The 144,179-nt window shown below is 39.9% G+C and overlaps 1 protein-coding gene across 1 annotated transcript; it reads left to right on the plus strand.

The window, feature by feature from the left end:
* Positions 1–27,397: 27,397 nt before the first annotated feature.
* Positions 27,398–119,881, plus strand: rgs3a (regulator of G protein signaling 3a). Its single transcript, XM_018662931.2, is given in 17 exon segments — positions 27,398–28,277; positions 31,704–31,785; positions 32,778–32,883; positions 33,378–33,810; positions 35,930–35,969; positions 36,881–37,227; positions 38,730–38,777; positions 38,779–38,808; positions 42,242–42,353; positions 46,353–46,396; positions 61,378–61,512; positions 84,997–85,980; positions 105,240–105,310; positions 114,892–114,993; positions 116,141–116,202; positions 117,277–117,443; positions 117,612–119,881. Coding segments are annotated over 17 exon segments (3,225 nt in total). The 5' UTR covers positions 27,398–28,016; the 3' UTR covers positions 117,813–119,881.
* Positions 119,882–144,179: the final 24,298 nt, after the last annotated feature.

Raw genomic sequence — 144,179 nt, forward strand, 5'->3', positions numbered from 1 at the left:
TAAATGCCAGGTCTGTCATAAGCGCTAATGGGGGGAGATCTAGGTACTGCAAGGATTTTGCTCAGTGGACAAGATTTTTATGTTAATGGGCTGTGCAAACTGGTCTGCATAGTACAAGATGTTGAAGCAGCTAATGAACCACCAAAGTGTTAAAAAAAAAGGAGAAAAAGACCTTGTGGAGATTCTTAATGCAGCAATGTGGACAAGAATATTTGTTGCCTTTCTCACCTGCAGACGTGGTCAGCTGCAGTTGTTGGAACGCAGGACCGACCCGTGGTCTCTACGCATATCCTCCTCAGAAGCCATTTTTTTAATAAAGTCCAGCCTGAAATGTCATGAAAAGGTGCTTATTCAACTCTCCCTTCTGCTGTGAGGAAGTTGTGGGAAGCAGTGCCTCTTCAGCAAATCCTCTTAAATACCACAGAACACTGGCCCAAAACGCTGCTGTAGCCAAACCCAGCTGATCCTTTCATGAACGTGAGCAGTCCTGTAATGTGTGGACACAATGACACAGCATGCTGCAGAAAATAAGAAAGATCTTCACTTAAGTGTCTGTTCACAAATCCAATTAGATATTATGCTTTTTCCCTATTATTTTTCTGTACACAAACACTATTACTGCTTGTATAAATGCACAGTGTTGAATAGACTGATGATTGGAGCATTTAATTCTTTCATAGGTCCTGAATTTTTACCCCCTGCTCTTCTCTCATTCTTATCTCTCAGATTTGTCTCATGTATTAACTGTTCATCTACAGCAGTGGCAGGCTCAAGGCTTCACAGTGCTTGGTTAGTGTTTGACCTTGCAACTAAAAAATATTCACAGTATTGTGTGCAGCAAAGAATCCTTTGGATAAACTGTTGCCATTGTGCATTATTTATTTTGTCATTTCATTTATTTTGCACAGATAGTTTCACACAGAGCTTGTACTTGTACACTGTAGACTATTACATTTTTGGAAATTAGAGGAAAGAAGTATGTTTGAATTTAGATATACAGGTGCTACCTGTTAGCAGGATGTATTCAATGTTCAATTCAAAAGGTTTTGGTCTTTTTATGGGAATTTCAAAGAAGACATTGTCTTCCCCTGTGGTGATCCATGGCTGAAAATACAATGGGCTTATGTGATGCGCATACACTAATGGCTGACTGTTGTGGGGAAAAAGTTTGACAGAGCTAAAACTGGATTCTCTGGAAGCTCTGGTAGAACAGGCTATTATAAACTCAATTATCTATCATCTCAATAGTGTCTTTGCGACATTCTGTCAATGCAGAGCAGATTTTTTTTGGTCACTGGCTCATTTTACTGAACGGGGCCAAGAAACATTTCAGGTGCTCATTTGTGCTGAGGGCCAGTTTGCCCTCAGAACAACATCAGCAGCTGCATTAGTCCTGTCCAGCTGGGAGGTTGTCGAGAACTGTTTTTCTCATGTATGCATAATTAAACATCCCTACCCCCTCCGCCACCACCACCACCACCACCAGCACCACACACACATGCCCATAACTTGCCTAATGCAGTTATGTTTACATATTCTTGAAAAATAATTAAGTATCACATTTTTATGGCTTTTAACTTTTTTTTTTTTTTAATTATTGTTTGTTTTTACCCTTCATTGTGATTTATGATACTTTTAAAAACACAGATTTCACCCAAAGGATCAACGTCCTCCTTTCTGCTCCATTATAAAGGGGTATGTAGTGTAATCTGGGACAAGATTATGTGTGATAAAATCTGACATCAAGATGAAAAACACCATTAAGTTTTAAACAACATCCCATTAATGAGTTAGGTTTTGTTGTTAGATGTGTTTGATTTAATGCTTTGGGGTCATAAAACACATTTCAGATAACAGATCTGAGTTAGACGACACATCGGCTTCACTTAGGTGTATTGATTAATCTTTATCTCATGTATTTATTCTCTCTATCTGTCTTTCTGTCTGTGTATCAACAGGATAAGTGCACTACTGGGATGCATGAGCTTCGGTATCCACTCCCTTATGGACACAGATAAGGTAAGTTTGCACACAGAGATTGCAGGTATAAAGACACTCTGTAAACAGTGTCCTTAGCTCCCTTTTCAACTTTCTCTCTGCCTGTGTGTGTGCGTGTGTTGCCGTGTCCATCCACTAGACCATGAATCTAAGAGTTTAGTTCAGTGTGAATGACTTCCAGTGACCTCAATAGTTGGGAAGAAACACTTTGGGGTTACCAGTGTTACAGCACAGCAACGTTGCCGCCAGATACTGCAGCAAAACACTCTGAGTCACTCTCTTTACTGAAATGTTACGGGTCACACACGCAAACACATGCCTTCTTTATTTAAGGCTCACTGAGTCTCATGTCTTTCATTTCATAAAATAAAATAGAAGTTTGAAATGACTTACTTTTGGATTACAATGTATGAGTAAAAATGCAGTAGATGCACATTGAGACTTTTGAAACAGAATTTACAGTGTAAATCTCTAAAACAATTAAAGTGATGTGTACCACACAGCCAAAATATGAACAAGCAGTGCACAGTAATAGAAACTGTTATCTTGGGAGACCTTTGATATCACTGACACTGCAATGACAACAAGACCCACTTGTTTTCTGTCGCAAGGCAACAAACCCCAAAGTCAGTTCCTTTTGTCAGTGTGTGTTTGAGCTGCCAGAAACACAGAACATCCTGCTGTCATACACACACGTTTCTTAACTTTTGTTTTGACCTTTGTGCTTGGCTAACTGTTAATAGCTGAATACCATATACTCTCACTGATGCTGAAACAGGATAAAGTCTTCTACAGCTGGGGGATGACAACTACTCAAACATGCAATGACAGACATGTAAATGTTGGCACTGTGCCTTCCTGCACACCCACATCGTAATATAGAAAAACACTTAGTCCTCAGTCTTTCTCCCCAAACTGTCCCAGGTGATAGCAGATAAATGCAAGGTCTAAGTGTTCAGTGTTGCTCTTTGGCTGAGTTAGAAGTAATAGGCTCTCCTCAGCTGTACAGTATATGCTCATAACTGCTTTTCTTAGCTCTTTCTCTTCACTCTTTAATTATTCAACTCTAATGTATCCAACTGTCTTTCCTCTGCCTTTGCAGATGTGCATAGTTTTTTCCTGCAGTGTACCACATATTCACATTTAAAAAAAGAAAATGCATAGTTTAGTGGTTAGTGCAGTAACCACTACAAATGGTATGTAATGCTTCAGCACTTGTGTGTTATTACATCATTTAGCATGCGCTGAATGTACTTTAAGACAATGTAAAGACAGTAAAGAAGATGTATTCCTTTTACAGACTACAATTATTGTCAATGCTTCATTAAAGCATGGAAAATATACTGTCAAACTAACTATATTCTGCCTTATGGCAGATGGTTACAGTACTAATCAGAAAACCTCTCAGAAGGAGCAACAACTTCTAACTATGAATTATGGGCTTCATTGGTTTCTGTGGTTGTGCGATCAGTTGTTGCACTCAGCTGCCCTTCACCAGTAGATCACTCTGCCCTAATGAACCCTAAAATCTGAGCTCTTTGTGAAGTGGAAAATAGAAGTGTCCTGGTGATGTAGTGGTTAAGGCACATAGCACAAAGTACAGTAAAACCTCTTTCTTCTGGCCCTTGCTGTTTGACTTGTTAAGGCTAAAAAAGTCTGTTGAAGTGATTTTCGTTTCTCTGTCTAAGGCTTTAAGATGACACTCGGAGAAAGCAGAGCCAAATCTTTCATTTTGAATGACACAGAAAATGATGTTTGCATTCAATTAGTTGGCATTTTCATTATTGCTGTAATTGCTGTTTTTCTCAAACAGACTGAGAAGTTGACATAAAACTCTTAATTTGGTATTTAGAGGTAAAATTAGGAAAACAAGCATGAACACATGCTGCTAATTCAACTGTGGTTTCAATTAACATCCACATCAAGTGAGGAAAACAAACAAGGGAAAGAAATTATATTATAGTCAGGCTTATGGCTTCCTTCCTCTAACATTTATCCCAATGAATATTTAATTGGCTTAATATGCTAATGAGGGAGATTTAGCTTTGAGTCACAGGGAGTTATGTCTTTTCATCCCCTCCACCACATCCGTTATTCTGCTCTGTTGTTATTTTTCATTCATCCCTTCCTAGAAACCCACCCATTTCTGTTCGGTTTCCATCCACCGTGTTCTTATTTTATTTCGGAGGCATTTGGAGCTTATGAGTGCTAGCTGTTATTTTTACCTGCTTTGCTTGCCTGTCACATCTCGTTGTTTGTTTGCACCCTTTTGTCACTTTGCGTTTTTTTATTTCTTTCTCATCTCCTGCTTTCTCTTTTCATCTCTGTCATCTGTCTCTTCCCTGACTAACCGCTCTCTTTGCCCCACTCTTTCCCTCTTTGTCACAGGCGCGGGGGTAACATTGAACGATGGCGTAAATCCCTCGCTGACTTTCAGGACATATGCCCTCCCCTCCCCCCTTCTTCTATACAAGTCCCCCCGCCTGTCCTCCCCCCTTGTCCCACAGCCTGCAGAAATCTGTCCACTCAGATAAGATGCTTTTAAAATGGAGATTATTGTCACTGTCCACAGCATCACATTATTTAGTACAAAAGAGGAGGCTAGCTGTTTGTGTGTGTGTGTGTGTGTGTGTGTGTGTGTGTTTGTGTGTGTGTGTGTGCTGTAATAAATGTGTGGCATGGAGTAAAATGATGGCAGAGCTTATGACAGTGTTTTCATATCCTTGTTTGTAAGATTGTGTCCACATCATTGGGATTACAAATCGGACTACCCTTCTCTGCACAGCTTTATGTAACACACGTACAGTAGTGGCACACACATGTGCACACACACACACACACACACACACACACACACACACACACACACATACATCCACGCGCAAACACACACATATACACACTGACATACCATCTGGCTCACAAGGCAGAAGTGCAGAAGTGGGGGCATCAGCTGCTGGAATAAGCTAAAGCATTGTGAGTTGTGAGTGTATGTGTGTGTGTGTGTGTGTGTGTGTGTGTGTGTGTGTGTGTGTGTGTGTGTGTGTGTGTGTGTGTTCAATGTTTGCAGCCCTGGAGGAGCAAGCAAATTGAGTCTGTGGGAGTGTGTGTGCGTGCGATTGCGTCCTTGCTTTTGTGTATGTATATTTCTATGCATGTTTATGCACTCACATAGAGGATTCATTTTAAATTTAGTACTCATTAGGTTGAATCCCCAAGCCTGAAGTCAGCACTCCTGCATACTCACACACACACACACACACACACACACTCTCATACAGTCTTTGTGTGTGTGCTGTAGGAAGTTCAAGGATGGTACTACCTACTTGGGGAAGAGCTGGGGAGGAAGAAGCATCTGAAAGTGCCCACACAACACAACTACCACACAACTGGTAAGTTAAGTTAATCATCACGCTGATGTTTAAGACTGAGAATCAAACCTCTGTGCTTTTGGAGAACTCACTGAAATGTGAGTAATGAGCATCAAGATGTGTGAAGTATTGAAAATTGGCATTGAATGCTTGGTCAAATTCTCAGGCCTGTTAACTTATTCTTTTGATTCAAATTTTCTCATTTACATAAGGAAACTTTCTGTAAGCCATATTTTATTTAAGCAAAAAAAAAAAAAAAAAAAAGTAATACTGATGTATTAAGCACTGCCAAAACCAAGACATTAGCTCATTTTCGTGCATGAAAAAAGTGTTTACATTCCCTGAATGAGGATATTTAAAAATCTACTGTTTTGGCACCAGTAATGAAACTCTGGTGTCATATTGGTACCAAATTCACAAACTTTTCAAATGATACCCAGCTCTGGTGAAGTTAGGTAGACAAACAGGATGAGCATAAAAGTTGCAGTACAAACAACATACTGCTTAACAGTGTACAAAATGGCATAAAGAGGTAAAAGGAGAAAGTGTCAGGGTCAAATAAATCTTGAGTAAAAATGGTAATTGTGAGAACGCAACTCAGCGTAGTTAGAGTAAGTACAAGCCTCATATGTTTTCCCACATTTGCGTGCGTCTGGAGTGTGCCAGGCTCGCAGCTCTTAAGTCTTTATCAGTCTTTAGGCTGGGAGGTGGGGCGACTGGGGAAGCAAGGGATTAAGAGAGGGAAAGAGAGAGGGATTGGGAGAGCGAATGAGGGAAAGACAGAGAGAGAGAGAGAGAGAGTAGGAGGGAGGGAGGGGTCTGGATGAACCTCTGACGCGTCACAGTTGCCAGAGAGAGAAAGAGAGAGAGCGAGAGAGAGAGAGAGAAAGAGAGAGAGACGGAGCTCTCCTATACTGTTCACTGCTGGTGTGGATATCCCCTCACACACAGACACACACCCACCCAACTCTCTCTCTCTCTCACACACACACACACACACCAACCAACCCCCACACATACACACACACACAGAGACATTTATTTGGAGAGCTAATTTTTTTCTCTCCACCTTGGAGTGCTACTTATGTTTGCTCTCACTCGTAGTTTCACGTTGGTGGTGGTGGTGTGTGTGTGTTTTGGAGTTATGCTACTCTGTGCCAGCCATAAGAGCAGCCTAGACTAGGTGAGTACTATGTTTGTCTTATCATACTTGACTCTTCTCATTGCACAAGAGGATATTTTGGAAGTTGCTTGTTGCATTGCAAAGCAGCAAATTTGCAACGTGGACTGGAGTCTTTTTTTCCTTTCTCTTTTTTTTGAGGATGCTATAGGAATGTGTTCTCCTCTCAGTCTTTTTGTTTCTGTTGTCTCTCTCTCTGCTTCTTCTCTGTTTCACCTTTCTTTTTTCCTCAAATTGCTTGTTTCCTCTCCATTATCTTCTTCCATCCATATATTTCTCTTCTGTGTGCTTTTATTGTTGCTGACATTATTTTAAATCTCCCCTCATACTTTGTGCATGTGCTGGTGATCTGTCAATCCTCATCTAATTTTCTATTGCCGAGCTAAATTGGTCACAATTGCTTTCCATGGAAGACCCCTTTAAGGAGCTTAGTGGATTACTTACAGTATGACCCCACCTTTTTGTACACACATGCACATATGCACAAACATTTCGCATCACCGCACACTGACGCGCACATCCTCCCACATCCTCCCACATACATTCCCTCCGTCCACGACCCCATCGCTCTCAGTACCATCGACTTTCCTTTGCTTATTCACATTGTTCTATTGTGGGTTTTGAGAGTGACGGTGATATCATAAGACATTAGCTTACCCATCCCAATTTACACCGCTTGGCTGAACTAGGCTAATCTACCTCATGCAACTTTAAAATTAGTTTTATGCTTCTGTGGATGGAACTGGGACAGGGGTATCAGATTGGACAAGACTCAGCCAGCAGGAAACCATTAGAAAGCTTCCACGAGGGAAACCTGACATATACTCAAGGGCTACATAGGCACGTAGTCCTTTTAGCTGTGGGATGATAAGCTGGAAGGTGTTTAACTAAAATGCTAAATTAGTAATAATTGTCACAGCTACTTAGAAAGTGCAATAAAGGAAATTTTAAGCTCATTAATTTCAAAGTCAAAAAAAAAAAAAAAAGAGAGAGAGAGAGAAGACAAACTGCATGTTTAGCTGTATTAATGGGTGCAGAATGTTTTCATCTTTCCCAGTGGCAGTGCTGGCCCACTACTGTCTCATCTGATCCATGTGTGTGTGTGTGTTTGGGTGGGGGGTGGGGGTGGGGGCACACTCAAACATGCACTTCTGTGTTGCCAGCTGGCAGAATGTAGGCCATGGAGGCAGTGCTGCACCATGACATGCACTGACATGGAGATGACCAAAATCTCATTCATTACAATATTACTCGCTGTGTCCAGCCTCTCTCTCCCTCTCTTCCTCTTTCTCTCCCTCAATTTGTCAGTGCATTTATATTGTGTATGCCTCTTTCACACTGACTGTCCATGTGTTTCTAAATATCTGTGTCTTTTCTATGTCTTTTCTATTTCACGCTTCCCTTTCTCCCCTGTAGTTTTATCCACGCCGCTGTCTTTGTTTTCTTAGACATCACTGTTTCTTTTTCACTCTGCCATCTTTGTCATTTCTCTGTTAGTCCTCAGTCCATCTATTATGTGCCCTGGTACTGTGGCAGAATGCAAAAAGGCATTCACTAGGCAAACAATTCAAACTACCACCCAACAGAAGACCACGATTTGTAACATATGCAGTATATGCTCACGGGAAACCCTTAAATAACAGGACTTAGCAGGGGCATACTGTGAGCTTGGCAGGCTCTCCGTGTTCTTGTTATGCTTTGGATTCAAAGCCAATTTATAATTTTTTCCTCTTGTCATCCTGTTTCTTCTCTAACTCTCTCTACTTGAAAGCAATGGTGACATAGCAGCAGCAAAACATTCTTCAGTATTTCAGTATTAAGTGTAATGAAGCGAAGGCACAATATTTTGTACTCTGTGTTCATTTTTTGTATAAATGAGCAAGCATCTAAATAGTTTATTTCCATAAAGATTCATAAAAGAAAACATCTTTCTGTAAAGTTAGTTGAAAGTTGAGTTTAAAAAAGTACCAGTAGGAGATCAGCAGGTTCTACTGGGCGGCTCAGTGTGTTTGTTGATTGGTTGGTTTGTTTGTATATTCTGTTTTTGTGCAGCGCTTAGGGGAATTATGGTATGCACTGTTTGGATAGGCACTATTTTAGAGTCCTGAGTGAAGGAAGGGCAGTCTGTAGACTTTCCCTCGAGTCACACAAGGGCGAGATGGTAAATGTGATGAAATTAACCTAAAAATGAAAACTGGCAACATGTTTTAGGAGCAGATTATGTGAAGATTTCATTTGTTCCAAATACACGCAGAAAGATAATTACATTATGTTTGTGGTGAAAATATTTGCTTAGTGTTAAGTTTAGGCCTGTAAAGGGAGAGGAATGAGGCTGGGTGGAGGATTAGGTGGACAAATGTGGAAATGAAACCATTTTGGGTTTGGTTAACCTCAGATGTTCTTCATGATTAAACTTTCCATCAAACTATTACAAATATCAAAGCACTACAGTTTCTAAGCATTCTTAATGTAATTCTTTTGCAATGGGGAGTCACACATATCAAGAGCATGTTTAACCTGTATATTTGCATTTTAAGGCAGGATTTCTTCTTGTGAAAAACTAAGCTGAAGTCACAACTATATAAATACCTTATGACAGCTACACTGTCATAATTCTATACTGCCATATCCAGAGAGTCTAACTATGCAAATGTCATCTGTTGAAGCCAGTCTTTTACTGGTCTGCTAGATTGAGCCATGTTAATGTACACAGACTGTCACCAGAGGTGCACTGTTTGGAACAGTGTGTCTGACTAATCCCTCACTCACAGACCTGTGCCAGTTCAGACTCAGGTCAGCGCCGGGCCAAAATCCCTGAGGACAGAACTACGTTGGAGTAGGAATTCAGCAGCACATCTAGACATGATGTAGCATCATCCTGATCTAATGGGAAGGAATCATAGCTGGCTTGGGGCATGTATCATGTACAGAGATCTCTTATGGACAACAGATCTTATGAGAAAATTAAAACCAACAATGAAGTGTTCCTACTAATAAATTTTCCTTCTGTTGCCAAAGCTTGATGCAACTCATTCCCCTGTGCCATGGACCTATATTGTTAAAAACACATTAATGAGCCACACTGTTGCACTGGGTGTCATGTTGCTTCATTATGATGAACATGGCTACTGTAGTTTATTCTGAGTCAATCTCATATACACCCTGCTGCTGTGCTAACACTCACTAGAGTGCCAAATGAAACACCAAAATAAAAACTGTTTTTTAAAAATATATTTTGTGAAGTGAAGCTATTTATTTTTCACCCATTTTTATAGATTTACATCTGCAGCAGGAAGAAATGGGCTCGGGTCTGAGTGTGACACACAGGCTGGAAAAGTCAAAACATATTGAATAATATTAGATATATAAAATCTTTTTTCTTTGTAATGACAGGAACATTTAAAAGAAAATATACTTTTTCACAGAGAGAGCAGAGTACAGAAAGAGACATGGTATCTTTAAATATCAGATTGTTAGAAGTCATTTTTTCTCTTTACTTTCTAGTACCATTGTGGCTCAGACAGGCTTTCCTCTTGCTTCTACAACAAAACCTATCCGCTGAGCGTTGACAGCTAATTACACTGTAGGGCTGCAATAAAAAGGCTGCCATCTTAACTTTGCTAAACATGCGTTGAGAGGCTGAAATAGAAAGACTGTGCATGAGTGGCAGCCAAACAGCATTTCTGTTATAAGGAGTGACAGGGCAATTAGTGTTGATTTTGAGGACACATTTTTGTATGGTGCAGCGATGGAGACCTCTTTTAAGCTACAGTAATAGTGTACAAATACAGGTCTTTAAATGCTCAGCCTCTGCAGATACTGTAGGTGTAAAGTAATTATATGCATTTGTTCATACATTGTACATTATTTTTCTGTCTGTGCATTTATTACTGATGAAAGAAAAAGGGAGAGCTTGAGAAACTCACTTAGCTGTGCTTTTTCGGCTTGCAGAGTGTGTCAGTGGAGACAACTGACCCACAGTGACATGTACGTGTGTGTGTTTTTGACCATGGCTAATGCATTTCCCTCCAACAAGCTTACGATGTGGGTCAGGTGGGCTCCATATGTGTGAAAGCAAAAAATAGCAGAACACCCATTGGGCTCATGTTTAAAAAGTGTGTCATCTGCTTCATACTCATACTTGTTTCACTACTCATAATGGACGAGCCGGGACCCAGACATACTGTACAGACACACACTCACACATAAACACTGCCAGGCCTTTCCAGATGGTGAGCTGTGTTTAAATCAGCAGATTAAAATGTACACTGTGTGATTAACTTATATGGACGATTTGGACATGGACATGGAGGAGGGGTTGTTGTGATATTGTTAAATTGTTCTGGTAAATCCTGTCTGTGAATTTGTGTATGTGTCTATGTGTGTGATCATGTGAGACAATGTGTTGATGAGTATATGTGTGACGTGGCATGTGTCCAGTGTTTTCTCTGAAGGGTAACGTTGACCCCAGGCTTATATCCACTTGATCTGAAGTGAAGCATTTGACCTAATAGCTTACCCTCTCATCATTGCGCTACTGTGTTGCACTTTCTGCTCCTATTACATTGTTGGATATTATTTCATAATACAGATATTATTATTTTAAGGATTTGAAAAGATAGTAACATTTGATGGATGAAAATCACAGTTATGGATTTCAGTTGTACACTGTTCAACTGAAACTTAAATTACTGGTCTGTAAATGGAAAAAACTCAAGAATGTCTGACTGCTTATAGTATAGTAAACATATTTAAAGACTCTTGTATGTCCACACAGGTGTTTTCACTTATTCAGCCTACAGGAGGTGTTTTTGAGGTCACCAAACTTTAAGAAAATAGATATTTTTCACAGAAGAGATTTTTGACATGTCACAGTAAGAAAAGCACAAGTGCAACTAATAAAATGAATCATGGCTAAATTCATTAACTGCTTCAGTTTCGGCGTCCTGGTATTGTTCATGCAGGCTCACTGTCACACTGACATGTCTTACTGGGACACTTGAATGGAAACAAGCCATCGTTAATGTTATTAGTAACACCTGAGCCCTTCCTACTGTGACTAGTTTAAAGTCAAAATGTCAGCTGTGGAAAAGGCCAATAACAAGACGAAATCTCTCCCAACCTAACTGATACGAGTGTCCTGACAGCTGTCAATCAAGCAGTTTGTAGGTGCCCACACAGTCTTAAGAAGAGGCCTAATCAGGAAAAATAAGTGGCACCTATGTTGGTGTGCCAGTCACTTAAGTGAGTAATTAAGTTTATCCTCTGCACAAGACGTCTCTGAATGAAGAACTAAACCAGATGACTGAGAGCAGAACTAACACAAGGAGCTTTGCCTTTGAAATGAAAAACTTGAGACTTTGGGTGAGTCTTGCCTTTTTTTTAATAAGACTTTTTGTAAATAAATATATTGAGAAGAGAAAAGATGTAACAAAAAAGAGTATATAGCAATGGGTACAAAGTCTTGAAGAAATGTTTGGTGGGCCTCCTTTTCTTTGTCATTTGAAGAGTAAAACTCCGACTGAGTGACATAAAGTCTGCAATCAAGCTTAGCTTATTAGAGACAAGACAATCTCTGAGAATGTGATGCACTGTTAGCAAACTGTAAATCCATCTGTTGGTGACTAACTACAGGAACATTTTGTACTTTGGAAAGGTTAGGGTTGACAAGGAGGGGGACATTCACTAGTCTCAAGCACCCACAGAGGATGCTGCAACCCCTACTACCCAAACTCACAAGCACGAATCTCTGCAGACTGCAAACTTCCAAATAGCACAGTCTTCATTCTGCAGTGGGTGGACACTTCCATGTGTTAGGGTCAGAGGCAATGAACCTAGACGTCTGAAAGTCGCCATGGACACCAAGTAAATTAGAATCAGCTTCTTGATGGGCAGACATGTTGAGCCTCCAGAAGGTGGGCGGAACTAAGCGGGCACGACTGTGGGGAGTGTGACTGCCAATGAGGGGCGCGCTCATGTGGAAAACAAGCATATTCCCATCCTGCTCCACAGATATTCTTGTCATGTGTCAAAGCACATACTGACAGCTCTGTGTGAATGACACATCATTCTCACACCAAGAACATGCATACTGCATGTAGGCTCAGGAGTATAGAAACTGTTGTATAATGTCAAGTTTTCAGTATTCTGAAAAAAAAATAAAATAATAATAATAAAAAAAATAGGCTATGTACAGTGTACTGTGGGTCATATGCTTGTGCACTGGGGATGACAGATCAGCAGCTGTTTTCATGCTCTGACATGTCAGTACCACCATAGGCATAACACTAGTCTTATAAGACAAGTAAAACAGAATCCATATGCAGTGATATTGGTGATCTTGTTGGGGATTCCTTACTCTCTTAGTTATTGAATAAAAGTTAGTAACTGAACAAAACTGCCCTAGAAATACTGCATGTTATTGTATGTAACTCTAAGCAAATGCTGAACCTGATGAACTGGTGGTGGTTGAAGTTTGATTTTTTTGATTTGATGAATTCAGAGTTACCCAGCCAGGATATGAAATTCCATCCCAATTTATTATTTCTGTGCTTGTTCTCCTCAAATCCTTTGTACAAATCCCTATCAGGGACAATCATACAACACATTGAGTTGACAGACAGCAGACATAATCCTTTCTGGCTATTCTGCCTTGCTCATGACAGATGCAAGAACTGAAATGCATCAGTCACTACTGTCCGGCAAACCAGAATGCCCAAAAGTCATCACATTGTCTTGTTCTATGTGGCATCACACTGTAAATGAGTCAGGGCTTGGGTCAGGCACAAACGTCTGTCATGCTGAAAGTCATTCTTGTGTTGTGTTTGAAACGTATTCAGCTTTGAGGCTGGTGGTGTGCACATTAACTCAAGCATTTCAAAATGCATTCCTCAGGGATCAAACTCTATGTGGTGAACATGTACATTACCTGTGCATCCATTTACAAGCTAGATGTTTATGTTACAATATGCATGTGTGTCCTACTTTTGTGCTCTCCTTTGCATGACATAAAGGTGGTGGACAAAATAACAGGAACACCTCCTAATATATAAGGTGACTGTTAATAATTGATGCGTGTTACATTCAGAGCTCTGTGAATTCATCTATGATATTCTGGGCTATAGTTTGAGGTGTTGTTATGGATAGCATCAGATTGTAATATGATCCTGTTATTTTTCCCACCTCCTGAGAAGCTGTTTCTGAACTGAAGCTGTTTCCTTTAAGAACTGTGTTGTGGTCAGTTTCTCTAAAACAGAAAAGGAAGCAGTGCAGTAGATATTTCTGAGGCTTCTGTACTATAATGATCAGTTCTATATCTATATAAGGCAGAATGACAGTTTGAACCCTTCAGGGCATCTAAAACTGATTCTACAGTGGAACTAATGTATTTCCACAGGATCAGAAATAACCCAGCATAGTTAGTTTCATAGCATGCCATAATTGTTCCCGTCCACTGTCTGTACAGATAATTCTGAACACGGAAGATCTAACTCTGTAAGTTGTCAAATGAAATCACTTGTATGCATGTCACCCTGCTCTCAGTGGGTGACACGCTCGCTAGTGGCTCAGTTTTCATTGTGAAAAGATCCATCCACATTTAGGACATGACTCGTGACAGTGGCTCACTGATCGTTTTATTGCAACTGATGACTGGTTGGCCTGGTGGATTTAGTGGATTATCCTGAAGGCCTGCAGGGATCATCTTCATCCCCCAGTATTCCCATAACGTAGATGTAAGATGTGGAGTGTTTGACCTCTGAAAATTGATGGAAAAAGAAAAGCACTTTGATCTGCACACAGTTATCCTGTTGGACTAGTGAAGGATGGAGACAGTCTCCATGGACTTGGAATTGATTTTTCTTTTTTTAATGTTTGCTGCATGCAGAGACCTGCGCATGGAATTGACGTTGACATTTGACTATGAAACTTAGCATGCTGTAAATGTAATCAGTAGGGTGACTGTAAAAGATTTGTTTACAAATGATTACAGAAACAACCTGCAACACAGTCAAAGCAGATAACAATTCATTTTCACAGTTAGGACACAAACTAACTGTTACACAGTGTACTGTGTCATAATGACCAACCTGATCAAAGGGAACATAAAAGAACTGAGCTGGATCCAACATTTTAGACTGCAGTACCCACTCTGCATCTTTTTTCTCTTCTTGAGGATCAATTTGTCCACTGACCAACTAAAACACCCCGAGGCACAGGACTACACTCACTCTTTCAGCCTAGTGATGAGCTACACATTTACTGATGTATTTACCAAAAAGAGCTACAAAGCCGATGGTTTTGTGTAACACTACTCGTGTGTGAATGACTGGAAGACTGAAGAGTGAATGTGTTTATTGATACATCACAAAAACTCAAAACTAAACTAATGATAGTCAAAAAGAACCCAAATATGTTTTGTCAGTTACTGGAGCTTCAGATTTTAACAAACAGGGTCTTGGCGGAGTAGAATGAATGAGCAGATGGAAAAAAGCCAGAAGCAGCCACAGAATCTGAGTGTGATAGCCTGAAACTTCTGTCCATCAACCTCTGAAAGAGTTTTAATATCTTATTGGTGGAATAGAACAGTTTTAAACTGCCCCAATAACACAAGTTTGAGCAAGTGAGTTTAACTAATGAGATGTTAAAGGTACCCTGGGAAGTTTTATTTTTTATACCAACACTAGCACTATGAAGCAATGAAAAAAGGGAAGAAATTCACCAACAAAGGCAGTGAAGAAAAAGACTGCTGCCAAGTAAACATGAATGTAAATGATGTACTCATTATGTTTGTTAGACCTCAAGGATTCAGACGTTGCATTTTGTGGAAACACTGAATTTCAACATAACTTTTGTTTGTTTAAAATAAAACTTCACTGGGTACCTTTTAACATTTTTATTGACCTGTATCATAAGAGAGATGTTGGGAGTTATTTTATGCCAAAATACGGATATATCAATGTCTGCTCATGTCAGTCATGCTGCATTATTTATACCTCTGGAGGTTTGTTAGTGTGTAGTGCTCATAGTTTTTTTTCTCCCCATTACTCTGATCTGTGTATCAGCTCCTCTGTTGTGTCCGTCTGTGTGTAGAAACTGAGCGTGCAGAGAGAGGTCCGCTTATACACAGAGCCCTGATTTAAAACATTCCACTCTAGTTGTTCGATAAATCGAAGCCTTTGTCTAGCCTTTGCCAAAAAAACCAATTGACCCGTATCACTTTCTAAACTAATCAGTGTGTGGGTGAAATTTTCTACAACAAGAGCAGTAGTAGTGGTTAAGTCACACTGCGTAACTAACATTTCACTTTAAATAAGTTTAAACATACATATTGAATTCAAACTTTTCAATTCAAGCTTTTAATGCACCCATGTTGTATCCATATTTATGTTTATGTCTTCATTTGTTTCTATACTCTTGTCCTGAGAGCAAGGATATTTTATTTAAGTGTGTAAATCACAAGTTTTCATCATGATATCTTATCCATACAACGATACGATTTCGATTCGATTTGATAATATAAAGATTAATACTGTTTTAACTTTTTAACAGAATGCTTTGCTTTATTAAAAACAAATTCATTACTAAATACTAATGTTGTCAGCTAAAATAAAACCTAACCAAAGTGTAATCTGGTTTTACTTTGCTTGCATACTTTGTTATATTTTGTTTGTTCAATGTTTTCTTAAAACAAACTGGTTTGAATTCTGTCTTTTCTGCCTTTTGAGTTTATAAAGATCACATTCCTAGGAAATAAGGAATCAATTTCACTGTAATCAAAAACCCAACATATTTTATACCAGTCAGATACTGTACGTCTTACATTTGGCAGTCCACATCAGTTAACTTCTGTCCAGGCTGTGTTATTTTTTTGGTGTTAGCAGTCTAAACAATCATCTCCTGACACTTGAGGTGATCTTAAGAGACTCAAACAGTGAAGTGAAGTGGAGGCAATCTTCTCCCTTCTTGGCTTTTCCACTCTCTCCATCAAGTGTTTATTTGTTTGTGGGTGACAGGAGGTGAAAAGGGGGTCTGGGTGTCAAGTGAGTTAGTGGTGCAATAAGGGATTTGGGCAGAGTCAAGGGCTTTTAATGTCCTGGCAGATCTGAGACTGGCTGATTCAACTACAGAAGACTGCCAGCACCTTTTGATTTCTTTTCTTTACTGTTTCCTTTTGCATGTCTTCATTTTCTGCCTTTTTTTGTTTTTTTGTTCTGATTTAATTGTCTGTCTTTCTTTGTCTCCATTTCTAATTCCCTTGTTCTGGCTACAGTCTCCCCCCCCCCCATTCCCTGATTTTCTCTTGTGTATACTTTTCCCACTGTCCACTACTTCTGTCTCTTATTGTCCCTCTTTATTTCCCCCCATTTTTATGTCAGTCATTCTGGATATTTCTCTTTGCCAGCTGCCGCACTGTCTCTCCCCTCATATGCTCTATGTTACTGATGTCTTACCCAGACAAAAAGCTCCTCTCCTGGGCTCGATGCCAGCCAGGTTAGCCCCTTTCTTTTTCCGGACCCCTGGCGGTTTCAAATTCACAAGTGACAGAATCTCTCTTCTTAAAAAGACCCGGGGTTACGATGGCAACCACAACTATGGGATCGGGCCATTTATTCTGGGGTTAAACTTTAGGGTTACAGAGGAAAGACGAAGCTGTGTTCAAAATATTTTAGGGTTGCTTAAATTTAAATTCCACATGAGTACTGTTCTAAGTAGACTATAAATCCATTTTAAACTCAAAGGTGTTTTGCTTATTGTTATTTCAGTTTGATATTTTGACCTTCACTGTGCAGAATAATGCAAAATACAGAAGTATGATGTAGAAACACAAAACTTCAAGCTCACAAACAGCAGTGTGCAAATGTTTCAGGAGAAAAGTTTTATTTATCAATTAACCTCACATAGTACACGTATAAATGCAGAAAACAGATAAAAGTACATATTTGGCGTGATTTTAAGAAGAAAGCATTTGGTGAAGTAGGAGACATACTGTGTATACTTGGTAAAGGAGATGTAATTATAGAAAATTGAATGTGTGTGTGTGGTCTCTTTTGTCTAACCATTTAAAGACTGGCTTTTGACAGCCTTGCACTCTTGTGGATTGTGATGACATTTTGGATGATCTGGTGTCAGCAGTTTACATCAGAGAAGTAAGGGTTAGGGCAAGCTCTTAGTTTACTGGACCCACAAAGATCCATCATTACAAATCAACAAGTACCCCCCCCCCCCCAAAAGAAAGACAAATTCCAACATTTGTTTGTGCCCTCTGGAACAACATTTAGATACGTCTTCTGATTGTCCTGATGCCCCCATTGGCAGGACAGATGGATGTCATTTGTTGGTACCTTCCATAACTGCTGCAAATCACATTTGGAAAAATAAACCTGTTTTATGATCTGACGATGTCTGGTTAGGTTATATAACAATTATTTAGTTAAAGGTAGGGAAAACTAGTGGTCATGGTTAAAAGAAACATCAACTGACGGTAGGAAACAGGAAACAAAAAGTGGTCTCTCGTGGCAAAGTCCCACATTTTGTTGTCACACTACTTACCTCTTTGTTCCTGTCAAAAGTCATAATTACTGTGGTTGCTACAAGACTTTGTCACTTCAGCTTAAACATATGTCATTTTGTTGTTTTTCTCCATGGAACAGTCTCTGACCATTGCACATTTTACTGCCAAGCTTTGTCTAGTCCTGCATACTTTCAGTTTAACTTCTAGTCAAAAGAATAAAAGACATCTTGAAGCTTCCATTTCAGGCAGCAGTAAAACAGAAATTGATGGTGTTTTGGATCTGAATATTTTGCAGAGATTGAGAGTGATATTATTTTATTGAAGTGTTGCACCATGGAAATTTTAAATATGTATATGTGACACAATGATGCAGTGTTGCAATGTGTTTTTCTGACTTGAAAGCTACTTGAGCAGACATTTCAAGGTATTTGTGTGTATATAATGTGATTATTCCAACATTTGACAAGGTTAACAGAAGGTTACTGATCCTCTTATACTCTTTTACTTGTGTTGGGGCTGTTTGGACTGGGTTGGTAGAGTTTGGAAAATAACATTTCACAGTCTGGGGTTGGATAATTTCTCTCCTATGGTGATGGAGGTGGTATGGTGATGGAAGAGTATAGAAAAGGGGTAAGAGGAAGGATAAAAACACCAGCGGGATGGTGGTAGTGTTTGGAAGGATATGGTTGGGTGGCTCTGTGTGAAGTTATATAGACAGGGGACATGCTAAATTAAGGAAAGGTGTGTGTAGATAGTGAGAGATGTAGACAGATGTAAACAGAAGGAAACGCAGAAAGAAAAAGACAGAGAGAGAAACAGGGAGAGGGAGATCTGCATTGTGGCCCAAAGCTGAATGCTGCCTTTATGAGCAATAGTTAAAAGGACACTGAGGCGTGAGTCCCTGTAACCATAGCAACTTCCCAGGAGCCCTGTGACGGACGGATAATAGAGTGAGAGAGGAGTTCCTTTTCTCTTCTTCACCCCTCCCTCCCTCCCTCCTTCCCTCCCTCTCACTTGTTCTCACTTCCACTCCTCTCTTGGGCAGTTTGTTGGATCCTCGCATCTTACGGGATTTTGCTTGACTCGGCTGGCCTGTTTTTGCCTTTTATGTGCGCTCTGAAGTTTGAATCCCAGCCCAGTGAAGGCTACTCCAGACAACTGTTGCCATAATTGCTTGTTGTTATCTTTCTGAGTCACTTTTATGGACTCTCAGAACTATTTGAGGACTTTATTTTTGTGCATCCAGAAAGCTGTTTTGCGTTGGCACAGGGAGAAATGTGCTCCAAAGGCACTGTCTCAGCCCGTGATTCCTTTGTCTACATTTCAGAGGCTGTGCTGTCAAACCATGGTGCTGCCCCCGAGACCAATCGCCCTGAGAATATGCAATGCTTAACAGTAAGTATGATCAAACCTTTTTTACTTTCTGTGTGTATGTGTCCATGTAAAGCTTAATCATGCTCATATCCATGGCTCTTTCTGATTTGTGTGTGGGTGCATGTGAACTTGAGTAATTAAAATATTGTGGATGTTTAATGTAAGTGGACATATATGGCTAATTATGCCATTGTTAAAGCTGTTGGAAGTTTTAGTTTTTTACTCGCCTATACAGGTGCATAACTTATTTTCTTCTTTGATTGTTGGTACTTTCTGTGTCCTCTTATATGTTTTCATTTATTGCATTTTCATGTGCGTGCACACTGAATGAATAGGCCTATATAATATATACAAAGTAGTTGACCCGTGACATCTTACCATGTCCAACAAACTCATCATGCATAAACATGCCTTCAGTAAGATATTTACTGCATGAATTCCATGTTACACATTCTCAGCAGCCATAGCAACTAATTGAATCATGCATTTGAGCTCGGAGCAGTGAATGGAGCAAGATGTCATTTCTTGAAAGACAATATATGTCAAAAAGCTCACTTGCATGTGGAGCAGAATGATGGTTTGTCATGAGAAAGGGGGAAAAGCGAAATGTGCAGTCAGATGTGAAGCCAGTTTTCCTTATCTGTTTGTGGAAATCACAAACCCTTCCTGTGTTCTCCTCACTCGTCCTTTGCATCTTGTGGCTACTTAGCTTTGTCTTAATATTTCAAGCTCATTGTCTCTTTAAAGTCCATTTTCTCAATTTCCACATTGTTGAGTGTACAGTGGCCATGCATTAATTAAAAATGAATGAGGGAGCCCACTTAAACTGTTTACACAGACACAGGAGGATGAATAATGATACTTTACCCATTTTACAGATGGGGGTTGTGGGGATGATTATTTGGGACAGTATTTTCTTGAGAGTAGCAGCAATGATAACAACAGGGCCAGAAACATATGTCCATAATGGATACACACACACGGAAAAAGTAAATATGTTATTTTCATCTATTGTGGATTTCCCAGTCCCCTATGCACTGTTACTATTTACTGCCGACCTGTAAGAGGCTCAGTTCTTTTCTGAACTTTCTGGATAAATTCCATCAAAACATTTTAATTTAACAGCCAGGCTGCAGCATACAATTCATGCACCTCAGCTTGTTGAACAAGCCAGCATAGAATAGGTTTGTAAGGGAAAAGTGAACTTGCTAACATCAATTAGCAGGCTAGGTAGCTAGCTAGTTAGCTCTAGACATTTTAACAACTTATTTTTTCTTTAGATGCAGACTGGTGTTATCCCTCTTTGGCTGATTTCACACTGTCTGTCTCTTGGCTTTTAAAGTATAGCAACAAAGGATGATGCTTACACCCCACCTGTCAGTCAAAGACACTGCACAGCAGCACAAGGACTTGCCCTCTAAGAAGCCTAGAGGCTTAAGGAGCCTTTCTGATTAAGTAATAAAATAAAGTGAACATTAAACTTACTGTACATTATATTATGTTATATTATTACAATAATCACATGTTTTTAAACTTTGGCTGGAAAAAGGAAACTTAAAACAAATTTGATCTTTCATCTTATTTTCACTGTGTTAATGAGCAGCATATTTAGCATGTCAAAACTGCTGCTACACTGGAATTGTGTCCAGTGTGTAAGTTGCATATTGACCACCACATTAAAATTGAAATTTTATTACCATATCCTGACACAAAGACGTCAACACTAAACACTTAACATTAACTTTTCTTATAAATATGAAGTGATTTTGGTGGTGGTCTACTTGCTTAAATGTAAATTGGCACTACAACATAGGCCTTCCACATTGTTAAAATAATATATATAGATACTCACATATTAATAATAATAATGTATTTTCTTCATACAGAGCTTTTAGATGCACTCAGAGATGCTTTATATAGATAAATGATTAGCAAAAAGAAATTATGCTCAAAAACAGAGCAGCAGGGAAGACATAATATTAAAGGTTGGTGGGTGAAAAGAAACAAATACGATATGATTGGTGGCAGAGGAGTGCCTCTGTCTTTATTCCCTGAGTCATTCAACCCTTCCTCCAGTGTCACACCAGAGATAGGATTGCCTTGTTGGTTATGAATGCTGCATCTTTTTGCATGCTTTTGTTGACACTACAGCTGCGGGGTAAGATTTATTCTTTACATTTATAATCTTACCTGGACCCTGAGTTGGCAAATTTCCAGAGTGAGTTCTTTTCCCACACAATGCCAACGTGGATAATACCTTTGGCAAATTCACCATCCCTGTTTAAGATGTATGTGTGACAGTGGCCAGGTTTAGATAGGGGCTGTCTTTATGGAAATCAGGGGGGAGAAGTCAGCCGGCAAACATGAGCCATATATCTCTCTGTTATGGGTATTTCTGTGATGCATCACATGTCTGTAACATCCGGCACTTGTCATAGATGGTACAGTAGCGTAGGTGCTGCAGTGTATGGAGCAGGATGCATGAATCTGAAAAATGAAAACCGTGTACAAACACTCAAAAGGAAGGAAATCAAACAGCTTTCAATCCAACTACACATTCTTGTCTGGTTTTTCTGCAGCATATTGTCAGAAAACAGACAGAACTTCAGTGTAGGCAGTGGCCTAATAAAACAAACTGACAGACCCTAAGTAAAGACACAGTGGAAACCACAACCACACAGAGCCGAGTCTGCTATAAGAGAAATGCCCCAGTCTGTTCCAAATATGCTCGCCACAAACAAGAAAGAATTCACATTCACGCTCAGAAGTGTAGCCCTAAACATTCAGCTTTCAACCATACCAACTACTTAGAAGACATAAATCAAGCAAAACAGACAATAGCTTCAGTCATGGAATTAATTGTATAAGCAAAGTAGAAATAAGAAGAGAACTTAACTTTGGTGTCTTGTCAATAGTGTTATATAATTAACCATAATTGTTTGTTGTGCTTTTGGAGAAAAACATAATCCTAATATTAAAAAAACAACATTTCTTGGAGATGTTAATGGGTTCTTTTCCCAGCAGACATTCAACTGCAAAAATAAGTTTGAAAATCCATTATTTTTGTACTTATATATGTATTTGAAGTATTGGTAGTTTTTTTTTTCCTGTCATGTTCAATTTACCATTGTCTCCAGCAGTGCTGCTGTGTGTGGTGAAAAGAAATTAAACGTAGTCTGTCCTGCAGGGCCATGCCACACTGGCTACCAACTTAAATGTCTCTGGAGATTCCATGAATGTTACAAAATTATAACTAACAACACTACAACCACCCTTAGATTTACCCAACCAGGTGGATTTGTACAACTGTGGTAAATTTTATAGGCAATGACAGGCGAATAGGGAAAGTAACTGGTTAGTTTTAAAATAACCAAACTGGATGGGAGTCATCAAAAACAGTCAGTTCTTGCAATATACGTTGGTATGATTGGATTTTTTTTCTTTTTCTTAAATTAAATAAACTCCTGGAGTGGCTGACACTTAGACCTATTCAACAGATCAGTATGCCAGTGAAATGTATCCGTGTTTCTTTTGAAACACTCCAGGATGTGAACTCTGTGGAAAGCAGCACTCATATGGTGTTACTGTAATAACTTGACTGGACAGCATTAGACAGAGGATCTCACTTTACTCTAACCTTCACACATCGGACACACACAAAAACATTTACGTTTCTCGCCTTGTGCATCTGAACACAGTTTATCCCAAGCGAGAAGTTTAATTTCTGTAGAACTGTGACAGATTTGTTACATTCCTTACATTGCTAGCAGAATAGCGATGCTGCATCTAGTGCATCAAGAGGCTTAGAGTCTTTTGAAGTCATATGGAAGGTGAAGAGGGCAGTAATGATGTGGTGTGGCATTGAGATGGAAAAGTTTTACATCCGTATTGTGAATGCTCCCTTCCTCTCTCCTTCCTCCTCCCTCCCGCGCCTTTAATACTTGCTCTCCCTCTTCCTCTTTATCTCTGGGTGAATCAGAGTAACAGATGATTGTGTGGTTTGTGTGGGATAGTCTCAGGGGAGAGTTAAGGGAGTGGGGGGGGCACATTCACAGACTAAATTAGGGGAGAATGGAAAACCTTTTAGACTTTCTTCTCCTTTCTATACTCGTTTTCTGTTGCCTTGTCCTTGCTCCCTTCCAGACTGCTGCTTATTTCCTCCTTCGCTGTTCTGCCCCCCCCCCTTTTCTCCCTCTGTCACCCCATGGCCATCACCCATACAACACAAAGAGCTCTGTGGTATCATTAACTGCCCACTCTTTACCTACTCAAACATTTTTCAGTGTTTGATGATGGCCTTACACATGAATAATTTCAGTGATTTACACAGGGCTCATTTAAGGCTTTGGACACTTCAGATGTTGGTGAAGATAATACTTGATATCCACAGAGGAATGTCCCTCAGAAAACCACAAGGCTATTTCAAGAACATTTTCCTATCCACTGTCTACACTTTTACAACTTTTCTCTGCATTTTTGCTTAAAATCTTTGTTCTTATGTATTTAGATAATTACCACATGTTTGGGATAAATTATGCTTTAAAAAATGTCACACCGATCAAGCTCTGTTATTTTTGCTTTGTCTGACTCACTGTTAGCCAAACGCTTTTTCAACTCATCCACAAGAGCCGGTGCTCCCATGATTTGCTTTTTGAGATAATGTAGGCAGGAATTGTTGGCATTTAGGATAAATACTTGCCGTAGCCAAAGGGCTGAAATTTTGTGATGTGAAATGATTAACCATCAGCTTTCAATCACTGTGATATTTAGAGAATCTCTGACTGTCTCTCTTAAGTGAAATGCCTTTTTAATAGAACTAAAGCACCTCCTTCTTAAAAAATCTGCCATCGTTTATGATATCTTGATTTATAGGTGTTTACAGTAAGTTCAGTTTACCTGTCAAAGTTGAAGTAAATACAGACTTGTTGGTCTATTTGAAAGCATCATGAAATTTTCAAGTATCTCCAAATGTGAGTATGAGACCGTTTTCTCGGATCATGACAATGAGCATTTGACCCAGATTATAAATTTGATGCAACAAGTGTTCGTTTCCTCAGTTGCCATGTCAGCATTTAGCCATTATGCTTACAGCCAAGGGGAAAAAACAGCTATCTCATGTCATTGGCAGGGAGCAGAGAGTTCATGAATATTAACAATAGCTGCGCCCCGGACAACATGTCCCCCCGCATCACTTTGCTTGTCAGCTAGCATTAGCTCCAAAGCCATCTCTGTGAAAATGGGTCTGACACTTCTATATGACGGGAAAGATGGGAAGGAAGGGTGAGGTGAACTGAAAAGAGGACAGTGAGGTTAGATTTTCTGGCCGGCGTCTCAGAGTAAATGAAGAATGGTTAGTTTTATTGCCAGGACATATCCCTTTGTGAGTATTTTAGGCCCAGGGCCCTGGCTGTTCCTAACCCTCATCTGTTCTCTGCTAGATGCAGGATGTGTGCGTGCTTTTCCTTACCCTTTGCTATTCTGCACCTTCTTTTAATTTGAAAGAATACATACAAGGAATGCATGCAGTTATACTGTAACTGCACAGTGTTTATCACATTGTACACGCTCCTGTAGCTCAGGTGGGTGAGTGAATTTTCCATTATTCTTGAGTGTATTGATCCCTGTCTACATGTTATGTCCTTGAGCAAGACTCTGAACCCCAGACTGCTCACTCTCAGCAGGCCAGAGCCTTGCATGGAAACACTGCTGCTATGTGTGTGTGTGTGTGTCTGTGCCATTGATAGGCTTTGTGAAGACCCTTGTTATACTAAAGTTGAGAATGCAAGTGTGTGTGTGGTTCTAGAGATGGCAGTGTTGGTCAATCGGTTGATCACTTTGCTATCTATTAGATAGATTTCTGTAACAGACATTCAGGTCCCTTTTTGGATTAATTTTCTTCGGTGATCTTCTGACATTTCATCTAGTACCACCATCCACTCAAGACTTCAATACTTTGGTTAATGACCAACTACCTGCAATAAGCAAATGTTAGTGTGCTAACACGTTAAACTAAAATGGTGACCTATGTAAATATGTCATTTGCCAATGCCTTGCCGATGTTAGCATTGTCTTTGTGAGCATGTTAGCATGCTGACATTGGCATTTAGTGAAGTATCTCTGTGCTGCTATCATGGCTGTAGATTCTTAGTGTTGTGATTTATTTTATTTCACTTTAATGTTTTTTCTATATTGTGACCATTTTGTGTGAGTTAGTCTCCCATGGTTTTCTATTTATATTTCTACTCTTATTAGTTTGCCATTCACTTGTAAAGTGCTTTGAAGTCTGTGCATTTCAAAGTTTGATTGATTTGACTTATGGATATATGAAGCACTAAACTTTATTTGAATTCTAAAAGGTCCAGTCTCAATTTGCTTTTGAGGCCATGAGACTGCTCTTTTCAGTGTTCTGCTCCAGGAGACTTGTTGTCATCTCACTGTCTTATATTATGCAGAGTGTCACCTAGACAATGTTGCACCTGTAGTGCAGTTATGAATCCATATGCCTAGCTTCCACAGTTTGGATTTAAGTGCAACTTGAGCTGTGACCCTGAACTTGGCCGTAGACCCATCTTGTGTGTTCACTGGCGTGAAAGACGCCTCCTCCCTTTGATAGCTGTTTATTCAGGTCAGAAAGAGAGAGAGAGAGAGAGAGAGAGAGAGAGAGAGAGAGAGAGAGATCCCACACTACTAACCACCAGATTGGTCTCGTCTGGCTCCTAGACAAGCTTTTCAAACTCTTCTTTCACTCCTCTCCCTAAGACATGCTTTCTTCTCTCCTTTTTTTCTCTCCCTCTAATCCGTCCTTCTGCCTATTTAGAGGTGAACAGCGCAGCGTGAAAGATAGAGAAAGTGTTTTTTGTGTGCTTGACGGGTAACCCTCGCCCCTTTGAAAAGGCAAACAGGGAAAAGCTGCCATTACTACTGGCATGAGGGGATCTTAAGACAACGGCCTTTTCTGTCACTTTATTAGCATTGTAGAGACTAGTGCAGCATCGCTCCTCGTTCACCCCTCTCTTTCACTGTCACTTCTCTATCCATGTTTCATTCCATGAGCCAGGCATCCAAACGGTAAAAAAGGAGTAGAAGCAAGCTGGGAATTAATGGGGTTGCTAGGGGTTAGACTGGCCACTGTTTTAGCCGTAATTTAACAGGCTTTTTCCTGCACTGCTGCCGAGGTGTTGTTGTTATTTTTTTGCAGATTACCACCTCGTTCCCAGGCATACGGATATTGAAAACAAAAATAAAAGTAATGTTTGGATAACTGGAAGAGGAGGGGGAGATTGTCAGGGTTCGCAGACCTGTGAATTTCCGTACTGTGCGGTTAGAGGGCTGAGGGGGAGCAGCTGAAAGGAAAGCCAGAGGAAATATGGAAGTTGGAAACATAACAAACAAGCATAATGTCTGGACGGAGACTGGGGAGTGTGGGAGCGAAGGTGGAAAGAGTTTGATGAGGTGTGAAGTCTGATTGATATGTGAGTGTGTGTGTGTGTGAGTAAAGTATGTGCCTCTTACAATACTGCTGTCCTCCTCTTTTGTTGGGAAATAAAGGTGTTAGTCCTAAAAGTTGTAAGAAATCAGTTAATGGTCTGAAGTTTAAGTCCACTGTTAATGGTTTTTATACTCCTGCCAGCCCAACCATTCCTATTTAAAATCCTGCCTTTCTCACTCTTATTCATACTCGTCTCACTCGTGCCACCTACGTTAGTCACTACAGTGTATATTTGCAAAAGACTGAGAGCTATAGCACCTCTCACAACCTCATAGTGTGGACTCAGGAAGCAAACTGGCCTTATCGGGGGCAGGCACACAAAGCCTGTCCTGGCTGTGGGGTGGCGAGGTATGCGTGTGTAAGTGTATGTGTGCATGTGCATGTGTGTGTATGTGTGCGGAGGGGGGTGGGGGAGTGGGGTGGCGGTGGGAGGCACTTCCTCCTATTCTTCTGCTGTTGAAGAGTTCCCATGAGCGCCCCAGCCAGGAGCTACAGTGTGGCCTGAGCAGGCCGAGCCAGCGCCAGTCTCGCCTACATGACGCCGCCACACACTCTCACACAGCTGATCTCAGGCGCTACTGCAACTGCTGCCATTCGGGCCACACAGCAAGAAGCTGGATATTGTCTCTCACGCGACAGAGGAAATGCAAGAGGAGAGGAGAAGAATGACAACATAAAGGAAAGAAGAAGGGAAGATCGAGGTGAAGTTTGAAAAGAATAAAGAAGAAGACATGAAGCTGTGGATAAAATGATGGGTACAGACTCATAAAAACTTACACACAGGATTATGCATTGATGACTGGAGCTGTTACTAAGAGACCCTGAATGGACAAGAGTGCAGCTGGAGGTCAGTCGCAGAGTGTTGCTACCAAGAAAATTTAATCTAGCCTCATTTAAGGAAAGCTGATGCAGAGTGACGGACAGTTTGGCTAAAAAAAAAAAAAGCCTCCAAGGACCAACTTTTTGTTAAACTCGACAGACTCCTGTTTTCCAGCAGAGTGAGAAACTATATTGTTATCTCCAGCCATCTGAGCTGGACTGCACTAGACACTGTGAGACCAAAGCCACTTGAACCACTCTGTCACTGCCAAGATGATCCATAACACCCTGAAGTCCACCCAGCCATCGGAGCGCAGCCCCAGGAGCACACACTCAGCCGCTCAAAGGAGGCTGTGGAGATACTCGGGCTGCAGAGGGGCCGGCCAGGTGGAGAGCCAGCGGCGCAGTGTGTGTGTGCTAGCTGCAGACTTGAACGCTGGAGACGGTGGGGGAGGAAGAGGAGGAGGAGGTGGAGGTGTGATGCACACTATCCACGGGCTGTGTCACCTGTGCATCGGATGTAGGCTGCCACAGGTGTGTCTGTTACGGAGAGAAAGGCGAGGGAAAGGGAAGAGAGGAGGAGAGAAAAAGTGTACAGTATCAACCTGTGATTGTAACAGAGAGAGAGAGAGACTGGGAGAATGAATGAAAGGTTTGAGAGTTACAATTACTGCTTTCATAACTCATTTTAAAAAGATAAATTATATTCCATAGTTTATAAAACTGCAAAACAGCAACGGCTGTATATAAAAAATTGAAGTGGCAATATCTTTGTTTGCCATATTTTCCCATTACTGCGCACAAGAAAATGCACTTTCAGCTGCATGTCCAACGCATCCGGAGAGGAATAATTGCCTGTAATGCAGGAGATTCAAAGCATGTGTGTTTCTTGAGAGGGGAAAAGTAGCTCTCTATCCTTGACATAGTGAGAAAAGGATCTGATGGAGGCAGAGAGCAGACAGATATTTGCTATGATATGAACCAATGCCACTTTCCTCATGTAAGAATCCAAAAATACAATTTCAACAAAAATGAAGACTGCAATCATTGCTTGAGAATATTTGTAAGACTGGGCTTACATGATAAAAAAAAAAAAAACAGCATTGCAATTTAGTCGTGTGTGTGTTTGGTGTGCTGCCCCACTGACTGAACACACTGACCCAGATAACATTGTCTAACCACATACATTGTGTTTTATTTAGTTTATGCGCACCTGTTGGCAGTTAATGTTACCTCTGCGGCACTGCTGAAATGCAGACAAGACATGTAGTGTAATGATCAGGAGGAGATTGGCAGGATTTTTTGCTCCTGGCTTCATGCAGTCATGTCTGGAAGGATGGTGGAGCACTGAGGCATGAATGTAAAAAAGCCCTGCCACACATGCATGAACTCATACTGTACACACACGAGCGTTTTCCCATCGGGTATGTCTAAATTCATTACAAGAGAGTTAAAATTTTACGTTTTAGTCTAGTCAGTTCTTCCACAGTCCCTTTGATTGAATTAATAATTCATCAATACGGCCCTGCTCATACAATTTAAATATTTAATGCATGCTGAGAACTTTTCCCATTCATTTATCTTCATTCATTTTCAGAAACATGCCCTGGGATTGATGAAGTGAGAAAAAAAGAATCACTTAAAAAACATTCATACTAATTTATTGTATTATTCCAGTGCCCTCTTTTCTGCTCTAGTTTGAGAATAACCCCTCTGCTTTCATTTAGAAGTGGAAAAGGGGGCGCGGGGCTGCTTCTCTTTGGTAGACCAGAGGGAGTCCAAGTGGTTGGACTCCACTATGCTTACAAATTGAATTAATGCTGCTCCGGAGTTTGGATGAATCAATCCAAATTAGTCTGCTCTGAGAGTTCCCTTAAAAAGGACACAATGTCTGAAACAGCTTTTCATAGATAGATAGATAGATAGATAGATAGATAGTTTCTTTCAGATATTAAATTTCTAGCTGATCCTTCAAAATGTTCTATGACTCTGTTTGTTGTTTGCCTTCTTTAATTCCAGTGATTTCTTTCCCCATACCATCTGTTCCACTGTTTATCTTCTGTCATCTGCTCTGTCGCCATCACTTTTCAAAGTCCCACTGCCCTCTTTCACCACAATTTAATCCATTTTTCATTTGTCTTGTCCTTGTTTATCTTTTTTTTTTTCATCTCTTCTCCTGCAGTCACTTTTTCCGTACATCTCCTTTATTTTCTTTCTCTGTTTTTTGCCGGTTTATCTCTGTTTTTGTCACACAGCCAGACTCAAGGATGATTAGTTCGTACCCGTCTGTCTTTGTACGAAAATATACGCACAGAGCAGGCAACAGTTTGAACAAATATAATACTGTCTGTGCGTTTTCGTCACAATCATGAATGAAGATGAGGAGTCATATATGCACCCGTGTGTGTGTGTGTGTCAGTGTTTCTTTAGCTTTAGAAGAAGAAGGTCAAACTCTTTTATCATAAAGGTTGCCCTGACATGCCGTATGTCCTTTCTAGTTATATAGATGGGCTCCTATGGCCAGTGTTATATGTAAATGTCTTTAATGTGTGCTACAACTCAGCAAGAATTATCACATTGACTTTATCTCATGAGGAGGTCACGTTTCAGACTCGTCAAAAGAGGTTAGATGATGACAATCCTAATTTCATTTGTGGGGCAGGTAACAGAGTCAGCTGTTATTCTCTGTAGCATGACAGTTAGTTTTTCAGCAGTGTCAGTTTGGAAGTAGACAGAAATACAGACAAGTTCAAGGGACCTAAGGATAGTGAAATATGGTAAAAGAACTGTGGCCTCAGACAGTCTGACACAGGGCGCACAAAATCAGTGGACTATAAGAAACCACAATCGTACCCGACATTTTAGGGTCATTGTGAGCTTCGGGCCCCTGAATAATCACTGTATTTCTCCAAGTCGCTGCATCTTGCTCATGGGTAGACTTTGTAATTTAGCAGCATATACTTGTAGTTTTCCTCTGATGTAGAAAAAAAGAGAGAAAGAGAGAGAGATGGGCGGGGATGGAGGTGGTAGGGTGGCGGTGGGGGTTATCTGTGTGTTTTGGGTCGCTGGTTGTCAGCAGCAGATAAGACTGGAAAGTGAGATGTTTTGGATGGAACTTTGTTGACTTTGGCTCAGACTTTCGGCCACAGGTACTGAATGATGTTGAAGGGTCAAAGAGAAAGAGAGACAATGGGAAAGAGCCGTCAGCATTGTCTGTGTATGCGCTTCATGTGCGCGGGAATGGTATGTTTGAGCAGATGAACAGTGTGTCTTCATGTTGAATTTTCAAATGATGCATGATAATGTTGAGATTTGGCAAAATTTTACATGGCTGATTGTATTTGATCAATTGATTTTAGTAAAATGTGTCCAAATCTGTCAGTGCGGACACTTATGTTTGTCTTTTTAACAGAATTGAATTTAAATACTAGAAATATAGGGCACAATAGTTTATGACAGATCACATGTGACTTAATTTGAAATTCTTTTTTATTTATATTGCATCATACGCACTTACTTGCTGAATGCCATTGTGCTATTTTGGCCATGTCAAGTAGTTTGTGTCAGTATTCTGTGTCCATATTGTGTGCATGTTTTTTGTGTGAGAGAGATTTTGTGTTTGTATAAAATATAAATAATCTGCTTTTGGTAGGTTCAGTATATGAAAGTCTTCCCTAGCTAATGGTCAAAGAAAGTCTTTTCTTCCATCTACTGGAGTTGTTTTGGAGTTTATTTCCCCCTTCATTTAGTTAATTGGGTGCACTGGGAAACTGCTGTCAAGACAGTTTTAGACAGGAAGTAGAAGCCGAAATCTGAATCCACTTAATCATCCTATAGGAAGGAAGTTGAATATTTTGCCAGCATGCTACTTTTGGTTCCTCAGATAGTAGGAGAGAGAGAATGAGGTCCTGTCTTTCTGACACAAAATAACTGTTATGTGTGTGCGTGTGTGTTCTGCAGGTGACCATCCTTCGAGGAAAGGATGGATATGGCTTCACCATCTGCTCTGATTCCCCTGTGAGGGTACAGGCTGTTGATCCAGGCAAGTTTTGCATGCACATGTCACTATACATGAAACTCAGTTTTCCTGAGAGAGGATGTTGTTTAAATTTTGAACCAGTGTTCTGCACTGTCTTTGAACCTAAATTGCTTGAAGACTTTTTATTGAGTACTTCTCATTACAACTTCTCATTCTACAACCCTCACCCAAGATCTTACATTTATAAATTATAAATATTATTAAAGAAGCTGTAAACAAAATTACTTTGACCAAGGTTGATATGATTTTAAAACTGTCTGGTTATCAGTGATGATTTTCATTTTCACAGGACTTTGTTAGTTTCAATAATATTTATGACATTAACTTGGCTTGAGTCTGCGCAGTATTATGACATAAAAAGTATATGGAGCCAAAGAAGGTTGAAGTGCTTCTTGATTCAGAAAATATTTATTTCCTGCACTTTAGTAGATTATGGAAACAATATGGTAATGACTTATCTTACAGTGAAAGTAGCTTTAGTTTCACATCGAATGACCCAAGTTTGAAATCACATGCATGCACCCTGTACATCATGAAAGTTTCATGTCACCTGTGGGTGATTTGGTTTTTTTTTTTTTGTTTTTTGTTGTTTTTTTTCCTCCACTGGTTGTAGCTTTGAGAATTACCATACTGATTGGCTCAGTCAGCAGGGTGTGATGGTTAATAGGGAACCGGTCTGTCAAATTGGCAACTTGGAGTCAAGCCCCCATGCTGGCAGGTGTTCACCCTGCAGCCATGTCTTTGAACAAGAATCGTGAGCTGATCACATTGTTATTGTCCTCATGGAGAGATTAAAGGGATTCAAAACAGAACACCTCACAAAACAACAAAGTAGCCTATCTCTATTAGATTATTATTTTATTGTTTCATCTGTGCAGTAATTTGCCATTCTGTACCTCCAAGACCGAAGGAACCAGCTTGATACATAAAAGAGCTATAGCCCCAGACAACATAATGTAATGATCTGAACTTTTTCTGTCTCTTCACTTTGGCAGGGGGTCCAGCAGATCAGGCAGGTCTGCAACAGTTAGACACTCTCTTACAGCTAAATGGTCAACCAGTAGAGCAGTGGAAATGTGTGGACTTAGCCCATGCTATCAGGTAATGACACCAACACACCAGAGGATTATGGGACGATTAATATCAAATTGTCAGAGAATCCCATTCAAAGGCTCTCTATCTGGGAGTCAGGAGTAGTGATTTGTAATGATTATCTGTTCTTTTCTCATCGAGTTCTCCCATATATACTACATAGACTTTACATTGCTGTTTTGATTTTATTGAATTGGTCTTCTTGCAAATACAGTATATTACAAGTGTTCAGTTTTTGTGTTGCTCCAGTATTTTAGACTTATACCAAGACTTAGTTAGACTTTATAGATCCTTTTGGAGCTACTGGAGAGGCAGCACCACCACCACAGCACCAGACAAAGAATGTCAGGGCTGCCGCTCAGCTAAATGTTTTTGTGATATACTATTTGAAACACATTCCATGTTATTAAGAGATCTTCCATTTCTCATTCATTTTCACAAAATACATATTAAACTCACCTTTTCCATATTTTGTTGATCATTGTCTGTCTTTCTCTTTGCAGAAACAGCGCCAATGAAATCACAGTGGTGGTGTGGCGCACCGGCCCCTCAGCCAAGCCTAATTTCGAAGGCCTCATTCACCGGCCCTCCTACAAGCCCTCCACCTCAAACTACGACACCCCCTCACCCCCTACCCGCAGGCGTGCACCGGACGTTGGCACCAGCAAAACCCCCCCAGCCGTGCCACCTCTCCCGGCCCACCACCGCGCCACTGCTGCCCGCAGGTTGCTGGTCAACGGCTCCGAAGCCGGAAACAGCGGAGGTGTGGGCATGGGGACCCTGTCGTGGGGGGCCCAGGGAGGGTCGGCCGAGGAGCTGGACGGGAAGCCGCGACACCTCCACCACCCTCACACCGCCACGCTGAAGGGCACCAGGGTGAAGGCATCCAATGGGGACAACTACATCATCCTGGCGCCCATCAACCCTGGAAGCCAGGTACCGCAGAGTGGTGGTGGGCTGCACCTTCATCATCTTCTTCGTCCTCCTCATCCTCACCACGGTCATATGGTGGCTCATCCTAGATATGTCTCCTTACCTTACATTCCTGGTGCTGATAGATAGAAGGACTGTATTTACAGTATGTCTGGGTCATTGGGGTCACTCCTGTCTCATTTGTGCTTTGCAACATGTTTGGAACATACTACATATATACATATACAGGTCAGTCATGTAGACATGGGCCCTAGACTAGGAAGCAATAGGAGACAATAATATATAAAATGCAGTTGTTGATAAAAAATTGTATGTGTATACTATGTGAAGCTTTGGCAGTTAAACACAGTTCATATTAGGAAAACAGTGCATATGTATCTGACATCATTTATACTACAGGTATCCTATAGATACATCATCTGTGTTCCATGGATTATACAACGGTATTTAAAAAACAAACAGTTCTGACTTTTAAGAAAGAGAAAAAAAGCAACATTACTTTAACGCGTACTTAATGAAAATTCATATACAGTATCCCAAGTCTGGTCCGTTGCATAATATGCAGTTTTATATTAAGTATAACATGTATGTACATGCACAGTATGACATGTACAGTACGTGAGATTTTATATAGCATGTACTTATGGTTGCATCTAGTGACATCATGTATATGAGGTAAAAGCTTTCATCATAAAAAAATAAAATAAAGCAAACTCATTAAATCAAAAAGACTGAACTGAATTCCTCAGCTAACATCCCTTTAACAATACAATACTAACCTATTAACCATCTCAGGGTAACAAACACATTGAACCGAAAGATCCAGGATGTGTGAGCCAGCTAGATTCAGCCTAAAGTGTCTAAGTAGTTGCTTCCAAAATATTTCTAACCCACTAAATCCTTTTGCTGTCTTATGAGGAGTTGATAGTTATTTTATTTTCATATCCCCTCCTCTGTGTTTGATTTCTACTGAGTTTATTTGTGGCTTGAAGCTGTGTGTGTGTTATGTGTCTGTGTGTGCCTCAATCAGTGTCCATCTTCATCTGCAGCTGCTTGTCAGGTTCTGGCTCGGTTAAATAACATTTGTGGCTAAAGATGGCGTGTTATGAACGGTCTGAAACATAAGATCAGATTAACTTTAGGAGAAAGAGCAGAGGCAGATTTAGAGAAATGACCGATAAAATATTGAAAAAAAGAGAGCAGGGTGTTTGAGAAGTTTCTGGAAGAAGATTAAAGGTTCATGCCACCATAGTGAACAAAAATTCCCCTTCAATCAGCCACCATTTTTATCTCACACAAATAAAGAGACAAGGATTTGGTGAGATTTTGTGGTGGCCATTGCAGGCTAAATATACCAAAAGCCCCGTGGAAATGGGTCATGTTGGTGACATACCACACTGACACAATACTCTAGTTCACAAAGAGCTTTGAAAGCCCACACTGCAGATAGTATTTATCCTAATAAACTTGCAGTAAAGTGTTCTAATGTTTTAAATATTTTGTAATTTACTAACCCCTAGTTCACCCCCTGTTTTAATCTGAACAACATGTCACGTGGTGGCAGCTTTCCCTCTTTACTCCCTCATTTGATAGTAATTTGTTATGACAGGTAGAGACCATCACTGCCTCACTGAGTCCAGTGCAATTCAAAACGGGCTCAGCTGAGTCCTAGAAACTAACTTCAATGTCATGGAAGAAACTGCAGATGATGATGATGTCCAGCTTGGCCCTGAAATGCAAACTCATGACATGGCAGCACTGAAAATAAAAATGTAGGACACAAATACCACAGAATTAAAACCATAAACATTCTGGATTTAGAGAAAAAGTGTGTCACTTTCTCTAAATTGACAGCTCTCCTTTGTAATGATGAAGAAATATGTTGCTTATCAAGATATCTTAAAGATCACATGATCAACATCACATCATATAAAGTTAAGACCAGAGTTATATTGAATTCTCAATATGTTATCAATTCAGTAATAAAACAATGACATACTGTATCCCTTGTCATTGTTTTAATGTGTTGCATATGACTTCAATCCATTCCATTCACTCCATAGATGTCAGCTGAGACATTATTAATATTAATGTAATAATGTAAATATTACTCTCCTTTCAGATCTTGAGGCCTGTTTACCAAGACAACCAGGGAACATTAGGTAAGACATGCATGTTATTTTCAAACTCCTGCAATGTTTTGTTAATGGCTACAGTGAATCCTGTTGGGTATTTTGGCTGAAAGCCTCTGTTTAAGTTGGCTTTGATGCTTTTATTATTTTGGATGTAGCCCAGTTTTTAATTAAATGTTTCACTTCACATTTCAGGTTATTGTTAATTTGATTTAATAGGATTAAATTCACTTAACATTTGGCACCCAAAACAGACTCAAATTAAACTGACCTTAGAAATACAATGAATGCAAAATACTTTTGGGGCTCACTGTTTCAATCCTGCTCTAAAAGACTTAACAGCATTCAATTAGTTTTATTCTTACCATGTGTTTTTTTCTGGAAGTTAGCCAATATAACGGCTTAAAATGTCAAATATGTATCCTCCATCTTGTCCAACACTTTGGAGCCCTATAAGGCAAACACAAGCCAAGCACAGGACTCTACTTTGGTGAGAGAGTGACCCTGAAGACTTTTTCAGCAGCACTTGCAGCTTAAAAGCAGCTGGAGCCTGTAGATAACTAGCTGGTAAAAGTTAACCCAATAAACCACAAGACATGAGACAGGGAATAAATTCTTCAAATCAAGACCCTTGCAAATTTGGGACATGAAGTTCTGCTCAGTCATTTTTTAATATATCTGCACCCATTTTATTACCTTTGAGCAGAGCCAGGCTAGCTGTTTTCCTCTGCAATCTTTATGCTAAGCTAAGCTGTCTCCTGGCCCCATCCTTATATATAGTGCACAGATGAGAGTGGTGTTGATCATCTAACTCTTGGCAAGAAAGTGATTACCAAATTTCAATTTAAGATTGAAAGTGATTCTCCATGCTGTAACTACTGACACACCATAAATGGCTTCTGATATTACAGTACTGTAATGTGTGTCTTTTTCTTCCTCAGCAGCCAGATTATACCCCACACGACAGGCCTCTGGCCCACAACCCCAAGGTGGTGGTGGTGGTGGTGGTGCTTTTTCTGGAGGTATGAGTGGTGGTGTTGGAGGAGGAGGTAGTAGTGGTGGTGGGGGTCTCTCCAGCCGCACTGGCTTCCTACGACGGTCTAACAACTCCAAGACGACAAAGACGTCATCCACCTCCACTAACACTGGCGTACCCAACTACCAGCAGCAGAACGCCAACTTTGCCAATTACCAGAACTGTACCATCGTCCGCTCACATACTCCACATGCCAATTATGGATATGTCAAAGTGGCACCCAAGATCCTTATCTTCCCCATTTTTGTTCAGGTAAGCTAATTTGAGTGAATATGTGTGTGCTCTTTAATTAGTTTTGGCACATCATTCATACATTTTAGGGGGGGAAATCACATTACAATATTATTTAGCCTTTGTAGTGAAATGGGCAGTGATAGGATTTTACACTTCTGTCAGAGAAGATATAAGTCTTCACTCTGTTAATTAGTGAGCTTAAGAGTTGCTTGTAGAGTACCCCTGGACAGAGCCAGGCTAGCTGTTTCCTCCCTTTTCCATTTCAAAAGCAAAGCAAAGCGAACAGGCTGCTGGCTAGAACTTCATATTTAACATACAAATAAAGGCAATACTAATGATCCCATCTTAGCTCTTGGCAAAAAGTGAATAAGCTTATCTCCTAAAATGCCTATCAAAATATATTATGCAGTAAAAAGACAGACAGGAGTCAGGAGAGGGGAGGGAAATGCATAGGGCTGTTCAGATTTGAACTGCGCGGTTGTAGTGGCGGTTATAAGGTATGCGTCTGAGACCACTAGGTCACCATGATGCTCTAAAAACAAGTGTTCTGTGGTCAAACAAGGAAATCCGTATATGATGGTGCTCTGGGCTACAGCACTTATCTGTCTGTGAAGAAACTATGGAGAAACAGAGGGTGCTAAAGTGAAACTAGGAGGTCCATGTTACAAACTGAAGACTGTTATTTTCTTGACTTATCTTTATAGCACAAGAAGTGAAGGAACTGTATTAATCAAACTGAAGAGGTTATTTTGGCTTTCATTCATGATGTGTATGATCTGTTCAACTTGTATATCAAAAAGTCAAGCAGTGTGCAGAAAACAGTTTATTGACACTTTTTGTTTGGTATGATAATCAGAAAGATGTCATATTTCTGTAAAGGGGGGCTAAAACAAATTAGGATGCAGAGGCAAGTTATGTGAAGTCATGTGTCATTGCAACATAAATGTGTACAATGTGATAAAACTACTAAGAAAACTACTGTGAGACAAGATAGTTGCAAATACTGTTGGTATCTTGGGGTCTTTTAGCCACTTGCACTTTCAAGCTGCAGGGAGTGTGGTGGTACTTCCTGTTAATTCATACAGACTCACGCAACCCTGACCCTGCTTCACACACACAAGCATCGGCCCATTTTCAAACCCTGGACTTGAGAGGAAGTCCCCTCCTCCTACGTTTTTGCACTATTCATTTGAAGTGTCTTGTCATACTTAGACCACACACACAACGCTTCACAGTTCACTTTCTGTCTTCATAGAAACTGTTTCAGTTGTGTTTCCCACAGCAAAAAAAAAAAAAAAGTCTTACTGTTAGCCGTTTAGCAGATCGTTTGGATTTGGGAGCTGAAATGGATTTGGTACTGCGACTTTTTTACTTATCAGTAGCAAGTGCAATATTATCCTCTTGAATTTTATTGTAACATATGTTCTTGAATTTTAGATCATTAATGTCTGATTAGACATCAGTTATCAGTGAATTAGCCTCTAATCTGTTGGTGAAATCTGTCATTGTTCAATGTCCAGCCTCTTGACCTGTGCAGCCGAACGCTCATCATATCTGAGGAGATGATACTTACATGAGAGCAAGCACCATTCTCTCAAGGTAAGTGCAGTGATGGTGCTAATATAAGTGCATTTCTTTGTGCATACATATGATGTGAGCGTATGTCATTTCATGGTATATTTAAAAATGTCTTGTTGTGTATGTTTGCCACATGTTCACTTTGTGTAAATACAGTAGCTCCGCCTTAATGCCCTTACTTGACTTTACTGTACTAAACGGGAATTTTGATTGTTGTTGACTGAAAAATGTACTTTATGGTATATGAGTGATTCAAAACTAATCTGAAGAAAACCCAAAGGCTGCAGAATGGTGCCCTAGAAAATGTAGGATTGGTTCTTGTTGACCTGAAGAAGGAGGAATGTGATTTTCTTTTTGCTTCTTTTGAAGAGTTTTATCATTTGATTGATAGAGAAAGATTGAGGCCCTCTCCTCTTCTCTCCTCTCTCCTCTCCTCCCCAGATTACAGGAGACAAACAGTAGTAGCAAACATTTTGTTGGTTTGTCACAACCACTTATGTGGTTTGTTTATTTGGCCAGACTGGAAGTGACGGTCCATTGCCCCTGATGTGCATCTTAAGTCAAAATGTGTCTGTCTTTCTGAGTTCTGCATGTATATAGAAAGGGAGAATGAGTACAGAGCAACATCCTGAGAGGAGATGTCTGAACATCTCTAATGAATTTCTAACTACTCTATCAGGTCCACATGAGTTGAGGAAAATGAATAATTGATAAGGGATGAGAGTGCCAAAGATGTGAGAAACAGAAAAATTCTGTTTCATGTATCAAAAGAAACTGCAGCTCCTTCAATATATATTAATGATCCTTCACTATAAACTCACCTTACAATGTTAGTCTGCATTCTAAAGTAGAAGTGGAAAATATGTTAATAAGTTACTTCTGTGAGAAAACTAAAATTGCTTATACTTTCAAAAGTTTCATAAATTTTAAGTATTGACTTTTATTCTTTAACAGGTACTTTAATGTTACTGTTTTATGTGTTTATAGGGTTTTATGTGTAAAATGTTGATCTGCTAAGAAACTAAGTGCTGGACTAGGTCTGTTAATTTAATCTTAAATATAATAGCATGATAGATTAATGTGCGTTAGTCGGGTTTGCTCAAAAAAGTTGACTGTGTTTCAAGTTGACATTAGCTACTGTTTGCCACATTAATCAACCAGTATTTACTTTAAAAGTGTTTGCATTTCTGCGATAAATGTGAAGATACACTAAAAGAAAAGCTTGTGGATGCAGAAGAGTTGATCACAGCTGAACAATCTGCATCGCTGCACGTAATGACCTGTGAGAGCTTTGAACATGATAACTGTAGTTGAATGACACAGTTAGATATATTGGAAATTTAAGGTTTTTGGAATCAGTGTTTTGAATGAGGGAATCCTGCTGGCCATGTCATTGTTGTGTTGTTTTTTCAGAAGATGCATGTTAGGCAAGTGTGTGTGTGGAATGCCTTGTACTGCACGTGGACAGGGCAAAGCGAATTGATGTATTGAATTAAGCCCTCGCCACAGTTTTTTAATTTGCCCTGTCAGATAATCTTTACTCTGCAGTGCAGTGAAGTGCTGTGACTGCTGGCATGGAAGGTAATTCTGGCCTCTCTCTGGGGTCAGTCATAAAACAAATATTTAACAGCCAGTGTTTGTCAGGAGGGAGTTTCTCTCTACTGCGCACTGTTTTTAATGATCTCTCTGTGTTGTTCCAGCTTTTTACTCTTTACTCTCGAGTACTGTGTAAGTCTGCCCTGGAGGCAAACGCAGTCCATTGTTCACACAAACATGTACCACTTTTATTATAATGTCTGAATGCAAATAATAAGCAGAATATTGCACAAATTGGATTTAGTCTGAAGTGACATTTGGACAAGATGGACCTTTAGTGGATTAAATATTAGTAATGCTTGGAAGTGACATTTGGACATAAAGGATTCGAGTGGCTTTAATCATATGAATACTTCATAAAGACTAATATATATCCTATTATGCAAACAATTAAACCAGTTTAAACTTATGTAGCCTGCTAATTATACTGTAAACAGAGTCATGTGTTGGTACTAGATGAATTAAAGTCACAGAAAGTTATTGTTATCTTGACATTTACAATACACCAGAGGCACCAGAGCATAGTACAGGATGTTGGGTACAGGATATATACAGTAGTTATAACTGATTAACATATTTTAATCTTATCAGTTGTAAAACAAGACTGAGTTGACTTATGTGTTCACTTGACCTTGATGACTACAAGGTTACATAGACATTATATAGCATTTATTAGTTGTTGATTGGATGACAAACTTAATAAGAATAAAAACAGTGGTGTTTGTATTTTTCTATGAACATTTGAACATGTGTTTATATATTGTAAGTCTGCATATTTCTATGTGCTGGGAGAAGCTGCTTGCCTCTCATAATCTTTGTCCTTGTTCTTTACTTTTACTTACATCCTCTTCCACCCACTCAAACCTACGCGCACACACACACACACACACACACCACACACACACACACACACACACACACACACACACACACACAAACATGCACTCTCTCTTTAACCAGATACCGACTTAATCTGAAATACCCTCTCTGCTATCTCACCCTTCAGAGGAAGCCACCAGAGCAAAAGCATTGTCTTGAAACAGTGCCCATCTGCATGAATTACACTGTATGCATGCTATCATGCTGCTTGAAAGCAGAATCTCACAGAAGCGACCACTACGCACACAACTTGACTTGCCTCTATTTGTATCATTTTCCTCTTCTTCTCTAGCCTCTTGTTTGTGCCCCCCCTATTTTTTATTCATTTTTACCTTATTGCTTCATCAGAAGCATAGAACCAGTCATGGGCTGTCATGGCATGTTGCAAAACTCTTGACCAAATCTCCAAAGTAGCAGTCGTCCATAATTAGATAATTATTATAATTACATGCGAGAGTGGGTTGTTGCACCTTCTTGGAAGCAAAATGGCCATATTACAGATATGCATGTACAAAATCTGACCTTGCTAAAACTTACGTGATACGAGAGACGTGTTTATGATTTCCACAGAGGATTTTAAGTAAATAATATATTAAAAGCATAGATAATAAGGTGAGTCACTCAAACACTCAAAAGACTACAAAGCTATGTTTGGCCATAGCTATATGTGTGAACTGCATTTCCTGTGTTAGGACATGAGTTGAGTAAAACGCTTCTGGGGGTGAGAGCAGCTGAATGTAAGGTGGTGAACAGTATGTACATCTCACTGGATTGCAGATGTGTGGTTGTGCAATGTGACTTTAAGGTGTAAAGTCTGGGTGAGACGACACAAAGTACGAAATCTAATTTCTCTTTTTTCTCTCCCCTCTGTCCTCCTTTTCAACATCACCCACTCCTCCTCTTATTTTCATCTTCTTTTTTGAACTTCCTTCTCTTTTTCATCTTCCTCCACACCTCTGCCCCTCTGATTTTTTTTTAGGTCACAGTGTTTGTCTACAGCGACCTGATGTTGGTGACAAGAGAGGATGAGCCAGGCAGGTGTAACGTCCTCCAGAGTCCCCTGTACCTCAGGCACCTCAGGCTGCAGGACGGTACGTACATGTTAATACACCTGTCACCAAACTGTGTGAAATGCTGAATTTGATCTGTTTACGACATTAGGACACTCGAGCCAGTCCTCTAATCAAAAGGACACAGATGTAAAAAGACCAACAGTAATACTTACATATAATACATCAACAATATCAACAAATTTCCAACAACAACAAAACATCAGCCAAACTTGCAATCCATAAATATATCTCCAAACAATCTTATCAGCATGTTAACCATGTTTGACCTTGTACCGTTCAACACAGAATGAAAAAGGAGAAATGCAATACTTAGTACAACTTGAAATAAACATACAGCGCTATGATTACAGTGATCGTTTCAGCTGAGCTTAACCAGAGGATATTTAGAGAAACGCTGCCCAAGTTCCTGTTGCTTTGTCTTTTTATTTCACCCCGGTGTAAACAACCGTCTCCTCTGGCAATGTGGAGAGAATAGGTTGGCCAGCGGAGCTGCACAGTGCGCAGGCAAGTCAAATAAATAGGACTCAGTGTAAATATCTGTGTTTAGAGTGGTGGGCGGAGACATGGGCAAAGTTTGGAGTCATGCTTGGGACAGAGCAAAGGGAAAAGGGATGCATTTGGACCCATACTGCTAAAAATGAAGCAGTGGGTGACGCATGAGAGTAATCCAAATGGCGTGTGATAATAAATAGGACCAAGCAGTGGGAGAGATAACAGGTGCTGGGATGAGGCTATGTTCTACCCCCCACTCACTTCAAAGGCAGTGAAGTGTTCAGAGTCAGTGTGAGTGTAGCTGAGATCATTGATTGGAAAATCAAGTATTCACTCAGTACAAAAATATGCAGCTTTGATTGATTGATTGATGAATAGCATTAGATCACATTAAGGATCTGTGCATACAGGTATAAGTGTAGCCTCACATAGCCACACAGTCCTTCTCCACAAGCAACTTATTATCATTCTCCTGCAGGTGAACAAACTTTGACTTTAATATCCAAGGGCAGGTTTTAAGCGCACTCCACTCACTGTTGCTATACATTGTTCTGAGGGAAATTCACTCTTTCAGTCTGTTCACAAACTGTGGATTAGTTTTAGTCACATATAAATGGAGATGAATTAGCATATCTGCTGAGTCAGGCTTATGACATTGTGGTTACCTCTTGACCTTTTGATTAGAATTACTGCAATGCTGAATATGATTATTAATTGCAGGAATATGAAAAACAGTCACTTTGCAGCTAAGGTCGACACTGTAACTATGTTAAACTATGTTAAAAATATCCAATGGACTCTCCAGCAGAAGCGTTTATGAATTCAGAATATAGCACCCTGATACAGGGTGGTCCAAGCCTCTCTGCCCTTCCCTCAGACATCGCTGGTCTCCTCCGGGCCACTTCTGACCTCCACCCTTCACCCAAACAATTGGAGATCACCAGGGTGGGGATTCAGTCGGGTTTGTGCGTGTCTGTGTGTGTTTCATGAGAGGACACACACTCACACACGCACACACAGACACAGACACACACACACACACATCTCCACCCTGCTGCCTGTCATTGTTATTTCGCTTCGGCAGCGTCACTCAGGAAAGAGGCGCCCGGGGATTGTGTTTGTTTCAGCCAGGGTGTGTTTGACATGTGTGTGTGTGTGCATGTAATGGCACAGTGCAAGTTCAATACAGGGGCTTTCCTGTGTTCCTGTCACCCCGTTACTGGGCCGAGGAGCGTGGGAAGTGTGAGTGATATTAAAGACAGTGCTACTGACCACACACAATTACCATGTGTCAATCCAAGCATCGCTGTACTAGACTAACTAACAAGACCACTTCCACCTGGGCATATATGTGACATGAAACCTTTTGACAGCTCCTGCACCAAAGTGTTAAGTTAGCAAGAGAGTGATGAACATCTACAGTGCAAGAAGAAAAGACACTTTGACATACTTTTATGTCAGTGCTATTGATTGAATCCACATATATTTGAGATTACAACTTTTTAGAAATGAGGAACAAATATATCAGAGTATCTTTTTAACAGTATTCAAAAGGTTATGATCATTTTCGTGACCTGTAAAAAAACAAACAGTAGCATTCTTTCATTTAAACTAAAATAATATGAGTTACAAGCTTTTCACTCGACTTCATCAAAAGGCCCCCACATTTTGTATGACAAATCAGAAAGATAGCCAACAGTGACCTCTGCTGTTGGTTATGAAAAGGAACCTTTTTTTTTTTCAAACCAGTAAAACACAGCATTCACATGGCCCCTGCTGTCCCCACATCACACACTGCATGACCATTCCTGCACCCCACCTTTCAAGGAGGAGTTGATCTGCCCTCTGTACAATACAGGAAGAGGAACCAAGAAAAACAGCTGCCTCTGAACTTCTGCTGCAGTCGGAGGCTGCTGTCTGCAGAGGTTGGATTCATACACTTTCCCGGGAGTGTAATAAACACAGAAGTTATGAAAAAGACGACATGTTCTATGTTATGCTGAGGAGCCAGAGGTTCACAAGCTCAACGTCCTCTGGTCGAGAAAGCTAGCTCTGCTGTGAGACTGAGCCTAGAGAGTCTGGATCTGGTAACTGAAGGAAAGATGATTTAGGATGATTTTTGATCCCCTTCAGACATGTTTTAAGACATAAAGTGCTCTACTTTAGATAACAATTTTAGTCTGATATGAAAAAAAAAATCCAATTACATTCTTAAAAAAATATTAAAATTACATCTCCTCTTTCTGCCTTATGAAAAATCCAGAATCTATGAAGATAAGTTTAATTGTCTCCTTTCTCAGTGACCATGAATGGCTTCAAAACTAGTTATGCTGTCACAAACATGCTCATACGTACATGCCTTATATATACTTGTCACGCTGAATCCTCCTCTCCATACTGGATGTAACAAGTTCCCTTCCTAATAGAGTCTTAACAGTATTTTTTATCAGAAAATGCCCTCTTTATGTTACTATCTCTCCATCGCAGCTTGGCAACAAAACAACTGAAACAGCCCCAATGCGCTTAGTTACATACTATTTGAATGCACTTCCTGCATTTCTATATACGGTCGAATCACTCTCTCAGAGTGGCAAGCTCATTCAAGGAGAATTATCAAAGGCCCTGAAAATGTATTTTCTGCTAAAGTTAGAAGTGTTTTGGTTATTTCACATGACAGATTTCTGTTTTTGTGTTTGGGTCTGAGCTCTTCTCACTGGTTTGAAGTGGACCAGGGGCATTTTGAAAAAAAGATGACGTCACTTCACGTTGTCAAACAGGATTCGGCAACACTTCAATCAGAATTTGATGTCAGTTGGTTGTTGAGCCACTGTCAAATCAGGACTGATCAAAACACACCCACATAGGCTAGATGAAGCAGAGCAGTTGAGTTTTCAACTGTAAATAAAATCCAAAGATGCTTTTAAAAACAAAGATTAGATAGATAGAACATAGATAGATGCTCTTCTGTACCCATTTAAGAAAATGGGAGAACGAAGGCATGTAGGGTTGAATGGATGATCCCTGTCTTTCTACAACTTACTTGATCATGTCAAATCTCACCTCAGGGCCAAGCTGCTCCTCAGTGTGAACTTGAACATCAAAAAAGATTTCTGGTCATGGTTCGACTGCTGACTTGCACATATGCTCACTTTTAATAAAATAGTAAACATTGCCACAACATATAGATTATGTGGGTGTGTGTTCGAGTGTCTGCCTGCGTCGGAGGGGAGGGATCATTCGATTAAATCCATTTATCTTGACTCCAGACCCACAGGCCTGTCTCACAGAGCGCTTCTTCAGCGATTTATGGGCAAATGTCCATGAGGCTGGCCTACAGTAAGAGCTTTCCATCAATAAAAGTATTTTGGCAAAATTGTAATTGGAAATCAAGGAAATTCAAAAATGCTGCTTCATGTATAAGAAGGAAGGACTGGAGAGAGAAAATGAAACAGGGGAAAGAGGGATGGGTAAAAGACGACATGAAGAAAGACTTAGAATTAATCTCTCTGCCACTTTGTCTTACAGATTATGCTGAAGAACTGAGGTTCTACCTGATTCACATGACCGAGGTAAGTGAAAAGATTACGTGTTTGCTTGAAAGCAAAAGAGAGAGAGAGAGAAAACTGGAAAAGGAGGGTCTAATGTGTGTCTATTTTGTCTGTGAGCCGGAGGGGCAATCGACTCTGCTGGAAATCACATTACAGGGAAGACACAAGGATTAGCAGAAAGCTCTAATGAAAATGTCTTTTCTCTGTGTTGTCTTTCTCAAATCTGACTCCATCTCAGACCACACATGCAACATCCATTTGTTTTCAATATTTTAAGACAGATATCAAGCTATAGGTTGTATTATTTTTTATTATTTGTGGGAGGAAAGTATTTAATAAATTCAGATATAAGATAATCTGCATTTTAAATGGATGTGGAATATGCAGTAAGTTGCTAGCTGCTGACGCTAGTGTAAAACTGAGCTATGTGGCCCAGGGATTGTAGTAGAAAACACTATATATGATGTTTGCACAATCATAGTTATTATGACAAATAATCACCCTTTCTTCTATCCACTGCAACACCTCTCAGCCTCTCATTTTAAGATGAAAGGGGAAAGCAGGATTGTTAATATCACACTGCTGTGTTCACCAATTATTCAACACTGGGTAACATTTTCCATTGTTCAGGCAGTATAAAAAATAAATGGCCACAGCAAAAGTTCCAGTGGTGTGAAAAATGGTCTCAGCAAAAGTTTTAATGCACGCTCATATACTGTACAGCAGAAAAGGAAAGATTTTAAAGCCACTGAATCATGTTATATAATGAGATGATTATTAGAGAAGTAAAATACACTTTACCTCCAAGAATGTACCTGTTAAAAATTTCCAGTTGCAAAATGACACCTCTCTCTTTCACAAATAATTTACTTACTTAAGTGCAGGTCTAAATATTTAGTTTTAAATTAACTCTTCTGCATCAGCGTCTGTCCTCCCAGTAGTCATTACAATGTTTAGACAGTAGTTTTCACATAAAAAATTCAAATCAGCCACTCTTAAGAAGGAGGGAGGGACAGAAAGCATAAAAGCAAGCTGCTTTCAAGAGTCAGAAACAAGGAGGGTGTGATTATTATCTGACAGATACAGTCAGACAGATTAAAAATCGTCTGGCCATTGTTCGATCTTGTAATTTTCTACTGTCTTGGCAGCTCTGTTGTCGTTAATGCCCGTGTTCTCAGGTAGTGGTAGCCAGATCTTCCACCCCACCTCTCCTCCACTGCTGCTACCCCATACCCATTTGATTACTTTTTTAATGCAGGAATTGTGCAATGATGGAATGAAACAGCAAATTTCATCATCCATTTTAATGTTGCCATACATAATGTTTTCATCACTTCTACTCATTGCTTTCTCCCACCTGTTCACACCCTCTCCCTCCTCGTCTTGCACACATCGCTCAAGCTGTTTTTTGTATCCAACTGTAACAGCTGTCACACACTCTCTGGTACCACTTCACAGGACCCAAATTTATTTTTTGTCTGGAGTCCTTATGACAATCAGCTGCAGCCAGATTTCTCGTGATATAAAACATGCAATCTGGCACAGCTGAAAACTTCTCAAGTTGTTGCTAACATTAGCGGGCTGGAATATTAGCATATTCAGATCCATGATTCCTGTACTAACAAGGATGTGTAGCTGGGTGGCACCATGGTGAAGGGTAGGGTTGTAACTTGATAGCACTTTATCAAATCCAAAAACCAGTGTTGAATTTAAATCCTTGTGAATGCATCACAGTATTTCAAGTACCGAAGGTTATATATAAAAAGTCAACTGAAATGTGTACTCTGTCGGCAAAGAGGGCATGAACTAAACAACTTTGAGTGATAGCAATATTAATATTCATAGTCACAAATGAAAAAATTAGATGAGGAACATAAACTATCAAATTCTGATAAGATATATCTATCGCATTAAAATAATTACCAATAAGAGAAAGGTTAGGTTCATATGTTCTGTCTGTCTCAAATCAGTGTTTTTTGGTTGCTGAGATAATTCCTTTTTTGTATAAAACGGCCTTGAAGAGATTCCCTCTCTAATGCTATTTCAGTTGGTAGACAAAATCAACACTCCAAAGTTTAAACAAAGTTAATATAAGGCTTCAGCGGTCAGAGTAGCCTTTGAATTTACAGTCTTTCCAGAATATAATTCCCTCTGTTTGTTGCTGCTGCTCAGCAAGAAAAACAATCTGAAATAGGCAACAGAAATAGGCAATTTTGCACTGAAATGATTACAAGTTTGGAAGAAACCCACTTGATTTGTCTAACTCTGACTTCTGAAGCCTCATGTTAGCTTTGGCTACACTTTAGAAGGCTTTTTTACACAGTGCAAGAACTGTGGATTTCGTCCTCCATCTCTTACACTGGAGTCAAGTTAGCTCACAGCCGGTATGACAAGGAGGAATGATTATAGAAATCAGCAATTGTTTCAATGTACATGTGGGTATGTGATTAAGGCAGACTGAAAAATGTGAGTCTATCTTTTAGATACACCTTAAGTTGAAGTTGGGTGTACTGCATAAACATTATGCTGACATGACTTTTTGTCACATCACACTTTCATGTTGCTTTGACATCACATCAAACGCGAAGAGGGAAAAAACAGTAGCTGTTTCTGTTTATTTTTTTGTCTCTCTATACTCAGATATCACAGAGGATAGACACTCACTGACACTGCAGCTGCATCAGTCACTACTGTCAGTGTTTGCTGGTGGAAAGAGAAGGTCCTGTTCTTATTGCTGAGGGTGGATCCCTTTCTTTTGGTCTCTTTTAATTATATTAAACTAGAGCTTTCCAGTTAAACTGAAGGTTGGATGTCTTATAAGTGGTTTTAAAATATAAGCTGAACATGCCAGATAGCTGATGGGGCTAGTTTCCTTTTTTTTAATACCCATCCAGCCACTGTGACTCGACTACAATTTGTTTCGCCTGCAAACGTCTGCTCATATGGTTAAGCTTCCTCACTGAGCAACTATATAAACCCCAGCCCCTCCTGCTGCAGGCGCGCACACACGCACACATATCTTCACACTGTTTTTTGCTTTGAAATGTGCTGCATAACCTCATTAGCAGCTTATGAATATTTTAAAGGGCCCTCTTTTTTTCTTTCTTTCTTTTTTTTTTTTTTTTTAGAAATTCCAGACAGAATGAGAAGGTCCTGATATGTGTCCCACAGGCTGAAAAAGAGGGGAAGGAAAAGGCTCCAATATTATTCAGTCTAGCCAATTAGGCAACATATATAAATAGAAACTCTTACGTAAGACAGCATGGGAGAGAATGGGGAAGAGTTTGAGTGAGTTAAAGGTATATTTTGGATTTTATACAATGCAGGTCTGCAGTAATGATGCATCAGCTTTTGGGTTGTGCAGTAGCGTTTCTCATTCTTCCTTTTAAGGCTTTTTGTTCATAGCTTTAAAGATGCCATATATTAGCAAATAAATTTCATGTTACATATCACAATCATAGCAGAAGAAACCACTGACAGCCTGATACATTGATACTTACGTACATCAGTCAGCTGAGACAACCTTGCAAGAATGCTCCCGAAAATACCACACTAGTGCAGCATATATGACAGAGAACAGACAAGAAGACAGACAGCAAAACAGAAATGAGATTTTGTGTGTATGTGAGTGTGTGTGTGTGTGTGTGCTTGTTTCCAGTTAAGATTTACTTTGCTCAGCCTCAGCCTCTCCCCTGTCAGACTCACTTCTCCATCCGTCCTGTCAGATTCCCCAACACAGTTGCACACACACATACACAAAATGTTTCAGCCATCTATTATAGTTGATACACCTGTCAACAGTTCATTTCATACCTCAAGGAGCAAACAGTAGCCACAGTGAAACACCACATGCAGTTTGCTCTTACTGTGGCTCTTATCTCTTACATGCACTGTGACAAAGAAAGGCACTTTTAGGTCCATGATAGCATTCTTTTGTCATAAACCACATTCATTTTATGCTATATAGATCAAATCTCTTCTCTTGACTTATCTCCTCTACTCTCCTCTACAAAGTCAGCGTGAGCAGCTGCTAAAGTGCTCGACAGTCTTTACAGAGTTGGTCGGCCTTCTTGGCACCGGCGTGTGAAGTGAAGGAGCATGTGAGGTGGGTGCAGAGAGGGATGAAAGAGAAGGAGAGAGGAAAAAGATATGAGGAGAGACCAGGAGAGAACATCTACAGAGGAGCATGAGTAGCTGGACTGTCAAACTCTGCTGATCAGAGAAGACGAAGACGTGTTTGAAGTGTTTGAATGACCCTGACCTTCGCTGCTGCTGCGTGTGTGTGTTTGTTTATGTTTACGCAACGGAGATATGTGTGTGCTGTGATAGACTCTAATTGAATTGCTCTTTCTGGCCTGTCTGTGTTAAGGTCACACACACATGCACACGCATGAGAGAGGAAGAGAGGGAGGGAGAGATTTAGGACACCACCTCATGTTTTTAGTTAAACATTACATTTGCCCTCAAGACTACTATTCCCCTTCCTGTTAATAGACACACTGCTGCTGATCTGACTAAAAGCAGAATTACAAACATACATAATGTGATGTATGTATGTATTATATCATTAGATTTTTGTATGCACATTTGTTGTATGCTTATCCTAGTGCAAAATATCTGAGTTCATATCTAACTCTGTCGCATGTCACCCCCCTTCTCTTATCTCAAGTACTTTTGATTCTGTCCACAATAGCTTGTAATAGCTTTCAATAAAGACAGAAAATGCCGGACATGCCTATAAGTAAATAAAACACTGTGTTTGTACAGTGCTGCTATAAATAACTTAACATGTGGGGATTTCACTAAATACAAAAAAAGAGAAGAAAAAAGCCAGGAAACCCACACTTGCACACACATATATCCACATACAACATACCTAAACACGCACAAACCCAGACCAAAATTGGAAATTTGCGCCGTCTCCCAAGGGACTACACAGCAACACAGCATGTCGCTCCCACGCAGCACCACATACAACTCCCTTTGCATGTAGCAGACCTCCCCATTAGATCTCTTCATTATATGGAAGCATTGTATCTCCCACTGCATCAAATCAGCAAAGATCAGTTAAGTTAGTCTCTCAAAATGATGTCTCATCCATGTCAGTTTATTCAGGATTTCCCACTGTCCACTGTGTTTATTTAATTTCAAGGTGGCATTCGTCTTTGAAATGGCCTCTTTATTTAAAATATATTAGCACAGGCTGAGGTAAAATAGCACCTTCATTCTTCAGAAGTAAGAAAAGGTCTCCTGGTTTCTACTGAAGTTCTGTGCAGTCGTACATTTTCAGACTCTCCATTTCTGACAGTGTCACAGTCCGCTCTCCTCCTTTTGTCTGCTCCTCCTGTCCTTCTCCTCCATAGCTGGAGGTCATGCTATTTTAGCACTTGCTCAAAACAGAACTGATGTAACCCAGATTTACACGTGAAAGGAAAGTGTGTGTGTGTGTGTGTTGGGTTGAGGAGGGGTGGGGGGAGCAATTGTGTCTCTGGAAAGTCATGTGTGTGTAAGTATGTCAGTGACGCAGAAAGAGAGGGAGCAAGAAATCGTTGTGTAGGTAAACGAAAAACACTGAGAGAAAGGAGACACGCTCTGTGTGAGATTACTGACCGGCGGAGTGCGTCAGGGTCATCACAGAGTCGTCATGGGTAACTTGGCTGACCGGGTTGGGCCTAAGAAAAGGTTCGTCAGGGAGGCGAGCTCTCTTCAGCAGCACCTGCTATCTGACAATGGAGATGTAAGTGCTACTGATGGAGTGTTCTGCCCCGGGTACATTCAAAGGTTTAGAGAGAGAGACTTGTATTCTTGTAGCTCAGTTGCATGAAATAAGAAAAACAGAAATCATAGTGTGATTTTGTGTAAGAGCAGAAGAAAAATGTCATTTATTATAAAGAAGATGACTGACTTAGTTGTTGTTTAATGCTACACTGAGTTAAATATAACTTTTTACAGTCTTAAATGAGTTAGACCCATAATTGTTTGCGAGGAGTCGGAGAACAATTAGCGTATTATTTCAGACTTAATAGATTTAGAGGTTATATGTGATTACAGTAAGTGTTTGTGTGGGTTGAAGTAGAACAACCATAAGACTTTGATGGTGTTGTAATTTTTCAGTGGGCTCTGTGGCATTGATGACTCTTAATTTTTCCCAGTTAGATTGTATCTTATGTTGTATTGTGCTGTTCCTGGTGTTATACTGAACCAAAACTTTCTGCATAAATGTGGTAATGGTTTCCACTAATGAAAGCTGAGAAATCCACTAAGTGCATAATCACTCATTTGTCATTTTTTCCCAGAAATTACCATTAGGATCTAATTGGCGGAATACAGTCGTCACTGATGACCACAAAGTCATGAATAATCTCCATTTATCAAAGCACAGCAGTAACACTGACTAAAAATGCTTACTTAATCTCAGCATAGTCTGATTTGTACCTTCATTGGTCAGTTGTAACAAACGATTTCACTCTTGATCTATGCATGCAAATCATATTTCATGTGGAATTTTTTCTGTCATTGGTTTTGAAATATTAATTATCCTTTATACACTTGAAGCAGCGTAGAGAATGTGATGATTGAGAAGAGATTAGATAAGAGGCACCAAATGCAGAGAGATACTGTTAAACTAGGTGAAATCACAGTGTGATGGTTTGCGTTTAGGCCATGGAACAGCAAGAGAGCACTGTAATCAGACAAGCATAGCATGGTGCTGTGCATACAAATATTCTTTTTTCTGTACAGTTAAAGGTCAGAGTATTCTTGGTTTATTATGTTAACGATGACGTTCATGTGACGTTTGTTGACAATAATAGTGCAATTTTGATTTGATTACTTAAAGTGAAGACCCACTGGTGGTGCTTTTTCTATAACGTCTATAAGGATGTATGCATACACAGAACAGTGTGCCTTTTTAATGCTTTGAAGTTTCTCTGTGCCTTCACATCACATCATTGACTGCATGACATACAGGTTGCCACCTGCAGTCTAAAGGCAGGGTGTGAATGATATGCCTCTTGTCAGCAAAATACCTTCTTTATGGTAACCATCCATAACATGACCAGGGCAGGACCAGTCTCTCTGGGGTCTGATTGAACTGAGATGTACCCTCTCTTCTCCAGCTGAGCCACAACTTTAAGTGTACTTTGCTTTTTCTCTGATTTAATATGCCAGCACAGATTGGCAGGACTGCAGTGACAGTGGCCATACATCTAAATGTAATCACTTAAAGACCTCCATCTTAGCCATATGATTGCATTTAGATCTACGACCACCAACAACTTACCCAGCTACACTGGTGATGAAGGTATTCTCCAGAGCTTAACTCCCTGCTCCGTCAGGTGCAGGACAAATAGCAGTCAGCATTTTAATTATTCACTGATATTTATGGGAAAGTGTGTAGAAGTAATTTCTGAACTTTCAGACGTATGTACATATTAGCAGTATTTAACAATGATTTAACAATAAATGGTTATGATAACCACTGATGTATCTATCATACATATCCCCAGCCACATGTCAAAATAGCAGATTTAATGTAGACAACAGCCTATGTTCACTGGCCTGAATGCTAATCTTAACTAAGACGTGCTTATGCAAAAAAAGCACAACTGATACCATTATGTGAAAAGGCAAAAAATAGACAAATGATGACTGAACTCACTGACCGGGTAATGATCATGACAAAACGGAACACGCAACACTACTGTTGCTAAAAAAAGAGGCAAAAACCACCAGAGGAAACAGTATCTGACTTAAGAAAGCTTCTTCTTGGCCCTGTCATGTGCTTATCATCCTCCCTGGCGGCTATAGGAGCAGCCTCGGGCCAAGGACTCCAGTTTACATGCTCTTTTTGTGGTAACTTTGTCTAGGCAAACCACAGAAGAGCTCTGAGCTGGAAACCAGACAAACAAACTAGAAATAGATGAAAGAGTGTGGGAAAGCCTCTGAGTTGAGAGGAAATTGCATTCCATACTTACATTTTGTTGTGGAATATAATATATACATTTATTTGTGTGTGATGTAGTTCACTGACACAGTTGAAGCATGAAATTAGAACATTTATTTTGGGGCATTACAGAGACAAGAGGTCAAGTCCAACCTGATCTAATCCAGGTTTTTTATCATGTTTGTATCAGATTACAGGGGCGTATATTGTACAGGTGTTGTTGTGGTATATAGACAGGTTCAGGTTAGTTCAGGAATTAATTTTTCAGTACAGTTATGAGACATCCAAAGGACCTGACAATCCATATTTCTATATATAATAATTGAGTTGACTAAAAACAAAAATGTCAACCTCATGGGAGTGCTAATATAAAGGTGTGGGTATGACCAAAATCAGTAGATTTCATCTGTCAGGGACCATGAATATGTGTACAAAATGTCATTGTAATCCGTCCCTGAGATATTGTTTGAGAAATTTCAGTCTGGATCAAAATGGTCGACCAACTGACAGACAGATGTCCCCAGAGCCATGCCTCTAGCATGGCTAGAAAGTGAGTGGAAGAAAGGACCACAGGAAGAAAAAGGGAGGAGAATATACTGAAAATAAAAGGGAAAGAGCTTCCGCATCCAGTGACATTAGTGAAGATATAATGTACAAAGAGTCAGCCAGATGCTTAACCATTTCTCTTGTTTACGTCATTTCATTGGAAGCCATAAAGCCATTAAATGATACAGTTACAAAACCACAATTCTTAGAAGTGAAACCCAATAGCCCACTGCAGAGACACTGGAGACAAGAGACAGGATGAAGGCTTAGACATGAGAGCAACGGCTATACTAGCGTGCTCTTGATTACGTGAGACTCTGAGATAATAAGGCAATGACGTGCTGGTGGTCATATCTGTAACTAACTCAACTGTCATGGGGTGACAAGTCACGATTACCATGTTCAGCACCAGTATATGGGACTAACAGGGTATGATGCTGCTTGGTGTGACGGTGTATAGAGACTTGCTATGGAAAAAAAACCCCTAAGATCTCTGAGGAGCGTGGCAGGATATGATATGAACATTATATAACAGGCACTTCACATTTTATATTTCACCATTCTGTGGTTTTGAAAAGCTATTTTAGAAATTTACAAAAACAAAACATGCACTACAATATTGTCACTATCATTATCGTTATTTTGTAATACCAAGTGTGGTCTGTGGCATTATTGCTTCTTTTAGACCTGTTTTATTGCCTTACAGAGATCACCGTTGCCACAATGAGAATATGTGCACTCATTTCAGTGTGCTGATCTTCTGTGGTGTGAACATTAGATTTCACTTCCTTCTGCGTATTACTCATCGGCTCTCCCTGTCTGCTATTGAAAGTGAGCCAAATCCGCCACAAATGTGTACACTCAAAACACGTGCGTGTGTTCATGAACAAACTTCAGGCAGAAGTCTATCAAGAGCTAAGTTTACATCAGCAATGGGTGCAAAAAGTGAAGAGATACGGTTACTGAACCTAAGATTGAAGAGCAAAACCTGTAGGCAAGTCCAAGCAATTTATGATGACCTCAAAACCTTGACCTTGTCAGGTACCTTTATTCCCTTGTCCTTGTCCTTTAAACATTCAGATCTATGCTGAAAGTGATCTTTACCACATGGACGCACAATATTATAACTGGGTTAATATTAGGCAGACTGAAAAAAGATACCTGAACATTTGCCAGTTCGGTATTATGTACATTAGCTTTTACTGAAACCATGCTAACCTGTGCAGAAGCAGCGTAGGTGAGCTGTGTTGACAGCAGTCCTGTGACACACTGAAAACTCATCTGCCAGATGGCTCAGGGGGAGGGCTTCAAACAGGGAGCACTTTAATCAATCTGATTAAGGGGAAATGCTGTCTGTATTTTTAGCCACTCCATGGCAGGCCAGTGGCCATTCATTGAATTTTGTTTCATTAGCTCTCATGTTTATCTCTTGGACCGGTGGATTTATAAACAGAGGAGCTAGAGTAAAAGAACCATCAGCTATTTTAGCTAATATGGTTCTTTAGGTAATCATTTTATAAATAAGATAAATAGTCACTCAATTATTCTAATAATAAGGGCTTTATTCGTGACCTGACTCTTGTGCTGAAACTGACAAATTGCAGTCTTGGAAAAGGGTAACTGATTGTTTCTGGGACTGCAGCCTGGGTCAGTGCCCAGATGCTGTTTAGTGCCAAGAAGCAACATGACCTTAACATAAAAATCCCTAAAGATTTGCCACCACAGAGTCACAGAAATTACAGTGAATTCCCTTAAAACTCCTAACAGTCCAAAATGCCAACGGCAATTTGGTCCCAACATAACATAATTATTAAAGTTCCTCTAACCCTAAATGAAAGACAAACACTCTGTGTGCATCACAAAACTGGAAGTGCCACCTAAATCTGTTTGAAATTGGGAGACAGCTGTCCTGGAAATAGATTGCAGTGCCAACGTTATAGAAAGCTCCAGCTGGCTCTAGACTATTCCTGCCGAAAACATGTGGTCTGTGACCAGCTGTCAACAGTTTACTCATTTGCTGGCATGACTGATTATTTTAACTGATTTAATGCAATGATGTGCAAGTCACTATTAGGAAAACTAGATACAGTAATGTACAGTTAAAGAGCACAGCACATAAATTTGTAATAGTAGCAAACAAAAATAGTAAGTGACACCAATAAATCATCATTAGTGTTCCCCTCACAGAGCATTGTTCATTTTTAAGATATGATGCAAAAGGAAATGCACTACTGTGTATGCGGTATTACATTATATATCTGTCATCATCTGTTACTTCCCCCTTTTCTCTTTATACCCAAGACAAAATGTGCTTGATAACATGGCATACTGCAGAAAGTGGTTTACAGTATAATATGCACTGCACTGTGTGCCTCATATTTACACACAACACTGTGTCAACATGCACGCTTCCTCTCTGACAGATGTGTGACCTGTGGCTCACTATGACTCACAAAGCAGAAAGTCCCAGCTGGTTGCCCTTTTGTTTTTATTTCTGAATGATAATATCTTGTAAATATGTAGCTACGGTAAGAGTGCATTCATAGTAAGAGTTCGGACTGTGTACAGATTTTAAAGCCGGGTGATTGTTTGTGTTTGTCTGTGCGTGTGTGTGGATGCAGGTGCACACATGCCTCTGGGACCCTGCACTGCTCTATCGCAGATGTGTTTTCTCTAATTTGGGACAGTGGGGATTTGCCTGGAAAAACCTGGCCATATGAGGCAATGTTTTCTGGAAAGCTTGAACCTTTGCATTATTTTAAAAGTATTATTCATCCCAAATAACTATTAATTAAGGCTTGAAGGATATGGAAAAATAGAGACAAAAATCTGATCTTAATCAGACATGAGTACATCACATATTAGTCATATGGAAATTCAGGATGTATTAATAGCATATGTCTGTGTGTGTGTGTGTGTGTGTGTGTGTGTGTGTGTGTGTGTGTGTGTGTGTGTGTAAGGTGTGGGGTTGCATGTGTGTTGACAGGTGCCATTAGGATTACATGATTGATGCTTAGTTGGCTTGCAGTGTCACCATGTGTCAATTTTGTTGTTCATTGCTCCACCTTAACTTTGGGCATGCATAAATAGTGATGCCTTGCTGTCTCTAGGTAACCATGAAATCATGTGATGTCAATTAGTCAGCTAGCTAATGCCATTAGCTAAGTACAGAAGAAAAAAAAACTTGGACAAGCCTGGGACATTCTGTTTATTGATATCCTCTGCAGAGGAAACCGGCTAAGGACAATCCTCAACAAGCTTTTCCTCAATTTACCCTGTTTACATCAGTTGTTCAATACAGCTAAGGGTGATGGTTATGTCATAAGCATTGCATTTAAATAGTCATTAATCAAAGCCCTGTACAGATTAAAGATGTGACCTGATGATGTAGCTAGAGCAAAAGTCTTCAAGATGCATCATCTTGGCGCCATGAATGTCTTAACCAAAAAGTCAGTGGATGACTTAAGCCACTACGATCCATCCTCTGGGCACCATGAATACCTGTACAGAATTTAATGGCAAACCATACAACAGTTGTGGAGAGTTTTCAATTTGCGTCAAAATGGTGAACCAACCGAAATTTTTTTTAGATGTACATCTAAATCACTATATATGCTCAGACCACTCAGAAACACATCCTTCGTGATCACAGCCTTGGTTTTAGGTCAGTAATAGTCTGTCATCAGAGAGAACACTTTTCAGGAGCCAGTGGATACCAGATTATTGCCTCTTTGATGACCATGCATTTTCCACTTTGCCTGCTGGGTTTTGAAAAGTTTTGACTGACCTTTCCTGACATGTAATCTTTTACTTGAGAACTCAAAAATAACCTTAGATAGAATTATTAGATTTTCACTGACAGCAATATTATAAGGGTTTGCCCAGGAGCTACTTGTTTACATTGAAGCTGGCGTGTATATGTGTGTGTAGAAATGTGTGTGTGTGTGCATGCATTCCAAGTATTATGGCCTCTGCTGCACCCTTATAGACTCAGATTCAGTCCAAATGATGGATATCAAAGAACATCAACATTGATTTCTGTCCGCTCTGAAAAACCCCCTATTTCATCATCTCTTGGTGCAATTGAAAACAGTCAGGCTCAATTTCATAAATGCTTTCGCTATCTAACCTAAGTCTCTTTCTTGTTCTTGTCTATTTATTTCTCTAGTTCTGTCTTGAAATTTTGTCTCTTGCTATACCTCATGTGTTTTTCTTTTGCTATTTTGCCTCTTTTCCATGTTTCTTTGTTTTCTGAATGTGTTAGCACATTATTGTATGGCATTGTTTTATGTTTTATTTCATAATGCTCCACATAAGTGTACAACTCTGCCTTGAATCCAATGCATTTTATGCTGCATTAAAGCAGAACAGTCTTTACCTTGTTCCCGTTGATGCAGGTTTTAAATGCCTTTTTACACTGCATTAACATCACTGACAATGACAAGGCTCTAACCACCAAATACGTTGTGTCAGTAGACCCCACAGCAGCAACATTCCCATCTTCACCAGGACATTGAGTGACACTGAAAGAGACAGATAGTGCAAGAGATAGCAACACATCAGGGCATGCAAAAGCCCATGCAACCAGGAAACAGGCAAATAAACTACATCATGATTCACCACTGACCAGGGCAGTGAGCATCAAGAAAAGCCCTGAGGACTTCAGTCAATCTCTGAAGACTTGCACAAAATGGAAAAATCCTATTTATAGCCTGACTCGTGCCCAAAAATGTCAGGACACAAATGTTTTTCCCTGACACCGCTGGAAGCAGAACAACCAAGGTAGATGGAAATTATCAAAATGGAAAGAGGAGAAATAGAAAAAAAAATGCTTTAGAATAATAGGTTCCTTTCATGTTGGCCTTTAATCAGAAAAATATAGAACAATGGCAATTATTCACCTGAATACACTTCAGTGGTATAACAGCAGAGGTGGAAAGGAGGAGCTGATATAAATGTGGCTGTAAATGGCTGTTTGAGTGCACAGATGATGGTACCTGGAGATTCATATATTTTGTTTCCCTAGAAAATGTGATTAGGTGATTCTTTGGTTTGGTGTACAACCATAGATTTGCATATTAAAAATATATGCACTGAATTATATGAGTGTTAATATATAAGGAGATGAAATGAGGAGACATTTACTATATTCAGTTTTCCAAAAACTAAACCTTGATTTGCTGCAGTTGTATATTGCCCATCAATTAAACACAATTTATTTTAAGAACAGTTGCAGCAACAGGTTTAAATATTGATATCACTAGAGAGAGATATAAACTTGTCTGCTATATGCTAAATATTTTAAAGTCAGAACATTTTTCTTGTTTTTCATTCAGCTCTGAAAACTCTGCAGCACAGAAACAACCCTGGACTTGAAATGGCATTAACTGGCACAAACTGTTCTTATCCTAGATATCACACTCCCATTAACTCTCCTCCTTAAACTTTTTAAGAGGTCTGCTCGGAAGCAGTTTCCAAATTAGGATTTGGAGCAAAAATCAACATGAGCTTCATCTTTTACATCAGAGATCTTTTCTCTCACAAGATCTGTCTTTTATCAGAAGTACATTGCTGGAATCATGACCAAAAACGAATGGGCCCATTAATCCATTAAAGATTTAATCTGGACATCACTGAGATCAAACACAGATTCAGGATGTCCTGGAGAGTCAGCCCAGGGGTATTTATGCCCTTTTCATAGAAAAGCTTATTTGACCAAACTGCCAACTCTAACTTAACCACTGGTTGTCAAATATTTATTCTCATGTACTTCCCAGCAGGGGTGCATTGATTTGTGCTCTTTAGGAGAACCATCTTGCCATCGGTCACATAATCATTTTGTCAGCATATCAAATTCTGCCCAAAGTGGATACCGGCTATTATCTAATTTCACTAATGCTAGCATTTTGCTTCCCCCAGGGGCTATACCACTTTACAGTCTGTGGTGTCATGAAAACAAAGTTCAGATGACAACTGAATGTGCAAAAAGAAAAGTCTGAGATAAAGCATGCAGGAAGTGACAGCACATACTGTACTAGCATTGTTAGTTATGGATAGTGTGTTTTTTTATTCCGCTGGACACTTGCAGACAAACATGCTCATACACACACATGAGAGTGTGATGGATTAAGCTCTTTTGTTAGTCATTATCCTCTTTGAAGTCTCTCACTGCTCACTCATTACACGCACACACACACACACACACACACACACACACACACACACACACACATATTTGGACAGACACTGGTTGCTCTCATCTTCAGGTCTCATTAAAGAGGGCCCATAAGACAAGAAAAAAAGCCTCTTGTTTTGCCTCACTACATACTTTGAATTGTAATCCTCTAATTTGGTCTCTGTACCCATCTTGAACACTTTCACCATCCAAGGATCAGGAGACACTTCTTTATTTCTCTGACAGTAGATGCCTAATTGCCCGCTTTCGTTTCCTTCACCCCTCTTACTCCTCACCCCCCTCCCTCCCTCTCTCTCCCTCACTGTGTGTCTCTAGAAGTGTGACTGCCTGCTCAGCCTGGAAGCCTATTCAGCAGACCAGAAGCGGCGCGTGTGTCAGTGCCTGAAGGACAACATTGACAAGCAGCTCCAGCTTCACAGGAGGGAGCCTCCCGTTCCGCATTTTGAACAGGTATGGCACATGGACGCACACACCACACGCACAGTATTTCCATTTTCGATTGAGGCCAAAGACAAATCCATAAAACACATGAACACATGGCAATGCATATATTTGTGCATTCCCCCATCACAGATGCCCTGTCAACACCTTACACTCCAGGCATACACACCCCGTATCGTCTGTAACATATAGCACTTTGCTGCAGCTTACACTGCCATCATTATGATTTTCCACATAGGTCTTACATTTCTTTGGGGAACTTTAATCCTGTCTTTTATCTGCTTGTATTTGAATAGTTGCTCTGCTTTAGTGGGGTGTCAGCTCAGTGCAATTTAAGTCCTTCTTGGTTTGGTTCAGTTATGGTAAAAGAGTAGAGTAGACATTTGCTAGCAAAAGCAGTACTGCACTTCATATATATTAACTAAATGTCACCTTGACAAAGTTACACTGTGTTGGCAGCTATGGTAAACAACATTTTTTGTGATCATTTGAAACACCAACACAACCAGACTTGATTGAATGTTGAGTACTTAGAGTACCAGGTGTTTTCTTAGTGTGTGGTGTGGTGACAGCGGTTACACATAAAAAAATGCCTATTAAGTCTCAAATATTAACTCTCAAATCCTGTTTACCTTCTGTGGACTTCTGGAGGCTGGAAAGCCAGTTGTTTTTTTTGTCTTTTCATTGACATATGACAGTGAGCTACGACTGTCCTGATTAAGAGGGTGGCTGCTGGGGGAGCTGTGAATGAGATTACCATGGCCCAGTTTGGTCATTTCAAGCATTACCTAGGGAAATATACTCCAAATGATTTTTTTTCTTGTCAGGTTCTCTAATTGCTATGTTGTAATTTTTTTTTGTCAAAGATGCATAAATGAGTGGCAATCTGGTAAAACTTTGGATGAAATGGATAGATTCAACTCCTTTGGAGCAGCATTCAGAGGTTTGAAAGGTTAATATAATATTGTCTGTAATGTGCATTCATTTGTAAGCTGACAATTTTTTTTATTAGCCTAATTTCTTTAACAATTCTTATTTCTGCCTTCTTTCACTCCTAACCTTTTTTTTTTCTTTTTCATTCTTTACTTCTTTCATTTTTGATGAACAGCAAAGACAGCCCATTTAAAAGGTGTCCAACCCAGTTTGTTTGAGTTTAGCTGAGAGGTGATTAAAGGGGATAAATAGCCTTGGCACACCTGTTGTACATTAGGGCTTCATTTCATCAGCACATGAAAGAGAGAAAGAGAGAGGAACAAGCCGACATTCTTTCATCTCTTTCTCTCCCTGCTTGTGTGCGTATTTTTCTGTGTCTACATGTATATGTGTGTGTATTTTTGCTCATATGGTTCATCTGAAAAGATTCAGGATGACGGCTGTTTACCCAAAAGTGTGTGTGACCCAGAACTTGGCCTGCATTTAAATATTCTCCAATATCTGAACTACTTTATGGTGAATTTTATGAACCTTGCCCAAAGAATTCAACATTTAGACTCTGTTTGGACCATGAGAGATAAGCTTCCAAGTAACATTTTACTGCCACAATCTTTTCCTGCAGGAATGTATGCACACACTAGCGATCCATAGAAACAAAAGGGGAATTGTACATGTTGCTTCTCTTGCCTGTTTCCTCCCATGATGAGTGTCAATGAGGTGTCCCCAGCTTAATAGATGAACATATTTACACACACTGAACGCAATAATAAAACAGCTTGGCAAGCATTTTAAGTCATGTTTTCTCATGTTAAGTCAATACCATTTACTTAAACTCTCTCTCTCTCTCACTCTAATGACCAAAACCAGAGTATTGGTCAGTACAGACATGGTAAAGAAACGGCCCTGGTGTGTTATATTTCCATGTCTCACATGCTAAAGCTTTTTGACACTGGTAACTAATTATGCTTCTTAAAGCTTCAGCTTTTAAAGCAAAAACAAACTCTGGTGTTGAGTGCCACAGGAGAAGGCATCTGATGCAGACTATCTTTCTATGCCTCTTAGAGTATGTCCACATACACCATTTTTCACACCTGAAACTTGAGCTTTTTGGATCCACTTTTCCCTGGCCATGTGCATGAATGGGTGGGGAGAACATTCACAGAGCATAAAATAATGTTATCCTGCTCAGACACTGTTGGGTTGTGGCAGTAAAGGTCAAATTAAGAGGACTTTCCTCTAACTGACTCTGTGATCATTCGGCTTAAATTCACAGCAAAACGGAAATTAGAGCGTCTTTATCTTCTGTAATGTGACGTATTTTCGAGTACAAAAAATATATGGTGGGGTTTAGTTAAGCGGAGGATTTGTAACAAATCCTTCAGTGTTGATTGGGTTGCTCTAAAGTGGGTGTGGCTTAATAATACAGGGTGATACTGAGCTGTGGAGAAAGTGTAGAGGTCTCCAATTCTGAACTACGTTTTTGCCAAGTGAAATCCAGACATCTATTACACCACTCCTGCCAGTTACTATGACCCATAATGGTCAAGTGTGATTTAGCACTATACAAAAAACACTGAACTTAAACTATATGCCCCAGGTTTAAGATGAGTCATGAAAAATATTTAGAATTTTACAGGAAGACAAAAGGGAAGGGTATTTTCCTACATTTGTTTTAGTGTGGACACCTTTACAAAGACAATCATAAAGCACTGGTGTGGACACATATTATTTTCACATGTAAAAACTGTTTTCAGATTTGGCAGGCTTAGACTGAACATGGTTTCAGGCACACAAAATCAGACATTTTCCTGTAGAAAGGGAAACACATTATTATTCCTACAAAAGCTGATGGTACATTCCCAGTGAAATTCCACATGCATGTCCTGCCCTGTGGAAATATTCCTGTACACCATCTTTGTGTGGTTATTAGCACTTTTTACCACAATCTCTCATTAAATGGAAATTTGAACGCTGTCCTGAAGGCAAGGGGATACATGCTTAATCATAACATTTTACATCTAGACAAATTAGTTCACTTTTGATTGCATTTCTCCAGAGTACCTTAGAGGCAAATAGTTTGTATTCAGTCAACTCCAAATGTGTTTAATTATATGCAAATCGGCTTTGTCAAGTACAGGAGATATGAGAGGAATGGCCTTGGAGTACCCTTTCTGTCGTCCTGTGTATTTTACTTGACATCATGGAAAGTATCCTTTGGGTCATTTCATACTGGCAAAAGAAAGGAGGCCATTTTCCTATAGATAGACATGTCCAGACACATGTGGGTCAGATCCTTCCTCACACACCATTAGATAACACAACAAAAAATCACACTAAACATGATGACAGTGGCTGCAGTGTTTCACTGATAGGTATACTGTAACTATGAATATATGTATCTTGATTTAGCATAAATCTATTTATTCAAGGACTTTCCTCTTCTCAGAACTGTTTGTTTGTATAAGGTAGAGTTCAGAACATCTCACAAAATGTTCCAGTAATTCAACGTGGAGGAACATTCCTTTGCTGGTGCTTAAACGACTCCATTCTAGCCTCATTGTTGCTGCTGAGTCAACACTTGGACTTAAAAGTGAATGGAGTGTATCTTTGATGCGCTGTGTGTATTCCTGCCAGTGAGTAAGAATTGCAGCAAAGGCGCTTTAGAAAATTACCCATTGAATCACACATTTCCCTCGTGTCAAAAACTGCATTTGTCCTCTCATGCACTAAGCTGAGTAAATCCACACTTAGCTGAAGCATGCACTTAAGAGTTATGCTCAAGTGTGCAGAGAGAGCAGAATCCACTCCAAGAAAACCCACATATTGCAAAAATCACATCCATTCCATCTACTCATGTTACTTTGTTCATTCACGTTTTTTTCCAGGCAAAATGGGGCTACCCCGCCACCGTGTTGATGTCAACAGCTGCCCTAGTTCCTCCAGTGTCTGAACACTTTGATAGCTTCCCTTTGGGAAAATTTGGACATGAGCCCTTTTCACTTGGAGATTTTCTAATCCTCCAGTCCCTTTGGGAGCAGAGCACGATGAGAGTTTGCCAGTTTCTGTTTTGTGTGGAGCTTCATTTAAAGCCAAGCAGATGGTAAACAGAGGATTTGGGGCAGATTTTTATGATGACTAATCTCAACTTGAATAACTGACGCCTCTGTATTTCTGACTGTTTCAGCCTGTCAGCGCTGTGCTGTGACAGAAATAATGGCAGAATAGTTTGCCGTGAAGTTATAGATACTAAAGAGTGACTTGCAGTGAAGTGGCTCATGACTTAGATGGGAGGTGGTCAAGCGGATGAGATGGTGATGGAGATGGATGAGAGAATGTCACATGGGTGATGTTACATTTTCCTGTGTTATAACAGAGGGTAATCCTGGACAGACACCTCATATACTTTTTACAGTTTGTGATCACTTTATTTATTTCACATTACACCGTGCCCGACTGTTACATTGCATCTTTTTCAGGGGCTGAGTGCATGTTGAAAGGAAGGCTTTTATAAAGGAAAATTAAAAAAAAAAAAAACAAAAAGAAAAAAAAAAGAAATTGTGGTAGCATGATCAACAGTCTTTAATCAGAACCAAGGAACTTTTAGGATCCTAAATCAGTACTCAGCATAGAGTATATAAACAAATAATATCTATGATTTATAGTTTTATTTGTTTCCATATTCACGTACAGAAACAAACACTTTCCCTTGTCCCTAGTCTCTGAGCTCCTTCCTTGGAAAGCTTCCGGTACATTCTCGTCTAGGCAGCATTAGCCACTAAGCTGCTGGAAAAATAAATTTGTTCAGCTGCACACACACACACACACACACACACACACACACATACGCATATGCAAACACACGCCCTCAAATGGGAATTTAAACAGGACTGGCCATTTTGAAAATGACAGACGCACTTCATCACACACAGTTAGCATTTGATGAGCAATGCTGGCACTCCTTCTCTGAGTCAGAAGAAGAAAGCAAACTATCTGCAGTAAAAGTCGCATAAATTTTCTACATGAGAGCATAGGCTCACATGAACAGTGAAAAAAAGATGGCTGCTGCTAATGAACAAAGTGTGTCTGTTGAGGTTTGGAGGCAGCTTGTTCTGTTCTCTTTCTCTGGCTGTCTCATTTCACATTTATGAGATTCTGTTTTAGTTGCTGAACTGGATATAATACAGCATTTATGTTGGAGGAAGCAGTGACGCAGAGTGACAAGGACCGTCTCTCATTCCTGCTCTTTCCTACTCTTCCTGTTGCCTTATCAAACTGTTTATTCATGGAGAAATTAAAGAATGTGGTGGTCTCTGCTCGCTCTGTTTTCCTACTCTACCATGTCCTTCCACCTCGAGTATGAACTTGATTAATGATACATGAAGCTCTGGACAGAAAGGAAGTGTCAGTGAATATGCATCTTTTGAGCAGCATATCTCACTACCAGGGCACACTGCATTTTAAGCAGACACAAAAAGAAAATAAGCTGATTGCTCTGCTTCAGTTTAGAATACATTAGAAAACTGAATAATTTGTTTCCGCCCATTTTCCCCATTTTGACTGTGAAGATTTTTAACAGCAACACACACTGACACTATCTTGACAGCGTCAGCTTGTCAGGATGTACCACTATTCTGCTCTACGGTATTGCATATCACCTATCACATAGCAATTTTTACCACTTTCACTTGCCTGATCAGTACATCTTGGCTAATGTAGCATGACTGCTTCTTCAGTCTGTTTTGACACATTTCATGTGTGCTACAGGCATCAGCTGATGCCCGCAACCGCCTACTGGTGTGGGTTACGTTTTAGATCTAGCAGCTGCTTTCTAAGTCATTGGTCAGAAGTTCCATGGGAGTGATTGGGGGGGCACTTGCAAATTCACAAAATAGCACTGTATACTAGCAGTATACTTGTAACCAAATTTTAGTTTTAGATACAGAATAATGCTGCTGTAGAGCATTTTTTGTTTTTGTGTAAAGTACACTTGAACTACACTTTAAGTACAAAATTACACATAACTGTAACATAGTTCTGTAGCATAACGTGCACCTAATGTATAACTTTTAATTAAAGCCTGATTAAATATTAAACTAGTCCACTTATACACAAGTATACTTGCTAGTGTATACTTGAGGTTTACTCATTTTGTAAGGGCACCAATGACTTAGTTACTTCAACAAGAAACAAGAAGTTCAATAGAGGACAATGTAGAGAGAATTTGACTTAAGGTTTTCATATGGGCCTTGCATGATAGTGGCTCATCAGTGATCGAGCAAGACTCTTGGTCATTGTGGCAGGGAGAGGGGATTGTCAGGAAGACACAGATGAAAGAAGAGGAAGCCTATTAGAAGTGATACTCTCAGTGATGGGCAGTATGTTGAGACAGTGACAGGTGCAGTAGTAGGTATTCAAGCTTATAGTTGACAGGGGGAAGACAGCTTCAGTGGGTTACAACAGGAGACAGTGAGTGTCAGAGAAGAATGTGAGGAGAAAGCTAACAAGTTACAGTTTCTTTTCACTGGATGTCCAATGGGGATAGGAGTGAGCTGTGAGAGAGGCTGCTACGTACCTGTCATCTCATTGTAAGAGGGGAATTATTAACATTACAAAAACACTATTATAAATACAGATATTACATGTCAGATGTAAGGAACTTAGTGAAAGTCTTGTTGCGCCATTCCTGTGAGATCACCATTCAGTCTGAAAACAAAATGGGAAGAATCTAACTGTAAAGTATAAAATGGGCAACATCTGTACTGGCACACGTTCATGTGATTAACATTTTTCTTGCTCTTGTTTCTCTGCAACAGACGCACACTTTCTCCTTCATTGTGTCTAATTAGACACGGATGAATTCCATTTGTCTTGTCTTTGCTCATCTCTTTTCTCCTCACACATGTGCAAACACACACACACACACACACATACACACACAACAATGCACAAACAGCACGCTGCATGCTAGTTTTAGAATGTGTTATCTGCTGAAGTGTGACATTCAGATTTAGAACTGGTTCAAATGGAGTAGATATGCTGAAACGTTTCGTGTATAGTCATATGACAGGGGAGTTATGACAAAATAGTCTTTTATGTTTCGAGGTCATCTTTCAAGTCAAAATGCAGACCTGTGTTTATACCCAGAATATGTGTCAGGAATTGTGTGGAACCATTTTCCTCAGGTGATGGTGATGGTTATCCAGAGAGTAACAGAACTGCTTACACTTTAGTCCTAGTTTTACGTTTGGAGGAGAGATTATCATAGGTTTGTAGGAGTAGAGTAATTGTGCTATCATATTAGCAGTTTGTGCTGGATGCTGTCATGAAGCAGAAGTGTGTCCAGGACAGCTCTCCACTGACTCACATAATGATCTGTGTGGACGCAGAAATTTTATTTCTTGTGTGCTCTTCTCATTCCACTTTGACATGGAGGCTTTACTGTAGTTTGACCATCCCAACATGAGAACATTTCAAGGTTGCAAAAGATTAAACCTCATCATCTTTCTTTTCTTTCTCAGCCAGTGACCTCATCTCCTCTCTGGTCAGTTGTCCCCTTTCTCTCTTCCCTCACCTCTCTTCCAGTTCTTCACCTTTTTTTTATGAGTTCATTTGAATTTTGCTACAGCCGTCATGTGCAAATATGCAATCTTTCACCTTCACCCTCTCTCTGTCTATCTTCATCTGCCACTACTATCTACCTGTCTCTCTGTCAGTTATACACACACACACACACATGCATGCGCACAGCTCAGCTATGTTATTCATTGTGGCCTGTAGTGTAGGATTAATTCCCTTGTCTCTCTTTAAACTTTAATGATTTCCCTTTGATGGAGTGGTGTTTGGCTTTATTTTAGCTCACCTTTAACTATTCATAACTGTGTTATATAATGGCAATTATGCATCAGCAGAGGAGCTGGTATAGATGAGAGCCTCGCGGACTCAGCCCTAAGAAGGTACAGCAGAGCATGAAATCCATTCACTCTCAGCTTTAATTACGCACATTCTTTACACGGGAAAAATGATGTTTGCTCCACTGAGCATGCAATAGAGCTGGGATAAGAGTTTAATTTGCAAATAACAGGGTTCTTTTTCTTTTTTTTTTTACACCAGGACATTTTGATTACTACAAGTGTTTGATGACAGGAGTGAGAACCGAGAACTTTAAAACATTCTGCTACCAATTAACAGGACGGTGCAGAAAAAGAGCAAAGTGCTAGAAGCAGATGAAACCGGCAGACACTGAGATCTAGTTTGCCTTAAGTTGATATTCTACTTTTTAAATGTCAATCATTACTTTATGGATTATCTGGAAATGTTTCCTCAGGAATACCTTTAGCCAGAGACGGCGAGGGAGACAGCGGTCTGTGCAGTGTAATTGACAATGTTTAAAATAGCTATTTGAAAAGCCCATTATATATTAGCACATGATATGATTAGATAAGGCCTGATGAATAGCTTACATGGCTCCCCTCAGGTCTGATGCAGACACATGGTCACTGTAACAGACAGGATTGTTTGTGTGTGTGTGTGGGGGGGGGGTCTCTTATTAGGTGTGAAAGACATGGCCCTTAACATCCTGCTCTTTGATAGGTTTTGATTCAGTGCTTTGATTTGCGACAGAGCAACTTCTAAAAATAGCATATAGAGGAAGAGAGGGAGAGAGGGAGGGAAAGAGGGAGAGATGGCAGGCGAGAGAGGGAGAATGAAGGACACTGACTGCTTTGCTCTCCTGAGAGTTAGTTGCATTTGATCTTTTTCATAACGTTTTTTAATACATCACATTCTCACAATTCCTCCTTTCACTCTCACACCTCTGTCTCCCCCCGATCCCATCTGTCTTTTTTTCCTTCCTCATTTCCCCCTCCTTTATCAAATCCTGTTTTACCCCCTTCTCTCCCACTCTCTCTCTCTCCCTCTCTCTCTCTCTCTCTCTCGCATGCACATTGGCACACACGTTATTACTGAGCTAAGGGGGGGAAAGCTGGGACTGCAGCAACAACACAGACAAGACACAGAACAAGGAGGAGAAAGGAAGCACTGAAACATCCAGAAAAACGGACAAGGGGAGAGAGAAAAAAAAAAGTCACATATGGTCACATTGGATTAGAAGCTTGTATCTATTCGTGCCACACACGTGCTCCGTCAGTGTGTGTGGATGAACTGTGCCGTTCTTTGCTGTACTCTGGGACACACGCCGATAACCACACACTTTACACACTCATACAAGCAAGCAAGCACACTAAAGCATCCAGATGCCTGTGTCTAAGGTAATGTACGTTATCTCTCTCTACTACTCTCATGAAGGTCAAACTGAGAGCACTGCTGCTGTCTCTGTAGGAGAGATTAGGGTTGTTGTGTTTGTTTGTTTGCATGTTTATTACATATGATATAGCTGTGTCCATGTGGATGTGGAATGTGGATTTACCTGTGTTTCATTTGTGTGTTTAAGTTGCGTTGTTTGCATGGCACACTCACAGCTATCCTGCAAATGCTGCTCCAGGTGAAGTCTCAACTATTTGCACATTAGTCACATTTATGTAACCAGGGATTTAAAAATAATGTTTATGGTGTACAGTAATTGTTTCTTTTGAGATTAGTGGTGGAGGTTTTTGGTTCTGTTATTTTATTCAGATATGCAAGAATTAGTGGCTTACTTTTTTCTGAATTACATCTTCAAGATTGAAATGTATGTGGGAATTGTGTTTCGAGTGAATGAAGAGTTTTTTTTTTTTTTTACCTCACTTCCTTGGTAGTGGGAGAATAGGCATTAAGACAGAAGTGTTGGAGAAACCTGACCAAGAGCTCTGTTGTGGTTCATTTATTTAGGTTAGTTGTGACTCATGGAGTTTCAGAGACAGGGAACTTAAACACTTATCTTTTAATGCCTTGTTTTTACTGTATATTTATGCACAGAATTAATAGAATTTTATCATTAGAATCTCTGCAACTGTTAACGTTGAGTAAGCATTAGTGTGACTGCAGCAAACATTTTATGATTATTTTTGTTTGTATTTTTTGAAGTAACTAGTATTGAACTGTTATCTGCTGAAAACGAAACCATCCTGTTTTGTGTCAGACTTTACCTCTTGAGGAATATTGTCAGTGATGGATAGTCGATGACCTGAGGAACCATGTAAAGAGACAGCAGGTGTGTGTGTCTTCTTCCTTTCAGTGTCAAATGTTGCTTGTCACACTGAGGAGATACAAAAACCTTTCCCCTAAGTAGCATTGAGAGGCTCTTGAGATAACAGAGCGAGAGAAAAGCCAAAGAACAGAGAGAGAGAGAGAGAGAGAGAGAGAGAGAGAGAGAGAGAAGAGAGAGAGAGAGAATGTGCCTGAGAGATAGATAGAGAGTACCATGTGATTTAATTAGCCACTCAGGTATAGCAGGTACATTTGTTTATATAGCACTGACTTATGAATCTTGTAAGACTTTTCTTAAATTTGTCATTCATTTTGAAGCCTGTATCATATGTAGCTACCTTCTTTATTATGTTGTTTCAAGGTTGCCGTGTCATTGTTACATTAACAGTTGCACTTGGGACTAAAATGGGCCAGTGGAATCAAGTATCATTGATTTTGTTGGGAACTTTCTCTAACTTTGGCGTCGGCAAAAAGTGCTATTTAAGTATTTGTGCCAAAATTCTGTTGTTGTATTGACACCTACTCATAAAGCTCTTCTTGACAGAAATTGGCAAGAGCTATGAAGTTAGGAGCCATGCCAGCTCAAGCACTGATGCTGTCAACATAGTGCCATGTGTTTATGCCTTATAGGATGTTTTCCTATTGGTTGTTTCCAACTTAATAGCTTCTGAAAATGTAGCTGACTGTATGGGACAACATTCAAACCCATGTTGCTGAAGGCAGAAGCCACCATTAGCCTGGCTTAGCTGAAAGTGGCTAAGAGTTTCCCAGCTCTCTCACAGGGTTCATGAAGTCCTTCCCAGTGTCTGCCTTGTTGAGGCATTGTTTGAATAAAAATGGTGCATTGATGTCATCCTAGTCAAGGATATTGTGGCAGGCTATGGCTCAGTGCAATTATAGAGTACAAACACATCTATATATAGCTATACAATGCATATCTACAGTGACCTAGGCCATAACAATAAAAAATAATGAAACTATCACTCTACAGTTTACAAATTTCCACAGTAAGTTAGATTATGACATCCTGCCGTGTGTAGTACAGTACAAAGGGTTTGTGAAGCCTGTGTGGAACTACATATACGCAAGTTCTTGGTAGAAAGTCACAAATCAAATCTTATAAGTTTTGGTTTAATATTATATAGGATTTATTTAGGATTTAAATCTGAGTAAGTGCCAGATTTAGAGGTTTTTGTACTGCTAATGGGGTTGGCTCAAAAGCCAGTGTGTAGAGTCAGTGTTTAAGATTGAGTGTTTTTGCTTCAAGAAAGGAAGTTTTTACAGTATGGCACAGTTCCTGTTTCATATATTGTTAACCTATGACTGCATTGTGCGTGTCAGATAGATGTAGGTGTGTTTTAACTACATGTGTTTGTGTGTGTTTACAATGGATATGTGTCCATTGTGTGTGCTTTGTGCATCCTGTGGGACCTGGCTGTAGTGCCTTAATGTCTTCACAAAGAAAAGGAGGGCGGGGTGTGTTGTGAAGGCACAAGAGAGTGAATGTATGTACACATACTGTATGTCAGACAATATTTGCAGACACACATTTGCAATCATGGTGGACATTATGGACCAGTTAGTTTTGTGGACACACACACACCCCACATGTGCATGCATATGCTTCTCTCTGAGCTCTTACTGCTCATTTGTCTCTTCTCATTATCTCTATCTCCTCCCTCTCTCTCCTTCCCTCTCCCTCTTTCCTCCTCTCTTGTTTGTGCAGCTTGGGAGTCTACCTTCTTAGCCTCTTGGGCATTCGCTCTCTTCCCCTCTCTTTCTCTCTTTCTCTCATTCTCTGCCTCTGCACAGTTCAGTTGGCCTAGCCCACACTGACAGAGTCACACACACACACACGCACACACCACAACCACCCCAGCTAGCCAGCCACAAACACTCCACACACACCAGTTTGACAGAGGAAGTAAGCCACTTTAATGGGGATGTGTGGAGTGCCTGTATCTGCCTTTAGTGGACTGTAACCTGGAACTGCTTCCTCGTGCCAGGTAGGGTTTTTTATACCATGACTTCATTTCTCATCTGTAGAGTACAACATCATTTGTGAGTTACCAACAGAGAGCTTTCATGCAAATGGATTTAATGGTGCTTTTCTTTGGCCTTGGAGGAAAAAGAGATTTTAGAGCATTTGTGCAGTTAGTTGGAGATGTTGATATTGCTGTGCTGCTGGGAGGCAGGGAGTGGTTTCGTCATACGCAGTGAGGATGGAAACAAGACATGAGAGATGAGAAGAATGATAGGAAAAAGCAATAAAGGCTTATTTATCACTGGACATCTTTATGACAGGCGCATATGAGGAGTTGGGTGTCAGTGTCACGCTCTATTTTCATTCATTTAACTTCACTTTTCCTACCTGTTTCTGTTTGTTTTTTGTTTGCTTCCCATTTTCTTTCTTACTTTCTGTCTCTACTATAATGCCATCCAATTATTCTTCCTTCCTCTCATGGCTTTAATAGCTCTCTCACCCCTGTGATACTGCATCCCTCCTAATAAACAAGAGTTGTGGACAGTATTTTCTGAACAACAGATTGTTTACATCCCCTGTTCTGTGCTTTTATTTCAGTCGTTTCTGTTCTGGCTGTGCGCCAGTGACATGATTTAGCCCTCCACATGGCTGGGGGAGTTGTAGAGGAGACTGAGAGAGAGAAAAGAACGGTAGGGATAGCCATTTAGAAGACATACTTTAAACCGCGATAGAGCCGAGCTGAAAGTGATAGAGACAAGAGGAGAGAGCAAATAGAGGGACCAGCGGGGAAAAAAACAACAGGAAGCACACTGGGGAAAATTGCTTTTCTCTTTTCCTCATTAAGGGAATTGTGTGGTTATTCTTTTCTTAGAAGGAGAATGAGAGAGAATGAGATGCAGAGCTGTTTAGTCTGTGCTGGTGCCTGTTGATACATAAACAGGGAGATGACCGATAATATGCTGTTTGTGTTTGAATGAATTTCACAGTACTGTCGTGTTAAGTTTTAGAAGTTTTAAATGAAAAAAGGAGAATCTCCTCTCCTCTCCTCCCCTCAACCTTTCCCTCCTCTTTGATCAATAGTAGACAGTGTGAATGGTCCATCCATCTGCCGCGCACACATGCAAACAAACACGCACAAGGCTGAATGTGATTTGTCATCTGGTCTCACACAACTAGACCCCAGCTTGAACAAATGACATGTTTGTTATTTGTTGTAACCTGGGAAAAACAATGTCACACACATCACAACCACCCTGTTTGTCACACAGACACATGCACACACACAATGAAAGACACAAACCAAACAAAGGATAGTTGGATCTTCTCTCACTGTCCTCTTACTGACATACACACACACTCACACACACACACACACACATAATCACTCCACCACACACACACACACTCTGACACAAACATCTCTCTCCGCTCTGTCTATGAAGGCCTTTTCCAGTCTTTCTCAGTGGTCACATTGTCTTCAGCTGCCTGGCGTCACGGGGCAAGTTACGTCAATGACATTTTCTCTCTGAACCCTCAGCTTCTATCAATAATGCCTTTGCATCTTTGGATGTGACACTCATAACCCCACCCCACCCCCACCCCGTCCACCAAATCCCATTTCTACATCAATGTCATGGACTTTGCCTAGTTTCTGTGAGCAAATGATTCATGATTCTTCTGACAGTGTTGTGGCAGTGACAGTATGCAATGTTATTCTTAAAATGTAAGGACTAAAACAGAAACACACACATGAGTACACGCAGGACAGCTACTTCACCAGCTCCCAGTTTGAACTGAAATATTAATGAGAATAAAGTTTATGCTAATAAATTGCAGCTGATATCTCTAAAGTTTAACTCACTGCCGAGTATTCCTGTGAGATACCGGACCTTTGTATTTCTTCTTTCAATTAGTGTTGCTGACATACAGAATATTCCTCCAACACTGGTACTATATATAACTATATACATCTGGTTGGATAAACTTAAATTATATGTTGGCAATGTGGCCATAGTCATGCAAAAACCTTGCTAGTTTTACTTGTCACCAGTAGCATCAATCAAAAAACTTGAATGTGAATACTAGAATTCTATAAGAGTGCAAAACATTTTTATTACCAGTTGTCCTTTGCTACTGTTTTTGACATGATTCAGTTAAAGTCAGTCTCCTTGATTTTCTTTGATGTACAGACCCCTTTTCATTTGTTCCCTCACGCGCTTTTCCATCCTCTGTTTTCTCCTTCCCTCTTTGGCCGGATCACACTGGAGGGGCGAAAATAAATGACTATTACCTTCTCATCACTCTTCTCTCAGTGAAATCGAGGGCAAAAGAGGCTGGTGCGTTGCGGTGCACATAATGAGGCCATTCAGAGATTGATCATCTATATGGTCTGGACCCTTAATAACTTATCTGTCTTATACAAAGCAATAATGGCTCTTAAATCTTCTGATCACAGATTGTCCGGGGCAGTACATGTCAAAACATAACTAATGTATATTTGGTTGGGGCAGACACGCACGCATTTATACACACCAACATACAGGCTGTCTTCCTGTCAGTCACACACTGTTTTTGCTTAGCAACAAACATCAGGAGGATTATCATATCAGACAAGCTAATCAACATATACACCTCTTCCAAATTAGACAGGACATGTGTGAGTCTTTTGTAATCTGTGACCTGTGATTGTAGGAATGTAGGAAATAACTGTGCGTGTGTGTATCAGTGTGTGTGAGTTTATGTAACAGCATGTGACGTGGATTGGAACAAATTATTTCACTTAAGGCAAATAAACAACTTGGGCTATGTGTGTATGAACGAAGTTAGTGGAAAATAACACGGTTTAAAACTACCCTAGAAAACAAGTTTGTTATCCCTGTTGAAGGAGATAACAAGCAGCATCACATCCCCAAGGAGAGTAACAGTCTCCAAATGATAATTTTACACAGGAACATGCTCCCAAGTAACACAGGTTACACAATGATTTCTGTTTGAATGCCCTCAATTGTGGCTATTGGGAGTCCAAATATAGTACAGCGTTGTATGCTTATTTTAATTTTCTACTACTTTATACTTGTGCTCCTTTACATTTCAGAGGCAAATATTGTGCTTTCACTTCACTACATTTATCTGACTGCATTAACTACTTGAATAAGGTTGTACTGTCCATATAAAACAAATATAATACATATTTATGCATTCATATTAATGATTCAATAATGTATTCTATAATAATATAACTCTTCTGCTTCATGACAAGTACCTTTGTGACTTAATTTTTGTTTTTATTTGTAATGGTATTGCTGCTTTTACTTTTAGTAAAAAATCTGAATTTTGCCTGAGATAAAGATCTTGTCAGTGGGAGGTAGTCAACAAATTTTTTTCCAAAATCTACCACTGATTTCATCACAAAATGAGATGTTCGGTGGGTGGGAAAAATGCATAAGCAATTCTAAAGCCCTGGAGCCCATCAAACACAATTGGCACTGATTTTCAGTGGGAAGCTGTTGAGGGATCATATCCTCACCACTAAGATGCAAGGACTGCTGCCTTTAGGAAATTGGCCAAACTGGGTAAAAAGGGAAAACACACAGTATGTTCTGCTTGTAATACATAGGCCAAACAAGAGAGCTGAAACATAAAACTCCTAAAATGGTTCTTTAATGTAGAACTAAGGAGGTGGGAATACTTTTCTCATCTGTCAGTATAAATAAAAGGAGAACAAGGATGAAAGAGCCCAGTTTGATTAACTTTGTTTCTATTTCTTGCTCTCGCCGTGTTCATTTTATGTTTTCCCTCTGGGCCTTGTTAACAGGAAGTATTCCTAGGCTTATCGTGACCTCACATGTCCTTTCAGGAAATCAATGAAACAAACCAGTGAGTGAAGGAGACTAAATAACAGGATTAATACAGACTGATTGGCTACATCACTTGGACATCTTGCCAGCCAACTTGCTATCATACAGGTCCACCTCTGAGTTAGTGGGAGGAAGAGAGTGGAGAGGAGTGGCAAAGAATTAAAAGAAGAAAAACTGGATTTATGGAAGCTGGTGGTGGATTTTGCAGGTGTAATGGCGGATGCATTAAACCATTAATATTAAACTAAGTAGAGTGTAGCAGGGGAAGACTTTAATGCTCTGTAATGTGATGTCTTACTTAAAATCAACCAGGGCACAGGAAATTAAATAGAGAAAAAAGAGAGGTGGAAAGAGAATGGAAGAGATAAAGATGAAAGATGGCACCTTGAAATTGAGAAGCGGGAGGGGTTTGGGGAAACTACGATGACAGAGTTCATAGGTACATCTTTAGCTTTTGGAGAACATGCAGCACAGCTGCTCCCCTGGGATGGGTCTCTGATTGCCATGGTAACTGTGGGACAGAGTTCACATAATTGTCTCAGGGTGACTGTCCATGAGTGTCTTTGTTTTCTTGTACCTCTGTCTTTATTAGAGGATTTTAGCTTTCAGAGATTCAGACCTTCAGAATAAGATTATATTTTGCAAACTGAGGTCATTTTTACCAGTATCAAGCTTTGGAGGTATTCACTGGTCTCACCTGGTTTCGTCAGTGTTTTTTTTTCTTCTCAGTTGGCACAGTAACAGTATGAGTCAGGTATGAGTAATTTGGCAGGTGTCACTGGAAGGTGTAACTCCTCTTTACAGACAGTGTTAAATAAGAAGGGACACACTTTTTGTAGAATACACCAGTTGTTATTGAGTGCATCTGCAGCATTATTACTATCCTCTATTATATCAATGGTAGCTGCAGTTTGACACATTGATACAATTTAAGATTTGATATGTTTGGAATTTTATATTCAAATTGTGACTTAGAAATTGTGAAATAAAACATATGTTCTGACTGCAGTTTCTGAACTGTATTTTTCCACATTAAGTCACAGATAGCAGGAAATAAGGTCAAGGGTAACTTCCCTCCATGCCCCAATTTGGCTTTAAAAATCCCCCTATTTTGGGAGTCCCAAGGCTGACAAGCATGCATGTTTTTTTTTTCCAGAAAGTTTACTTTTGTTGGACTTTTTTTAGTGATTTTCACTTTTTTTTTCAAACTTAAGCCCAAATTGACTTTCAGTGGAAGAAAATGCAACTGACTAGATCCAAATCTAGTAAATGCGATAAAACTCTCCATTTACTGATGTGCTGCCTCCAGTTTGTTTTAAGCCCGTATAGATAGCTTGTGTCTGTTACCTTACCCAGCTCTTAAATGACATTAATACAACTAGCATTTATCATCTTCATTTATCATCAATACAAATTGCATTTGTGTGACAGTGGTGGTAGATGCTGTTAGACACATTAATAAAATGTATGGTTTAATATGTGGAGAATTATATATTCAAATTGTGACTTAGAAAATTGTGAAACCAAACATATGTACATTGATTTATTAATTTCTGAGTGCAGTTTCTGAACTGTTTTTTTCCTCCTACATTTTAAATTTCATGACAATCCTTTAAAGAATAAGGTATTTCAGTTTTGACCAAAGTGGTGAACAAACCTTGAGAACCCTGCTGCTAGAGTGGCTGAAGAATTCTCGCTTCACTTCAGTGAGTAGTAGTACTTTGTTTCCGGGAACAGTAACATTTTCTTTCTTTTTTTTTTTTTTTTTTAGGCATTTTGTCTTTATTAGACAGAGACAGTAAAGAGCTTAAGGGAAATAGAAATAACATGCAACCAACTGCACAATGAACATAAAGAACTGTGTAACTGTGAAAATGTATAAAATGACCTAAAGTGAAACTGACTGGGGCTCACTAACTCATGATGTAAAAAAATCAGTTGCTAGTATGGAAGCCTGCTAGCCTTGAACATCAGTAACAGACATGATGAAGGGTTTCTTGTTCTGTTTCACCCTTGACTGCTAAGACAGGCCCACTTCCATGAGCACAATGATGTTTGGAAATTCATATCTGCACAGTTCAGAGGTCACTGTGAGACCAGTAATGGTGTTAATGGTCCATTTACATGAAAAACCAAGATGGACATTTTCCAAGATTTAGTCTCCACTCCACTCTTCCTTCCTGTTTTATTTCTTTGTCTCTACCCTGTTCCACTTATTCATTGCATTTCTATGTCATTGCTTATCACTGACTATTCTCCACCCCTCTGCTTGTCTTATCCACTTTGTCTCCTCCATCTATTCACTCTCTTACCCTGCATCCCGCTCTCTCTGCCTTTTAGTGCTGGTTTTGTTTCCTTGTTTAATTGAGGCAATGCCAGAGATTGTACTCTATTGAATCATTGATGACTTTTAAGTACACGTGTATTCTTGCACATATACACGCACACAAACGCAAGCTCAGAAAAAAGGCGAATGTACACCACAAATGGTGTCATTGCCCATTAGCTTGTGTCTTTTTATTCATCTTTTGGAGCAGACTCATTGAAGAGAAAATGTTAGCGAGTGTAGGCAAAATGGTGAATGTCATTACTGGACAAAGCCTTAAAGATTAATACCTTTATTAATGTGTTTGCTTTTTTCATATCTTCAGATAAGATGTAAGGACAGGCTCGAAAGGTACACAGGGTTAATGCAAAGCTGCTTGATTTTTATGTGTGTTTGCGTGTGTGTGTGTGTGTGTCCACTGAAGAGAGTGTTAGAGAGAACAAGTGTATCTGACAGGACAGGTGGCTCCATTGTGTCTTAAGCCATATCTTCAGCAGTCAAGGGTTTATGTATGTAAGACAGGGAGAGAGAGATGGGGGTCAGTGAGGTGGAGAAAAGGAAAGAGAAACTGTCTGTGTAAATCTCACGTCTAAATGTGTAATGGATAAATAGAAGAATTAATATTTATCCCTCGATGTTTCAAAATGTTCTTACTATGACAGGACTCATAAAGCAACCAAAAGTCATGATTTTTCTGATAGTGACTCACTATTTTGATTTGGCCCACCATGAGCAAGGTACAGGAAAAGGATGGGCAGAAAGGGATAAATTCACCAGCTTTACTTTCACTTTCCTCCATGGGTGCATTTCATTCTAAAAATAGCCTTCATGTGCCCTGTGAATCAGTAAGAAGGCTTGATGTCTTGGTTGTAACTGTGAACCATTCAGAAAGGTTCACAGGGAGGTTAAGAGGGAGTTAGAAGAGAAAATGAGAGGTCTGGATCACCTTGGGGTTGTTGTATTTATCCATGGACAAGTCAATTTTATATTTATAGCCCTGACTCACTGCTCTTGTCTCAAAGGGTTTCACAGTGGCCACACTGGGAAATAGTAAATGAAACAGACACCATCCAAACAAACAAGAAAGGAAAAGGGTCTGTCTGTGATATTTAGAGAAATATCTCTTACCAGAATGATAAGGGGTTGGCAATTAGGTGCAACTGAGGACAGGTTTTTCAGTTCTGCTCCTTGGGGGGCTTGAAAATTGCTAGAATTACATATTCTTTATGTTTGAATTTGTCTTCCATTCATCCCTTTATTGCTGCATATCCAGTGCTGGGACTCCACAATTGTTTGGTAGAACACCTGAATTTCATTTGCGAACAAGACCCCACCAGGATATTAAAATTCCTTCATTCAAGGCTGCAACTCACTTTCACCATGTCTAACACTCGGCTGCAAACTGCCCCTCAGGTGTGGTGGAGGACCGGGTCTTATGAAATCAATAGACACACATCATCTGCAAAGGGCAGAGAAGTGATTCTGAGATTCCCAAACTAGACATTCCAGTGTCCCACCTGCACTGTGGGATCCAGTTCAAGGGACAGCCTTGGAGGAGCCTAACACCTTTTGATGGAGCTTTATTGCAAATATTAGAATGCATAGATCTTTAGCCAGCATGTTATACTTAAACTTCATTAAGTTTAACTCAGGCAGAGAGATCAGATATTATGCGTCTGACAGATTAATTAGGTCTGTCATTTATCTAGACTGCAGTCCAAGCCAGCACTTCTACTCCCCAATTAAAGGTATCAGGTGTATATCAAAACTGTGAATCAGAACAGTGAATAATAAAACAGGGGTTTTAAATGAAAATGGTTGTGAAAAATGTGTTCATCTTACCACTGGTCAGTGCAAATAGTTGTGTCTTCTTTGCAATAAAACTGTTGCTGTCAGAAAATCCTTGTCATCATAACCTGTGTTTGTGAAGCACAACTATCTTTTTGTTAAATAATACTCAAAAAATTAATTTCTGTTTGAAGTAGATTTATTTTTCGTTTAGTTTGTTGTTTGCCTTCATTTTAACACCCTGTACTATTCTGTAATATGAATATTAAATAGACTGTGGGGTGGTTCACAATAAGGCACAGTATTGGTTTTCTCTCCTCGCTGGAGTATAATGTATCAAATGGTAGTGTCATTTTTACTGGTGTTTAATTTGTCTTTGTATATTTTATATTTTTATTTGGAGTGGATTTCTGAACCAGGCCCACAATGTTGTTGGCCTGTTAAAAAGTTTTGGTTGAGGGGCAGATTTGGCTGCTGAGCTTTTGGGACAGCTTTGTGTCATCATGCAAAATACTTGTCCCTACAAGTCAACATTAAATATATAAATATAAATCCACTGTAAACAGAATGCACACAGCAAACTTGTAAGAACCTTGCTGAAAGACCAGACTGTGAGTCTGGTGCAAAACAGCAAAGGCAAAGGTTGGCATTATTTGGTTTGATGGGTCAACATAATATATAGTGGTAGGTTTTAAATACTAGATTTACAAATTGTTTCAGTGAGTGAAACTGTACATACACAAAGAAATTAAACTGGCTCAGAACAGGAGCCTTTCAATTCTCCACAGCCCACATTACAAAAATATCAGATCATACTGTTCCTGGAGTCACAATGACCTCAATTTCAGACCTTCCTATCCTATATCCAGACATACTATGTTCAGATTGTGCCTATATACAGATGTGTCAAGTCATAGTTTACACCACATACATCACTGCTGCTTACATTTCTCATTCACTAAAAAACTAAATCAATATACACACAGATACACTCCGAAGTACTTCAGCTACAATTCCAGACAATGTAAGTTTAAAGATTGGGTTTTTATCCTGACTGAAACTTTGCAGAGTTCATGAATACAGGTCAAAAGTTTAAAAGCGAGGACACAGTATCTGGAGAAACTAATTTAAGCTGCAAAAGTACACAAACAGCTTGTGAAATATCATGAGAGTCTGTCTGAGAGGAGGCAGCATTATCTCCAATTAGAACAGAGCGTCTTGTGACTGTAGCTCGTCATCATGGGTTGACTTGACCAGCACAATGAAGCCCTTCACCAGACTTACTGCAGACTTGAAGATGGTAGAATTGATTTTGTAAACTTACTTAGAGCTGAGTACTTGTGATTCCACATATCCATGCAGGAGTACATTGTATAACAGATATTTTAGTACCACGGTTTAATTTTCATGGACTATACACGTCTATCTTGAAAGTCCACATCCACTCTATAAGCCTACTGTAACACCTGCCTAATTGTATATTATAGTTCTGTAGTGTACTGAAATTGTGAGCTGTAGGTGAAATAAGGAAAACAGAAGAAATTGAGCATCACTCTCTTTCCTCTTTGTCCCATTTAGTTTTTTCTCCAGCTTCATCTAATTCTATTGTTGCCTGTGCACTTTACCAAATGTCATCTAGTCATCTTTGAGATATTTTAATCCCACATTTTGACATACACGTAGAATGAGGTGGCAGCTTTACCATCTTAACATGGTCTTTGTCTTCTTAAGCAAACACCATTACAGCTACTTCTTCTACTTGTCTTCTTTGTTTAGACTAACTCTCAGCATGGATGTTTTCACACATGAAATGTTTTGTTTTGAACTTTGTGAGCTTCATAAGTGACATTCAGAAATTCTCTCTCTCTCTCTCTTTTTTTAGATTTTTGCCCACAGGCAACTTCCTGTGGTAAAACTCAAGCTGGGGTTGATGGCTAACATCTTCAAACCACCTTAACCCATTTATCTCATAACTTTCTACTTCAGATGTAATTTGAATATTTAAACCAATGCATCATCTCTCGTTTAAGTATTTATGCATGCCCTCAGGTGTCTGGATGTGCTCTTGTGAGCCATGTTTGCTGGAGAACAGAGTAGCGGCATGTTGATGAGCATATGTTAATAAGTTTCTTAGCCCCTTTGTCAAAATATGCCAGGGTCAAAATTAACAGGTTTATAGTATGACAGTGAATATATACATTTGATTAACTTCTTGAACTCCAGTGTCTCTTTACATTTTCAAACATACATATACTTTGATTTTTAAATCTACACTATATAATGAAGTCACTATGTATTGTGTAACTACTTGTACTACTTGCTAATTTTGAGAGAACAAAACTCAGTTGGTAGCATCATTTCATCAATTGGGAAAAAAAAGTTTTGTGCATATTGTTCACAACTTCTGATGATCTTTAGTTGCATTTGAAATATAATTCTGTGGGTTTGAATGATGCTGGCCCACTCAAAATGCATTTGCATTCACCCACTGAGGGCTCTGTGGGCTGGAAGAGGTTAAAGCAGCATTTAAAACCAGCAGATTTTGGGAAGGAGGTAATACAGATAGATTGTCAAAGGCAGGGAATGGGCTAGGACCTGTGCTGTGTGCAAGAGTGTGTGCATTATGCACACATGTGCACATTAGTGTGTGGCAGGGATTTTGTATTTGGCCCTGGGAAGTGAGTGAGCACAGCAGAGGGCTTGTGTGTATGTGTGGTCATTTGGGTTAAAAAGAAATTTATTCTATGTTGAAATGATAGAAACGTATCAGAGCTGGGTGAAGAGATGTGTGTGCACTTTGAGGTTTGGCTTGTTTTTTATTCCACAAGTCCCTGAGGACACAGACCCGGCTTAGTTTGACTGAATCAGTGCAGCAAGCCTTAGTGTAGTACAGTAGCTTGCAGCAGGGGTGGGAAAAACAGCAGTATATCACAATATGAACTCACTGCTACTGATATTACAATGTGGTCTCTGGCAGATGATCTTTATTTTTATTTGTGATTTGCAAAATTAGCATTTTTCCAGATGGAAAGACTGGTGTGTGATTATTCTTATATTCACCTCATTTGACAATGTTCACGACGTGCTCTACAACATCATGGTTGTTGACAAGTCTGTCTCTGGGCCCTCCTGTCCAAGCTTGCAGGCCAGGATTGACCGCATGATATGATCAGTCAGGGTTCAGTCTGTCTCTTTGGTAAGTCACAGCAGGACTATCTTCATTTAATCTGACAAGTTTACTTTCTCAAAAGACATAAATGTAGTCTGATCCTGTCAGTACAGCTCGGTCACACCAGCACACAGCATGTTCAGTGACTGGGAATGGAGCTGTTGTGATAAGTGGATTTGCTCATGGCAGCAAAGAAAATCTTAATCATGCTGAGTCAGACTTGTTTGATTTATATACAGACAGATGTGACTAACTTTCCTTCCCCTTCTTCTTTCTGTGTTCCTTTTTGTAGATGTTGGAGCCTAAGGTGGATGCCTCTTCATGTGAGCTGGGCGGAGTAGGAGGAGATCGAGGAGGTGCGTGCCTCCACCTGCCGCCCCGCAGCTCAGAGGGCGAGGAGAGCAGCCTGTACCCTTCGAGTCCCTCAGAGCCCCCGAACCTGGGCAGTCCTCACCCCTCAGATCCGCTCACCCCTTTGGATGAGATCTACATGCCTCTTGGGGGCCTGGTGGGATCTGAGGAGCGGCACAAGGTGCCCCCCACACCACCTCCTTCCACTGAGGGCGAGGACTACAAGAGCATGGAGGGAAACGAGATGGAGATCTGGAGAGAGGTAAAGGATGTGGAGAGCAGGAGAGAGGAAGAGGAGGAGGAAGATGGGGCCAGCAGAAAGAGTACTTTAAGTGAGAGTGAAGAGAAAGAAGGAGGAGATGAGGAGGGAGAGATGAATGAAGAAGAGGTCAACCTAAACCTGGTGGTGTCAAACACAGATGAGGACAATGCCTCAGAGCCGCCGGACACCAACGCTCCTCCCTCCTCCTCCTCGTCTTCGTTCGTCATCCCCGAGCTGCGCCTCGATCGCTCCTTCAGTGCTGATGCCCTGTCCTCACCCAACACTGACGAGGAAGAGTACGATGAAGATGAGGACGAGGAGTCTGAAGAGGAGGAGGACGAAGATGACAGCGATGATGCCTACCTGCAGCGCAGTGACAGCAAGCGCCGCAGCATGGTGGAGGGCGCCACCTGTGAGAAACACGGAGGAGGGGGGCTCAGTGTACAGAATTCCCTCCGCAGACGCACCCACAGCGAAGGGAGCCTCCTGCAGGACCCCCGCACGCCATGTTTCACCTCTGACAACGCCATCAACTGCCTAGAGGCGGGGGGAGCGCACCACAAGGGGGGCTGGACACTCCCATCACCCAAAACCCTGAAGAAAGAGCTGACCAAGAATGGAGGCTCCATGCATCAGCTGTGTATGCTGTTCTCTGGGAGGAAGGTAAGCAGCTTCACACTTGAATAATATTACGGCATATACTGAATTACAATGGGATAAAGTTACAGAAATACAGTCATATCACATTTAATGTACTTGGACAACATTGGTCATTTCTAAAATGGAAAGAGTGTAGGAATTAAGACAAAAGACATTACAATACACACACACACTAATATTGACAAGTAGTCTATAACAGTCACGGTTTCACAGTAACATACTGAGTAGAATGTATAATACAGTTCTATACCTGTGTCTCTCCCAATTATTGCGTCAGTAGGACAGTAATGATCCAACAGTTCAGCCCAAAGTTTGAGTTCACTGGTTTCTGTGAAAAGGGCGACATCAAGTGGTAAAATAGAGCAAGTGCGCAAGAATCCTGTGGTCATCATAGTGTTCTCCAGTGTAACAACAATGTCCTGTCTAAAGTTTTTAGTTTAAACTTATAAAAAACAAAAGGCCATGGTGATTTTATAGACATGTTGACAGTGTATCGCAACCAAACTTGTATACCGGAAACTCACTCATGAATACAGTACAATACTATCTATAATGTAAAAAGTAAGTATTTTCTGCCCACTGGAGTTTGACAAATAAACTTAAGATACATTCAAGTTATTGTATGCAGGTTAATAATGTCAAAATATTAGATGCACATGAAACAGCACTCATTTGCATTTATATAAGCCCCGTGCTGAAGTCAAACGTAAGCAATTTTCTGAATCTGACCATGCTTCCACTACACCACATGATTACCTTGTAGAAAATGTACATGCATTTTTACACATTCTTCTATACACTAACATAATGAACAACATATTTCAAAGCAGTCAACTCTCAACTTGCTGACTTTCACACAAACTGCCCTTTTGTGTAAAACGCTAAATACTCACGTCTTTGCAATAAAGCACCAGTACATTGACATTTACATACAGAGAGCACAGTCATTTAATATACAAAATGCCAATCAGTAATGAATAAAAATAGAATTATATATTGTTTTAGATGCACACTTTTGTCATTATTTAGAATATATTAGCATCTGTAGCCATGGGAAAAAAATGACATTATCGTGATCATATGTATAGCAGTGTGTTACCCAAATTTGATTTTTCATATAGTATCCACTATATCTACTAGTATTTAAAAACTGTGTGCCATCTGAAACTATAAGAGAAGACTTTTTTAAAGTGAATGGTATCGTTTCAGGAAATATGTGTCAGCAGTTCTGAGAAGCAGTATTGAAATTATAAATAAAAGTTGCAGGTAAAAGAGAACACTAAAATAGGGAATTTAATATGTCCTATTACTATTACACTGAAAAGGTTTTGTGCATTGAGTGTACCATTGGTTTTAGAGCAGGTAGCAGTTGTCCTATTTGTCCAACAGAGGGAAGCAGTGCGTCACATCATGTTAGCCCCTCGGCTTCAAGTGTGCGTCATGTCTTTTCTCACTTCACTTTGGCCAAAATGAAGTAATGAAAATAATTGAGTAATTCTCAGTGGGACTTGTTAACCATGAAGTAATATGTTTTATAATTTGTTTAGAATTATTACACTCTTACTGGAATGCAGAGAGGTCATCATCTGCCAATGATTTCTCCCAGCAACACTATTTATAGTAGTTTGAACACCTGCACACCGATTTCATCAGTATCCATTTGGTAATGACTGTTTCTCAAGAAAAGGACTACAGGCAAATGGAAAGTAAATGAAAGAAAGAAAGAAGAAGGCATTGAGATCAGAGGTCCGTAGACATCCTACAGACATAATGATAGAAAAATGACAGGGGTGATAAAGTGCTTACTTTATCATTGTAGAATATCAGAGGCACAGCTCCTTTTTATCCTCCTCTGCCTTCCCCATGTCTGTCAGCACGCTCAGCAGCCTTAAATGGCAGTGTGTGTGAGCTGTGCAGAGGAGGAATGCAGCAGACAGGACTGGAGCCTATTGGTCTTGGCAGATTCAAGGGTAATTTTACTACCTATTGGCGTCATGGACACTGTTCCTTTGAGGCTTGTGTTTCCATTATTTAAAATGTATCTGTCATCTCCCCCTCATTCATAAATCTTGTGACATCTGTAGGTGCAGAAGTGTGTGTTTGTGCATGTATGTGTGTGCAACCTCTGTCCAACTTTATCGGATCTTTTAAGACTGATGACACTAATTCATGAACCTGCATGAATATACTGTCTTTATTTCATGACACAAGCAAAGTTTGCAGAGCTTGCTGGCGCTCCTTTTCAACCCTGTTCAGTGATTGACTGGGCAGAAATCTGGTTATAATCAGTTCTTACATATTGGGAGTACACAAGTTGTCTCAGTGATGGGGTGAAACATGACAAGGAACAGTTTTTCTAGGGAGATTGGAAAGTACAGGCTATATTACAGTTAGTTGGAGCATGAAACATTTTCAAATAATTTCTAATTTATTATACTTTGAGGAACATTTTATCCAATCATAGTTGAAATATTATTTAACAAATGCAGTGACTGCGTTCTCAGACTTTACTCAAGCTTATTTTCAAGTCCTTTTATTACTACTTTAATGACTTGGGATCCAAGAGACTTTACAGTGACTTTAACACTTTTGTTCAATTACAGCTTTTGGCTGAGGATGACTTGCGCCAGGATTAAAACTGTTCCCGGAGTAGCACCTCTCTGTATGCGTCATGCATATATATATAGTATGTGCATGCGTGTATGCATTAGAGAGAAAGGAGTGCAGCAGGGGAACAGACATACTGTGTGACTGTGCTGTCTCTTTTGTTTCATAAGGTGGACCCCCCCCCCCACCTTCTCTGTCTCTTTCTGCCTGTCACGTCTTTTTTCTCTTGCCAGGCAGTGTTTACTTGGCCTTTAACTAGCACCGGTCCTGTGTTTCTTTCCACTCTGCACCTTTTCCTCTCACTTGATGTCTTTAGTGGCCTATCATTGATGCAAAGAGAACCAGAGACAGACAGAGAACAGGTCAAGAGAAATAATGTCAGTTTGTTTGACTAAGAGATTTTTCTTGACAACCGCTTAAAAGAAAGTGTTATTCCTGCTACTGATGGATAAAGAATAGTGTTCAAACCTACTAAATCAAGCTTGTTTTAATATCACTGTTCAAAAAAAAGTTATAAAATCATTTGTGAACTAGAAATAAACTACGCTTATGTCAAAAACAGGAATAAATACAAAATGTGATGTGTTCTAACAATATGTTTACCACAGAAATACCTTTGAAAACACTATTAAAGATGTGCAGTTTTTGCCATTGCAAGGCACAAATCATTTAGGGACATAAAAAAAGTAAAACATAAAATATTGGGTCAAGTCCTTGTGGTACTCCACATGAATACTGAGTCTTATTGGACTGTTGCAGTCACATGTTTACATAGGAATCTGTAATCTGCTAGTCAGATTTGATAAGACCCACTTACCAATGCAAACAACTGACTCAGTCTGACAAGGACAGCATGACGTACCCATCAAATAGCGAACGCAAAACTGTCACTTGGCCTTACATAATTTGCTGTGATTTGCTATCCTGTTGAGGACAGTTTAAAGTTTGCTGCTACTAGTCTGTTTAAAACTACTTCCAAATGACACTGTAGCCAAACATTGCGTTATACAAAGTATGGGGCTATAGCTTAGGTCAACAAATAATCTTTCACCTCTACCGCACCATAATAGCACAATTAAAATGTTTAGCTGGTTAAACAACTAAAATAGAATGAAATAAAACAGAATAAGAAGTCCAAAAGTAATGAATACTTCCACTTTTCTGTTTCCACTGACAGTTTTAGCCACATTGGCGCCTCAGACACTGAAAAATCCTAATTTCCATCACAGGGTGAAGGGCATGCCGTAAATGGCCACATAAGACTAAACGACTACATGTTCTTTCCAAACAGACCATTGAATTAAACTTTCATCTTGCTGTCCAAACCTCTCAGATCCTACCTGTTGTTCCCAGACATCACACTATCTATCATCTTGTTTCAGTTTGTGAACATGTTGCATCCACACAGATGTTGCTGCAGCAGACACATGTGGATCTAACCCAGCGTTTTTGGCTTATGTAGGCCAAACATTTTGTTTATGAGGTCTGAATGTTTGTTTGAAATTTGGATAAATATCGGGCTGTCTTCCCAGATGTTGGGAGGAAACAATTTTTATGTGTTTACCGATGGTTGTGTAATGGCTTACATTCCTGTGTTGTGTCAAGGATATGCAGGGGATGCATAGTACAAAATGAAAATAGGTTGACGTGTATTCAAACAGGTATGTTAATGGGTGGTGCATGTACGCACACACACACACACTCAAAAACATAAATTTAATGTTGGTGCACTGCTCACACAGTCAGCCAATCTGTTATTTAGGTACAGTAAATTAAATATTGCTGCTTTAATCATAAAAGAAGAGTGAAACAGGGAAAATTGTCAGAACTACAGAAACAACATACTGTGCTCTATACGTTAGGCTAAAGAAGCCAGGCTGAACACTACAGGGTAATCTAATGAAAGGCAAACAGTACACAGGGCCTAACTAATTCACCTTTGTCCTAGGGGCTAAATCCAAAATAGCAAATCGATTCACAAACATGGAAGAATGGGGAAATAGAAGACATACCCTATACAAACAATACATTTTGTTTACGTGTGCAAATTTTTTGTTTCAGCAGACCTGTCTGACTGTTCTTGCAGAAAATGTGCCTCCTAATTGTATGCACTGCAGTTGGAAAGCCAACAATAACAGCAATAGTAAGGTGCAATAATATTTATTAATAACTGTTTTACCCTATAAACATAACTTTTAGAATAGCTTATATTGTATGCATAGGCATGAGTGCTCTTAGAACAACATGTTTTGTTGTTTTGTACCCTCAGAATATAGTGTTTCTTCAGTTTCCCAGAGCTTCACTAGATGTCCACTGCACTGCGATAAGCTGGATAAACAGTGACAGGAACCTAAACATGCTATTTTAGGCCCACGTACAAAAATATTAGTAAACTGCGTGTACTATTAAGTCATCTTCAAGTACTTCAACTACATGTCTACCAGGTTCCCAGCAGTCTTCCAAGACAAAGCTATTAGTGCTGACTTCTCCTCATTCCCCAGGTGCTAATGTGCATGTTCCTTGATGTTTACCTATCTTACCTCAGATGTTTTAGTGTAAGAGAGACACAGCACTTGTTGATATTAAGACTGTGAATTGGATCTCACGTGCATCGGAGCGCATGACCAGAGCTAATAATAGTTTGTTTTTTATCGAATGAACTGCCTAAGAGGTTCATGGAAACCATTTAAAAATACTAGGTATCGATGAGTGCCAGTGTCATCCACTCAAGTGTTGTCCTGTTCGAATGAAACAGGATAGTTTGCTACAGGTCATTTGTCTAGGCCCAAGGTGTACATAAAAATCAGTATGTCTTCTGTGACAGCACTGTGACACACAGTATTGTAGGTAAATATGAGGGTTTTCTTTCTGTTTGGCTGTACAGTAGATGGACTGGAAGGGACAAAAGGTCTCTGGGGTTCAAATCCATGTGGGATGCGGCCAGGCTGGATATGTCCAGTGAAATACTAAATGAGTAACATGTAAATATTTACTGAGCAGACTGAACAAGCTTGCAGAACAGTCAACTCAGTGTCCAGTCACCAAAGTATCTGTTGACAAAAATGTGAATGAACTCAATGTGATGTTTTTCAGTTTATGGTGTTTAACTTCACAGTTCACAACAACAATTCATTGACTTTACTTGCAGGAGTCTGCCCTATGGAAGTCAGTATATCTTACATGAGATTGCTCCAAAAGGAAAAATAAGTTACATAAGACAATGCAGACATTTTTTTTCATTTAGGAAGGATTTTTGTCACTTGTGAAAACAGAGACATCTCCCTTAGTCTGTGGGGGAAGTGCTTGTGTTGTCTAGAAGGTTCCAACCAGATCTTTTCTTTTTATTTGTATCTTAAAAAAAGAGGAATGCATATTATCTCCCTGCATGTATGCACAGTAGAAAAAAAGAAACACACACACACACACACACACACACACACACACACAACCACAATGATCTTCTCACATTCTCTTTTCGTTATTCCACCCAACTCGCCATTCTTGCTATTTACAACTTAAGCTTCAACAGTCCAAACACATTATATGGAATGATGGCTCGTTTTAAATCATGTACACACACAGAGACACACTCAAACACACGTGTCGAGCTTTCCCAGTGATAACAGTGGCAGTTGTGTTTTGTTTGCATCTTGTTTACTAAATGTACACATTTTTCTGGGGCTGGTGTCTTCCAACTGACCGAGACATGTACAAAGTTTATTCTGTCTCCTTAGATAACAAGTCATACTGACAGGAAGGAGAAACATCATTCCAGTTGAGCAACTGTGATAACAAAGAAGAGTCTGTTGGGAAGAGTTATCACTTTCACTCAGTCCTTACAGACTCACTTTACTGGAACCTTTAACTGTGAAATGAAATAACTTCTTATTACATAAATTCTTCACATCTGCTTATTCCATTTCTGTCCCCCCTGCCAAAAGTCAGGATGTAGTTAAATGTGAGAACATGTGTTTTCACTGTAATTCTCAGATTTTCAAAATATATGTGTGTAAATCAGTCTTATAGATGGATGCTAACTATTATGGAATCTTTTGATTGCATTATTTCTGTAGTTTTGTATTGCTATCTTTACATTTTATATTAAAAGTAATTTAAGATAGTAAGGAACAGACACATAGGGAGAGGCATCAGTTAAAAACAAATGAAACATTTTATTGTATGTCTAAATGAAATGTTTAACTTAAGTTTAACCAAAGGTTTTAAAATTCAAAGTGTCCCTATGGGCTGAGAGTCAGAGGTTTTTGCACAACACCTGCAGGGAGTATTTCCAAAAATAAAGTAATACACTTTTGCTATTTTTCGCCTGAAATGAAACCTTTTTATCTCTGTGAACTTAGCAACTCCTTGTGACCTCATGAGAGTTCAAAGCTTCCCACACTAATCCTTTTTTGCTGGGGAAGCTCCCACATGGCCAAAAATACCACAAAAAAAAAAAAACTCAATAGGCTCCACATGGCCTTAAACACTTTCACAAATCCCTACCACAAAGGCTAGCTAATCTCAAGCTAATGAAGCTAGCATTCCTCTTCTCTATTTGTTAGCAATTGTTTGGCTGTTTGTGATTACTGAGGGGGGACGGGTTTAATGAGCTACCTGAATAGTTACTGCTGTGAACTGTGTGTGAAGGAGTGTGGGAACATGCTGTTTCCATCCATTAACTCTGATACTGCTGTAATACAGTGTGAGCCAGGGCCATAATAGCTTCTGTTGAAACAGATTCTAAAAAAAACTTTCATTTGTGGTTGTTTCCCATATCAACAGAGGAGCAAAACAGAACGAGTCAAAAAACAAATGTTACTTGTAATCTATCAACATTGCAATGAATTGCTTCCTTGTGCGATGCACATGCTAACAGTACTGACATTTGATAAAACTGGAGCAGCAAGACAACAGCAGGGATACTGACCCCTATGAGTGATACACATAGAGGAGGACATCACAACATGGGCACCTAACAACTCAGACCAGTCTGCCAAAGCTTGGAAATGGTGAGACACAGCATTGTTTCAATTACCATCATCTGGTCCGACAGCAGATAAAGACGATGACAATAAACATGACTAATATAATAACACAAAGACACATCACATGCAGAATAGTAACCAACTTAGAGGAATATACAGTAGTTACTATCAGCAACCTTTATTTGTTGATGCCTTTCTTTCGTAAGACTTGATGGCTTGATGTCATGGCACTTAGTGACTGGACCTATTTCAGCTGACTCATACTCTCTGCCCACCTCAGTGCCCTGCAGTGTATGCAGTGGGGTTATTAAGTGACAGGACTTTGGATGCTGTCACCGGTACAACAAAACCCTCTCCTGACGTTCACCTAATCCAAGACAGGATCCAGAAGGCCCCCTGGTTTCATAGTTGTGTCTTGTGTGTGTTTGAATGGAGGTGTTTACAGCGCTCGTTGTCATAGCAGTGTTGTGTCTGACTCAGGAATTGGTTACATAAATTTGGTAGATAGTTTTTTGTATATACATATATGCACACACAAATGTGCACGCACACACACACACACACACACACACACACACACACACACACACAGAGTCACACTGCGCAGTCTCTGGATCACAAATGTTTAAAGATACTGATTAAAGTTGACCTGACACTAGATGATAGCTGCTCTATACACCAGTTGTATCACATGAGCAAGAAATCTGATGATGATCTTAGTGGGAAAAAAACGTACAGTTACCACCACAAATGCATTTTGTGAAGGAGACACAGCTAGAGACAGGCAGTGGAAAGTGTTTGAAGCATAATAATGTTCTTTAACATTGTGGTCAGGGTGGAGAGTGGGCACGCCAGTACAGGTCCTGGTTCAATTCCCAACCCACAGCAAGAACACTGAATTTTGATTAGATAATTATCATGACCAAAATCTTTCATTAATCAAACTTCTAATCCTTTATGGAGTAATAAGATTGCCAAAACTGTGGATACACAAAGAGATATTTTGAGTGCAAAGATTTGACTGTGCACTTTCTCTCTTCTTTTGTTGTCTCCCACACCACTAAATAATGTTAGAGAAGTTTCTTAAAAATGTGTTCTCTTCAGCAAAACAAAGTGAAGAAAAACTCACAAAAGGTGAAAATTTGATGAAATTTTCTCAGACGCCTGCAAATATCAGCACCTCACATCAGCAATTGCACCTTTAAATGCTCGTCAACTACCATTTTAGGAAGCCATTAGCACATTGCTCAAAATGTGGGTAAGATACTTTTCGAAAGCTTAAATCTTTTTGTCTGAGTCCCAGTGTGTACTGTCTCCGGTAAAACTTGTACATAAAGTGAGATAACAAGAACGCGATGTACTTTATCTGCATGCCAGCCGCGTGCTCCGCATCAGCACGTAAACCCCGGCCAGGTTTGAATTTTAGACACACGCAACCATCTAGCAGGCACATGCAGAAACAGGACACACACACACACACACACAATCACTCACGCTCCCCAGGAGGTAGGAGTCAGGGTGAACAATGCTGGTGGGATGATGGGGAGCACACATTCTGTCCTCACAGGATGGGAACAGGGTCAAGGGAACAATCAGCCCTGGAGGGAGAGAGAGGGAAATACAAGTTCAAATTGTCAGAATAAGGCCCTGTGCTATGAAATAAAACATCTAACCTCACTGGGTTGAAAACTGAAATTTATAGTAATCACCAAAGGGGACATACTACAATTTGGAGTAGTATGTCTCACATTTAATCATATAGTTCTGTCACACTGGTTTGGCAGAAAGACACTATCCATTTCACCTTCTCACAGTAAAAAAAAAACTGCAGACAACATAACGAACTATTGTCTAGATTATGTAAACATAACTCAAAGGATTTTTGGGACTAAACAACTCACAGAAAATCTGTTTGATATTCTGCGAAACATAGAAGTACACCAGGAGCTCAACTTATTTAACTTATTATTATTCTCTAAACATTTTTGCTGGTTTGCATCTGGAGTTTTTCTTCAGCAGGCCTTGGCAAGCACCATAGCCGTTTCTGATTTATAACCATTGATGTTTCAGTTTTCTTTTTACTTATCAATTTACTTTAAGTGGAATTCTTTTACATAGAAGTGTGTGGCGCAAAATGTACATTTTTAAAGACGTTGAGGCTGATGGTTTTGCATTATTCAGTGAGGCTTGTACCTTTGACTCCAGCGTAAAGTAAAAATCTCAGAGAACAGATGCTTTAATCTCGTCTGTCACATGCCACAAATAGAGGCCAACAGTAAAGTCAGATATTCCATGACTGCTATGTGCTGTTTACTTCCACTGGGAGGTGAAGAGCGACCTTTACAGCGGGTGTGTGACCCGCCTCATTCTCGGCCTGCCGCGGTCGGAATTTCATTCGCAGCATTCCTCCCTTCCCTCCCGAAATGCCATACATCTTACCCCCGGCACACTGCTTTCCTAGAAATTGTTTAGCTTTTTATGGAAACCGGGGCCTTCATTTTGGCTATGGATGCAATTAAAGCCAAAGTGGCACCTGCACCTCTTTAAGTAGATATTACTCTTATCTTTCTCACGGTGCTATTACTCACAGCAGAGCTCAGCCCTGCAGATCTGTAAGCAGGGACTGAACGAGGGTAGAATTAGCGTCTGAGGGATTGGCCTCCAGCCCCACGTTGCAGCATCAAGACAGTGTGACAATGTGATGGACGTCACTCACATACATGGTCAAACGCAGTGCTGCAATCAAACGTGAGGAATGCTCTTAGACATATATATCTATGGGAATGCTTTTGCGGCGACCTTTCTGTACATTAGCATCACTTCACCTTAACGATATATGAATGAAAGGCATGACCACTTGAACAGCAATGCTGTTAGTAACTCATTTAGCAATATAGCATGTAAAAGTTAACACCTGTGTGACTCTGAATAGCAAATAGTGAAATGTGTCATCTCTGAACTTAGCCACTGTAATGTTATTTATTATTATTAATACAGTAAAGTAATGACTGTATCAACACAGGCTCTGCAGCTGTAATAACTACTACATTTGGACACTAATCACCAACCAAGGTCATGCTTAGAGAAGACCATACAAGGTCAGCATGATGACTTGTTATTTGTCTTTACTATTTTGTTAGTGATTAAGCCCATTAGTATGATAGATGGAGATGTTATAAGATGGGTTCTTAGATGTTTTTATGCACCAGGAGTTCATGAACTGATATCCAACAATAATAAGAACAGTCATCTTAATGACTGGTTAATGTAACCGATGTAGGGAACATGTGTCACTAATTTGAGGTGACATCATCTGTGCTAATTGAGTGACTGCAACAGTTAGCAAGCTTTAGTTCAAAATTCTGGCTCTCAAAAATTAACTGTCATTAGTTAATGAAAAATAATTATGTAATTTATGTAGGTAATGTTGCGTAGTAAGATGAAATATTTTCATGCTTGGCCCCATTGTGGCTGCAGCCAATTGGGAATAAATGGCCCACTGGTGCTCCTGATGGTCGGCCTGTGCATAACTGCCAGCTTTGGAAAGAACTGTGATGCCGGAGCCATTAAAATTCCAAGTGGAAAGGTCATCGGCTGGTCAGAAAATGTCAATAACATTTTAATGGATAGCACCAGTTTTCAGGACTGGGTAACACGATGGCGTTTCAGAGCAGCTCACAGAGCTGACGTTGTATCAGCATTGTTCATTAACATCCTGTGACATGGGAAGTACTTATGCAGGAAGCAGCCATCTCCTGTTGATTAAATACAAAACACACATACATACACACACACACACACACACACACACATACTGTACTGTCTCTGTGTGTTAAAATCACACACACTCACACAAACGTGCAGACAATGCACCTTTTGTATCTGCTTTCATTATGTAGCTTTAGTAGATATGAGTCAGTATCCTGTGTGAAGGTCACTGAGTTTATTTTCAGATATTACAGAATTTTGTGGTTCTGACATTGTACTGTAAGTGTGTGTGCATGTGAGAGTGAGTGTTTGTGGCATCTGCCAATTACACAAGCTCACAAATTCTCACACAATCACCCTCCCTCAGCTACAACCGCAAGTTTATTTAATCCCCAAATTTCCTTTCCTTTGTAAAGGAAGTTAGAAAAATATTTCCTGTGACATAAATTGAAACAATGAAGAATAAAACCTCCCAAAATACATGACATTAAAGCAGTTATGTAATTACACATCAAAGAAAATTATAAAGGCACAACTGTATCAGGAAAGTTTTCTCAAGGCTTTAATAAAACACAGGAAGAACTGTGAGATAAACTATCAGAACTGACTAAAAAAATACTCAAAGTATCATCTGTATGAATAAATTTCCTTCTCGTAGCTTCCTGAAAACACATCGGTTTCATATGTGGATTAGGTTGCCTGATAATCATTACAGCTCCCCCCCTGAGTTCAGCATTTCATGCTTTTGTGATCTCTTTCCCATGTTTCTTTGTTTAAACATCAGTTTGTGCCTTTATTCAATCTTTTTTCTCTACATTTTCTTGTATTTTCTGGCTCTTATAAAGGCCCCATTGTTCCTCCAGTGTCCCTTGGAGACAGAGCCCAGTATTCTGTTTTTTGTCTCCTTTTACTTATTTTCTTTCAACTCTCCGGCCAAGATCTACGAGGAAGTGCAGACACTTATCAGAGGCAAGAAATGGCCAAGATTATCATCAAACAAGCAAGCTGTATCCAGTTATTTGTTTGGTTTAACTAATGCATGTCATGCAACAGGAATGCTATTGAGCTTTAATATAGAAACAGAAATATATTTTTGCAAGTATTTTAAAATTAGGCATGTTTTTGCCCAGATTGATGATAGTTTCATGGTAAAATCCCTCACTTCAGGAACCCTGTGTTTACTGACTTTGGGATCATGTTCCCTCAGGGTGTGTTTTTATCAAGGATCTCATTCCTGGGAAGTGAAACTAGGCCTAAATTTGAGAGTTAGTGTTTGTCATGAAGAAAAGGCTCAAATTTAAAAAGTGACTGACAACAGTCATAACCAAATTTATTGAATTATATCTTTCATTTGTCTTGGTAATAATAGTGTGCATTCAACACATTCAGAAGATTGACAGGCTAATCATACACCAGAGGTTTTCAATGCACACCATCTTGAGCTGTTTAGCCAGGACGCCTTTATTACTGGTCTGTTCTTGATTCATCTGTGCTTCTTGTGCAGCACAAATTATTAGATTATTCATTATCAAAATGTCTTGTATGTTTTTTTTATAGTAACAGGATGTTTTGAGTTTTGAGGTGCAGTAAATGCAGTCAATGCAGTCACAATTATTACATCCCAAATTATCACTACTGCAGCTGTATTTTCTTGCTGCTGTTTGGAGCGTAAATTACCTGTAAATTAGTAGAACTTGTTTCTTCAAAGTAGGCAAAGTTTTTGTAAATTGAGCTATGTGTTTTACTTGTCATTTCCCATATGATTGGAGCTCCTGACATATTAGGATAGCTCTGCAGCTCTCCTGAATCCTGGAGTAGATCATGTTCTAGCTGAAGAAAGTTGACAAGATTTTGTGCAGTTAGATCTGATTTTGTTTTCTGAAAAACACCTAAAACTTATTCTCTTTGTTTGTTTAGTTGTTACATAAAACAATCTGCTATGTTGGATGCTGCAGCTTAATAAGTTGTTAACACGTGCCTCACACTCTTTGTGAAAACAGTGTGTGATAATGGATTGTGAGTGTGAGTCACATCTCATCCTGTGCCAAACCAACCTGCTGTTGCCTGCTGCCTGTTCATTGTCACATTATTGCAGATAAAGGAGGAGGTTTATGATGAACAGAGAGATACTATTCTGAGTAAGGATGGAAAAACAGGAAAGAAAGAGAGTTCAGATTTGATTTTATTTCAAATTAAGAAACAGAAAATGAATTTTACATTTTTTTCTAATCAGTGTAGAAATAACAATCTTGGCAACTCCACTACTGATTTAATGATTCAAGAGTCTCTTGACTACATATGAGCGTGCAAGTAGGAATTTTGGCAACACAATACAGTATGATGCGTGTTTTCTGTATGGTAAACAACACATTAAATCCAAATGGAGAATAGTGCAGTCTGGGTTGGTTAGTCACATGGAGACAATTTTGGAACTAATTTCCTCCTCTATTTGTGCACTTTATAGCTTCCACATCCTGATAACCATGTGACTGTAGTGCGCCCTTTTCCTTTCTTTTCTTAGCAGAAACTCACAGTAAATACAAAGAGAACAGCTTAAACCAACAAATGTTGCTCTGTCTTCACACAGCTATTATCCCCACAAAAAGTTTAAGGTTCAAATTACATTTAACCCCATTGATCCCTGGTTATCACCATTTGCATGTTACAAGTCCCAGGCCTGCAGACTCCGTACACATCGCTGCCAGAGAATTCTGTATGACCTCAGTGTAAATACCTAACATTTCACTTGAGCAGTATAACTTATGAACAGTACAATACTGTTTCAGTAATTTTACAGCAATCCTGTAGTTGCTATAAAAACCTGTGTTCATATCGAAGCTCATCAGCATCAGAGCTGCTTTAGTCCCACATCAGGAGCAGGGTCATGATGCCAGGTTGGGTGACGTCATTGCATCAGTCTGAAATGGGTATGACACACACACACACACACACAGACAGAGAGAGAGAGCACAGCCACACAATGTCAGGAAACTGAGGTCTAACAGTTAGCACCAATCTAAGGCTACGCTAAATGGATTGGGAGATTTTCTGCGCCAACATAACACTGTTCAGATGCCAAGTTGTCAATTTGTTTTCAAATAAAAGAAGAAACAGAGGAATGGAAAGGAAGGAAGTAGCCCGAGGGAGGTCTGATGAAGAAAAGCAGCAGGGGTTGAACTGGTGAGAAGTTTAAATACACAAAGCCCAAGATTCATTTCTTCACCTCTGGGGTTTTTAGGCAGTTGGAGGATTTGGAGTCTGGGATGACTGGGTCAAGAATGTTTCTGAGCTGTGTTTAGAATATTGTTCCTACAATGTGTTTGTTAGTGCAAGGTACAACAGAAGAATGCACAGTTTGTTGAGACAAAGAGACAGACATTTTGCTCTTTCCTATTAAGAAGCAGCAGCCCATTGGTAACCTAACCCTCATTTCCTAATACACACACACACACAGACACATGCACACACTATTCTCCCTTGTCTTGGGCTCAACAGACATGTTCCCAGGTCATGTGCATGTGTGTCTGTAAATGTTTTCGTTAACGTTTTAAACTTATTTTGAATTCTCGGAAACGTGTTTGCCCATATGCTTACCTTCACACGTGCATGCATGTATAACTGTTTTGCAACTGAGACACGTGTGCAACACACATGTAGTCAGTCAGTTAAACTTTTATCTGTGTATCTGCACAGCCATGCCACAACCGCTAACAGCGTGCATCCCATGCCTCAGGGGTCTATATCGTCGTGTGGTCTTTGGCAAATTCTGTGTTTTCTTACTGTCCTCAGTGAGGCATGCAAGCAGTCTATACGCATAAGCTTGTGCACACACACGCAAATACACACACAGACACACACACACACACACACATCAGAGTTATTTTTAGAAAAGACTCAGACTTTTTTTCTGCTCCACTGGCCATTGCCAGGCAGTCTGGGTGTGTGTGCATGGTGTGTCTAAGTCTCTTTTGTGTGTGGGGGCCCAGGTGGGGTCTGGCAGCCAGAGGGAGGTGAAAATGAGAAACACAGATACTTGAGAATAAATCTGTAATTCTGCAGTATTAAAATTTTTGTTTATTCTTTTTATATTAAAAGATTTTTTAATTCTTTTTATATTAAAAGATTTTTTTTTAATTCTTTTTATATTTTTTTATTTTACAAGTGTACATAGAGCCTGGAGATATATATAGACTGTATTTCAAAAATAAGCCTAATTTTATTGAATTAGTCATCTAAAAATGCTTCCTTGGTTCTAAGTTTTATATGACTCAAAACTAGCAGCACTATGACAGACACTGACAAACACCAGCTATACAAACAAAGCAGGCTTTGCATGTTATTATTACCTGTAGGTGGCACAAGTGTAAAACTTGCAGAAGCTATTATTTTCCTTGCCTGTAGATGGCACACGTGAACATATTTACATCTGTAGTTGTCAACTTCTGCTGTTGATACTGTTCTTGATGTGGTGCAGAGTAGACAGGAACTGCAGGCCCAGAATTTACTGCAATTGGGTAATATCAACCAATTCTGCCAATATCCATCAGGATAGGCCTAGGTCAGCAACACCACGTTCTTGAAAAAATCCAGATTCTGAAAATATATAGCTCTTAGTATCCAGAATCTGTGACCTATTCGAGGCTGGTGGTCAGTCATAAGCAAGAAGTAATTCAAAACCCATACTCACACCTCTCAGGAAGAATTTAGTCACATTTAGTCAATGTGTTCCTGTAGATTGCATCATTGCCCTCATAAATGGGAATTAAAAGGAAGCTTAATGGCCTATTTTATTCAATATGATGTCATGGTGTTGTAATTTGAAAAAAACTCCTCCCTTTTTACTGACTTCCAACTGACAAAATGCAGAACACGTATGTTGATTTATGGCTCTGCTATCAAGCGTAGACAGCAATTTTGGCACTGTGAATGTGTGTGTGTAACTTTTCTAGCACTTCTGCAGATGTGATCAGTAGTGATGTGTGATGATTAATTTGAACAGTAGGCATAAATTTCTATGAAAAATCCCAGTTGTAATAAGAAATCAGGCACATTTCTGTGTGTGTGTGTGTCCCCACATGGATCACATCCAGCTGGAACATAGCAGTCTAGTGGGAATGAGCATCCAGTCCTTGCATGCAGACAGCTAGTTGAACAAAGGCTGAGCTAACATGCAGACGATCCCCCTCTGATCAGTGGCTACACAATATAATTTGTTCTTCTGATACCACCAAGTAATCCTGTCCCAGGGGTGGGCTACATGAGGACAAATGTCCTCAGAGGGCAAAGTCAGTCGTATTCCAACTGTTTTCTGTGCTTTCAGGGTAAAGCCTGGCTGACAGCTCTGTAGGGACTGGGACTCCACTGTTGTGCTGTTCCCTTTGAGATTAGTGATTAGATTTTGGAGTATTTGATGTCTCTCATGATCCTAAATGACTTAAATCCCTGCTCATGCAACCGAAAATTGGTTTAGGTTTAGTTACATGCACTCCTAAGGAGAATATATATCAAATATTTCCTGCTTGGTCATCACATTCACATTTATTACCAGTGGTCTTGTCTCAAACATTTATTTTGTGTGAATACCCTCAGGCACCAGTGTTTATTACCAATTATCATCATTCTTTGGTTAAAAAATATCACATTTTGTCAATATTACCTAAGTAATTAGCTTAGAAACATACACCAAGTCTCCCTCTATACACATACACATGCACCCCCATACACACTGCATTGTCTGACAGGTCTTTATACCCATCAAACAGCAGCTCTAAATATATTTTGTTCCTGTTCTTAGCTTGTGCTTATTTTTAGACAGCTCCTACATAACATAAACTCATTCACCTTTCACAGTCAACTGTGAATTCAGCGTAGGATACCTACAATGACAATGAGCATTTTGACTCTCACAGACCATATTATCACCCAAACAGGAAGAACTAGTCAGTTTGTCACTAAAGATGCCACAATCAACAGCATCTAAAGCTGCACCGAGATCAAGGAGCGCTAACACACTGTTTTCACCCACATTAGCATTGAACAAGGTGTAATTCACATCCCTGACATGTGTTTCAGTTCTGCTAACAAGAAACTCTAAAACTCTAAAAATATGTTAGGGTTAGGGTTAAACTTTATGAATTAAAAGTTACTTCAAAATCAGCTTATGTTGCTGAGATCAGGAAGACGACTGCCAGGCTGCAACAACAATACAAAAGCACAATGGGAAATTACTTTGGGCAGCTGGTACATGTAGGGCGGCTCAACATAAATGGATGTATAATGCAGGGAATATTTGCTCATGAGGTTCAACGTTATTGTTTAAGCACAGCAATAGACCTACAACCACAATGTACATGCACACATTCTTACTGTATGCAGGCACAATTGGGTACACAAAGGCATTTACACATAAAGACATTAGTATGCATTAATGTAATGCAAGTAGAGAGCATGACGCACCACAACTTTAGAAAACTCACGCACATAAACAAAACACAAGCAATAAAGTGAGAAAACACAAACGGAGACAAAACACAACCAAACACTCAAAGCAATACAAAAAAACACAACCAGATACAGAAAACACAATCAAATACGCTACAGAATCACTGCCAGGTCAACAACAGATATCTAGAATAATATCTGCATCATGTGCACAGAATGTTCTTAAAAACACTTCCGTTAGCTCATTTTCCAGTGGACTTTCTAAATGCTGAACATGTGTGTCATATTGATAAAGATGTTTTCATAATTTGATTGTCTTCTTGTCTTGCATGTGTTTTCTCAAGTAGCAGTGTGTTTGACTCTCCTCTAACCTTAAAGGGGTACTGCACCTAAAGTCTGTGTTTTGATTCAACGCTTACTCGCTGTAGGCTTCAAAGGTGACTGTAAAAAGTTTGTAGCTTCCTCAGTGATGGAGAGCAACAGCTGTGGTAAGCTTGAAATCAGGCGGTTACCATGGCTTCTAGTGGTTAAAAAAAAAAGTGTTAATGGCAAAAAGAGTGTGTGAAAAAAGTATATATGGAAAACTATTCTACTGTACTGCCAGAGGAAGTTGGGATCTTTGAGGTCTGAGAGATTTGTAGAGATGTTTTGATTTGTTTTTTTTCCCACCATGAAATCTTAGGAATTCATTGTAACCGACTGATTTCAAATTACAAACTACAAACCCTGCAGCCAACTTTAAAACCTCAAAACAATGCCTTGAGTGAAGGCCAGTCACAAATGTCCTTAATTTGCCAAAAATGTCCTCACTCCGAAGGCTGAAACTCTAACTGGGTCCCACAAAGACATGAAACACACACCACCATGTGTTGCCAGCTGTGGCCAGTATCTTGCTCAGACTCAACCGTGTGTTCCTGTAATACAATGGCTCATTATTTAGAGTCTCACACACACACACATACAATGGGGCAGCTTCAGGCCATCAGATTAGTGAAGATTGACCCCTTCTCCACCCTGAAGCAACTTCCCTTTTTGCTCTTAACCAATCAAAACGGTGGGTTGGCAGAAAGTGTAATGTGAAACCGGGGTCTTGGCTCAACACTTCAAACCAAGGGCACAGTTGGAGGCCAACAGAAACAACAGCCGTGGTCTTTCACGCTCTCGCACTCTCACAGATTTTCCTTACTTTGTTATACCCAGACACATATGGTTTACAAACACAATCGATTGCATACACACGCTCAGTTGTATTCAGAGAGCTTTGCCTTGAAGGACTTACACTGTGGACTGCTGCTATGGATTGAGCATTTTGGTGACTGGCTGTGTGTGTTACAAACTGGAGTTGTCTCAGTCTGGATTAACTGGACACACCAAGAACTTATTACCCCACTAGCCAGCTGGGTTGTCATTGCCTGTTGGAGATAGCCAAGGCTGGGCACGGTATCTGCATGAGGCTACAGGGCCCTCTTTCTGTGTGGAGGGTGGATGATGCAGTGTTTGCTTTCCTTCCTCTCCCCTCAGCTGAGCTCCGGATCCCCCTGTAGCTGTGAGGTCGGCCCCGAAGGAACAAAGAAGAAGAAATCCAAGAACCTGTAAGTACTCAAATGTCAAATGAATCTTTTTGTTGTGTGTTTGTTCTCTGTGACGATTTGCATTTTTTACCATTTGCTCATTTTGAAAGTTGTAAACAAAGCTTTGACTTTTAGATTTAAAATAAAAAAATAGTATCATTGTAGTTAACATGTGAGAAAAATAAAGCATGGGAATGACAGTGAGTGAGAAGCATTACAATGATTAAACTTTCATAGTCCTGACAGCTACAATAGCATTCACCACTTATATGTTCAATGCTCAGTCATCAGCCTACTGTCTATACAGTAAAAAGGTGTAGTTTTCACACCCTGTCTTAACATCCATTGTTTTAAAAGGATGTTGTTACTTGTGTCCAAACTAATGGTGAATGTTAATGACTCGTTTTACAGCAGCCCATAGGGGGTTAATTGAGATATCAGGATTTATTCTTACAATGTGTTAGCACAGGTGTGATTGGATTAGCGGACAGAAGATGTCAGGACATGTCCCTTGGATGGCTAAATTTAAAACTTCTCCTATTTGTGCAGTTTAATTTAGATTCTTATAGGAGGATTAAAAATAGGTTTCTGGCTTGACTCTGCCCCCCTGGAAGTATTCTGGCCATTGTGATGGTCTATGTAAAGCCTGCACATGTTCACAGACCCGCAAATGCAGAAGCATGTTTTACGCTAAAGGTGACAATGAGAGTTAAAGCTAATCATTTAACGCTGTTCATAATCTACCTAATGAAGTGGTAAATGACCCGTGTGCTGCTGAGGAGTGTGGTACCATATGGGTCTCTCACACTCTCAGCGGTGTGAGAAGTGAGGTGTGTGCGTGTTGAGAGCGTTTGTTTGTGTGTGTCGACGCCTCTGTGATTCATCAGCTGTTGAATGAACTTTATTCACACTCCTGTTCATCAGGATGAAAGCACATTTTCACACCATGAGGACAATAAAGCCACTCAGCGGCTGTCCTTGGGCCTGATAGCTGCCCATTCTTCTGCACAAGCTGTGTATAATGTTGTTTAGTTAACCAGCAGATTAAGTGATTAAGATTCCACAGCTTTTCTTCTTTTTTTTTCCCAGAGTCTTGAGTACGTTTCTTTTTTTGTCAGCTGTCGGAAACAGCTTCAGACCCATTTTACTTGCTTTATTAAAACAGACATTTGAGAGAAAAGAGACTTGATTTTTAGGGATATGAAATGTGTTTTAATGTAGTCTTAACTTGATATATTTCCAAATCAATGACTGATTTGTGATCAGGGGATTGCAAGTGACTGCAATAAATTGTGTTTAAACTCTTTGTTTTCATTATAGTAACATCAAACAGGAGTTGTTGAGTTAATTCATTATTTTCAAGAGGAAAGAATGTCTTGATTTTTTTTAGCCAAAGACTTAATAAACAGAATAAAGAGTCATGTGTAAGTGATATGTGTACCTGGCAATCTCAGTCATGGCCACACATTGCAGCTCAGCTGGACAGCATTTGTTGACATAGGTCAGGGTTAGCAAACTGTTTGCTTACTAACAGAAGGTAAACAAGCATGCATTGTGATGTTAGCTCATCTTATATTACACATCAGTCTGTCACGTACAGGATTCTTTTTTTTTTCTTTACTCAAACTGAAGATTTTACTTCTCAAACACTTTTATTTAAACGTGAGATGGGACAGAAGCTAAAGGTGTGTAGGGTTTTTAATATCCCCAATGTAACCACTTGAAATATTGTCAGACTTTATTTAATGAACTAATAAGTGACATTTTATTATGTTGGACCAGTCTCTACTGCCTTGTTCCAGTACTAGATGGTGATTGGTTGCTATGTAAACATCTGATTAACTTGCCAGGTGCAATGCTAATTACCTTGAATGGGCTCATCTGTGTTTTTTTGTTATTTAAAAGAGGTATTTGTGTTGCTTAGTTGTGGCACTGATGAAGGCTGCATGGAAGAAAAAGTGCTGTAGATAAAATGACTTCCTGTCCTTGATGCACCCCTCTTCTGTCATCATTAGTCAATATAAAAAGACAAACCACCAACCTCTCTGAACATGGTGGAAACTCTACATGTTTACTCACTTGAACTCTGTATTCATTAATCCTTGTTTCCATTTAATTCTCAACATCATGAGCCTTTTGTCACTTATGAAGCTTTTTTCACTGTCCAGTATTTTTGACCCATTTTTCGGCCATTTTTCATTATGCCAAGCTGTAAACATATCCCAGGGGCAATAATCTAGTCACACAAATAAACATACTCTCAACACAATATCTTTCTGTGTATCTCACAGGAATACAAATGCAATATGTTGCTGCTGTAGATTGAAATCCCAGCCTCTCCTACAACTGAACATGAAGGAAATTAGATTATTTCCTCCAGATGTTGGAGATTGATCTATAATATATAGAGAGAGCCTATGGAGCAAGCAGATGTACATCTGTAGGGCAGAATAATGCTGAGATGTACATTTATAGTACACCTTTAAGAAGGTGACCTTTGGCCATGTGGTTTTCAGAGCGGGAAGAAGTAGCACTAGATTAGATTTGCGCTGTATTTTTAACTTTTTGTCGAGTAAATTGATCATCTGATATAGAGATTGTTTCTTCTTTTGGTCCTGTGTGGGGGAAGAGGTGGTGATCCTGATCCATTTCTCCATGTTTTTGTCTCACACTTTTTAGGGCAGGTCTCAGTCTGGTAATTAGTATCACTACAAGCACTCTTCTTCTTGCTTTAATCACTCTAATCATCATCAGTGATGGGAAGACTGAATTAATCAAATCTCAATACACAGCATCAATAGGTACTTACATGTAAAAGCCCATTTCATCTGTCCTCTTTCAAACCTTCTCTCTCTGCTGCTACAAAGCACTCAGCTACAGCACAGTGAATTCATTGTTTAACCCTCACTCATGCATCATTCACAACAACACAAAGAGTCTGGTCCTTGACTTTCTAAACATGTTTTGTCTCCTCCTTTACTTCTCATTGCTTTAGTCTCTGTGCTTTTTACATTTTCTCACTTCTAGCACTTCTCTCTCTCTTTTCCTCATCCCCTTTTTGCACATTTCGCTCCCACATTTCGGATCCAGCACAGCTGTTTTTTTCCCCCAGGGATTGCCCACATTATCTATTACCACCTTTTGTTTTTACTCAGTCCAGGTGTTCTGCTTCCCCAAGCAATGAATCCCTGTACAGCTAACAATTACAACCTCCCCCACCCCCCACCCCCATCTGGCAGTTAGCAATAAAGCAATAAACTAATCAACTAATGCACTGGAGTGATATGTGCAGAAGCATGAGCTTTTTGACAGATTCATCTAATTTTATGAAGATGGTGATACCTAGAGGCAAAAAGACAAGATTGGGATACCAGCACTTCAGAGATTAGAACTGGTATCCAACATCAGTTCATAGAGGCAGGAAATACAGGCAGATGGAGAGGGCAGAATAGGACAGCGTAAAGTGCCTGTTAAGTGTTTATTAGAAACACATCACAAATTACCATCTGTGTGTCTGTGTTCCTTATGTTTGATGCATGGATGGTTGTACTTTATGTTCTGTATCACCTTGCTACTTTGCTGGCAAAGTGCATCTAAGGCCTTTTTTATACTGTGAAAGTTGGCCAAAGCGAATGTCATTTTGTAGTTAGACATGATGTGCACTGACCTTGTTGTAGAATCAGTGTTGAGATCGTGTGAACCACTTCAAACTGTTATGTCTGTCTCAGTCATCCAGATTATATGAAGACATCTAGCAGTACTAAACTTAATTTGACTTCCTAATTAAAAGTATATAATAAAGACTAAGAAATAATAACTGGACATCGGGGTGTAGGCATCCCACGTCGCTTTAAATGACTGAGAATTCCTAGCAATCAGTTAAACTGATGAAGCCTCTTGAATGAGTGACAAATCTCTTCAAGAGGAAAACAGAAGTCCAGATGTCTCTGACTTAATCTCAAATTAAAGTCAGTGCATGGGGCTAATGGGTTTCCTGCTGGGGATACTTGTGGTGTTGGTTTTGATTGTAGTCGAGTGTCAGGTTTCAGCTGTTGATAGCACCAATGCAATGCTAAACACATTTATTGTACACGATCAGGCAATATTGTGCTTGAAAAGACTTTTCTGCTGACATAACATTGCATTCTCCCAACACTGTGGGATCCCACACATTTGTTCTACGTGTCAAAACTTAGCACTTAGATTACCCACAAAGCAGTGGATTTGGCTTAGTCTTTCTTTAACCTTTACAGGCATTTGAAAGTTGATGGAAAGAACACAAGCAGCCCATGCAGACCAGTCATAGTTTTTGGGGTCCTTGTGTGTCATTGTGAAATAGCTGCTGGATAATGGCCACTGTAGCCCCATTGTGTAGTTCTCTTTAAGCATGCTGTAAGGTTATGAGGTAATGTTTAAAACATGGCTAAAGTCCCTCAGACGCTGTATTTGCAAGAACATGAGTCATATTGAGAGGAAGATTTTTGAGGTTTATCCATTTTTAGTTACTTATTGGGGATATTAAATCAGATTCTGAAAAAAGACTTGAAGATCAAAGACACAGCTTTAAGACAGACAAACAGATCATTACATTAGTTGAGTCGCTTCTTTTGCCAAAAGACTAATGTCATCTTAGCTTACTAACCCATAAAACTAAAAAGCTGTCATGTCCCAGTGGAAGGAATCTATCCTCTCTAAACACTGCGTGGTGATTGGGTGAGCCCAGGGTCCGCCTTCCCCAGACCCCCAGGACTATATAAAGCTCCACCGGAGCCTCTCAGGGGTTAGAGGAATGTGATTGTCAAACAAAACCCCTGGGCCCCCTCCCCCTGAGCACCACTGGCACCTCTTGACACACGCTTACATGCTGTCAAATTTCCACACACACCGAGGCCAGGCCAGCACCCATGTTTCACACTATGGTCGATTTCTCAGAGAAGTACCTGGAAAGGTAAGAGCAAAAGCAGCGGGCATGTTTGCATGTAATGGGTTCATTTGTGCTTTAATTTTCAATATCGGGCGGGGGGGGGGGGTTGTTGGCATCCCTGGAGGATTAGTTGCTCCAGAGCTGGTAGGAAGCTATCTGACCTCTTCATGGATCTCATTTGACAGTCGCAGTGAGGGAGAAGAATCCCCCATGAGGCTGAAGCACTCAAAACTATTTTGGAGGAAGAAGCTTTAACTTCTACCTTGAGGCTGCCCCTTTTTCTTATTATACGCAGCCTGGATTTCAGGAATAGGATTGCTCATGTGGTTTTTGTGGCTAGGAAGGTGAGTTTGCTCAGAAATAGAGCTCTTTTTTTGGTCTTGATTGAGGGAGACTATGAATGTGATGGTGTTATATTTATGGACAGGATTTAGGACAATTCCCTTTTTCATTGTTCTTCTAGGAACATTGCAGAGCGACTCTCTTTTTGCCATGAGGCACTTTATGGATTTGCAGAGAAGGCATGGCTTTTGCATTTTTTACTGTTTTAAGTTTCGTGTTTATGGATGCATCGCATCTCTGGGCTGTTTTGTCTGTGAAGAAAGTACAGGACAAGCACTCACGATTTGTTCCCACAGCCATAATAGTGTTAATGTTATTTAAAGTGTTGGAGGCACACTGACACAACCCTTGACCCATTACACTAGCACAGACTCAGATGTACAAACACGTTCGCACACTTGCACAGTGTTATTTGTGTTCTGTGCCCTGCATTCACTTCACAGGCACACAGCCTTCTGTAAATAGAAAGTGGCAGAGGGAATGAAAACACGCTTTAACATTGCTGCTCTCACCATCTGTATTTCAATTCCTCCTCTGTGCTCAATGCTAGATTTCACAGGTCAGGCTTTACAAAGGGTGATCTCCTCTGCTGTGGGGAAACAAAGCCTCACGCAGCAAACAGAAAAGTGGGATGAGAGGGGGCAGTAGATTTGGGTTGGTGCTTGTGTGGTACATTGTGATCTGCAGTATGTCTGTCTGTCTGTAGCTCTCCCCCCATGTGCTCCCAGAGCCTTTCCCTGGGAGTGCGGCCTACTTTTCAGAACACCAGGAATAGCCAGCAGGGTGCTATTAGTGCATCTAATGTGAGCCAAGCAAAGAGGGAATAAAGAGTACAGAAACCTGCAGATAATTGCGGAGCTAAAGACCTCTCACTTCCTCACTCAAGCACATAAAGCGGTCTCTCTTGCACAGGCGCGAGCAGACACTCAGGTGTGTGCACACACCATGCAATGTGCCACGAAACACGGACGTGCTGTAAATAGTTTGCTCGAGGGACATTGGAGAGTACACATTAATTTGATAATCTTCCACAGGGCATGTGTCAGTCTTTTAGCGGATTAAGTTAAGAATAGGGGTCATTGTATGTAATAAATCAAATGGAGTGTGATACATAGCTAATGGCATTACTGGGGAGCTATTAGCAGCTGGAGGGATACAGTGAAGTAGCAGAAGTAGCAACTTTAAATAGAGAGGCACTGTGAGAAGAGCCATTAGCACATAAAGAGCAGAGGTGCAAAGAACACAGGGTAAATCAAATTTCAAGTGCAAGAACAGCATCACTGTAAAAAGAAGACTGCTTTCCATTGCTAATATTAAACAAAACTAATACAGAAATATGTGTATATGTGCTTTTGTGTTTCTTTTTATATCAGAAATGGCAATGCGTCTTCTGTGTGCCTGCATGTATCAGTCCCCTTCTCCTCCTGCTTTAAGTCTGAGTTAAGGATTTAGAGTACTCAGCATACTAATGATGTCTTCCCTTTGTTTAGGCGATTAATTATAGTTAGGCAGCTGAGTTAGCAAACTCTCTGCATCTGGAGGGAAAAGAAAGGAGAATGTATCTTTACCCATGCTGATGGAGGAGTGTTATGTGACCCTGCTTCAAGTTGTAGTTGCTGTTGACTCCCACTGAGCTAGTAATCACAGTTACATTTACGGCTCTATGAGTTGAGTCGCCGTGCAGGAAGGAACCTCACACCTCAGGCAGACTACAGAAAGAAGTGGTGCTTTAAATGAGGAGGCCACATGTAATACATATCACCTTATTTCAAGAATACCGTGAGAGCTGTATTTGAGTTTCTGAAAATAAGTGGAAAAATAAATCACGGAATGCTGTAAGCTCGACTTGTTGCCAGCGACCGGACCGCGAGAGGTGAAGGAATGCTTTGCAAGCAATCTGTGCTACTGTTTATGTTTGCAGTATCCATTGACACCCACATGGTGGCAGGATAGAAACATACATTTCCCTTAAAGTGCCTGTTGTTATGACATCATTGTCACATCATTCCCACTCGGGCTCGGCTTGTATAAAACCAGACATAAATAATAAAGTGTCCTTTGTCAGGCCGACAATATTTTCCAACCCTTATAAAACACAAGTTTTTTTCTTCCTCACATGCACTGGCAAGACAGAGGCTCTCTTTTAGCTTTTTAACGCACACACAGCTCAAGACCTAATTGCCTTGAGAGCAACCTAAAAATAGAAGAATCTAATAAATCCCGCTCTGATGTTATGAGTTTATTTAACAGCAAGAGAGTTTTTATTTGGGTAATAATGTCCTTCAGGCTTGCAAGTGTGAGCTACTCACAGGGATGCTGCATTAGAGAGCCCTGTTGTTTCCATGGAACAGAGGCCTAAATTCTGTCCAGCAATTTAGCATCTGGTTTATGCTGGTTTCACGTAGGGGGCTTACGTTATTTCAGTGAATGGATCAGTCATCTCTCTAAGTATTCCTTGGAATTCATTGCAAAAATGTGTCTGTTTTTAAGATAATTTTTTGGTTGTCTGTTGTCCTCAGTCCATTTCTATCCTCATGTAAAATTTCCATTTTCAAGTTAACTTGCCTGAGAGGAGAAAAAAGGCTTTCACATAGCTTTAACTGGTTGTCACACCAAATGTTGTTTCCTTTTTCATCAAGCATACACATTTATAAGGAACAAATTTGAAAGTTCCTCCCTCCTGAATCTGACAAATGCTTTCCAGAAAGGCCTCTTGTGGTTCTCTGAGTCGACTAAAGTAATCTGGACTAGCTCAGCTCCCCCAAACCCAAACACACCCAAATCAAAGTACAAAGTCACACTCATCCTGATTTTTGAAGGAGCTATTCAGCTGCTATTTCCAACAGCTCAGGCAGTCGTGTTGCATCATGTGTACGGGCATGTTTCTACCTTTCCTTTCCCCCGCAGCAGTTGGAAAAACACACATCTACAGTTGACTGTGTTCTCTGTTCAGTTCGGCCAGCCACTCTGTGTGTGTGTGTGTGTGTGACCACGTCACATTTACACATGCATAAATTACCTCTCTCTCTTCCCTTCACACACTGGTGCAGACTGGGAGTTTCCCAACACCTGTTACTGGCATGAAAGCACCAGTGAAGTGGGCATGAGTTGGCACAGGTGCAGGTGTTCAGGGGAGGGGGTTCTTTGAAACATTTGCATTGGCGTTCTTTCATCCCCGTCCGAGTGTGTTCCTGTACAGTATTTGAACTAATCGGCAGTTTTGTGTTCTTCCGCCCCCACCAGTGTGTTCATGTTTGAATGATAAGTGTCTATAATTGGAAGCCTTTTTCCTAATTTGGGGTGTACATGCTCTCCTGGGGGGCCGTGGGTTGGCAGCGGGACAGCTTGCAGTGATTAGGCCCAGCGAGTGCACACCACCGCCGCTGCATTATTAGCGGGCCAGCCAATCCACAGTGGAAATCAAAAGCAGGGACTCAGGAAATGGGTGTTGAGTGAGGTCACATCCCAATGAGGCAGCACGTGCTCCAGGTCGGGAAAAGCCAGGACAGGTACCATGGGATTATGGGAATGCGCAGAATTCTGTTGGATCCCACGGGGGGAGCCGAGGGTTGGTGTATTACCCGGTCTGAGTTTTAAGGTGGCACATCAGAAGCAGCAGAAGGGGTGGGGGGGTCTGTGCGTGAGTGTGTGTGTGTAACGGTTGTAGAAAGGTGAAACAGGTGAGGGTGGCGGACAGAGGAGGATTTTGGACGCCGCTGCTCGGAGGGAAGTGGCACGGAGGTCACAGTGCCCTGTTGCCTCAGCCCTGGGTCAGCTCCCTCTCAGCAACCCCTCTGGGCACATGGAGAATGGCGTGATGAAACGGAGGAGTGAGCACTGAGTCTCTCTCCTCCTTCACTGCCACATTTGTTCAGTCCCTGCCGAGGAACCTGCCAGGGACGCATCTACAGGAAAGACTGTTAGAGATATTAGATTGACAAGAACGACACTGACACGAAGCGAGGAAAAGGAGCTTGATATCCACCTTTTGGAAAAATTCTGTTCTACCATACCAACATACCTGGCTGAAGACTAAAATGTACACAACACAGCATTTATTTTCACCTTTTCTGGCATTTGTGGGTTTGTTTTCATGTGGATTGGATTTACAGTGCTGAAGAGCTTAATTGGTGATTCCCATGCCTTGGATTGTCTCACTTGTGGACTTTGGACTTGGATACTCAACTCTTTCTTCCCATCTCTCTTTTTGTCTACCCCCCTCTATCTACTTTTATCATTCCTGTCATCCCTGCTTCCAACTTTCCCCTCCTCTTCCCTCCTCCCTCTTCCAACTCTCCCATTCTTTCCCCCCCTCTATATCTCTCTCTACACCCAGGGCCAAAGACATGAAGAATCGGCTGGCTTTCCTGCGGAGGAGGAATGAATCCCCAGGAAGCAACCCAGCCGGCAAGCTAGACAAATCTATGAAGTCAGTCAAGTAAGTGGCCACTTCCTGACAGCATGTGCAATGTGGGCGTGTGTGTGTGAGAGACGGTTTTCCGGATCTCGCCACAACTGGTGATGACCTGGTGTTGGAAGACAGACATGTGGGCAGTAGGGCAGACGTGCGGGCAGTAGTAGAGATGGGAGTGTGCTTGTAGCGTGTGCTGTTACAATAAAATGAATGGGAGGATGTGTTAGTAAGATTGGCATGTCAGAGGGAGGGTGAATGGTTTGGACATGTGTCGTTTTTTTTTAATTATCTAAAAAATTTACTTACCAAATTAAATAAGTTGAGGTTAAATATTACACATATGAAATCTTAGTGGTTTATGTGTTATTTAAGACTGAAATTGTTTCTAAGTTTCCTGTATTTTGTTCACTGCAAAAGCTAAAAAGATGTAAAACATTCTTCATATACTTTTTATATATTCTTTACCATTTGGTTCCAAAAACCACAATAAATATCCTCTGTAGATATTCATTATATATTCTTATGTTATAATTTTTTTTATATCATAATAGGAAACTTTGCCAAGAGTAATTCAAGAATCTGAGAGCCAAGCATTTCTGTATGTGTACTTGTTTATCAAACAGCAGCTTCAACACATAAATGAGTGAGCGAAACAAGATGGTAAAGTGTTAAGACCAAATTATATTTTTGTTGATGTGTGGACGTGAGTGTCAGGTCTCAGATGTGGATTACAGTGACTGAAAGATATGCGGCATGCTTTATAGCAGGGTACAGAAAGGATGAGAAGCAGCAGGGGGCAGACATACACCGGTGGGGGGTGGGGAGGAGGACTCTAAACCCAACAATGCGTCCCTATTGGCTGGCCCAAGGCCCCTCCCCTCCTGCCTGCTAACTTGCCTTCAGTGGGAATATAAAAGCCTACCCCCACCAGGGTGAAGCAGACAACAGACTCATGGCTCTCAGTGTTGAAACCGTTCACAAGGCAGAACCGAATGTGAGGGAAAGAGCAGTAGACACAGACTAGAGTGAAAGGAAGCAACAGAGAGGAATTACAAACCTTCCACGTTTCCACTCATTTACCCAACATAGACAAAGTTCTGCGGATGGGTCACACAATGAGAAACCTGGCTGAGATGGGCTTGTTAAAGAACCGCTCTGCTTTTATCTGCAGGCCCACCCCGGAGGAAGCACTGAAATGGGGGGACTCGCTTGACAAGCTGCTGGCACACAAATGTAAGTTACTCTTAATTCCTTGTCCTTACTGTTTCCTCTCATCTTCTCCTTGCTATTCATACATGGGAATCAACTGTCTTTTGTCTTAAACATGTTTGCCTTATGGTTTAATACATTATACTATCAGGTAGTGTGTGAATACATGCATACAGTGCATGCTTACGGTGGTGGGGGATGGATCACACACACACACACACACACACACACACACACACACACACACACACTGCCGCAGTGAGCAGGCAGCTTGCAGCAAGTTTCCCTAATCCCAACAGACAGAGTCCATGTGTTACACAGAAAGAAGTGGGGGGTGAAAGAGAGAGAGAGAAAAAAAACAGGCAACCTGCAAGTGTGTTGCTATTTTTGTTTTCCACAATTCATCTTCCACAGTTCAGTCCCACTCCTTTTTTTTCCCAAAGCTGATGCAAAGCCAGGCTCCACATCTGTTCCTCATCTGGCTCTGTTGACCCCTTTATATTCTCCCTCTTCTAATTTCCTTTCCTCCACCTCTTGCCTCACTCCTGCTTACCAGAATGAGGTAAGAGATGACTTACGTTTTTGCATTGGCTCCGCTTATCAGCGTGGGTGACTCATGGGAACGGAAAGGTGCAGACAGGAGCTGTGGGCGGACACGGCTTCCTGCCTTTCTTTCTTCTGGATGCCTTCTTCCTCAAATCATTAACTGGACCTAAACTTGAAAAGCCCAAAGTTCCAGTATTAGTCTTGTTTTTCCCTCGTACACCGACACAGTCATGTCTTTGTTCATTGACTGTGTGTGCATAGGGAGATGCTTAGATGTCATGCTGAATAGCAAGGAAGGATTGGGTCAGAGGTGTGATGTCACTTAAAGGATGTTGAGGACTTGAATATGTGCTGCAGTGTTGAGAGGGGTTTTTTGATTTTTTTATGTCTCACTTTATTCCAACCACATGACTCAAAAGGCCGTCACAGAGCTATTTTAGGCGCTGAAACTCCAAAGAGCGCTTCAGCTGTGAGGTTGCCATGGCTCTCTAGTCAACTCTCTTCTTGTTTATTCTCCTCCTCCTCCTCCTCCTCCTCTCTGCTCTCTCTCAGATGGTCTGGCAGCGTTCAGAGCTTTCCTGCGCACGGAGTTCAGCGAAGAGAATCTGGAATTCTGGCTAGCATGTGAGGAATACAAGAAGATCAAGTCACAGTCCAAGATGGCCTCAAAAGCCAAGAAAATCTTTGCAGAATACATCGCTATCCAGTCTTGTAAAGAGGTGAGTGAGAGTGAACACAACTCATACAAGATGCTGGAAAAAATGACATCAAAACAGCCTCCTGCAAAAAAAGAAAAGAAAACACCCCTTTTCCATTTTTTGTTCCTTCAAAATAAGAGCGCAACCTTGCACTTGTCTCACTCGTTTCTATTCTTTTCCCTGCTGCAGGTAAACCTGGATTCGTACACCAGGGATCACACTAAGGACAACCTGCAGAATGTGACGCGCTCCTGCTTTGACCTAGCGCAGAGGCGGATATACGGGCTGATGGAGAAGGACTCATACCCCCGCTTCCTCCGCTCTGAACTCTACTTGGACTTAATCAACCAAAAAAAGCCCAGCTCCACTTCGACTTCATCTTCGTCATAAGAGACCAGAAAAAAGATACAGAGAGAAGGAGAAGAGAAAGATGATGATGAGAGAGCAGACTTGAAAAACGTACAGCGGGTGGGTGGGATGTGAGGTTCTTTGTTTGCCTTTTTTTCAATTTTTCTTTTTTGTGTCTGTCATCTTGTCCACTATCATTTTTATTTTTTATGGTGTGAGAGGATGCGGCAAAGCTATGGCACTGCAAAGGAATGTAGTTTACACAGTTACCAAGTGGATGGATGAATGGATGGACTGATGAATGGATGGACTGATGAATGGATGAATGGATGTTACTAAAAATTGCAGAGGCCCACAAGCGAGGGCTGGAACAGGAGCTGGATGCTTGTCTGATCACTGTTGCTTTTTTATGTGTGTGTGTGTGTGTGTGTGTGTGTGTGTTGGTCTCTTTTAAGAAAAAAAAAAAGACGTTTGTCTATGTTTTTATGTTTTTGTCCAGTTGTACTGGAGAAAAGGAGGGGTTGCTCAAAAAAAGAAAAGAAAAGAAAAGAAAAACCCCCCGCAGACATGAAGACAGTCCGGTACTGTTTTGTCACTTTTTTCCTTGATTTTCTTTTGAAACTCCAACTTTTAATCCCCTCCTTTTCCTCCATCACGTCCTCTGTGAAGCCACTTCAAAAGCTGTGGGTACGACACAAAGTCCTTTCTCTGCGTGCTTTTTTTCATCAAGGAGAGAGAGAGAGAGAGAAAAAAACAAGATGATGTCTGAATGAAAAGTAGCTGTTTCTCATGCATCTCTGTTAAACTCTACATTCTCTCAAAGCTTCTATAAACGGCTTTCCACTCATTCAGTTCACCACCAAGACTGTGGAAAGATACTGTGAGCGTTCAACATGGACAAAGGTGGAGACAGAGACGGGCAAAGAACACAAACGTATGAATAACGCATTGACTGGAGCTGTGAAGAAACACAGATATGTGTCATTCTCACATTAAAAGACATTCAAAGCCAGAGGTGGAAAAAAAAGACGACTTGCTTCCTGTCTCCAAAGACTGTTTACAACAAGGAACGAAAACTCAAGAAGAAAAAGACAAAGTGTTTGATGCAGCCAAACAACATTTCCTTTAACATTGTAGCTCATTCTGGACTAATCATGGAAGCATTCTCAGGACATTGCTATGACAGATTCCGGCTTGGTTTATCTTCTCAGCTGTTTTTTTTTTTTTTTTTTCCTACACTTTAGGGTTCCAACTTGCACTCCCTAGTTCTCCTGAGCAATACACGTGAGGTTGCTCATTTCATAGTCCGAGGAAGAAAGAAAAACTGCTTCATGTTGTACAAAGGTTTGCCTATTTATTTAGTTTAACTTGCTGGATGCTTCTACAGACACCCTCACCTCCCTCCAAAGCACTCAGCTAAAAGCTCTCACTTTCCTCTTAACCACCAAACAGGTCCAATGCTGTCCTGAACTTTAAGTGCAATATTTTTTTATTTTATTTTATTATTATTTTTTGGTTTGTTCATTTATTTGGATAATTTTTAATTTTTATGGGGAAGACGATCGGCTTGAGCTCTGTATTAACTTTATTTGTTAAGAAAAAAAACAAACAAACTTAGAGCTATAAGGTTGACTTACAACGTAAAACTTTCAAGAACCATAAGTAGTTTAATGAATTTTAAGCAAGTGATTCTAACTGTGTGTTAACCCCCAGCAGCAGGCAGCTGGGGACGTTATGGTTGTAAATATAATTCTTTAAGAAAACTATGTGATAACACATTAAAAACAAACAAAAAACAACAACAAAAAAAAACAAAAAACGATAGGTCTCTGCTGGTGATGAATGTGGGACCCAGCTGTATCTATGTAAATATGAGAGACTCAAAACTATAAGATGACATGTATTATTAAAAAAAAAAATAGGTGAGCAAGAGCAGGTACAATCTGCTCTTTACCCTGGTCATACACTGCTTGTAAGGAGTTTTCTGAAATGCATTTTATCATTTTCACTGTTTACAATTCAAAATGCATCTCCTATGATAGCAAGTGAAAACAGTAGAGTACATTTGGTGTCATTGCTAATGATAAATAAACCAACCAACTGATGAAGTATGACGTGTTGTCTCTGAATTTTTCTTATAATGTGTATCTGGTAACATTTGTGTTAGCGCATGTTGTCCACAAACATGCCAAAACTGATGTGCATTCAAGCAGTCCATAAGCTCTCATGCTCTGATGAAAAGTAACAGACATTACATTGAAAGTGGCTTAAAGGAATAGTTCGACATTTTTGAGAAATACACTTCTTCCCTTATTAGACCTCATGTCTGAAGCTGCAGTGAGGCCGGAGGAGCTAGTCTGGCTCTTTCCAGTCCAAAAAGAAAACAGCTTACCTGCACCTCTAAGATTTACTAATCAACACATTAATTAACACATTTCATTTGTTTAATCAGCACAAAATCCTGATTGTAAAAATGCTGATTTGTGGTTACATACCAGACGAGGCCTCAAAGTGACGACAAGACTCAAGGGAAGTTACTGTGCCTGGGCAAGAAATTTGAAACAAGATACAGCATGATAATCAGTATGTTTTAGAAGTGCTGATAGGTGTCCCCCTTACTTTAGTGAAACTAATTGCCTTCTGGCTCCACAGCTTCATATTTAGTGCACACATCTCGTCTAACTCTCTCCAAGAAAGCAAATGAGCGTATTTCCCAGAATGTTCAACCATTCCTTGGATTAACTGGAAAACTGAAAACCATCCACTGTAAAGGAAATGCTGAATGAAACCATCATTCCTGTTGGTAATGACAACCTTGAACTCACCGAGTTAATTGCTGAGGTCTGCCGACATGGCAACAACACTGAAAAGAAGTCTGACGGGAAGAAACACAAGCATCACAAATTACAGACAGATTCCTGGTTGAACTTTGACTTGTCATATAGTTGTGCACAGTTTTCCTGTGCAATGAGGGATTATCACCGACATTTTAGGTGTCACTTTGGTTGTCATCCCCAAATAAACGGAATTCGACATTTTGACCTGACTTGTTTGCAACTTGTCTCGTCATATGTTTCTTGCCCTGTCACATTTATTGTAACTATGGCTATATCGCAGTGTTCTCAGTTCCCTGTTATTATCATAATCAATAGAAATGAAAATGATGGCCAGAACTACTAAAGAAAAGTTCAAGTTGTTAAATGATTCCTTTGACTTATAAACCAAGAAATGACATGAATTGTTTCCATAGTACTTGAGGCTCGTCCTGATGCCAGATGTCAGTTTTTTCTGAAAAGAAGAGCAAGTGAGTATAACACAAGGTTGAATGTTTGCCGGGTTGTTGGGATTGGATGAGAGGAAACAGTTGGAGGTTTGTGAGTACAGTGTGTGTGTGTGTGTGTGTGTGTGTGTGTGTGTGTGTGTGTGTGTTTGACTGGGGGTGTTGATCAGTCTGAAGTGGTGTTGGAGACAGTAGCAACAGAGCCTAATCTTCTTTACCAGCTGCCATCTGTTTTGACAGACACAGTTTCTTTTTCCAAGACGGAATTGTCATCAACCTTTGTATCGCCTCTGCTGGCCTGTTTCCTCTCCGTCTCGCCCCCAGTCAACTGTCTCTTTGTCTTCAGGGACCCACGCTTGTATTTTTTTCACGTTCATCTTGTATGCCATACAATGCAATCTTCCGCCCTTGTGCTGGATTCCTTTACCAAATCCCTTTGTTCAAGTTTCCTTCCTCTCTGCTGTCTGTGTAAACCATATCACAGTGTCTGTCATTGTTTTCAAATTCAGCTGTCACGTGAGCCCCATAACACACCAGCTCGCATTTCCTGCCCAGATCTTGTGTGTCCTGCTACTCCAAATATGGCGGTCAGTATTTCCTCCACCATGACAGTCTCTTATCTTACATTCTTGTCAAGTAAAAATTAGTCACCAGGATGTAGTGTGAGAGAGAACAAGCATTATTATCTTTATTTATAGAAATTTTCAACATTGGGCAACATTTTAAAGATGCACATGTCTTGTCGGCTGAACAACAGGGAAATAAGTTTCCAACCTCTTTTTTTATTTATAGCTTTGCCTGCCCAACAGCCCTCCCAGTATTATTATGTAGCTATAATTGAAATAAATTGAAGGCTTGTATCCACCTTGTTTTCACAGTTCTGGCATAAAAACATTGCCTCGTTCAGTTAGTACCTCTGACTCTTAAAGGAATCGTAAAATATTATTGAAGGAATAGTTCAACATTTTGCCAAGGGGTTGGTGAGAGGATTGAGACCACTCACAATTCTTTCTGTTATGAAGTAAGACCTATGAGGTAAGTAGCTTAGCTTAGCATAAAGACAGGAAGCAGACCCGTCAAATCATAACTTGTCGTGTTTACTTTTCTGTTTTTGTATAAATGAAGGAAGGAAGGAAGGAACAAGATATAACATGTTATTTTGTGATATTTTAAGCTTTTTACAGAGGCTAGCTACTGTGCTAGGCTTACTGCTGCTGACTGTAGCCTCAAATATAACAGACAGACATGATCTAACTCACAGCTTGATATTACCAAATGGCCTATGAAAACCGTGCCAGTTTTGCTTTGGTTTTTTTTTTTTTTTTGCTTTTTGCTTGTCATTTCACACCCTGTTGTGACCCCCAACCTTGTCCCAAAATGTGTAAAATGACACACAAAAAGCTAAAAATACATAAACATGGCACGCAAAATGTCCTGAAAGTGGCGTGCTATTTGAATGCAATCCCATGAGATTACATTACGTGGCGAGACACCAAATTTTGAGTGAATTTCCCAAAATATAGAACAATTATTAGAACAATTACCCTTTTCACTCAAATTCAGACATTAAACTATGAGACTGAGTGTTATAACAATTATGAAACATTGCAGTTTATTTTACGCCGCCATCTGATGACATCAAGCAAATAACTGTCTCAAAAACAAGCTGAAAAAGTATGTATTTGATATCTGTTTTTAGCACAGTGAACTCAAAAGACCCATAATAGGCAGTCATGCTGAATTCAGTGGGGCTTCCCCTCTTGTCCCTCACATTATTATTCTCTTATTTGCACAGCAGTCAAGGGGCTTATGCCCCGATTAATCCTTAATTCTCAGCTCAGCCTATCCTTTCAACTCTTGGCAGGTTTACAAAGGAAACATCATGTCTCCCCAGCTGCCCTCACTGACTCAGTGGACCCCTCAGTCCTGTTTGTTGTGGGACTTGTGTGTTTGTTTTTTTGTCTGCTCTATGTAGGTCTCTTATTTTCGCACAATTAGGCCAAGTCTCATCCAGGATCATTTTCATTGGAGTGCATGTTTATTCTGCTACATTCATCTCATTTTCTGACCTGCTATTTGATGTGACGTCACCATGACCTCAAGAGTTGTTCATTTTCTTGCATCCATGTGCCTGTACCATCTGTCAATTCACAGGTACATATTTCCAGATTTTTCCTCAGTCTGGCACAAATGTCAAAATACGTGTGTGTGTGGGGGGGGGGGGGGGGGGGGGGGGGGGGTTCATTGCACTGAGCTCATCTTCATAGTGTGGAACATTTCGCACGTGGCGCTCTACCTGAATCATGCACAGGCCCGGTGCTTGTCCAGTTTTCCATCATAAGCACACAGCTCAGTAGTTTGAGCGGATGTCATCATTGCTGCTGGTAGACAGGGACTTTAAAAACAGCAACAGACAGAGGAAGGGAGAGTGGAAGGAAGCAGGATTTAATAGCCTGTCTATCCCAGTGGTCTAATCAGAATGGGTCAGCTTTATATATAGATGGCCTTTATAGACATAGATAAGTTTTATACATATTGCTGATGTTTTTGCTACTGGAGATGGAGGCCTTTAAGGAAATAGTTTGACCTTTTAGAAAATACTTGAATAAAAATGACTTACTCCACTTTCATGTCTGTATGCAAAATATGCAGCCACAACCAGCAGCCAGCTATCTTAGCTTAACACAAAGACTGGAGACAAGGGGAAACAGCTAGCCCGGCTCTGTCCAGAGGTAATAAAATTAGCCTTCCAGCAGCTCTGAAGTTCACAAATTAACATGTTAAATTTGTTGAGTTAAATCTGTGTGTGTGTGTGTGTGTGTGTACTGTATATTAGCATGAGTGTGTGTGTGAGCACCTGAGGAAAAACTCTTCCATTCATTCTTGAAACATTACCAAATTTTTTAAGAGATTCAGGCAGGCGCAGCTGGACTGACAGGAAGCAGCTGTGGACCACAGAATTACACACACACACGAGAAGATTGATAGCATTCACATGTTTGTTAATAAATATGAAGCTACAACCAGTTGAACCCTAGCATGGGGTTAAGTCAGGGGTTAACAGCTAACCTGACACTGTCTCCTTCTGTAAAATTCTTTTAAAAAGGTATGAGTTCCCACATATTATCATGTCCCTTTCAAAAGTTTTAAATGCCATACTGTTTTACTGTCATGCTGTGATCTTGACTGCACTGAAGTAAGGGCACTGCGGAGGGAGTTAATGTGCAGCACAATGCAATTTGGGTGTCAAGGACTGGCAGACTGCTCCCTCCTTAACTAAACTATTCCCATGCTTAACTGCTCATTCTGTTAGTCTCCTCAGTGAATACCATCAAACCATCTATTATGTTACATAACATTTTCCGGGGCCATAGCAACACCTTAAACCAATACATTTTGTTGAACCATTACTTCCATACAGAATATTTTAAGGCACCGTAGTCACTTCTGCAGTTTCTGAAGGTCAAGGACTCCCAGGGTGAAGCTTTAGAGGTGAAGCCGTTTCCAGATGGTTCCTCTGTAATGAAACAGCATTTAATCAACACCATGCAACATGTTATTTTGAGATGTAGAGGCTGAACTGTGAAATTAAAGTAACCTTCTGTAAGGTCAATCAGAAAGAAAAAAACAAAACAAAACATGAAGCATCAGGTAAGAGATGTTTTTCCTGGCTACCATTCAGTCCATACGCCCACTTTAAATCATCTGATGTGTGACAGGTGTTTACACTTCCACATTTCATTTCAGCTCACAAGGTTCAATGACACTTCAGACAGAGATGTGGTAATGGTAAACGAGAATCTGATCTTTTTCAATCATGTTTTTGTCACGATGTTATCTGTTTGCATCTTAACCCTGTCTGGAAGAGGGATTTCTCAGTTTCTATTTTACATTATTAGGCTACATTAAGCCATTGTTTTGACCTCTTACGTAATAAAAGTATATTTTCAGATTTTTCCAACACATTTATCATTGCCAAGTCCCACTGTGCCACACATGCTAAAATGTTTTCAGGTTTTCCTTTTCGTCTGTTTCGTTTTGTTTTTCGTCATCAACCTGTTTTGACATGAATCCTGCTGGGTGTTCCATCAAAGTGAAGAATGGGGGGCAGGGATGGATGGAAGTAAAGCACACAACAAGAGAAGAGAGAAGAAAAGGCATGTGGGGTATTCTAACCAACAAAACACTTTAAATGATGAATGTTTTAAGTACAGTAACACTAAGCTTAAATAATGCACTTCACTAATAGGATTGTAATTAACTGAAAACCCACTGACCTCATCAGATTACTCTTCAAGCCACTAAACTCCTACAGTATCTATAGTGTTGTTTACAAAGCCTGTGTCTTTAATAGAAGATATTTCAATTGCATTTTGTATTTTGTCAGTTTGAGGCTTTGCATGATGGTGGTTTCATTAATTTGTTCATTAACTCCTTAAAATGCTGTCGGCCATCTCTGTATTCCCTAGGGAAACTAATGTATGTTACCTGACTAATTAATTTACAAAAATAAGGTAACACCAGAGACTGGAGTTCACTTATGTCTCCTAAAACAGTCCATGTTTATTTGAACCACAAAGAACATCTTTACACAAAATATATGTTGAACTGAGATCATTATTAGTGCTCTTTTTTGCAGTCACAGACAACAACAAAGTTCGAAAATTAATAGTTAAATTTAATTATTATTTTTTAAGGAAAGAAAGGTATTAAGGGGAAATATTTCCTTATTGTTGCAGCCATTTTAACGAACTTCGATGGAAAATGCGGTTTAAATGCAGTTTATTAGCAGTGGAAGTGAAGAGTGATGACTACACCAGCATTTAACTGACTGACTTTAAAGCTAAGTGTTTAAACCGTCTAGAGGAGCTATTTCTATGTTTTGCCGTTGTTACTAGCCACGTTAGCATTAACAGCCGTTTACTTGGCAGTCTAGAGGAAACATCACGAGTTCAGCTTCAAACTTCCTTTACTCGCCGAGGACTGTCTCCAGCGGTGGAAAGTAAGAGCAATGCTTTTAATTCTATCACTTCTTTTCTTCGGCCGAAGTTAGCATGCTAACCAGATAGGGACTGTTACTGTCGTGTCCAGACTGCCCTGAAGAAGTAGCGCATCATTCTATCCTCTTGTATTGTAAACGCATCCATGACTGAAGCTTTTGGCAATCATTACCACCACTTGCTACCAACAACAAACCACGTTCCAGTGATAGCGAAAACGCACAAATAGCATTTTTAACTAGCGTTTTAGCTAATTAGCCATTAGCAGTGCACTTATAAAAGGTGGATGTTTGTTTGAGTGGTCCAACTGCTGGAAGAGTGCCCTTGTTTAAAGTTAGATAAGGAGGAGACATTAGCAGGAAAGTTAATGTGGTTTCTTTCTGTGTAGCAGGCTACTGTCATTAATACATTATGGAAACATGGTCTAAAATAAGGCAAACTGGTGGCTGTATGTAAACAAGTCCTCCACCTACAGAAAACAGACCTTTTGGTAAAGTCTAAAGATTCTTAGTTTAAAAGAATTAAAGTATATTGAATACATTCTAACATCAGCTTTGTTAGCCAGCATTCACAATACCAGCACCATTATACTGAAGTAGCTAAATATAAATCAGCAATCATTAATTTTATCTGTCAACACCAGTGCTTTCTTACAGAGACATGTGAAACAGTCATGTGAAAAAGGCTTGGTGGCATTCAGACTCAGTGCTGCTGGAACAGAAAAGAGCATATAGGTTAGTTTCAGTTTAACAAGGAAGATTTCATTACCCCAAATTACCCCATACATTAATCACAGGAGTACCAAAATGTTTTAAGTGAAAGGCAGGCAGATTTCTCCTCACAGATGGGGAGTCCCAGGCATTTTTAGCCATGCTTGCACTGTGGCTCTGGGGATGTCAATGTTGGTCAGTCCTCCACTTGTGTCCATACCAAAATATCTCAGCAAGTATTGCAAGGATGGCCATGAAATTGTGTACAGACATTTATGATACCCAGAGGATGAGGCCCACTGACTTCAACTGATCCCTTGACTTCCTCTGCTGCCACCAGTATGTTATTTTTTTTACTCATCCAGTGAAGCATCTCAGTATTTTCTGAAAAGATTGGCACAAATGTTTGGTCATGGTTTTCAGATGATGAATCCCAATGATGCAAGTGATCCCCTGATTTTTCTTCTTGCACCACCAGCAGCTTGACGTGTGGTTTGGAACAAAATGTCAGTTTTGGATGGATTACCATAAATGCGTTTAGTGCATGCGTTCTTTGTGAACTTTGGTAATCTGCCGACTTTTTATCTAGCAGCATAATCAGATCAACGTTTCACTATGTCCAAAACTTTGGTTTTAACAGTTTGGTTTTCTTTATAATGAGCATCACATGCATAAGATAAGTCTTAGAATGCACTGATAAAAACCGATTTGCTGTTAACTAACTAATATAATCTGCAACTGCAATTTCAGTTTCTTCTTTGAACAATTTTTCCCCTGTATGAAGCATTTCAGCCTTCCCTGTGTAGCTTCCAGACTGCTGATGGCAGCCACAGACACGCACACTCTGCCAATTATGGCACCATTTCCTCCCCGTATGCTTTGCGTCGTTGATTGTGCGGTGTGCGCCTTGATTCAAATTAATGAGCTGTGTGACTTTGTGGTGAACTGGCATCAATGAGCGTGTGTGTCATTCAAAGTGGGGAAGTGAAACAGCGGAAATGAATCAAGCTCATGATGTCACCTCGGCATGTCCTACCTAATACATTCTTCCACAATCTTGTTTGACTCATTGGCTGGTTCATGTGTTTTTTCAGATATTACTAAGTAGCCAGTAGAAAAGAATGAAGGTCACTCACTATGATACTAGTCCAAGGAGAAACTGTTTTCCCACAGTTTTTCATCCACTCTTCTTACTGTTACAAACACAATTCCAAAAGAAAATGTACTTTGCTGACTAGGTTTGTATCTGGCTTCAAAGCGTATACTATTCTTGGGACGAAAAACTGGGGAAAAAAATGAGAGGCGTCATCACAGGAATGATGATCCGTGACTGTGAAAAGATGACGTTCACACATCATTTCATGTGACCGTGAGCTTGGTCGGAGCTGAATGCTGTCTTTCTTGCATATTTCCAAGCACTGAGGCACAGAAAATGACAAATGTGTAATTTTCTCTTCAGTTAACTGATTTCATGGGTTGGTGAAAATAGAAACAACATCTCCAACAACGTCAGAGCCTCATCACCTGAGTCTTTAAAGGCATCCTGTTAGTAATGTTACAAACCCTTTGGTAACTCAGGCTTATAAATCATTTCCTGGGTTGTGTTGTTCAGAGTAAAATAAAGGCCAATGCTTGTGCCAGAAAATGGCACAGATGATGGTAGATCTGATGTGACACTGATATTTTGCAGTTCCAATTCTGTAATCACAGGATATGGAATCTAGTTTTCATGCATGGACGCCCCAGTAGGAGACAGGAGTGACTCTAAGAATTGCCATCTATCTCTCTTTTCTCTGTTTCTTTTGTCCTGATCGCCAGATACACAGCAAATCTGGAACTCTTGACGCTTTGCCTAAACAGAGAGACAAGACATGAGACAAGTAAACTTGTCTGGTTAATGTTCATCCAACTGTAACGTTAGGAAACATCAGTATCAGTCACATGTGATCCCATTCACTACTGTACCATATGATCCAGCTTTGTTTACCACTGTATAATACAGCTAGTGCTGGGACAGCTCTTAACCTTGTCAGATCAGGTCAAACTACTCATCTCTCCTCTGCTGCCATGTGGCTCTGGATTATCTTAAGGCCGTGGCTTGGAACATACAGAGAGGCTGGGGCAGTATCAAGGGAGGCTCGAATCAGAAAGGTTTGGGCAGTCTGGATAGTAGCTGTAAGACAGGGAATTACTGGATGTGATTTTTCAGTAATTTTTCAACTCTGCAGTATATTTAGCTGCTTTAATTTATGGTCTAACAGAAGTGGAGAGTGTTGAGATGGAAACTTGAACACAGATTTTGTCCATGTTATTGAGCTTACAAAAGTCAAACAGTTCATCTAACATAGCTATCCTCAAATGGAGCTCCAAGTGTGGATTCAAGCTGACACTCTGGTTCAATCAAATACAAGTCAAAATGTCAGCTATGAAAAAGTATTAGAATTGATTTTTTGTTGGGCAACGAGCTGTGATGAGCACTGTTATATTGTCACCTCATAAAGTTGACATAGAGAATGTGTGTTAAAAAAAAAAAAAAAAAAAACCTGCCTATTTACACATCCAGGCACGGAGCAACATTAGCATTCATTTGGAGTCCTGAATGCTATTTGCTATTGCTACATAGCATTGCCAGCTATTTCCTTACCAAGAGCTTCATTACTGAGTTTACAGGACAAGAGGTTAAAATACACCCTGTGGGCTACTTCCTCATTCTCTGATGTTGGACAGAGGGCTGACTGGACACTACAGTGGTATTATGAGACAGGATGAATTGAAATTGTAAACAAGAGTTAACTTTGGCATTGTTCCCATCACTGGGGGCATCTCTTTGTTAGTAAGTTGATTAAGTTTTATGGTGAACTCAAAACATTTTTTCTAGGCTGTAAAAGTAAAAGTAAAAGTAAAAGTAAACAATGCTAATGCTAAATATGGCGATGTAGCAAAAACTTTCAGCTATCTAATATATTGTGTTGTGTGCAGATAACACTGAACAACAGTCTTATAATCAGCTTTTCTCCCACCAGGGGTTTGTTTTTGCCCATTAGGAGAAGGCTTTTTGTTTGGGCCGTGCTTTGATCAGGTCCATAACATCAAAATCATCTTTCTGTTAAAAAGGAAAATAAAAGGGAAAACATGCACCCCACCTCCATTAAGAGCAAGACTTAATATGTGTTTCTTTTGTTATCACTCAAAGAATCAAAGCCTTTCTGCATTGTACTGACACACAAAGAATTTGTAATGTCCATTTTTTAAGGTCTTGTCCTTGCAAAGCTGAAGGATTGTCATTCACAAAATTGCATATTTTTGTTTTCCACATTCCCATCTTTTACAGTACATTACTAAAACACAAAATCAGAGCTAATCTTGAGACACCGTAACATCTACAGCCCCCTTGTGTTCTAAAAAGTGCAATTTCAGTGATTTTTGTGTCAACAATCCATTACCCAGAGGCAGCACACAGGAGATGGAAGGCATTAGTGCTTCAGGAATCAATACGGTTGTACACACAAACACACAAACATCAACAAACTACATTTCCTTAGGCATATGCACAAACACACGCATTGACAGCAGTCTATGTCCTGCACATATAGCCTACATGGAATAATTAATACAAGGTTTACACATGGATTAGGTGTACTGAGCTGCATCTGCAGGTGTTTGCCACAGCTGAATGATTTATCCTTTTTCCATTTAACTGTCATAGTTATGCAACAATTTAACACTAACCAGACAGTCCTTCAGCTTTTCTTGCTTTCCATTTCTTGACTTGTCATTTTGTCTGTCCTTCATGTGCTGTAAGTATGTGAAGTACAGTGTGAAGAAGAAATTATGTTTAGAAATAGCAGTAAGTGTTGCATAATGCTGTATATTTCATATAATTTTTGATTTTATAACATTCATAGAGTTGTATCCAGGATGGTTTTGCAACTAGGAAGCCAAATGAAACAACATACAATAAAAAACATGCAACTGAACCAATTAAGCAGCAAATGTTGTTTGTTGTAAAAGATGATGTAAAATTTATGGTAACCCAAGTGGTATTTTTGTTCCTCCTTACTTTTGTGTGCATGAGAGTCAGATACAGCTATAACAACTATTATAAAAAAAAATTGCAGCTGAGATACAATTTGCAAAGATCTCATCCACTAATACAAAAACCTCCCTTGCAGAGAGAGAAATATTTGGGCAGCAAGTATCAGTCTCGGTTGAAGAAAGTTTATCTTCCATCACTAAGAATGTGGTGACTGATGGCATTGGCTCAGCTCAAGGGGTTTTCAGCGGTTTCCATCTTGGCGGTGAGTCATACATCTGCAAACTGGATCTCCCCAAGGATTAATGTATCAGCCAAGTCTGTGCAAGTTAATGCAGGAGGCAGAGAACAGAGAGCAGAGGTTCAAGTAAGTACACTGCATTTATGTGGCACTTAAAAAAAAGATGATAAAAATGAAAATAAAAATAAAAGATTAAAGATTAAGATAAAGATTAAGATAAGATGTGGTTGCCAATTTAGGATTATCACGTAAAAAGATTCAACATTATAATGATAATAAAACCAGCAACACTATCTGATAAATCTTAGATTACATATGCACATATGAATTAGGTTATTGTATTTTTTGGTAAACAACTCTATCAAAAGTGCATCACCTAGCTTTGAAACGTCACATTTTATGAAAACAACAACAAAAACACAGCAATTACATTTCATTTTGAGTCATGTTTCTGGTCATCTGCTGAACGTAAATCCAGTATTTGCTCTTCTTTTATCTCTGTTTTTGGTCTCTACCAGTCCCTGAGGGAAATATCTGTGTTTTTAGCCTCTAAATGCTCCACTATGTTTGCCATCTAGTCATTAAGTTTGTCTGCTTTACGGTGACCAAAATTGTAAAGCTGTGGACCAGAAAACCAAAATAATGAGCTGCTAATGTGCTAAAATGTTCAAGTCTGTTGATAATTTCCCTCTATTACATGCAAGTGGTGGTCCAGTGTTAATAATATAACTTAAAGCTGCTTTAAATTTTTATGTAGTATTACATTAAACAACACTGGGTCCATTAAAAAGCTAAGATTTATCAAGCATTCATTCGGACAAGCTTGCATATAAAACCAATAGCATAAATGGATGAAACAAACATAGATAATTACAAAAATAGATTTTAAAAATGATATGAAAGAAAAACTGGATCAAAATCCTTTTACATCTGTTAAATTGCTCTTACTCCAGGGTTTAAGGCATTCATACTTTTCCTCGAAGAATCATTCCTAGAAGGATCTGTTGAAAAGCCACTATTTGGCCCATGCCACGTGTGTGTGTATGTGTGTATGCATATCACAAGAAAATGGAAAAACCTACAGTAGGAGCTTGACCACAGCTTAGAGATAACATTAAGACTTGAGTGTTGAAGGCAGACTCTACAACAAACTCAAGGCAGCAATCCTTGAAGTACTTCATTTCCTTTTTAGTTTTTTTGTTTTGTTTTGTTTTTTTATGGCTAACATGTTAGTAAATATTTCCATGAGACATTTACATGTCAGGCAAAGGAGGGCTCTCACATCTGGGTGGTGACATCCAGTGGGAGCAGTTATGGATTTGTTGAGGCAGGTTAGTGTCTGACATATGAATGACTTGTTTCCTCTCCTCTTCTAGTTTCCCCGTCTCATCACTCAGGGGTTGGGTTGGGTGGGGGTTTGGTTGAGGAGTGGCGCTGTCATACAGGATCAGAGGTTGACACGTCAACAGCTGTTCACTGTTGGCTTTAGGCCACATCCTGTGATTGCAGTCCACTAATTCTTTAATGGTGCAATTATAGGCTGCCGGATAAAAATGGATTGTATACTTGATGTAAAAATAGACCAGGAAAGGAGGAGTTGCATGAAAAAGAGGAAGACTAGCGTACAGTGTAAAGCAGAACATCATAAACCAAGGTCAAGATGGAATGGGTTCAAACAGGACGCAATACAACCATCAAACTTCCAAGGAAAAGTGTTTGTGCTCAGCAAATTTAAGAGCACACACACACACTATGCCAAGGTTACAGTATATTGTATGAATAACTGCTGGGTCAACTCCTCCTCTGATGCAAGCATTCTATGATTAACATGGAACATGGATTAATATGGCATGGAGTCATTTTCTGTCTCAATGTTTTAAATCAAATATCACTTTGTACTTCACGTTACTGTAATTCTATGGCTGAAACTCTCCTTACAGTGATTTCATTTCTCGCAAACTTAACAACATAACAAGAATTAATGTAAGAAAGGGGAACAGAAGTTATTTCCACATATCCACAAATCAAAGTTCATCTGAGGGTCAGTTGTTACATTAGGGCAATACAGTCCATTAATAATGAACACTAGGTTGGCCAGATGACATAGTAAAACTTTTTAATTAATAACACTGAGGAACTCCTCCTCCAGGCGTGTTGGGAATGTACAGATGTCAAGAAATATACCTGGACACACTTTTACAACTAATCTGGCAAAACAAACAAACAACAAAACCCTGTCGATCCACTGACTCTTCTCTACAGTACAGTAATAGCAGGCTTTATTTCTACAGGGACATATTTTTTTCCATGCCTTGGTTCCAGGATAACAAATGTGTTTCAATATGTTTGAAGTGACATTGAATAACAAAATCATAAGCAGTGACGCCTGCCAGCCATCTGTGGCCAGTGGCATTCAGCTTGGTAGTCATTAATACACATATGGGGGGACTGTCTTTTGTGTTACATAGTAATCCTGGAATTTATTTGCAAAAAAGTCAGAAATTCCAGCTGATGATGGAGTAAAGCTCCTCAGATTTGTTTATTTTTCAGTTCCTTTGTGTATCCCTGGTTGATTACTTTTCCTTCAGGCTGAAATCTATACACTGTTCTCTCTTTGGTTACATCACCAAAAGCTAACACATGTGCTTGGGTGAGACTGGTGACACTGCTTTTGGAAACTACAGTGATGCAGTTTTGGTTTCCAAACAGCCCTGCTTCTTTGAGGTGGTTCCTGTCTTTAAAAGCATCTCTTCCTTATTAAAAAAGGGACTTTTAAATGTTTATTTGGTTGGTGGTTAGACAATGGCAGAAATACTGGCTGCGAATCTACAATAGCAGCCGCAGAGGCCTGGTAAAAGCAGTAGTGATGACAAATGAGCTTTTTCCACTGTGTGACTGCTCTCACTTCCTTCGGATCTATTCCTGTCTCAGACAGTGCGTCCCACATGCTTAAGTGGTGGTTTGAAAAATTGCAGGTATACAAGGATTCACAGCAGTTCCAGGTCTCCTACAGTCTTCTCTGTGAGCCTCTTCAAAACAGCAGGGGCATCAGTGATTTCTTGAGGTACAACATGTAAAAGCTTTCTTTCAATCTCTCTGGCAGGATCATTACCAAAGGAAGAAAAGCATTTAGGTTCTGACAGGCAGTTGAGAAGACCTTTGATGTCAAGCAGAGGTTATAGAGATTATAGGTTCCTGTTGATTCACATCTACTCCTTTCTCCTTCCTTTCCCTCCTGGCTGCAGGAATTAGTGACTTTTAATTCATCTAAAAAATCTCCTAAAGTTTACAAGCAGATTTCTCTTTCTAAGTTGCAGGGACGGTAAAGCCAGCATGACTGTATTTTTTCATGTTTAGGGTTTGAGCCCCCATGAATAAGAGTTCTGTTGTGAGTTCTGTTGTAGCTGCACAGTGCTGCTATTTTGCAAATGGCACAGTACTTGCTTGTTTGCTGAAATGTCTCATTATGAGCCTGTGTATATATACACATTGATCAAGCTGTTATGGCTCCTTCACATTGTAAAAAGGCAGTAATTTTCAAAACATTTTCTGTCAAGCACATTTTTGGTGATAAGAATATTTTTATCTTGTTTGCGCTTGTGCGCCTGTTCTTGTACTGATATGTGTCCTTGTGCATGTGAGTTTGCAAGGCTATTTTTGAAATAATTATCTGTAATGATTATCTTCTTATCTTTCTGCGTGTTACTGCATGAAGCAGTTTTATTCCATCTTATCTGTGGTGTTGATGTGTTGAGAGCAAGCAGCATAAATGTCTGTTCCACTAAAGCAGCCCTGTAACACACACCGTCTCTCTTTCTCTGTCATTGAAAATGTCAAGGAAAGACCTCAGTGCAGATTCGGTTAATCATGCTAAACCCAACAGGAACACATGTCCTCCCCCCCGCCTACAGATGTGTTACCTAACACCACAACGGTTAATGTCAGCGTGTGCTGCCAGGTTTTGAATGTGGGACCTAAATTTACTGACTCTAACTACAGAACTACAGAAATAAACACTTGAGTATTGGCTCATTAGACTTAAGGTGAGGTGACAAATGAAGCTGTGATAATGGAATATCTATGACACAGATAAAAGGAATTAATCATTTTGAATGACCAAAATAAGAGTCAATGACCAATCCTGAAAACTTGTTACTAATTCTGTAACAACAGCAACAAGAAACACAACGCTGCAGACATTACATCTGTTTTATACAATGTCTGTCTGTACAGTGGCAGTGTACACGCTACAAATGTATTTGTTTTAAAAGTTCAGTGAATGTAACAAACAAAATATGCTTTACTATGAAATCTTATACAGCTGAATTTTAATATAAACTTTTCCTTTGGCATCACCAGCAGGTCAAAGTTTTAATTAATATAGTGAAATACCTCAACATTGACAGGATGAATTGGCACAGAACATCTGTGTTTGAGGAAATGTATCACCAAGTGTCAGTTAGACCTCTAACAAGTAACTTTTCAAGGCATTGCTAGTGTCTAGCATTGTAGTTTCTTCCCATGAGGAAATTAATCCCTGCATGAATCCAGCTTCATCATAGTGGCGTCAACAGGCCATTAATAGCACTGGGAGGGCCGAATGATGCGTAGTAAATGCTGCTAACCTGCTTATGCTTCTCATTTCTCTGCTCTGTGACACACTATCAAAGACACGCTGCACAGATGTGAATACGCAATCATACACAGCTTTGTTTCACTGGAGGAAGGTCTAATAAACTTATTAAAGTTCCTGTGGGACTAAGCTATAATATAAACCACTCTCTGAAGAAAAACAATAACTGTTAATCTTTTTCATAGGTAGAGAATGATGTTTCAGGGCGTCTAATTATAGCCGGGAAGGAGTCGTGTTTTGAATTTAAATTCCTCCTGCTATTTTTGTAGTGGGGCTGTTATCAATAAAATCATGTCAGTCAAAAACAGCCAGTAAGGGAGGAGCTATGATTGAGGATCAGTGGAGTAAGATGCTGCAAATGCACAGACAAGCAAACAGATGTTTGCATCAAATAACAAACCAAAGGGAGTAGTGATTATACTTGTTATTTTTTCCATAGAGATGGAGTGGTAGATCATTTTTCAGCATTTCCCCCCTTAATTTTCTCTTTCTCTCACTCAGGCACTCAGTTTTCCCTGGTCAGTGACTCATTCTTGCCATTCCTTTAGCCCCTGATTTTCCATTAGTCTCTTAGCAACCAGGGCTTGATCCCTCAGGATGCAGTCAGGAAACCCCTTTCTCCTTTTTTTCTGATGTAAAATTAGAAAACAGGAACCAGGGACTGGCAACATAATCCGCAATTATACTTCCTACGGGTATGGCTGTGACATAAGATTTACAGATTTACAGATTCTCAGATATGTGCTTCAATAGAACTGCTAAATGGAGTCATCAAGAGAGAAGAAACATTGTGGCATTATCTTTTTACCCTTAGTAATTTAAATTGAATATATTGATTGCTATGGATTACTTTAAGAAATGGGCAAAATCAAATGCCTTAAATGTATTTCATATTAAGACCTTAATTATACAAAACCACATGTATACAAAAGGTAATGTCTAGTATCTGAGACAGAATAAAAAAAAAAACCTTAAATACACACAATCCAAGCCTTTCAGTGAGTGCAGGTTCTGATGGTCTTAATGTTTTAAATTTGATTTCAGTTACACAACCTGTTGCTCTGGCTTTCCAGTTAAAGCTTTTAGGTATCTTTTCTTCCCTGTGAAAATGCCAATAGCCCACAATAATATTATAACTGGCAATTCTCCTTCTCCTCCTCAGCATGGGAAGGATGATAAAACACATTTTGTTTGAACTGTGCTGAGACTAAAAATAACTAATGAAATTATAGCAGAGGTCTTACCGGGAAGGCCACATCACCCTTTACTCCTCGCACAAGTTGTTCCACAGTTGTTCCAGAAATATGAAATCGTCAAATATATATGCATCCTGAGGAGCATCATCATCTAACCTACAAATATGTGCAATTACTCAAATATTAACATTTAATTGTCTGAGCCAGTGTTGAGGCTTGTGTAAAATTATCCTGTAAATGAGAAAATGATTGTAATTAATTCTTAGAGTTACTCAAAAAGGACAGCAATGTTGTTGCAGTTTCAAGCTTATAGTTTAAGCCTTCAGGAGCACACAGAAGTGCCAGGAATCAACAGCTAATAAATACCAGGTGCAAATACTGAGCAATCAGCCAGCACAACTGCTACCTATTAGTTATTTCCTGACACATATATGCTTTAAATATCAGTGGATCAGTGCAGTTTTTCCTGGTTGAACTGCTGTTCTAACAATGTCTGAATGTGCCACTTGAACAAACTCCCACTCACAAACAACAGATGAGTAGATGGTTGGTGCAGATGAGTAAACGGGTACAGTGTAAACAGATCATTCACCAGAGCATTGACACTAAGGAGATATAGAAATGAATGAATCAACATAGTAAGAGAATGGGCAAGTACATGCACACATACAGACACACGAATGTTTTAATACTAAACATGCTCATAACTCTATCAGTTCAGTGATGACGCATGCTTTACGTCACACTGTGACTAACAGGTTTAAGCAGCTGTTTAAATAGGGTTTTGAGAATGAAAGACAAAAATGCCACTGGGAGAAGGACAAATGTTACACTGTATATTACTTCCTAGCTCCCCTACTGGAAATGCTTCAAGAGAGCGTGACCAAACACCATAGCTACCAGAATGACGCCACTCCTGTCTCTCTCTGGTCTGAGGTGGAATGAGACATAGGGAGGAGAAAGCATATAGTTTTTTTTTTTCTTTTGTTGTTATTGTTCTTATGGTGGATAACTCAGCATGTCCACCCTGAGAGTAGGAGGGTCCTGAGGTAAATAGTACCAGTTTTCCAGTAAAAAGTCAAATTCTGGTGCTTTTTTTTTTTTTTTTTTTTTTTTTTTTTTGAGATGGCATTTCAGTTTTATCTGACTGTCTCGCCACATGAGGTTGTCTTCCACATTTTTCCAGGCCTGAAATGTGCACTTAAGGTTTCCAGTGGCCCTGCAGCAAAAGGTTGTCTGTTACCTTCAAAAGGGGCAAAGATAGAACTCCACCCTTCCTGTGTGTGAAGGCCATTTTTATTCCGTACAGTTGTTTGCTCTAGCTGGTTTTCATGAAGTATCTGATGATTTGAGTCATTTGAATTGTCTTGAACTTTTCAGCCACATTTTTTACCTTTAGTCAAGTGTCCTGTGATATTTTAATCAGCTTTAATCAAATCTAAAAGTGTGTTCATACAGAAAGTGAAGCACATTTTTACCTCTCATCATTTGCACTGATTTTTTGCTGCTTTGCCACAGCCAGTGCATCAACTGTACAGATGTCAGCTGTAAATTAGCTACAGTAGCCTCAACAACCAGCTATGTCTGCGTGCCTGTGTGTGTTTGTGTCCAAGCTCAGCCTCTGTCTGATCTGATTAATTCTCACCTCTGTTCGCAAGATACAGTCAACTGATGAATCACACTTTCATTCTCAACTGAGAATGATTTTGTTCCCCCATGTGCACTGCTTTGTTACATTGTGTATTTTTTTCCCTTAACACATACCCTGTAAAGCTTTAGATCAAAATTGTACAGTAACAGTTGGGCAGCCCATGCCATAGAGAGTTGTCTGATATATTGTACTTGAGTTACATGACATTCCAGGATAAAGGTTATATATAGAGAGACATACATCACCATGGGGGGCTTCTCTGTGGGACATCAACACTTTAGCTGATGGTAAGTGCACTCTGACAATATCCTGCAGCTCATGACTCAAATGCTTATTTTTACTGGCAGAAATGTACTTAGAAGTAACTCCCTGACTTGTGCATGAAAGGTGGGTGCAGGGAGGGGCAAAACGGATAAGCCTTAGACACACACTGAGCAGTATCTGTTAAAATCTAAAAATAATCTTTACTGGATTTTCACTCATTCACAAGTAATACCATAACTGGAAGCTTGGTATAAAGCATCTAGGTCACCATGGAGCTCCATTCCCGCTCAAACCTCAAAAAAAAGAGAAAGAAACCGTCAGAAACTCATCCAGATTAGAGCTCACGTTTGGTTTAGCATAATCCTCGACTCTGGCATCACCAGCAAAGCGTTATGATTAGAAATGATGCACACAACAAAAGTGCACATTCACATGTGTGTGTTTGTGAATGTGTACGCGGCTTGATTTGTAGCTCCCGACGTCACATGAAGGGGTGGGGGGGTGGGAGTCATCCATTAAGGTTATTTGATGTGTATTTTTAGCTGCGTGCATCAAAACAAAACAAAGGGATGAATGACATCACGTTGATACTTGCAAGTATTCAGAGAGAAAATCGTGCAGCTTGTCATTATGTTGTTTTTTATATTAAGACTAGTACAATTACATTAATTGCATGCTTAAAACTGATGTAGTTTTACAGATAATTTTTCCATACCTGAATAAATATTTTATGGCTCGCCATGCCAAAGATTACATTGAGTTTGGAATGTACTGTACCTCTGCACTTATCCATTTTTCTCTTGTTTCTTTTCGTTCTAGTGGGGGGCTGAAAAAGGTTTTTCAAAGACAGGAAAGCCACTAGTGCTTTTACTTCACATGAAAACCATTGGCTGAACAATGAGAGAATAAAGGCAAAGAACAGCCTATTCCCCTGCTCTCCAAGTCAGATATACCTGTAGGTCAATTACATAATTTCATACAATTAGAGCATGTGCTTGAGTGGCTCTGTTTCTGATGGGGGTAAAGACAGGGGGCGGGGGGTGGTGGTGGTTCTGTAGAACAGAACATAAATAAATGAATGTCAAGAGGCACATGCAAACTACAGTGCTGATTTGGATAATTTTCTCTACAATGTCTCTGTGTGCTCAACATTAGCACGTGCCCTTGAATGAAGGATACATTTAGAAAGCAGCACCCACCCAAACTACATACTGTAGTCTGTGATGTAATAGTTCATATTTTCTTTCTTATGTTTCCTGTACTGTCAAGAAAAAGTATTGCTGGCTGTTTCTGATGTGATCGTTCTAGCCTTATGTGTCCCTCAGCTGCCACGTAGTCATCTTGACCTTTCCCTATAAACCACCACCAAACCACCATGACATGTACTTGAATAAAAATGTATGTGACATATGTGACTAGGAGTAAGCAGAGTATTCACTCTTTCTATGCATACATCAAAGTCAGTTCAAGATCATATATTCTTTGTCCTTACTGTATCCAAACTGCAAGTGAGTATCAGTACCTTGGCTACACATATAGAGCTCTGGAGCTGTTTCATTTTGGAGCAGTCAGGACTTAGACATGAAACAGTTTGTATCCACCAAGGGTAGAGCACCAGTCACCCACCTTAGGCAGTAAACTACGGGGAAAATGGACTTCAGCTCTGCTTTCGGTGATGGAAACTAAGTCATCAGCATCACAAACTCACTGTGTGATGTCATTTCCCAGCATCAGCAGTGCCAGCAGCTACTGTAAAGACTTCACAGAGTACAAATGGATATACTTATTACCTCAGTCTCAAATCAGTTCTGTTAGTGAATCCTACGTATATGAATCACTCATTTTCATTATTAATGGAAAAAATTGTGAATCAATCCATTCAGTGTGGGTGTGTGTACTTGCACAAACAGGTACTGGTAAAAGTAGGGCAGCACTATGAATAACAAGTGCTGCAGTGTTTTGTAACATCCCGCTGTAGGCCGCAGAGTCCCATTCGCAATTTCAGTCACTGACTCTTCATTCACAAGAGAGAGAGCGAGACAGACAGACAGACAGAGGGATGGAGGGGGAGGGAAGAGCATTTGGAGGGGAGGACAGTGATAAGATTTAAGTGGAAATTGGAAAAAAATATGTGAGAGACACTGAAGAGGACAACATAAAGGTAATATTAGGAAAGGAGAGCGAGAGGGAGAAGATTCTCAAAATAGCAGCAGTTGGGTCAGATGATGAGAGAATTGAGCAAGTCATAAGAAAGAGGAATGAAACAAAAGGAGAGAACAGAAAGAGTCCAGGTTTTTCTCTCACCAGAGCCAGAGCTGTAAAACATCCTCTGCCTACTCATAAATTAAGATTAATTAAGACATTCTTTTAAGTCTCCTCTGGCTACATTTATCTTTAGTTGCTTGTCATGTTACATTCAGGACAAAGGAGACAGAGCCGAGCTTCACAAGAGAATCCTCAGTGTGGACAAAACAGAGGGTGATGAATATGGAAAATGAAAAAGGCTCTTGACATAAAAACAGTGGCTTCAAAGAGCTATATGCGGCTCTTTGTATAATGTGGATGGTCAAGTATATTTGAGGGACAAACATTATGCAACTTATAACAAGGTTAAAAAGCCGCAAAGGTGGTACAGAAACAAAGTACAACAGTTCCCTCTGAAGTGCACTGGGGTATAAATGTGAGGTATAAAGTAGCACAAAATGGAAAGTAAAACGAAAGTAAAACCTTGATCTTTCTCTGACCTCAACCAAAGTGCTTTCGTTGCCTCAGCCTAATGGCAGACAGGGCCATTAGACTGGGACCCAGTCTGTGGTGTGACAGTCGTGCACTTTGTACGCTCATCATCTACCCCAACCAACTCCTGGTGCGTGCTGCCCTTAATAAATGAAGTATGATTACCTTTCCTACTATACATATTTCCTACTCACTTTACGCTACCAGCCCAGCACCAAATGACAGCCAGACAAAGTTGGTGGCCAACTTGTGAACTCAGTGAACCATTTAGCAGCTAAAGAGCCAAACATTTTTCTCAAGAGTTGGTAGAGAGCAAAACAGAGCAAAACGGAGAGTATTGGGCTTACATCCATCAGGTGGACAGAAACATGACTCCACATCATTTCAAATGTTGCCCTACACAGTATATTCTAGACATGTAAAGACACAACTATTTGCTAACAAGTTGCCATATCAGTGTTTGATTTTTAAAAATCTGCAACTAAATATTGTTTTTTCCTTTTCAAAGTAGTGAGCTACAGCAGTGACACTGGAACATATAATGTTTTTAAAGGTGATAGCGGACAAAAACTGGTGGACATGAACTCTTTTGTGAAAGAGCCAAGAACATGTCTCTAAGTGTTGCATCACTGGCAGAATTTGAAGCCCCCAGGGTCCTTGAGATGCCCTGCCTCTATTATAACAGTCCGCTAATGAGGTTCCATTTATAGACTGCTCATTTATATGATGTCAATGCTCAGGTCAAGCCAACGCACGCACACATACACCTATATCCATATTTGCCAGGAGCACCATCCTCCGATACATTTAATTTACAAATAGCTTGAAAAATCTTGCTTTCCTAATTTTTTAGTTCCGCAATTAGTGTCAGGGGTTCCTCTTGACCCAGATGTATACTGTTACAGTTACATAAGTGCCTTTGATTTGATTAGAAACTAAAACTTAAGGTTATACTTAATAATGAGGATTGTCATTGTGATCTTAAGAAACCTCCTGACCAACTATGACACAGCTGCCAGCCTGGGATATAATCTCATTGAGGCTGGGGGCACCTCGCTCTTTTTGATGATAAATGAGGGTACAAATTGGCCTCGTTTGGCTTTGTAACTTCAGTTCTCTCCTCACCACCATGATCCAGCACAAGGCTTGCATCTAACTTCCAAGACAGAGCATCACACTGATCTTTACTCGCATCACTTGAATACAATCATTTCAGTGTATCTGTAGGTAAAGGTATACAGACAAGGCCTTTTCAAAACTATTACAATACAAGTAGTCATTGTTTAAGTCTTGTTATGTCTGGATATATTTTCACTATCAATGCAGCATTAAACTACCGCAATGTAATTTTAACCATGTGAATGACAAAAAAACTTTTTATGAGTTATGAATTATGAGTCATGCATTCTGTCTCAATATATAGCTATTTAGCAACATCTAACCAGAGAAGTCACTGCCGTTTTTTTTTTTTTTTGCGGTAATAAAGTATGGGGTTTGTGAATAACAAATAGTGAATATTGTGTGTGTCATCAGCTGTCCACACACCTTCTGCCTGTCCAGACACTGTCTGTCTGGTTGGAGGTCAGACAGGCTGTCTCCTGTCAACTGTCACAACTCCAGCTCTGGGTCAGGCCAAAGGTCAGCTTTGAGACGACAAGCACCACATGGTGCCAAAGTCTTCCAGACTGCCCAAAACAATCACCGAAATGCGTTCACATGGACTTTTATAAGTTGATGTGAAACTGATGAGGTCGAGGCTATTCAAGGTGTCACATAAACCTTGGTTTCTCAGCCTTTGTTTTTTGGCCAGGATCCTCTGACAGAGTAGAAATCTTCCCACACATGATCTTGTGAAGCGTTTTATATTCTAATACTCTTCAAATTGGATTTGAAGAGTATTAGAATGTTTTGTGTGTCCACAGAAGTACACACAAAACATATTGCAACATGAAACATGTAACTTTTACCAGTAAACATTCAAATAGAGAGATTATTTATTGTACAACTTGATAAGAAGCCATCTGTGCTTTTTCTGAGATTTTGTCACCATCTGTAATTTGTGGAAAGCGTATTCGTCCCTGTGCAGATGGAAAAATCGTTTTGTTTTCCTTCATACTTGGGGTGCTTTGTAATCTGTCGCTCTAACTTGGCTAGCTTCCTGGTTTTGTTCTCTAGCAAGTTTTGACAGATGGTGCATTTAGGTCATTGTCACTGTTTTCAATAACGCTAAACTCAATTTATCTATCAGTGTACATTCTTAATTTAGCTGGTAATGAACTCATCAATGTGGAACTCAGTAGTGTTCAGAGCCAATCAGGGAAACAGCTGTGGGGAGTATCATGTGCCGTCACATCAGCATAAGTGATCCTTCAGGACTGTAGTTTTTTTATGTTTTGGGTGTTTGTATTTTGTCTCATTCTCATCATCACATCAGTGAAAACCTCATCATGCGGTGTAGTGGTGATCAAATGTGTCACCTGAGGGACCAAAAAAGGGGGGGTTTGCTGTCAAGATGAATTATTTCTGGAGGACAGCCAGATGGCCAGAGAATGACTCTGACACAGAAAGCAGAGGAGAAAAAAAACAGATAAAGGATGGAACAGGATGACCTGTCTTCATATTTGTAATTCTGAACTCGTAGTTGCAGATACTGGCTGCTGGAACT

The sequence above is a fragment of the Lates calcarifer genome, linkage group LG9, assembly GCF_001640805.2.
Source record: "Lates calcarifer isolate ASB-BC8 linkage group LG9, TLL_Latcal_v3, whole genome shotgun sequence".
NCBI lineage: Eukaryota > Metazoa > Chordata > Actinopteri > Centropomidae > Lates > Lates calcarifer.